Below are 144,179 nucleotides of genomic sequence, written 5' to 3'. Positions count from 1 at the left end.
CGCATTGTGTGACGCCTGGTTACAGAATTCGCGTTGTCCGACGCTTGGTGCTTATTTTACTCTGCTACCACGCTATATTGCATATGCTAATGTGGTTCCCTCCCGACATGAAGCCTGTATAGGACCTTTTTGCAAAGCAGTTTCAAGCACCGGCATGGCTCAGAGGTTGAATACTGGGCTCCCACGCAGAGGGCCCAGGTTCGAACCTCGTTCCATCCTGGAATTTTTTTCTTATTTCGTTTTTTTTTTCTTATTTCGAGCGATACTGGTTACGGACACCGGCGGCGGCGGCGGCGGACAACTACGGCGCCAAAAACGGCCGGTGAAATGATCTCATAACAGCTTTCGCTGTAAAACAAACTTTGAAAAGAGAGATGCAAGGAGCTGCGACAGGATAATATGTTCCCGCAAGAACAAGTTAGATCACAGCAGGTGCTATTAAATTCGAAATTGCTGAGGTGTAAATACAATAATTATATATGTTTTTCCTTTATAGTTCATAAACTCGGACAGTTCATTATATGTTTATAACAATCTCTTCATTCCATAGCTAGTGAACATTTGTTAAACATTTTGACAGTTGAAGACCAGCAGCACCGCAGAGAGCCTGGCGTTGAAAGCTAGCTGTACAAGCTACAAAAGAGACGGCAAAGGCCACAAGCAACCTAGGTGCATATCGATTTTAGATGTGAAGCATCTTATAGCGGAGTTCAATCCGGTGGTGGTGGTGGTGGTGGTGTGCGGCGTGACCACCCTTACTGCGCATGCGCAAGCCATCTCCACGCACCTCATCTCCCTCTCTAATCCTCTCCCTCTCCCCGTTCTCTCCCCTCTTCCTCCTCCCCTTTCCCTCTCTCCCACTCTCCCCTGTCCCTCTCTCCCCTCCCCCTCTCCACTCCCCCTCTGAAACGCGGGCTCTACATGCCGAAACGCTGCTTCGCATCGCCTCATGGTCGCCTTTAGCGGGAGATGGTGTGATTTTTTTTGCTTTTAAATATATTTAGTGTTACTTGTTTCATACTATACAGAATTATCAACAATCACCTGAGGTATATATAGCGTAACAGTACTCCTTGAGCTAGAGTACTTTAAGTGGCATTGATTTCTCGCATGAGGAATCAAGATGTATAATCGGTTAGTTAATAATCACTCATCATTTTTTCAAGTTTAGTTTAAAACACTTTGCACTATACAAATTGCAGCCCAGTGAGTCAACAAAGCATTTCTGCGTGTAACAAATTCAAAGGATCGCGCATATTTCATGACTTGAGCCATGAGCCTTGCTATCAAATGCACTGTTGTTCCACTTACTTCCTCAGCAAATGGCATTTTACACAATGAAGCACAAAAGTAACTGGAATGTCTATGTATTGTGTATTGGCAACTTTTTGTAAATTGGTCTTTTGTTTATTTGAATTCTTATGCAAAAATATGCCCACTTTTTTTTACGAAGTCAGCTCAATGACTAAACTCTATCCCTCATCTTACAGTTGCAAATTTGTATGAAAGCTGTCTGTCTTGCAAACAGATCTTATTTATTTTTGCATGCATAGATGAAGTAAAATGTTGCATGTAAATAATTGAAAGAGGCTACATCATTTTTTCAATACAGCCCTTGGAACTGATTTGCCAATTGAAAAAGATGAAGAAATGGTCATGCGAGACACAACACCCATGGCACCAAATAAGTTAGGAGATGTGTGTTGCTATGCTCGTGAGATCTAAATTCTGGCATTTTCATACTTACAGCTGCTGGCAGTCTGCGCTCAAGAAGTGCCATTGATGGTAAGGCTTTATTTGTGTTGCATTTCTTACATGTAATAATTACAATATGAATTACTTGGTTGCAGACCTCTCAGAAGAACCTGCTACATTGATGACTGGTGAGTTGCTGGCTTGCTTATGTGTAGTATTTGTTGCTAAAACATGCAGGTTTGCTCTTTCTGTGTGCAGCATGCGCAGCAAGTGGACCTGATGACCTGTCTACTACAGGTAGGCTTAGACTTGCATGTTTCTATCACAAGAAAATTCTGACACTGAATGCTTCACAAGTTTGCTCCACCTTTTTTTCAGGGAAAGATTTTTCATGTTTACAAGATGGCTCTGTAAGTATATACTAGTCACTTAACCTGGGAAGTTCAAGCACCCTACGAAACGAGCACAATGTTATGTTCCTTGAACATAATGAATGCAAATTGTGAAACAGTAAAAGTTATAATATCCATTGTGTAGATGCCAACAGAATTAGTAGCATGTTATGTGTTCACACCAGCAATTCTGGAAGCCCGTATAGTTACAAAATGTTTGTAAAAAGATTACTGGTACTTAACGTGTCTCTTTAAGCATATGCTGTGCAGTGAAAGCACAGAATATTTCACAGACGTGTTCAGTTGTGAAGAAATGTGCTTACGTTCGGTAGATTGAGTAGTTGTGGCCCACTTGTCACTTCACTATACCATCCTTACATCCAGCTTAACAGCACAAATTTAGTTACAGTAGTCATTTATAATCTCAGTGACAAAGAGATATTATTTTTGTGCATACTCCCTGTTTTCTAATGTACTACACTTGTAAACGAAAGAACTCCAGATGGTCAAAATTTCCAAAGCCCTCCACTACAGGCACGTAGCCAGGATTTTTTTTCGGGGGGCCCAAGGCCTAATTCCTAATTGTTTGAAAGAAAGTCTTTCCATGGTAAAAATAAAACAAAAGTTGCCCGGGAATATAGAAGGCCGGACGAATTTCGGGGTGGGGCACGCCGCCCCCTCCCCTTGCCTACGTTCCTGCTCCACTATGATATCCCTCATACATCCCTCATAATCATATTGTGGTTTTGGAAGATATGATTAACCTTGTCAAAGTAAATGCCCGCAGAACAGCTCAGAGATGCTCCAATCAGTTGTCGGTGTGCAGCATCTTGGCACATTGCCAATGACAGTGGTGCAAAACACCAGCAATTAAGCTAAGCAAAGCTAACATATTAGTAAGTTTGTGAAATGTGCTGTACAATAAATACACTTCTATGTAGTACATCTAACATGCTGTCGTTCAGAGAGTACAGACGGCTTGTATTGTATACTTGCATCTATCATTTTCAGTAGCTAGATATATTGCCACTCGTGAAACTGCACCTGCAACAAGTTTACAGATACGTAAATTCTATATTACCAGTAGGGGTGTGTGAATATTCAAATGCGAGTCAAATAGTAGCCCCGCAAATAGTTCAGTTGATGAATTGAATATTTACTATTCAAGTTCTCAAGTACTGAAACTTGGTGATACCTACCTGATTGGAATGTCTCATAACTACGTGCTAAATTGTAGTACGCATTAACCATTAAGTATAAATTTGCATCTGACATGTGCCTCTGTTACCCAAAAATAAGTGCAGTACTACCGAAAATTTTGCCTAAAGTTCCTGTCGCAAGGCCTCTCCTTTTTTTTTTGCCAAAGCGCTGAAAAAATGGCTGCTTTCTTGCACGAACATCCGATAGCGCCCGGTGGCGCTACCAAGGAGCATTTCAAAAACTATTTCAGGGTCCGGCATCTACAACTGCTCACTAGCCGGTAGGCATACAACAAGCTGCAGCGATTTAAACTTTCAGCAAATACATTAGGCTGCCCCCCCCCCCCAACCCCATTGCGCAAGTCAAGCAAACAAAAAATAACCATGCTCACCACCCTACTCCACGAAAAAATTATATTGCTGGAGAACTTCTAAAAATAAAATTTTTGCTATTTGATATCTGACACTCCTGATTCGAAGTGCTAACTTGCACTTCTTAAAGGAGCACTGACATCAAATTTTAAAGTCGAGATGTGCCATTCATTCGATTGCTCGGTATGCATAGGTCTTCTTGGCCAAATTTGAATGGCGTCCGTCGCGCAGAAGCAATTTTATTTCGAGGGCAAACAGCGTACAAAAGCTCAACGGAAGATTGATCACGCTTCGACACCGACACTAGTGCTACGTGTAAGGTGTGATACATTCCGCAAATACCATCCTGAGTGACGATACGCTAGTAACAGTGACGTCGCCGATCTGAGTGTATTTATTGTGGCGCCGACGCCAGGCGACGCTCTCACTCCCAGCCAGTGGAGTTACTGTATATGAAAGGTAGCATATACAGTAACTCTACCAGCCAGTGGCTCTCCTTGCTCTCCCGATCCGTGCTTGCGATTCAACGTGTCGCATCGACTAATTTGACGTGTGCTCCACAGCGCGAGTGCGATCAATCGGAGCGACTACGTGCCAGCATGTCGGGGAACCGCTGCGCAGTGCGGACCTGCTCGTCGATGCGCGGAAAAAGCGGAAAGTGCGTGGCGTTTCATTACAGGTACGGTACACGCTAACACGACCACAAGCTATCAAAGTGGAGTAGCCTATAGATAAATAACATCGCTAACAAGTAACACGCATGTAGCGTTAATAGTGAGTGTTAGTTCGTCCGTGGACTTCCTTGCGCTGGCGTAATACCGGGTTACTGCAGCCGTAACCGTGAGAGGGCGGATAGATGGGGCCATCTGGCGGCGCAAGGAAGAACCTGGCAAGCACAGAGTGCAGAATTGTTATTGTAGAAACCTATCGTATTCTATTTCTCTGCTGGTATGCATTCGCTATGCCGATATTCCATAGACCCCTTTGCGTATACCGGAATGCCGTGCATGCTAAAATTCTCTGATATAGCTAATTGAGACACACCAGCGAGTATGGCCCAAGCGTGCGTCCCCGGGCACCTCCTCGTTGCTGCTTGGAGCGGCGTCCATTTCTGAATCGCTGTTTTGCAAAGGGTCGAAGCTTAAATGATTCGCGACGTCGCGTATCGCGGTGATTCTAAGTTCCAGAATGTCGTCTTCAACACAAGTCGATACTTTTGACGGCGTCGACGGCTACGCTGGTGACAAGGCATGACTGAACGTGTGCGCCTAGCAGACGAAATGTCAGCTGAGCAGCTGATCCTCACGTCACTCCTTTCTGTGGACAAGTGGTCGCGGTCTGGAGTTGACCGCGAGGGAGCGCTGCCAGCGCTAAAAAATGGCGGGCTTGTAGGCCGTTTTGAATCGTGCTAGATACCGGTGATATAAATCAATAAAACAGATAGCTATTCGTCCCTCAGGTGCATTTTCGGTCGCGAATCGTTACTAGGGGGCAGATAACTACTCGTGGACGCAAAAATCTTGACATGCGTAAATTTGATGTCAGTGCTCCTTTAAGCAGTGTCAGCCGATAAGAGTGTCATAGTATCAAGATGTTGCTTCACTCTCTCCCTTGATTTTTACAGTTTCATCTTCGAAAAGGCATCTGCCTCACACCTATTCAGGCAAAGAGAATTCTTTGCCACAAGAAATGTACAACTACAGTGCTGATTCAAGCCAGCTGAAGCAGCAAAGGCCTATGGGGCTCTGTAATATTTTTTTGTGTGTAAATAATAAATTGTGAATCATATTCTACATTTAACGTGAAATCCTTGGGGTGTTTAATGTACTTCGAATGATAATTATTTGCAAGTTCAAGGTTATTTGAGCTAGATGGAGTACATGTACAGTTGAGTGACAACGGGGATTGGGACCAGTTCCCAACTGGGAGTGCGTTCCCAACTGGTCCCAGTTGTCAACTGGGAGTGTATTCCCAACTGGTCTCAGTTCCCAACTGGGAATGCATTCCCAACTGGTCCCAGTTGCCAGCTGGGATACATTCCCAACTGGTCCCAGTTCCCAACTGGAAATGTTTTCCTTAAACCAGTTGAACTGGAACCAGTTGAAACCAGTTGGATTCCCAGTTACACATTTTCACCTGGGATATTACAGGGTTTTTGGCATGGCACATACTTTCTGTGCAAAATGATGACTTTTAGCAATGATCATGACAACGACTAATAAATGACTTAAGTCTCCATCGTATCATTTAAGAAGAAAAGAAGTTGAAAGTATGGCCACACTCCACGTCGTCCAGGCCGGAGCCGCTTTTGTTTCCTTTTTTGCTGAGAATGAGGAGTCGCCGAAACTTGTCCCGCAGGGATTTCCTCGTCTTTGAACAAGTTCGATGGCCTCTGCGCAATGGGAAATTACAAGATATAGCAGCGCTGATGAAAGTCGCACGAAAGACCACGTGCTAACTTACCATCAATGTTGACACCAGGCACAGCGACCTCCCGCCACATCGCAGCTTTCACCAATTTATCCTTGTATTTCCGGTGGCTGGCCATCCATAAAAGTGGCCTCTGCTCTACTGCAGCTATGAGCATTTCATTGTCGACAAAGGCCCCGTCCATTGCTCTGCACACCACGGCAACTGCAGCACTGCACGACTGAAAAAACACGGCGCTTGTGCCGCACATGTTCCGGAAGTGTGATTGTGAGCGCCATAAACATCCGGTGCGGTCGTAGATGATGTTCTGCATCGTATTTTCAAGGCCGAAAACTGTCATATATGCCTGCTTACTACATCTACTGCCAGTGGATGCAGTTCTGCAGCAAGTCGAACGGCTGAGCTAACGACAACAATCCGCTAGCGATTTTCCGCCTACACTCTAAGAAAAAAAAAGTGTCAAAAGAGGGTCATGGAACCGTGACTCTCTTCGGGCGTTCGTGTGACCACTTTTGGAAGGTACAGGCAGAGAAAAAGAGTAAGCATTTCGGAAGGAGTCGCTGGACGCTCCTGAAGCGCGTTTCGATTAGCTTCCGTCATGAAAGAGCCGCCGTATACGCCATACATATCGCGCGCTTGCCCTTTGGCGCCGTTGTGGCGCGTTGCTCGCCGACGGAGACGGGGTTGGTGCAGGAATGGTGCGCCGCTTCTGCCTTCTCTCTCAGTCGTCTCAGTCTCCTCGTCCATTGGAATGCGTTGCGTGGTTGCGTTGGTTGCGTGTCTTGAAGTTTCATCAGTTTCATGTTCATGCGCGTCTTCGGTGGTGTTGACGCCGGCTCCGTGCATGAAGTGACGCTTGGAGGGCGGAATATTCATGGAGCTGCGGATACGGGCAACGGGCGCCAGTTAACGGTGAGTGTACTGCTTTCGTAGGCACTAATTATACAGCTTTAGCTGGGCGTCTGCAGCAGCTCTGCTGAAGTTATCTGCCAGCCATTTCCAACAGCAGCCTGTGTCCGCGGGGCTGTTGCGGATGCCCAACTAAAGCTGTCAGTTAACGAGTTGCCAACGTTATGCGCGTTGCTGTACAAGCTCCCATAAAGTGAGCGATGCAAACAATTATGGTCATTTCTTGCTGATTTCACGTTGTGTCTGCACTACTGAAGGTGCAAGAGGTCGTTTTCAGATGCACTTTAGTCTACTTCATAATAACATTTCCATCGACCTTGAGTCTGCTGCGTGCTTCCGCGCGTGGGAACGTGAAAAAGAAAGCCTGTGTACAGAACGCTCACACGCACCATATATAATGGTTTTTGTTGGCTGAAAGACGGTAGTTTGAGGTGCAGATATAGTACGGTGGCTTCCAGAACGTACGCAATAGTAATTCCAGTTGGACACGCCTCGCCGGTAAGGCGAAAAAGCTAGAGACTGTAGACGGCGCCCGTTGTTGCGGCCGCCGCTGTGCACTTTTTTGCTTCGTTGCTGTTTGCTATTTACATGGTTTGCCGACATCTGCGATGACGCTATAGCAGAATCAAGCGAGTGCACGTGATTGTGGGAGTTATGTGTGCTAATTCTAGCATATGACATGTCTGATCTCGACGTAGACGGCGTCCGCATACGCTAGGTGTCGTTCGAGCCCTCGTACTCGCATGTGTTTATCTGAGTATGGGTTACGTTTGTAAAACATGCGGTCAGTAACCGCTCACGGCGTGCCCCTGACTGCCGGAGGATGTGCTTGGGTGTCGAGGTAAGCCGGCGCAAAACCGTGTTTACTCTGAAACCAAATTGTGCAGCGATTTCTCAGAAAAGAAGTGCTTTCATTCGTGTATAGTCAGTGCCTATTGCGAGACGAGGTTCCCGCTGCCTTTTACGTGAAAATTCGTTTTCGTTGCGAAATTTGAACAAAACACTCGTGGCAGATGTGTGTACAATAACGGTGTGTTGAGCAAAGGGTGTTTTTAAATACAAATAATGTGTGTGTTTTGGTTATTCCCAGAATCCCGGATCACTTCACCCGCCTCTTCACTTCAGTTGACAGCCACACTCGGGGAAACGAAGGTGCCGCTCTGCTCTGGCACCTCACCTCTCGATGGGAAAATCAACAGCGGCGTTCGCCCTGTCAACGAGGCAGTCGGTCGTACATTTCTTTTGGTTGGACAAGACGACGTATGAAAACAGGTGAGTGGCACCCACGCAAAGGAGCCTAAACCAATTTCGTTTGTTGTTTAAAAGAGGCTCACATCATCTTGTGCTGCAAGTTTGTCGCCAAGTGACGTCACGGTTACAAAAGGTACTATTTGCAAGTTGTGTTTTACACGATAACGGCAAAAAACTTGGTTCCTTACCATATGTGTTTGCATTTGTTGTTTTGTTGTGAGCCTTCATTGTGTCTATGTGAACCACTTATTTTTTAGGTTTCGCAAACCTTTACTGCAATTTCATTTTCTTATCATAATATCACGTTCTGCTTTTCAGATACCGTTTTTCATGGTGCTCACGCTGAACAGGAGCGACAACCTAGCAAGCCACAAGTCTCATGCCTCCAGCCGTCACCACTTTTTGATTTATTCTTAATCATAAGGAATAAAGATTGAAACATGATGCCTATTTCTGCAGTTTATTTTGCACTATATGGCACTATGCACACCAGTCACACATTTTAGTTGGCTATACTCATAGAAGCATGTAAATGAGAAATACCCAAACTTCTTAATTGGAAGTCAAAGACCATCTTTTTGCGCTTTCTATATAACTTTGCTGGAAAATATGTGTTGTTTTGACGAGTTTTATTAAAATAATGCTAAAACTGAACTATTCTTTTTGTGCAGTCGCTGGGCAGAACGGCAAGTACACTCTAAATCAAATCCTGGCTAGATTCCACGCGTGTAAGCAGGAAATCCAGACAAATTTTGGCCGCCTCTAGACCGTTCGTTAGGCGGCTCCATATGCGGCGCCAAGAGCAAGCGGCCCATTTCTACGGGGCCCCCTGAATAGGCGTGACGCAAGATAGGCAGGAATTTAAGTCATTTTTTCCTGGCTAGGTACGGCCTACACTTACGCGTGACGACAACGTTGCGGCGTCGGGAGTCGGTATTTCCTGTCTATGGGCGGCCTGTGGTTATGCGGCCCAAAAGCGGTCTCGGAAAAAAAATGAAATAACTCAAGCATATTAACGCTTTGTGATTTACAATTTCACCAGGTATTATTCTGACATATTAGAAGACAAATGATAACTCAGTAACACTCATACATGACACAAACACACTTTGAATACACACCAGCGGATTCGAACCCGGGACGCACGCATTGAAAGCAGACACGGTAACCGCTAGAGTTACTGTATATGCTACCTTTAGGTAGCAGAGTTGCGCATCTGTTTTCCAACGCCGCTAGCAACCATGCATTGCGGAGAAGCTGACGCTCGGGCCAATTTTCGTATTTCTCGACGCCGCCGCTGCAGCTCACTCAATTAACGCTAGTCATCGAGAGCCAATGTTTATCGCCAGCCTTCGACACGCCAAACATGTTTATCGGCGACGCGGTAGGCATGTCGCCTGCACAAACGGAGTGCGACTTCACCGCATAGCGGTGGTTGCTAGCCGGACCTATGCGCAACTCTGCTACCTAAAGGTAGCATATACAGTGACTCTAGTAACCGCTACACCACAGCGCCACCACGTTTGCGCTGAAATTTCACGGGGGTATATATCTACCAATCGCTCTGCGGTCCTTGCTTCGCCTTTTTCGCTGTTGTTGTGCTTTCGTGTTGTGTTGACATTTTCATTCGGTGAATATATGTTCCGGAGCCGGCAGAGAGTCATGAAAGCTGCTGCATTTCAGTTGTGACTGTGTTCTTCCGCTCGTAGTTGCCGCAGGAAAATAACATCAGCGCTGCTCCATGCATCACGTTTACTTCGCCGAAATTGCGCGGATACCAAGCATCGTGCATACATTAATGTGTATGTAGTGAATGCACGGGGTGAGAAATACTGTTTATTCCTACCGCGCGCTGCACGCTCTTATATACCGTGACTAGCGCGTTTTGTGCGCTTCAAAGACCACCCAATCTTGCATATGAAGCTTCCATTCGTCGATGCCAGCGTTACAGAGGCATTTTAGCGTGCCTACAATAAAGCGTATGTATTTTTTGCAGGGTCACTGACGTACAATTTGGTCCATTCCGCCGCGAGCTTTACGCGTCGTGAGCGTTTTAAAGCACATTCGAAGCAGCGCATGTCAATGCTCACGCCACATTGATGAACTGCATACATTAATCAACAATGTATGCATGTAATGCGCGGGCACAGCTCGCGTTATTCAGGTGAAAGCTGCGCACGTCATCTGACAGCGCTTATTCTCAAAGGTTTGAAAAGCGCATTTGAAGACAGCATTTATCTCTACACGTTGGGTTGAACGAGTACATAGCTGGGGCTAAGTACCAGTTTGCCGTTTTATAGAGGGAGCCGAAGGTCTGACGGCCTTCGTCCCACTTTCTCAGGTTCGGTTGGAGGCCGTTTCAACCACCGTTTTTCCCTTGCCTACGTGTGTCACTAGCACATACATTGCCTTGTTCGCGAATACGCATGATCAGCTGTATACAGCACGCTCGCAGACTAGGCACTTTTCATGCTAATAAACGTTCAATCATCAGATTACATATGAAGTTTCCAGTGAATATCAGAAGCAATGTGCACCCTAAGACCAAACACATTGTTTACAAACTTGTCTCTTAAAAAAAAAGAAACTGTAGTGAAAAGGTATTTGAGCTTCTCTGCATTTCTGATTACTCACCTTGTGCCTATATACACTCGTGAAAATAATTTGTTTATATGCAGGAGTGCTTGGGGGGGGGGGGGGGGCAACATTCATGGAGTTGAAAGTTTGGCTACACTAAAATGCTGAAGTGCACATGCGGAGTACTGAAAGGAATTAGCACATCTGCAAATGTCTGCCTCATGTTCCTGGACTTTACTTACACAGTGCATTTTTTTTCGGTTACACTCCAATAGACATTACTCACTGCAGCCTTCAGCGTATCTTCAACCTCGTCAAGCTGTCCATAAACAGCTTTTAGCCAGTGAACCTCTCCAGAACCTGTTTCTTTCTGGGAAATAAAATGATTTTGATTTGAAAAAAAAAAAGTGCACTGTCTCTACTTCCCTGTCAATTTTATCATTTTCCGAGCGTTGTAGCACAAGATTTCTTGAATTGATTTGATTGAATATAAGCAGTGTACCATTAAATGAAATATTTGTGCTGTACGCACAAATTCTGTTCAGTTTGCTTGCAAGACATATTGATGACCCTCAACGAACATGTACAACAAACAATTTTATCGCAGTTTATTAAAACTCAAACAGTAGGAATTGTCACATAAACACAATGATATGCACTTTTGTTCGCACGTACGGAGTCCCTTTCCTCTCAGTGTACAAACTGAACAAGATCACATATACTATTACTTGTGCACTATTATTCACAGGAGTAGAACTATCACAGCTGTTCCCTAGAAATGTCATGGCACTTAGTGACATTCATTTTGTAACATAGGCATAATACGAACACTTTAAGGCACAGAAAGCTTGCCATGCACCAACACCAGAGTACTATGACTTGAGCACTATTATTCACAAGAGTGGGACTATCACAGATTTTCCTTGAAAACATCACATCACTTCGTGACACACATTTTGTAATTGCCTCATATGGGCGTAATAAGAACACCTGAAGGCACAGAAAGCTTGCCGTGCGCCCATACTGAAAGACCAAGAGAATTAATAAACTCTCACCACTATCAAGACATGTGACTAAGGCAAAACTAGGCGCTGTGTCAACAAAGCACTTATTGTGTTTACTCAAGCTCACACCTCTTGAAACTAAGGAAGGGAATCTTCAAGAAAAGGCATGAGATCCAGCTGGCCTCTTTTTACTATAGGTATACATGCCTAGAGGGGCCTAAGGTGGAAATTAGTGTCAACCTTACTTTCGAACTTATCTTTTTGACCTGATAGCGCGACGAAGAATGATTAGAAAAGTTGTGCTCCCAACATACACCCTAAAGCAGAACTGATGAAGGGCTCTTTTTTAATCTTGTGCCTTCAACGAACACATCAAGACTTCAAAACCTTAGAAAAAATATATACTTCAGAGCATGATGACAAACTTCTTATTTATCAGGTGTTTTACACACAAGATTCAGTTATGTTTCTAGAGGCGAAATTGTATCAGGCGGCATAAAAAAAAGAAAAGGAAACAAAAGGCCACACAGGGCCACGACACAATGTTTTAGCACTCTTTTCATCAGCTCACTCAATTGCCCCATAAGCTAATACTCCTTGTTAGCAAGTTATAAAGTGGGCCAGAGCGAGCATCAGTGTATTAACACTGTGCTCCCTCATGAAAGTTTTTTGTGTCTTAACACGACTCGGTATAGCTTCTGTTAAACAAACAAAAAAAAAACTGGTCATCAAATCATGTTACATTAAAATATTTCGGGTACTCTGAACCATTCCAGTATCTTTATACGATTTTGGAATCAAAGACATTTATTCACAACTGCAAATAAACAACAGAAGATGTCAGTGACTATCTGATTCTTAACATAAATTGTATGTCGAGCTTGTCATACAAAAAGCCTTAGGCACAGCTCACACGACAGAGGGCAAAAGAGTGACGCATACACATTGTAGCATGCGTGTGGCCTGCATCGCCCTTTTGTCCTGCGTCATTTGCACAACATCTGAAAGCTAGTTGAATGCTAGTTATGCACTATCGTAAGATTGTTGTCCTCCAATAAAGAAATAATATTCTTAAAATCAAACACTGCCTTGTGTAACACAGCACTAGAATGTACTAGAATAGGGGAGTGGTCGGAACGGCCGCATTACCGAAAGTGAAGCCCAAACCGGGTCAATCCACTTGTGGCGCTGCAATCAGCGGTGTGCAGCTTTTAAACAAAGACGCATTGCAGACTACCGATCGCAATGCCACAAGCGGATGGACACTGTTTTGGCTTCACTTTTAGAAGCTCGTTCCAAGAACTACCCTGTTCTAGTACACTCTGACAGCACCTTGATAGCGAACACTGAAAATGGAACAAGTCGTGCATCCAGCTACACTTTAACTGACGCAAAATGTGCAGAAGCTTGCTGTTTGCCCAGCACTGGGGAAACTTGTCTGCCTTGACCACAACACTCTGAAGCAGTCCTGGAGTTTGTCGAAATGCCGAGGGGTAGCTTAATGCGTCATCTGTTGTGGCAACTGCGGTTGACCTCGTGGAAGCCTCAAGTGTCTCAGTACAAGTACTAGACTTTGCATCAGTTGTCAAGCTAGCTGCAGATTGTAGAGAGGTGAATTCCATATCAGGAGTTTCACATGGTCCTTGCAAGCTTTGTTCTGTGCCTGTCATTTGATGAACGGCGTCTCCTGCGTGATTAAAAGATCAGTAAGAACAGCTTGCACTGCTGAATGTACCAGTAAAAAATGTGATCAAAACCGATTCACAAACAGTGTACAGTACTCACGAATTCTAACACGAAATCAAATTTTTTTAATATAACGACTGGTATGCGCAATTTCTCAAGATAACCACGTCCTGTCGCGACGAATCTGGTCTCTAAGGATAACATGGGCTCTGATCAACCCATTCGAGTCAAAATTACGCCCAAACGACCTGAAATAAAGACAGTGGAAACAAAAATGTGTGCGCCACTTAGCCCTAATTGTCTTGTTTCAATCCGTGAGTACTCTACATGAGAGATCAGCTTGCATTTATATTATTCACTGCAAGCCCTTACACGTGCCTATTAGTGAACATTTTTAGAGCTATAGATGATCTGCATTAACTACACGCGAGAAAGAGTAGGTGAGGAAGCTAGTATAAAACATGACGCTTTGATTTTTCAAACAAATTCCTTAAGACGACATAAAGGAACAGGTTGATTGTTGTAATTTCTCCATGTTTGATCTGTTGTCATAAACAACCAGCACGTATAGTTGTCTCGTTCGTGCTGTCATAAATGCACTTTCTAGATACCCTGGTGGTGATCCTTAGCGCTATGACACTTCTCACGTTTTGAAAGAACTAACTGCGTTCATGAAATCTAGTATCAGCAGTGCGCTGGCAACAAATTGACACCCCAGAGATGCTGCAGTAATTTATGATATCACGCCATTTTTACAAATTTGTATTGGCACCCACCGTTATGCTATGCTGTGAAGCAGGCATTACGAAGCTGCTGGTGTTGGCACCTCCAGTGGCAGTACATTCGTATTGTTGAGCAACACCTGCAGAGTGATAAATGCATTTGCATCTCAGTGACTCAGTGCCTCCTGAAACAGTGGTAACTGTAAATCATACAATAGGTAAGTTTAGACAACCTGGTTAACACATGCATTTAAACATGCGTTTATGAGCTATTCAAACAGAAATTATTATTAATGGCCGAGACCTCTCTCAAGCTAACGAAATATACTCTGTGATAAGTAAGAGCTGAGCGAGAAGAATAGAATTTTGGAATTGGTTAGCTGGTTCATAATAAAGAAATTCACACTGCAGAACTTTTCAAGTGCAGTGCTCACAAACTAAGACAGCCAAAAACAACAAAAAAATCAGTTTTCGTTAAAGAAAACAGGCACAGCAGCAGTAAGCTGCAGGCCCGTAGCCAAGGGGGGGGGGGGGGCAGGGGCCCGCCCTCCCCCTCGAAATTTTGGTGAAGTATGTGTTTTTACCAAAAATAAATAATAAAAATCGGTGGTTTTTTAAAAAAGTCAAGGCTTTCAGCAAGTGCCCCCCCCCCCCTAAGGCTGCGGGCCTGGTCAGCTGTGCGTTCCTACTGTGCCAGCTCAATGGCTTGATGCATCACATCAAAAGAGAGGGGGGGGGGGTGGCGGTGCCTAGTTCCCTCTCCCTCAAAATTTTGAAGGAGGGGGCGTTTTACTAAAAATAAATAATAAAAATAGCTACTTTTCTCATACCGTCAAGGCCTTCAGGAAATGTCACCCCCCCCCCTGGCATGCCACAATTAGGTCACGAAACAAATGCGCGGGCCATGAACTGAGTACACTGAAAACAAACTTGTCACAATGTATGTACACATGATAAGATGACTGGCTGTTAAATATTGTATTCCGAGAAAAAGCGCATCTACGATGGGATGTAACGAAGATGACACACAAAGCATGTAAATTCGGGAGTAGTTACTGCTGCGCTTAATGTTCTGCAGCCAGTACAACACGGTTATATGTATATACATAGCTCCCCCCCCCCCTTTTTTTTTTTTTTCGTCCACTCTGAGAATTGCATCCTGCACATGCATTAGCAGACATCACGGCAGCATCAGAGAAACCAAAAAGCCCACTTACCAATTCGAACATGTTGTACCGGATTGTGGCCGCAGTACGCACACCAACCGGCCTGGTATGCTGCGGCAGGCTCATTGTTCACGGCGCGGCAAAATCCGTCGCACTCACATTGCGGTGTGTTACATTGCCCTCGACACACACCTTTCATATCCACTGACGAAAACATATTACACAGCGGCAGGCGCAAAGCGCGCAGTCGGCGCAGTTGAGCGCTTTCCAAGTAGCTACGTTGACGAACAAGTGAAAGTTACCGAACTCCGGCCTGCCCGTCTCGCGATGGCGCGGCCGCGCGGCACGAAACTTCTCAGCTTCCGCTGTTCTCGCCTCTTTTTCTTTTTTTTTTCCTTCATGCGCGCGCCCCGGGGATCATGTGATCACGTGCGCGGCGCGCGCGTCTCAATTTTTCTTCCTTTTTTTTTGTTCGCGCGCACGCGTGGTGCAGTAGTTTTCGACGCTCGCCGGCTTCGCCGCGCCCTGTCTGCCCTGTCGCTTCTCTCGCGCGCGCATCGGCCTGTGGGGCCGCATACGGAGTTCGGCCGCTTAACAGCGATTGCATATATAGGCGGCCCTTCTCCAGTTCGAGGCCGCGTAAAGAGAGTAACGTATATTTCTCTTCGCCGGGCCGTCCATAGCCGTGATGATAAACAGTACATAGAAGGATGCCGCCTATATGGAGGCTATTATCCAGGACCGTACTGAGAGTGTATTATTGGACTTGTTTAAAATGAATACTCCACTATTTTCAACAGCAGCGCAAAAGTAGAGCAAGGGTCAAATGAGTAGCTTAAGATAATTGTGGAGTCGCTTGACGCTTCGGTGTGGATCACTTGACCCGCGTAGGAGTGTTACCGGCAAGAGTCGTCTGACTCCCTATAAGTGGTAACGTGATCCTTCGGATGAGAGTCTTTCCACTCTTCCTAGAGGGTCAGGGGACTCTCCTAGAGCGAGCCGACCCTGACCCACCAAGAGAGTCACCGTGACTATTTAAGGAGAGTCCTATACGTGGCAAGTCAGAACTCTCCGGAAAGAGTCACGCATACTCTGTTTTTTTCTTAGCGTGTAGGACAATTTCACCGCTGCACGGTGACGGTCCTATCACAGCGCCCAAGCAACCGTCGTGATGCTCAGTGCCGTTCAGATCACAGTTTCACTCGTCGTATACTTCTTTTCACGTAAACACGCACATCGGAGCTACAGTTGCATTCGTTGTATACTTCTCTTCACGTAAACACGCACATCGGAGCTGGCGGTATGAACGCCCACACCAGTGACACATACAGCAACGAAGTTCCTAGGTCGATGTAAACGATGCCCACTTGTAACTATCTTCATATCACGCCACTGCAAAGGCACCAGACAAGCCTCGAGCACTCTTTCTTTTCTTTTAGCTCACTGAAACGTCAAGAACTCAGCTTTCGTTGTCCAAGTTTCGCACGTCAGCTTCGGCCGCGGTCGTGCTAGGCCTACGAGGAATGCAGACGAACCACATACTTTTTAGGCAGTAGGCGGGTGCTGATCATCCAGACTTCGAACATCGGAGGCATGCTTCCACCACAATAAATGCACTTGTTTCGAGCACAATGTATAGAAATGAAAGCACAGGCGCGAAGCACAGGCACGATGCGTTCACTCGGTCGACGATCGCACTCAAAACCGACGCAAGGGCAGCCGGCAGGCATTCGCTGGATTTGTCGGCGTCGCTCGAACTCGGTACGAAACCGCGTCCCACTGGTAGCACTCGCGGTCGTTCGCCGTGTCGTCGTCGTACTGGATGACGACGCGGTCGCTCAGGAGCGTTTGCGAACGTAGTTTCCGTGCTTGCCCTGCACTCGGAGGCGCCTTCGAAGCGACGGCCATTAGGCATAGCAGTCAGAGGTTTCGCGGCATCTGATTGGTTGGCGCCGGCGTACGCGTGGTGACGTAGGCGAAAATATCAAAGTCGTCTTGACCCCTTGCACCTCGAGGCGTATGGACGCGTATACCCCTCAGTGACCGACGCTGAGAGGCGCATTTGACGCCTAGGCGCGTGCATACGCGTGCATACGCGTGCATACGCGTGCCAGTGGTTGGGCCTTAATGCAAGGAGTTAAAGAGCAGCTCTTCGCTGGCCTCGTTCGAAGTCCCCCGAAGACTGTGGCGGAGTTTTTAACCGAAGCCCCGACCATGGAAAAAGTGCTGCAGCAGCGGTCGGCTGTACGACCGCCAGGTCAATGTTGCTTCACCGATGGGCCAGGTTGGAGCCGCCGGAAGTGACACCAATATCGCTCGTTTGGTCTATTCCAAGGGGGGATACAGCATATGCGAATCGAGGGTGGTGGTGGCTTGAGGAAGTTGAGTGGTTTGAGGAAAGGAAGAAGGTGCTATTTTCTGCAACCTTTGCAGGAGCACGGCTCAGCGCCTTGAGGAGTAGGGGATGGGGAAAAACAGAAAAGTAGAAAGAAATAGAAAAGGAAGTGATCGGAAGCCGACAGGGGCGACAGAAGGATTCAAAGGGACAAAACAGGCTCGGCAAATGGTAGGCCCGACGTCCGTGGCCGTTCAAAATATGACCGGCCCGACGTCGGCAAGTTCGGTACACTCTTAAAAAAAAAGGGTGTCTGTACTGACTACCTTTGGGTGGTAATCGCCTTGCTATACTCTGCTCCAGAAGTTCCGTGCAGCACTGTGGAAGCCACAAGCCTTCTCAACCAATCAGGAGGGCGAGCACATCAAAGTGTATCCTTCCTCGCCCTGTCGTCTGCTAGCGGCGAGCGCTGCAGCGAAAGCGGCAAGAGCGTCTCGGGACACTGTGCAACTGCGCAGTGAGATGAGCTGTAATTGTGAAAGCGGTTAAATATTCTCCTCGGCACCGTAAAAGCGCGCGTCTCCGAGATACTTGCACGCAGACATTTGAGGGATAGGGTTCAGTGGCTCATGTTTCGGTGGAAAGCGCCGCACTAGCCAAATTGAATATGAAAGCACCCCGCTTCATCAGATTTCGTAACGCATGCCTATGGGCATGCGAAGTGCCGCTCGCGTTCAATACGAAATGATGGCTCTATTCCCGGTGATTTACTTGTCTCTCTCTGCGCGGTGTAACAGTATGCAAGCCGTACTTGTGCACACATCGCGTCCTAATACGCTGCGGAGTTCTCGCTACGCGTGCAGGATTCGTTCCGAGGAACTCAAGCTAAACGGTTTTGCGTCGACCGCGATATCCTGCCCGTGAAGATCTCACCGATCGGCTCGTCGCCTGCGAACTTTTGGTGCCGTGAGTCGTCTCGATTGACTGTGCCTCGTAGCCCTCGCCGATCGGCGTGTCGTCCGTCATCTCCGGTGCTGTGTAGCGTGACTAACCAAGGGCGAACAACCACTGCAGTGTCCATTCGCACGAGATCAATTGCAACGGCCGAAGCCGCGGCCATAGCTTTGGCCATACGCGCAGCGGAGGCCAGGGGCGAATCGGCATTTGTTCTGACGGACTCACAGGACGCCTGCCGTCTTTTCCTCGGCGGGGTCTTACCGGACTGCGTATTACGCATACTGGGGACGGCTCTCACAATGGATCATGGTGTGACTTGGTGCCCGGCGCACTCAGGAGTTGAAGGGAACGAACGGGTGGACCGTTTGGCTCGAGGCATGACAGGCCGAGCCGCGGACCACATCACCCGGGAGGACACTTCGACACCTGGTGCGCCAAGAGAAATCCTCGAATTTCAAAGACTAGGTAGGCGAACTAAAGCTCCACCTCATCCTAACCTAAACAGGAGACAAGCACGGGACTGGCGTCGCCTCCAAACAAGCACGTACCCACATTTACACAGGTTACGCAGAATGTACCCTCACAGATACAGCAACCAATGTCCGTGGTGCGATGCAACACCGACATTGGAACACATAACATATCAATGTACACAACGTCCGGAGGCTGCCATCTCGCCCAACGTTACTAGAACAAACTCAGTTTAAAAGCTCCGCCGGAGAGGCGGTCCGCGTGGCGGTCGTGAGAACTAGTGGCGCTGCAGTCACGTCTAGCTCCCGCGGCTGGCGCCTGTTGTGATCTGCGCCGCCGATGTACGAGCGCACGTGGGTTACAGCGTCGTCTGCGCTTTGTTAGCTCGTCATTTTTGCGACTGTTCTTGACCAGGCTTAGCGTCTTGTACGAAGACACGTGCATGATGTACGAAGTGTAACGAGGGCGAACAGATTCACAGTGCGGTATGCCGACTTGCTTTGCGCCGGGCTGCAAGAGCGGCTATCGCAACGACGACTGCGCTTCACGACACTTCTTCGGACCTCCAAAAGATCCTATGCCATTCAAGCTTCGCATCGCAAAGATAGAAAGCTTACTGCGAAATGCAAGGTCTGTGACGTTCATTTTGAGAGTGACGACATTGTAAAGCACTATCGTCGTGTCGTTGCGGAACAAGAAGCTTTGATCCCACGTGGAAAGTGGGAACTCGCGCCCGGTGCCGTGTCGCGCTTGTTCCCAGCACTTCCACCCCACATTTCAAAGCCAAAATGTTCGGGGTTTAGGCGCAAATCCCCCCCAAAACGCACGGCGTCCCGCGAAAGCCCAGTGCCCAGTTTGGAGGAGCCGCCAGTTGTCAGCTGTCGCTATGCCTTCAAAGCTGTGGATTTTCGAGAGATTTTACGACGAGGTATCGAACAAGATGTGCGGAATATTTTACACTCACCGGCTTGGGAACGGGCTGCTCAGCGCAAAAATTTGACACGGTACACATAGAAAAGACGAGGACCAGCGCTGGTCCTCGTCTTTTCTATGTGTACCGTGTCAATTTTTTTGCGCTGAGCAGTTTAATAATGGAACACCAACTAGCCCAATCCCACACTTTGCTTCGGGAACGAAGACTTACTTGTGCAAAAGATAGTTGTAGTTGACGATCAGTTTAACTGCGTAGTGAACGGCTACAGCACGAAACGCAAACGGCTGTCGTAGAGTGTAAGAAGTGCTGCGGGCATGAAAAATCGGCTCGGTGAAGTTGAAAAACTGAAGTTGAATACTGACGACTCTTCTAGCGACAGAGTACGCGCGAATAACTGCTCGGTGCTCACATCACGGCCTATCTGTTCGAATTGTTTAAGGTACCGTAGAAGGATGCGACGTAGAAAGATGAGACACCGAAAATACAACTATCCGCTGAAAAAATATTGCTCAGAGACGACATCTATTCGATGTAATCGCACACTGAGATTTCATTTGCCGAGTTCTCGTAAAATTTTCCGATTTTGGGTCAGTATCCCTTTAACCGTCGCGAAAACGTGTCTTGTAAACATTGCAAAGCATTGGTGATGTTTTTCGAGAAAGATTTTTCAATAAATTGTAGAAACATGAGTACTGTTTTTCTGAAACGTTTTTTGTATCTCGAGTAAGTACGCTTCTTTGTACACTATAAAGGCTTTCACAAACGTGTTGGATTGTTCTTGGTCTAGATAAGACGGCAGCGGCTAAAATTGTGGTGGTAGTTATAAAAATTACGCTGAAAACCCTCATTCGCTTAGAAACTCCTATGCTTGGAAGTTAAGCGCAATGTAGACAGCTCAAATATTTGTCACAGGGTCGTGACGTCGACGAAGGCAGCAGTCAGCATGTCCGAGATGAAACTCTTTATTTGGCCGAACTTGTGGCCGGGAAACTGAAAGTCAAACTACAGCAATACACTGATAGCGGCGAACAGGGCGTCGACCGTCGATCAACTGACAAGCGGTCAAGCGCGTCGGCTTTTATACAGGCGCTATCGAACTTTCCAGCGATATCGCTGGTGGCGGCGTTATCTCTCGACAAAGCTAGAACATTCGCGTGCGGCGCGCAATCTTAACAAAACGATCTACTACAATCGCGAAGCTTCTCAAACACTGCTTCGCGGACAGCGTCGAGCGTTGATAACCGTCCTTGCTGGTCAAACCCGAATACATCAAAATAAAACAAGAAGTGGGCGTGGCAATATAGACCGAACATTGATTCTTAGCCAATCAATGAACAACGCACGCGGGCCAATGCATACAGACGACCTTATGCATATTCACCTAAGTATCCACCTAACTAGTACAATAAGAAAGTTGCCGCGCAGTTACCGCGAGCAACTGCGCGGCGGACCGCAGCGTTATGCCGTGGCAGCAGACGACGCGCCGAGAGTGGCGCAAGACGGAACTGCAGCGCCGCTAGTTCTCGCGACCGCCGTTCGGACCACCCTCCTCCGCTGGCGGAGATACGGAGCTTTGAAACTGAGTTTGTTCTAGTAACGTTGATCTCGCCTCTGTGTAACAACGATTCCCTGAATTGGTCGTGGGAGGCGCGGCTCGCGGAACTGGAAATGGGAAGCCAACTGGCAACCCTTGACCAGGCCCGGCGAGCCGCTGTAGCCAGTGGGGCCCTGGAAGAGGGGCACCACCCACCCTAACCACTCCAAGGCATGGCATAAATAAATGTTTCTTCTTCTTCGTCTTCTTCTTCTCGCCAGATCGGCGCACCCCGTCCTCGATCTCCTCTGACAGTTTCCATCTTTCCTATCTCTTCTCTACTTCCGTGTGCGGGTTCTCTTCTTACTATCATCCTCTATTTTCTTCCTATCTCTTTCACTCCCCTTCTCCCACCCCATCCCTCTGCCGACCTGCTGAGGTGCCCTCGTAAGGAGGGACAGTTACGGGTCGGCACTTTTCTCTTCATTTCCTTTTGATAACCACTTAGAGAGAGGAGTGCAGAATCGCGCAGTCTAATGCTGCATATGTAAGTAGACCTCATGCGTTCGCTACGCTACGAATAAAGGACGCGTAGCGTGTGTGGTGCCGCTACCTGTAACGTTAACACGGGGCGCGGTGCATTTGCGATTGTGATTGATCCTGAGTAATCAGGCTAGACGGCTATACAATGAAAGCGACCTGCTCGATACGCGGTGCAACACTGATTGTCTCGAGCTGTGTGCAGTTAGTACTGCACTTGTCACTTAAAATACTTGTTTGAAAATAGATGTTCTGAGTGTTATACGCGTAAAGTGTGTACTGTCTTACCAAATAGTGCACATTCATGTGATGCAACGAGACAGCTGGCTTCATTTAAATATTATGAGCAGTCACTTGCATGTAGGCAGTGCCATAAAGCTTAAGTGGCGAGGTTTGGTAGAGATGTGTTCGTTAAATAAATAAGGTTTGCGAGTTGCTCTGCACGACCTGTAGGAAATAAGTATTTTAACTGCAGCAATTCTTCAAGGAAATGATGTCCATCTGCCGCCTTAGGCCCACATTTTCACCCATGGTGGACTGCTTGCGATTCCTGTACTACAGAAGCTTCTCGGGTGGTGCTCTTTATTCTCGTAAGCTGCGTGAGTCCACTGTAATAGGAACTTTAGCTCTTGGAATTGGACGAGTTGTTTCATGCTTGTATACAGACAGCGCGACTGAGACGAAGACAGCAGACACATAGATGCAAATAAGCCCCGGTTGACAACTGTTTTTGTTTATAACTACCATTAACACATTACACAATGCATCACATAATGTGAAAGCTCATTTAAAAATGAAATTTATCGTGTTCTAGCGATGGAGGACTCACTTATGTCCTCGTGCATGTGTGCATGTGAAAAGTCTCAGCTATTTAGTTCACGCACGAATTGTCATGCAATGTCTATAATATATCTGTCAGACCTTCACACACTACCTGTAAAGCTCTCCATGTTGCACTGAAAGGGAGAGAATGTGGTTAGAAGTTGAAATGTACGTTTTTCAGTAATTCTTTTTAATTGCACTGTAATTTATTTATTTTATTTAACTATTTATTTATTTATTTATTTTTTTATTTACAATACTGCCAGTCTCATGTCGAGACCATAGCAGGTGGGCGTATCGTTGTACATAAATGCAAATTTGAAACGACAGACAAAAAGCAAACACAGCAATTTTTCAAAGTCAAAATACAAAAACTTGTAATACAGGAAACAAATGTGACAAACTAAAATAAACTGAAACTAGAACCTTCAACACTGAAATATGAATCAAATATTCAGTAGAATTTTTGCAACAAACTAAAATATGCAATTTAAATAATACAAAAAAACAACAAAGAAACGAACAAGTGGAAGTTTAAACAAACGTCTCTACAAAGAATTCGGTCAGGCAAATGGACGTTCAGAGAACATAATTACATAAAAGCTATCTTTCTAACTATATATGACATCTTCCAATAACTTAACAAAATCGGACTGTCATACAGTGTTAGTAATCGATGCATCTAGGTTATTCCACTCATGGACAACACGCGGGAAAAAAGAAAACCGAAAGGTATCATTACGGCGAAAGAACTGATTTAGTGTGTATTGATGATTATGGCGGGCAATACGGGATTGATGAAAGGTGATGTACTTGTAGCGTCTAATTTTACTCGTTTGTGTAATATTTGGTGAAGAAATTTCAGACGAGCTCACTTTGCTCGAATGGCTAGGGTTGAGATCCCCGACTTTGTTAGTAGAAAAGTAAGTGAGTCACTGCGCCGATATTTTTTATGAATAAATCTAGTGGCCTTTCTCTTAATGTTTTGCAATTTATATGTATGAGTTTTAGTGTGCGGAAACCATACGACGCTGGCATATTTCAGAACAGGTCTAATAAATGTGGTATAAGCTAAAAGTTAGACGTTAGTTGGTGCCAGTTGCAGACACCTTTTAAGAAAAAACTGTTTTTTTAGTGCGCTACTTTGTCATAGAAAGAATCACAAGTAAGATGAAGTATGTGTGCGATTTGTGACGGGTTGTATTCACTGTGAGCCAACGAAGATTGTATTTTTTGCGTCGCTTCCAGAATGTAACACGTGAAGTAACTCGCCAAATATGGTAATGCCTTCGAAAAACTTACTTTCTGCAGGTATACTCCGCACGGTAAAGCAAAATGACAGCACAGTGACAACAAATCGGTTAAATTAATCACATCTCAGTGTTTCTTCTTCTTTCGCGGCAACTTTTCGAGTGAACATGCACAAAGAAGTAGTTTTCACATATGTGGACAATGTGCCTGAATGGGCTACATCACTCGACTATTAGGTAAAAACAAGAATGTTCTTTCATTAACGAAATATAAACTTGTCAACAATCAAACATTCAGAGGAAGGCTTCATTCCCAGAACACTGACCGTCAGACCAAGCACAATTCAAGGTTTACTGATTGTAGTCGATGAGGGTGGCGATTTGGGCTTGTTGGTATGGTTGCATGATAATTGATGATAGCGCAGGCCAAAGACACTAGCGCTGTGGTGTCTCATGTGCCTTCTTTTGTCCGTGTCTTTGGCCTGCGCTACCATCAATTATCATGTTACTGATTGTACGCGAGCCATTTGCTGTACATCCTAGTGTGAAACATCATGAAAAAATAGGACAACAAAGTATAACACAGATGCAGCTCTAACTAACAAGCTAGTCTTCATTATCGTTTAACCAGCAATAAACAGCAAATAACTAACATGCAACATCACTGAAATGGCACTGCTTATTTAAAATGTGCCAGTGCTACGCCTGTGTGTCGTACATTATTGTCCCACTTTTGCTCGCTGTTTCACACTCGAGGTTCACTCATGCCCTGTGGTAGTGGCACTGCGCACGAAGTTCCACTTAGTTGTGGTGAAGTGTGCATAGCCCACATCAGGCGGTGTATCAATGTACGCCTCAAGGAAAGCCACACTTCATAAAAGGCTCCCCCCTCTCATTTACCTAGCCGCTGTCACACCTGTGTTTGCATACATGCAGTTTTTCAATGGTACCACTGTTATGATACACAGAGGGCACGGGATGCATTAAATAGCTGAGGCTTCTTTATACATCAGATGTAAAGCTCAACAAAAGCACATTCTGTCCTTCAATTGAATGAGATGTTGTGGGAAGATTGAATGCACATATTTAGTGCCCCCCAAGTGTACCAGTACATACATGTTTGCATTTTCAGGCTTTTTGTTTATTTTGTGGCGACATTGTAAGGTAACTAGTTAAGGTATTCTTCCAGCTCAGAAAGACAAGAGCACCCAGAGGCCATCCTACTTATTCTCAACTAAACATTACTCCAGTCACACCATCTGCATCGTCTACAAAGTTTTCATCTTTAAAAGTTACTATCAAACAACAAAGAAAATGAGCCCTTAAATTTACACTTCTTTCCTTATTCATAGCGAGGGTCTAGTTCTGGCAGACTTGGTGCCTTCAGGTAGTATGCAAGGGATAATTGGTCAGCTGCCAGCTTGTAATAGGATCACGTGCTGCGTGACACCAAACAGGCAGAAAAAAAAGTGTCCCACACTCCCCCTCATGGCAACAGGCGGCGCTGACCGACGCTCCCACGTTTAATGCACATATATACCCCCTAAAAAAGTGGACGGGGGGATGACCGCCACCGTAGCTTAGTGGTAGAGCATCGGACACATTATTCGAAGATCGCAGGTTCGGTCCCTGCCGGTGGCAAGTTATCTTTTCGTCCACTGTTCTTTCTTCACATTTAACATTGCAATTACTTTTATTAACATCCCCTATGCCTTCCTTGGCATCATTGCCTAATAGTTCTCATTAATATTGTGTCTAACGCAGCTTGTTCAACACATATGGCTTTGCCATTTCGTAAGTGTGAATCTAAGACACGCCAGGATACATTGTCTCAAGAGCTTTTATATCTTTTTATACGACCTCTGCTATCAACTTGGGTCACTTAGCATCAGCATGTGGACATGTCAATATGAATCGATGTGATGCCAGCATGTTGTTATCACCATTATTTATGCATCCTTTAAGGCCCCTGCTACAATAATGCATGAAGGTGGCCTACATTAGAAGAAATGAAGTTCAGACTGAATTAAGTAAAAGCAATAACATTTAGAGGGATACACATGGTGGAACACGGCAACTTTAAATTTGACAAGACATGTAGTCACACGCAATGAACACAATGCAAAGGAAGGTATGGATCACTAAAAACAGACCAAAATACATTGAAATATTGCCTCGGTTGAAAAATGATGTAAATACGCAGTCATGATCCAAAAGCAACTCGATTGAGCTTGCACACTTGTAGAGTAAGGTCGTTTCATAAGTATGGTAAAAATACAAGTAACGAAGCTGCAATCTTGTTTCCTTGTAGGTTGTGCAAAGAGGCACCCTCGATATGAAGGCACAACTTGTTCATTCTGGTAATGGTGCTTAGCAAGCGTGCAGCCATTGGAAAAAAGTTGCATGGATGACCACATACATGAAGGAAGGTCACCAATTAAAAAAATAAAAACAAGAGGGTGTTCGAGGACTGAACCTTGCAGCACTCCACAGTACAGTCCAGGGATAGTGCCCAGTGAACTGAGCAATTACGAAGCACAAGATGCAAGACGCAACGAGTGAATGGACACATGAGCTGTTAACTGATTATTGTTGAATCACGAGGCACGTGATGGAAGGGAACTTGAAGCTGCATGCAGTCAAGAAGGGCTCTGCTATACTACTTATGCAGTTTTCTTGGGTGGAAGAATAGGACAAGTAAACGTTCATGACATTAGATCGGTGCTCAGTAGTACACGTGACCCATCTTAACATCCCAAAGTTATATTGTGATAAGCGCTATTGTTCGTAGATAGACGTGCTGCAGAAATGCTTTGGGGGTAAGACACGCCAGGAGCACGAATACTTTCGAAACCCATTCCTATTCATTGATCAGGTGATGCAAGAGCTCTCTTACAAACCTGTGACAATGCACTCCTCCACATCTAAAACCTGGAGTTACTTGGTGTGAAGAGGTCGTCTTCTCATCCAAGCACTGCGACATCATTGTTAAGGAATTACCTCGGCATGTTGCAGTTCACTACCATCATACATGGATCCCATATGTCGAGATCATTACCAATAAGGACATCGCTGCTCATTGTTTGTCTCCTGACAGCCTAAGCAAGCTCCTTTCAGTCGAACTGGAAAGTCCTGAGAAGAGTGATTGTAAGGACAACAGCAGGCAAAACAGCAGCGGCCAGCTTGCTTCAAACCAGCCATCCCGCAGTTCTAATGATAAGCAGGCTGAATCATATTGTCTGTATTTCTCATAAACTGTGCTCTTGCTTTTCAACACTGGAGGATGCATGTGTTCCGCACATAAAGACAGCATTCGATCAAAGCATGATCTGCGGATGTGTCCCTTAAACCGAAGAAGAAAGTGCAACCCGATGATAAACTGCTTCTGACGTATGATACACGAAATGAACAGCAACCATATGACACATGAAAAACACAGGGGCGACAAGAGATGACTTTCAGGTAAAAAGCAAAACACTGTCTGCACTTCGACGCTTCAGCTTTAACGTTGCCGTTTCGGCATCGATGACATTAAAACACAGCACTGGGAGCTGTACCTGTAGCTGCCATGAGGCACAGCAACCGTATGACACACGAAAAACACAGGGGCGACAACAGATGACTTTCAAGTAAATAGCACAACACTGTCTGCAATTCGATGCTTCAGCTTTGAAGTTCCCACTACGGCATTGATGGCATTAAAACACACAGCACTGGGAGCTGTAGCCGCCATGGGGCACAGCAACCGTACGACACACGAACACAGGGGTGACACGAGATGGCTTTCAGGTAAATAGCCCAACACTGTCTGCACTTCGGCGCTTCAGCTTTGAAGTTTCCACTACGGCATTGATGGCATTAAAACACACAGCACTGGGAGCTGTAGCTGTAGCCGCCATGGGGCACAGCAACCGTACGACACACGAAGGACACAGGGGTGACACGAGATGGCGTTCAGGTAAATAGCACAACACTGCCTGCACTTCGACGCTTCAGCTCTGAAGTTGTCATTTCAGCATCGATGGCATTAAAACACACAGCACTGGGAGCTGTAGCTGTAGCCGGCGAAGGGCACGGCAGTCGTGAGTGGGAGCACATAAAGTCCTCAAAATATTGCCGCGAAGGCAACAGTGGCATGGTGTCGCTGGGAAAACGGTGCATATGAGCACAGATGAGTGATGTATTTGAAGTGCAATGTGACACACGAAAAATGCAGTGGTGACAAGAATGGGCGACTAAGTTTTCAAGAGTTGCTGTTTTGGCATTCAGTGGCAGTAAAACACCGTGACGGCTTTTAGACGGTTATGTGCAAGGCTCCACGGTGACAGTTGCCAAAGCTGTTGCAAGTGATATGTCTGATAAGCGGGTGACCGCGATATCACAATATTTGTGGAACTGTCCTCAGGAACCAGTCAACGGAGAGGCTGATCATCATCTTCATTCATGCTGCTTTCATCGCTGCTCGTGGTGTCATCATCCAAGGTCACTACGACTCGTTGGTTGTCATCAATGACATCATCAATGATGTGATCAATCTTCATCATGTCATCCTCCTACTTCTATTACGTGGCTCACGTAATTTTTCCATTTTTGTGCAGTGACTTGCTCTATGCTTTTCCAAAGAAGAGCATCGAGGCCTTCCATCTTGAAGTGTGTATTGGCTTTTGCAACATAACCTTTAATATCACTCCACACGAGCTCGATCGGGTTGAGCTCACAGTGGTTGGCGGCAAGCGTATGACAGTGTGACCAGCATCAGCAGCAATGCAGTCAATGCGATACCTATTACCCTCCGTACTTACAGTTTGAACAAGCTTTATCAGTTCTGCCTTCACCATGTCACTGCTCCAGGTCACACCCTTCAGAGAGAGCCAGGCCTGAATGTCTTTTTTCAATGTGCCCATACGGGGTACCTTTTCAAGCTTCACAGAATGATAAGGTGCATTATCAAGCACAATGACACTTTGTGGCGGCAAATTCGGCAGTAGTTTTTCTTTAAACCCCTTTTCGTAGTGGGCGCCGTCCATTTCATCATGATAGTCGCCTGTTCCCTTTCTGGCTCGAAATACTTCACCGGCAGCTGTGATGAAGCCGTCCTCGTTGCCACAGTGAGTAATAATGAGGCGACCTCCCTTACCACTGGGGTTTGGCGGGCCTGTCGTCAGGTTGGCTTTCTTGGCGTGCTCAGCGGACTTAATGGTCTCGTCGACCCACCCACGGCTCACAGTGTGCCCTGCGTTCACCCAGGTTTCATCAGTGTTGAAGATGGGTCGTCCCTGGCGTCGAACCTCCTTAATTTGGCGCAAGTACTTGCGTCGCCACTGGATGATGTGAGTGGCCTCGATCAGGAGCGAATTTCGGGAACGCTTCTTAAAGCGGAAGCCTACCTTGAGCAGCATCCTGTGAATAGTTGTAGCGGACACGGACGGCAGCGAGTCATCTTCTTTGAAGTATGCGGCGAGCTTGCGCACCGTCGGAATTTCCCGCCGTTTATAGAAACCGTGCATGACTCTGCGCAACACACCAAGGTCGAAGTCGCCCAGCAGCTGCTCTCGATCGCGGCCCCTGCCACCGCGAGACAGCGTCTTGGATGAAAGTACCTCGCCGTGCTTATCGTGCTCCGCTACCCACTTGTACAGCGCACGCTCGCTGACGTTGGTGTACGCAGCCGTTCTCTTAATGAGAGAGCTCATGCTTGCATTTCTGCCGCCCTCCTTACGCACTGTCCCGAACACATTTAGAGCCAACTGCTTCGCTCCCTTGTCGTAAAAGCTGATCCGGGAACGATATCGCATAGGTGAACCAGGCGCCGCCATTTTGACTAAGGAGTGACCAAATCTGCCACCGCGGACTAATCACAACCCAAGACCCTCCGCGGCGCTGTGGACGCTCGGGCTGTGCGGACTATACTGATAAAAGTTTAGACAGTGTCGTACCATTCCTTCGTACTTTATAAGTAAGAACATAACACATACGAGCCACAACAGCGTTATTTCTTTCGTCATTTGCATGTTATAACACGCACAAGCAAGAACTCTTTCTTCAGTATCATGGAGCCACAAAAATTGTTTTATACAGAAAATGCGACAAAATCGTCATACAAATCACAGCTACAACACGCAGAGAAGCCTTCAAGTAAAAATCCTCCGACGAGACCGCTTGCAAAAGTCATGAGGACAAACAACGGGCTACGTATATGGGGCACTACATCTCGCTTCGCAACAACCTGCGCTCGAGGGTCGTGTAGCCTTGGCTCTGCTGCACGGAACTTCTGGAACAGAGTTTACACATGTGATGACCTTTTGGGGTGTCAAACGACTCCCTTCGTTCTTCAGACCAACGACTCCCTTCTTCACAAGCAGAGAGAGTATGTATTACTCCCAACGCGGGAGTCTATGCGACTACCTTTTATTTCCCGCTAGTACCTCTAGGTAGTCAGGGTGACCCCTTTGCCATGGTAACGCTGACCCCCACTCGATCGTTCCTTTGACTCCATTGTCCTTAAGGACAGTGGTGTACATGACTCCCCTGGCAAGAGTCAGTGTGACGACTTCGTAGTACTCAATGAGACACTCTGCAACAAATAATGCGTTTATTTTTCTTCTTGGTCGATATTGATGAAACTTGCTGAGTTTAGGTTTACTTATGTGGCGATTTCAAATATGCAATTATCTGGAAGAAAACGCAGTTTCAACACATAAAAATTTCATGTGTCTTGATGAGCAAGCCTTTCCAAACTTGGAGAGTTACAAATTAAATCGACATATTGCTATAATTAGGGGATAAAAACTGTATGCAATAGTTTCAAAGGAGTTTACTTCGCTGTTCTGTCATAATGTTCATGAACCCACTAGCCCACATACGAACCCGCGTTTTAAACGCGTTTGAGTTAAAAGTTACGTAATATTGAACTCTCGTGAGCGAATCACCAGCTAGACATACACTTACTCGTCAATGTTCAGCATACTATAACTATTGTTAAGTGGGTTTAGAACATGCATTCTGGTTATGTTGCATACAGTTCCCATTTCATATTATTGTGATATGCTTACTTTGTAACTCGTTCAGGTTTGTAACTCGTGCAGGCCTAACATGGCACATGAAATGTTTGATATAATTAATTAACGCGACATATACTAGTAAAAAAATATTTGCATTTTCAAAATCAGCGTACAAATACACATAAACTAAACAAGTTTTATAGAGATTGATCAAGAATTTCAAAAGAACTTCAAATCAGAGTGAACACCATTAGGGTTTTTATCTGACAATCGACGAAAGTTGGTGCCGCTACCTCTTGTTACTCAACAAGGTGCTTCCACCGGGTTTACTCAAACAGGAACACTGTGATGGATGCATGACAGCCGCAACAAGTTTTTGAAGCAACTTTACAGTGGTGCACTCGATTCCTCTGGGGGAAATAAAATACTACTCGAAGTCTATATAGATGAGTCTCAGAACCATTGCCGCTCGCGTAAAACACCGAAAAATGTTTATTCTAGAAGATAGTAAGCCATGCAACACGGAAAGAGAAGAGATGCGGACAGCTCAAACGCTAGCGTTTGGCTTGTCTGTGTCTTTTCTCTTTCACGTCTGCATGCCTTCATCCTACAATGAATTCCTGTAAACAAACTGAAATTTCTGCCATTCGTAAAATTATTTTCTGAATCGGTTTTAAACGCTTCATGCCATTTTATACATGTTCACATTGTAAGGACAAGCTACTGTTTTATCAATAGGCACCTAAACTATAGGCAGAACATCCTGCAAATAATGCGTAGTCCTTACCCACGTCTCCACCATTGTTAAGCATTATATATATATATATATATATATATATATATATATATATATATATATATATATATATATATATATATATATTGTTACGAGTGATTGTGTTTATTTACAGATGAGGTGAAATGGCATTGGGAAAGAGCAGCGTACTTCTGGGACAGGCCTAGTCCGGTTCACCCAACCACACAATCCAAGCGCCGGCTCCACTACTCTTCTTCTTCTTCCGCGACCCGTACGCTCGCGCATCTTCGTTGCATTTCCCCCGGCGGCAGATGAAGCTCGCCGAGCGAGTTAAATATGCCTATGATGGTACTTTTTGAGGCGGGCTACGTGAACAATTTGCGTAACGCGCGAACGCCGGTTATTGGCTGTGACCCGGGCGACCACGTAATTCACGTCACTGAGACGAATGACTATCACGAATGGGCCGGAATAGTTTGCTAGAAACTTCCGGTACAATCCTTTTCTACGAACAGGAGTCCACAGCCAAACGTAGTCGCCAGGAGAAAACTCTACGGGGATATGCTTGGCATCGTAGCGACTCTTGCTGTGTTCTTGAGAAGTCAATGTTCGAAGGCGCGCTAGTTGACGTGCTTCTTCAGCACGACACAACGTCTGAGCGATGGACAGATCTTCCTCATGCGAGAAAGGTAAGAGGGTGTCCAGAAAGCTCCGTGGGTTTCGTGCGTAAAGCAGAAAAAAAGGCGAATGTCCAGTAACTTCATGCTTGGCGGTGTTATATGCGTAAGTAACAAACGGTAAGACGGCGTCCCAGTTCCTGTGGTCAGCATCAACGTACATCGATAGCATATTCGTAAGAGTTCGATTCGTTCTCTCAGTGAGACCGTTAGTTTGCGGATGGTAAGGGGTGGTGTGGCGATAAGAGGAGCCACAGAGGCGCAAAATGTTTTCAACCACATCGGCGATAAATTGCCGTCCACGGTCACTGATGACAACCCGTGGAGCACCGTGACGCAGTATGACCCGTTGTAACAGAAAAGAGGAAACAGCGGCTGCTGTGGCCGATGTCAGTGCGTCCGTTTCCGTATAACGAGTTAAATAATCTACGCACACTATAACATATCGGTGGCTGGATGGGGTCTTAGGAAGGGGTCCGAGCAAGTCGATGCCGACTTTTTCAAAAGGGGATGTCGGTGGTGAGATGGGCTGCAAATAACCTGCCGGAGCAGTGGTGGATTGCTTGTGGCGCTCACATATAGCGCAGCTGGCGACGTACTGTTTTGTTGTCTTCCACATTTTCGGCCAGTAGAACCTCTCACGTAGTCGATGTAGCGTACGTGTGAAACCGAGATGACCGGATGTTATGTCATCGTGCATAGAACGAAGGACGACCTGGCGCAGGCTTTCCGGCACCACTAGAAGCAACGGGAGGCCGTCGGCTGAATAGTTTCTCTTGTACAGCAAGCCATTTGAAATTGTAAAGTGCTTGTCGGCGGAGTTATGTGCAGCTTCGAGCAAAGGTTTCAGGGTAGGGTCGCGTTGTTGCTCACGTTTGAAGCTGCTGGTATCTGGGAAGTCGGACAAGACAGAAACTAAATAGTCATCAATGTCATCGTCGTCAGCATTGGTGTGTACCGAAGGAAGGCGGGATAAGCAGTCGGCATCCGTGTGACATCGTCCGCTCTTATAGGTCACAGAAAAGCTGTACTCTTGGAGGCGCAACGCCCAACGAGCCAGCCGGCCAGACGGGTCGCGAAGTCCCACAAGCCAGCATAGTGAGTGATGATCGGTCACTATTGTGAACTCGCGGCCATGTAGATACGGTCGGAACTTCTGAATGGCGAAGACGACTGCTAAGCACTCGAGCTCGGTGACGGTGTAGTTCTTCTCTGCTCTGGTCAGTGTCCGACTGGCATATGCTACGACGTGCTGACGGCTGTTGCAGAGTTGGACCAGCACAGCACCAACACCTAGGCCACTAGCATCAGTATGAAGTTCAGTGAAAGCGTCAGGATCAAAATGCTTCAGGATGGGTCCTGAAGTTAATAAAAACTTCAGCTGTTGAAATGCAGCCTCACATTTATCATCCCACAAGTACGGTGTGTCTTTATGAAGAAGGGACGTCAGTGGGGAGGCAAGTTGTGCGAAGTTCTTAATAAATCGGCGGAAATATGAGCACAGACCGAGAAAACTCCGCAGGTCCTTCACTGTTCGTGGTTGCTCAAAGTTGCGAACCACTGCGGTCTTCTGTGGGTCTGGTCGTACGCCGTCTTTATCCACGAGAAACCCTAATACGAGGGCTTGACGTTCTCCAAAATGGCACTTCTTTGAGTTTAAAACAAGGCCAGCTTCGCGTAAGCATTCAAGCACAAGTGACAAGCGGTGGTTATGCTCTTGAAAAGTCTTTCCGTAGATAATCACGTCATCTAAATAGCACATGCAAATTTCCCATTTTAGTCCACGGAGTACTGTATCCATAAATCTCTCGAATGTCGCTGGAGCGTTACACAAACCAAAGGGCATAACGTTAAACTCAAAAAGACCATCTGGTGTTACGAAGGCCGTCTTCTCTTTATCTGAGGGATGCATAGGAATTTGCCAATACCCAGAACGCAAGTCAACAGAAGAAAAATAGGAGGCAGAATGCAGGCAGTCCACGGCGTCATCTATACGTGGCAAAGGGTAGACGTCTTTTTTTGTAATGGCATTTAGGCGACGATAGTCTACGCAGAATCTCCATGAATTATCCTTCTTCCTGACTAGAATGACAGGAGCTGCCCACGGACTACACGATTCTTGTATGACGCCCTTCTTTAGCATGTCTTCAACTTGCTCAGCGATGACTTTCCTTTCGGAAGGCGATACGCGATAGGGCTTCTGGCGTATTGGTGGTGCTTGGCCTGTATAGATGCGGTGTTGCGTACGTGAAGACGGTGGCGCAATGGTAGACGTCTCGTCTTGGGCAAAGTCAAAAACTGAGGCGTAGCCTGCGATCACCTCCTGCAGTAGAGACCGTTCAGTTGAAGGAAGCGACTTGTTGATCATACGGTCAATGCTGGCAGAATAGTCGGGGTACGAATTGGCGTGGGGTTTCTTTACGGCCGCCGACAGTTCAAGTGACCGTATGGTAAGAGTACTTTGCTCTTGAAAGCTTGCCAATTTAAGTCCTGCAGGCAGAGATATGGGCTGCGCGGAAACGTTCACAGTCCACAAATCGGCACAACCATCGACGGCGAGCACGAGGCAACGAGGCACAATAACGTTTTTCTTAAGTGCGTTACTGAAGTTCGGCTCGGCTAAACCGCAGTAAGAACCCGCACAAGAACGTGAAGAGTTTACGCGCACAAACATTGCGGTATGCGGGGCCAAACAGACGTCTTGAGACACGGAAAACACGTCCGACCTGTCATCAACGGTATCTTCCGTCAACGGAGAGGGCAACACGGTACGAAAAATAATCCCACCACTACCACAATCCAGAGTGGCACCACATTCACGTAAAAAATCTATACCTAGAATGACGTCGTGGGTCGCACGTGCAAGCACCGTTAGTTCAGCTCTGAACGTTTGATTTCCTACAGAAAGTAAAACAGAACAAACACCAACCGGGCTCAACGTTTCTCCCCCTACGCCGCGGAACGTAGCACTCCGATTCCAAGCAAACATTACTTTCGTCCCAAGGCGATTTTTAAAAGACATGCTCATTATAGAAACTGCAGCACCGGTATCAACTAATGCAACAGTACTCACATTGTCTACAAAAACACTCACTTTGTTCTCCACCATTACAACACAAGGGGGTCTTGCGGAAGATGATTTTGCGGCCTCGCCCCCATCGGTCGCACCAGTTAGTTTCCCAGTGGTGGTGGCGTCCCCGAGCGGCGACGCGGGGACGGGGATCGCTGCTGGCGTGCGGGTGGTGGGGTAACGCTGCGGTCGGAGCAAGGCGAGTCAGCACGTGCTGCGTGTTGCCGTTGGAAAGAGCTCTGAAATGGTCGAGACTCGCCAGCAGGCACATAGGGCGTGTACACGTTGAATCGTGGAGCTCGCTGCTGGCGACGGTAGCAGTACCTAGCGATGTGTCCAGGTAGCCCGCAGTTGTAGCAAGTACGGGTGTCGCGTCTAGTCGTCTCCGGCGAGGTAGACCTCGTTGGTTGATAAAAGCCGAGAGATGGCGGCTGAGGAGTAAATCGCCGTGATGCAGCTTGCCTGCGTTCCTGGTTTTCCACTGGCCGTTCACTCCTTCGTTCGAACCGATCGGTGTACTTCGGGCGAGGCTCAAAGTAGCTCTGACGCATCCGAGGTACCGGTGGTTCATGGGGGCGTTGGTCGAATGCACACTGATGGCAGACACCAGCGGTGTCCACAGCTTGCAGTTGAGCAAGTTCTTCCTTAACCACTCGTCTTATAATCGAAGAGATGTCGTCCTGCGATGGAAGGTTGACACTTGCAATCGTGGGCACATTGTCAAGACGTCCAAATTTCGGTAGGATTCTCCTCCTCTTTAGCGCTTCAAACGCTCGGCAGTGGTTCCTTAGGTCGGAAGGTGTGTGTAGGTCTTCCTTAGTGATAAGAAAATTGTACACGTCTTCCGCAATTCCCTTGAGGAGATGACCTACCTTATCTTCGTCAGACATGGTCGCACTCACGATTCCGCAGAGCTTCAGGACGGCCTCGATGTAGGTGGTGCATGTTTCGCCAGGTAACTGAGCTCTGCGTGAAAGCGTTTGCTCCGCCTGCTTGACCTTAGCAGTCGAGTCACCAAAACACCTCTTCAGCTCGTCCACAAAAATGTCCCATGTGGTCAATGCACTCTCGTGGTTGTCGAACCAAAGAGACGCGGTGCCAACGAGAAAAAACACCACGTTCTCGAGCTGCTTAGTAGTGCTCCAGCGGTTGCTGCGACTCACTCTTTGGTAGTGCTTGAGCCAATCCTCAACATCGTCATCCGGCTGCCCCGAAAAGGTCCTTGGTTGACGTTCCGACGTGCTGCAGCCAGCTTGTCCTGGCGGGTGAGCGTGTTGCTCATCAGCGGCGAGGTTGTTATGGCCTGCTCCTGCATCCTCCATGTCTGGTAGCTGCGGTGGCAAGCCTGCCAAGCGTCTGCTCCGTCGCAAAATTGGTAGAGCTGGGTCGTCCAGATCGATGTACCCGGCACCTTCCACCAAACTGTTACGAGTGATTGTGTTTATTTACAGATGAGGTGAAATGGCATTGGGAAAGAGCAGCGTACTTCTGGGACAGGCCTAGTCCGGTTCACCCAACCACACAATCCAAGCGCCGGCTCCACTACTCTTCTTCTTCTTCCGCGACCCGTACGCTCGCGCATCTTCGTTGCATTTAATGCAACGAAGATGCGCGAGCGTACGGGTCGCGGAAGAAGAAGAAGAGTAGTGGAGCCGGCGCTTGGATTGTGTGGTTGGGTGAACCGGACTAGGCCTGTCCCAGAAGTACGCTCGCGCATCTTCGTTGCAATATATATATATATATATATATATATATATATATATATATATATATATATATATATATATATATATATATATATATATATATATATATATATATATATATATATATATATATATATATATATGTGTGTGTGTGTGTGTGTGTGTGTGTGTGTGTGTGTGTTGTGTGTGTGTCATTCCATGCCAAGTATCCCAGACGTGGCGCTCGCACATCGCAGATTTTGCTTATAAAATTGTGCATTTTTCCTGTACCACATGGAGTATTGTGGCAAAACATTTTTGGCTCGAAAAAAGTTTTCACAATCATGGCGCCCCCTCGAAATCCGCTTCTATTTATGATACTGTGCCTAACAGAAAAATGTGTATAAAATCTATTTTTGTGTGTTGAGCTTCGAAACCGCGCTTGCGCTATCGCAGAGGTTCTGTTTAGTTGTCCTATTCATTATTTCCGAATTTTTTGTTTCACTACCAGCTACGTAGCTTCAAAATCTACAAAAACCTTCAAAGTACGTGAATTTTTCTTGAGCTATCTGGAACTCGCCCTAACCAATCTTAATAATAGCCTGATTTCCAGGAAAGTGGATTTTAGTACAGAAATGTTTAGGGGTAAAATAGACTTCAAATCTTTACGAAAAAAATTGTGAAATTAGAGAAAATGTACGATTTGTCGCATGTTTGACCGTATTTTTCATACTGATGCGGTCCAAGTAAAAATCCTCGTCATGCAGCGTTTGATAGAAGACTTCATCGTTAAGTAATGAAGAAAGTCTAATCAAATCATTTTTTGTTTTAAGGAAGAAAATAATTTTTGGATTGGCCCTCCGAACGCGCAGTGCATTTCATTTTGTTGCCATTTCGCCGCAAAGCACTTGTTAGCTCTTGCAGCTGACACTCGTCACAGGCAGCGGCCAGATGCGAGATGTATGTCAGTGGCTCGTGAGTGGTCGAAAGTCTTGTCACGCTGATGTCAGGGCGACGAGTAATGAATTCGCGTTACAATGTGAGCTTGCTTCGCGGGCCCAATGGGAAGTATAGACGCCCGAGAGCAGCCTATCGCGTCGTTGGCACAATGTGCTAGAGGGCCGTCTGTTCAACACGAATACCCTGAGCAACAAGTGTATACAGTGTGCGTTATTCCTTTCAGTATGTGTATGCTAGTTGTGCAGACGTCCCTCTAGCACATTGTGCCAACGACGCCACAGGCTGCTCTCGGGCGTCCATACTTCCCATTGGGCCCGCCTAGCAAGTTCACATTGTAGCGCAAATTCATTACTCGTCGCCCTGACATCAGCGCGACAAGACTTTCGACCACTCACGAGCCACTGACATGCATCTCGCATCTGGCTGCTGCCTGTGACGATTGTCAGCTGTAAGGGCGACCACGTGCTTTGCGGCGAAGTGGCAACAAAATGAAATGCAATGCGCGTTCGGAGGACCAAATTCAAAAATTTTCTTCCTTAAAACAAAAAATGATTTGATTAGACTTTCTTCATTACTTAACGATGAAGTCTTCTATCAAACGCTGCATGACGAGGATTTTTACTTGGACCGCATCAGTATGAAAAATACGGTCAAACATGCGACAAATCGTACATTTTCTCTAATTTCACAATTTTTTTCGGAAAGATTTGAAGTCTATTTTACCCCTAAACATTTCTGTACTAAAATACACTTTCCTGGAAATCAGGCTATTATTAATATTGGTTAGGGTGAGTTCCAGATAGCTCAAGAAAAATCCACGAACTTTGAAGATTTTTGTAGTTTTTGAAGCTACGTAGCTGGTAGTGAAACAAAAAGAAAATCAAAAATAATGAATAGGACAACTAAACAGAACCTCTGCGATAGCGCATGCCCGGTTTCGAGGCTCAATACACAAAAGTAGATTTTATACACATTTTTCTATTAGGTACAGTTTAATAAATACAAGCGAATTTCGAGGGGGCGCCATGATTGTCAAAATATTTTTCGAGCAGAAATGTTTTGCCACAATACTCCAGGTGGCACAGGAAAAAGGCACAAATTTTATCAGCAAAATATGCGATGTGCGAGCGCCATGTCTGGGACACTTGGCAGGGAATGACCAACACCACCTAGATAAGCTCAAGGCCACCGCATGCGTCCATGACGTCACGCACAAGAGATGGGCCTGAAAGTCAGCTTCACCCCACGAGGTTTTCGTCGCCTGGCCATCAGAACAGCTGTTTTCAAAGACATCGCCTCTGTTGTGCCAGCTTACTTTTATTATTTAAGATGTCTATAATATCAGATGTACTCCTCGGAAGGACGACACATTGTTTTTAGGCTCATTCAGTCATGAGAAGCCTCTTGCCTTTGTCAATTACTGCACTGGACGGTGAACTTAGTATTCGTGCTTCTCTTTTTTCCCTGAAATTATATCTTGAACGCAGCTTTGGAAGCAAAAAACCCATTTGTTAGGAATCACAGCAACTAAGTAATCCCTAACAAATCCATTGGAAGATCATGACCTGAGATCCAACCTGCGGCATGGGTTTCTTTTTTATTATTTCTAGTCAGTTACCATGTAATCACAAAATCATTGCCATACTCACTTCCCATTGTTTGCAACTACTTGTTTACCCCTACACTTTCCTCAGTTGTGGTGAATGGTAGCTTCCCTCATATGCTAATCTATGGCTACATCAAGCTGCATGGCTGTGTCAAAACAAGGTTGAAAAACTTCGAAAAGATTGCAATGAATACAAGGATTGAAGACTTTATTTCAGCACTTCACACATACACGCCCAAGACAGGTGTTGCCAAGTTGTGTGACATGGTGAGATATGCATCTCAACCAGCGAAAAACCAAGTACAATTTGTTCACCACCACAGTGTGTGAAACAGCAACAATCACAGACATTTACATATACATGCCCATCACACAAATGGGCAAAAATTTGGAACACGAGCCTGCACCCACTACAGTGCTACATGCAGCAGTCGCTTAGCACAAAAAGATCATGCACAAATCATAAGATGGCTTAACACAGAGCTATCATAGTCATGTAATTAGATGTACAAGAAGCATCCACTACTGAAAAACAGTTGCCATTATACATGTCCATCAAACAAAGGGAAATATTTTGAAACAAGTTCTCACACTATACAGTGCTATATGCAGCAGTCGCTTAGCATAAAAAGATCATGTACAAAGCATAACATGGCCTAATACAGAGCTTTCATAGTCATGTAATTAGATGTACAAGAAGCATCCAATACTGAAAAACAGTTGCCATTATACATGTCCATCAAACAAAGGGAAATATTTTGAAACACAAGTTATCACACTATACAGTGCTATATGCAGCAGTCGCTTAGCATAAAAAGATCATGTACAAAGCATAACATGGCCTAATACAGAGCTATCATAGTCATGTAATTAGATGTACAAGAGGCATTCACTACTGAAAAACAGTTGTCTTAAACAATACTATTAATTCTTAGCCCTTTAGAGTCTGCAATTTACGCTTCTCTTTTGAAACTGTTGTTTTGTCGTTGTTTGTCTTACATAGATTATTCTGACAAAAATTTGGAGGCACAAAGGAACAAGGACAAGAAATGACAGGACTGGTGCCAAACTAACAACTGTTTTATTGGAAAGAACATTGCATTCCAGGTAGCTTCACACGCACGCGCGAGTCACATTGACAATCACAGTAACAGAAAGACAACCTACTTTGAGTTATCAAAACTTGTCTAAAAAGTGCAATTCGTTGCGATATAAATTCAGGGAAGGCACACTAACACACTGGGCACCCTTCTTATTTATGCAAAAAGCCTCCAACAATTCTTAGCCACCTGGTTTCGACTTCTCCCAAGCACCCTGGTTTCGAAAAACCGGGGCGCGCATGCACAGGACTTGCAGTGCGAAGGCAAATGTAAACCAGATACACTGTTAAGGGAGGCTTCATGTTCCTTTAATTGAATATTTAAACATCGACCAGTCTGGCCGATGTATGTCCTACCACAGCTGAGGGGTATTTCGTAAACCACCCATTCAAAAGAGTGTTGGCGGCTGCTGTCAAAATATGGTGCATCAAACATCAGAATCGTGCAGAACGTTTGACACAAGAGCAACAAGGGCCGCTTTCTGATTTGGAAAAAATTTGATGAAAACTCCTCACTCCTCAATTTATCAATGACTATTTCTGTATAACGCACGGCATTCACTACAACAGCACGCGGAAACTACAGTCCTCCTCTTGTCATACCTGCAGTGAGCAGTGTGTCTTCATGGTCCAAAAAGATGTTCGCCAGTATAAGGTTTTCTTTGCACGACACACACATGAGCTTTTTCAGTGTCACATGCGCACAGTACCCAGCAACATATGTTACAGCGGGAATCACTGACGATTTTTTAGCAACATCAGCATCGGTCACTGCTACGGTAAACTGCCCACGAAGTGAATCAACACTAATAGCAGGGATTGGCTGTGCAGTAACCTCCAGGTCAGGCAGATCCAGTACTTTTTGGAGCTTGAGCTTGTTCTCAGATTCATAGGTTTGCCTGATCGAGATGTGATATTGAGCACCAGATAGCTGGCGGTACTTCCCAAACCTGTCTTCAAGGCTATCTATGAGTGGCGATGCTATTCGTTTTCAAAGAAAGAAATTGAATTTCCTGAAAAACGAGAGCATTTGATCGGGATATAATACGTTCACTTGTTCCCGCCCATATTTGTGCCACGGATTACTTAAATTTCAGGCCAGGCAGAACGAAATAAAATCATGATAGATTGCTGTAATGTTATAGAGCCTCTACTGAGCGATAGCCTCTTCTGCAATGCTCGAGCGCAAGACGCACAAGCGTGGAATAGGCAGCCCGCACCGCAGGTAGCCTACAGTGCGTCACAGTCGTTACAGCAGTCGTCACAGCAGAATCGTAGAACAAATTTTATTACAAAATTACATCATTGCTGCGTTCAAGGAAAAACTTTGACTTGTTAGTTTCCCAGTCTGCAGCCGACAATAACCACTGCCAACAGTGGGGGGGGGGGGGGGGGGGCTAGCGCCCCCCTTGCCCCCCCAGTAGATATGCCTATGCCCACCCTGTATATGCAGAACCATGACTGACTCCCTTGGAGCAAGGGAGTCATCTATTTCATTCAGGAGCGCCGACCAGAGCATTGTGACTCCCCTTAGAAAAAAAGGTGGTCATCGGCTGCCACAAAGAGAGTCAAGCAGACGTGACTCCCTTTTGACTCTCTTTTTTTTTAAGAGTGAGTAGGGCTGATGTCGTTTTTTGCAAATGGCCGGGCTGTTTGCCGACCATCGGCAGCTGATCGGCCAACGGCGTCCGGCCGATGTCGTAGACATGGCAGTCCTCGGGCCGCACGCTTCTTGAGCACTGGCCAACGATGACAAAAGCGCCGCCAACGCTCATTTGCCGTTATTCGCCGGTATACATTCTGCATTTATTTCATGCAAGTATATATTATGTCGACCGCGGAGGGGGGTCAGTTTTTTTTTTTGGGGGGGGGGGGGGGTATAAGCAATATAAATTTCACTTTTGCATTTTTACGCAACACTTGAGGCAAACGAGACCAATTGAAAACGTTTGCGCTGAATGAATGCTTCTAATGATGAGAAGTAATAATAACGAAATAATTTTGCAGAAATACGTTTGTTTGCATTGTTAAAGACAACTAAGCCCAACTGTGCTTGAGTGTACACATCGTGGCCCTAAAATTGACAAATACAACTGCTGCTGACGCTGTATGAAATATTGGCACCCACTTACGCAAGCGCTTCGATCAATAAAAAATCAGACGGATACAAGTATAATTTTAGAGATCACAATTATTTTTTTTTAACATTAGTAAAAACAAATGTCCATCGGCCGAGGTGCCATGCGTGGTGTCAAGGTGACTCTACACAGATGTCGTCTTCCGTTTCTGTCACCTCCTGTTACGACCGCCGTCTCCGGCGCTCGCGCCACTGAGCCACCTTTTCACGACTTTTCCTATACAGGGGACAGGGATGCTCCCGGGAAGCTGCTCAGAACGCTCACTGCAACAATCCATGTAATGGAACAAATTGTGAACCCATAGTTACTATAAAAATATAAACAGTTTCCTGTCGAGAAAATGACTGCTGCACAAGCATACCAAGACGCAAGCATACTAAAGCGCTTTTAACACATAAATAACACTGCTATTTTGCAAGACCCTCGACACAGATATCTAGTTGTTAATAATCTAAGTACCACTCTGTCGTGACGAACACACACTGCATGCATATATGCGTAAGTTGTCCAGGTAATTAGGGCAGCTACGCCGCAAGTTACGTAATTTTATTAACGATATTCGTAAACTATCTTACCTAACGCTCGTTCGACCTCAGCTTAGCTTAGTTTACTTAAATTTTAATGTTCCCATGCACGAGACGTAAGCCTGCCGTGTCACATGTGAATTACATGTACATGGGAATTAGTTTTGCTGCCGATCAGAGATTATAAAGCTTTTCATTTTATTTCATTTCAATTGGTATTGACTACTCTTTTCAATATTCAAGCTGTCGAGTGGGGTGCCTAAGGGGCGGACGCCGCCGCCGAAAAACGACGGAGTCGACTATGTGACCAAAGAGTGCTATGCGAGCCGTTCGCATGTGTGGCAGGAGAGGAGCCTCTCGCCCGAAAGCGTCAGTGAAGAACAAGCGCGCCCATAGAGGAAGGGAAACTGCGTAGAATGGACACTGCCATTAAGCCACGCGGCCGAATAGAGAGCAAGGGAATCGAGAGAGAACTACCCCTCTCATGAAACGCATTGAGACGCCAAGTCGTTGCTTATGAGCTTACGATAGTTCGCAAGTTTCGGTTTTGGTTCCTTGCCTGCGTAGTTTTCCTACGTCCGTCATTATTTTTTGTCTTGTTTTTTTATCGCTACAGCCGGTCTCTGGGTTACATTTCTGAATGGCCAATGTGAGAATTTTTTTTTTATCACGAGAATACACGAGATTGCAAGAATTATTCACGAGCCGTCATTGTAGCTGCCCTCTAGGCAATGTTCAATTCCGGAAAATAGACGGAAGACGCCTTGTGATGTTTATTTGCCACGGGGAAAAAAAAGCGAGAAAGAAATGCCCCCACCTCCCCGAAGGGAATCGTCATGAAATGCGAATGCATTTCTTGCGCCGAGAGTACACGGCGTAGTAATTTTAATGGCGTAAAGCTGGACACCTCGACGCACTCAAGTGTCTCCTTTTTGGGCACCTCTTTCAACGAACGCTTCCTACGTGCGTTCGTAATCACCTCAGGGATGTTGCCACCGCCTTTAATGCACCACAAACGCGTTTAGAACGCGCTGTTTTCAGGCTGCGCCAAGGCAGCACAAACGCTACAAACGCGTTTCAAACGCACTGAATTGAGGCGGTGGCGCAGGGAGGAGAGAGAGCGAACGGCGAGAGAAGGAGCGGCGAAGCACTGTACCTACCCTCTCCACACACGCGGGAGCTCCGCCAAGCCAATACCACCTAGAAAAAAATTTGCGCTGGCCAAGCTCTCGCGATGCGAGCGCCCTCACACGCCAGAGCGCGCTCCTCCTCTGCACTCGCTCTCCGTTACTCCGCCCGCACCACCCAGTGGCACCACCTGCTCGGTTGCTAGGGGCGAGGATAAGCGCGCGCGCCCGCAGCTGTTGCTATGGGAGAGGGAGTGAGAGCGGAGAGGCGCGCGGACAACGCCGGATGCCTTACATAGCCCGACTAAGAAATGCATTCGCATTTAAAAAATTACACCATTTCCCGCTAAAGGAGACCATGAGGCGATGCGAAGCCGGAGCACTTGCACGATCGCGTTCCGTTGGCGTTCGTTAGACATGCTACTGACCTCGCGTCGTGCAACGCGAAGAGGAACACTACGCGCGTCTTGTCTTCTCTCTAGCCTGGCCGTTAATTCTCACAGGGCGAGCGGGGAACGCGGTCGACAGGCGTGCGAGAGGGCGGCAGCGTAGGAGAGGAGAGAGAGGGGGAGGGGACGCGCATGTCCTGGTGCTCATCGCGGCGTTCCGCAGGAGAGAATTTCGGCATGTCTAGCCTGCGTCTCCGAGTAAGATTGGAGAGGGGAAGGGGAGAGAGGAAGAGCAGAGGGGAAACGGGAGAGGGGAAGTGGAGAGGAGGTGGGGAGAGGGGGAATGGGGAGATGGGAAGTGGAGAGGATGTGTGGGGAGAGGAGGTGTGTGGAGAGGGTATGCGCATGCGCAGTAAGGGTGGTCACGCCGCACACCACCACCACCACTTGATTGAACTCCGCTATAGACGATTTTCCCTAGCGGCGCACGGGCGCTGCCATGTTTGATCACGTGATCGTAACTGGCCTTCTCCCAGCCTTCCCCCAGCCCCAGCCAACGCATTGGGCCAGCGAAGCGTCCGTGGCCGTACAACACAAGCTGGTTGTAGCAGGGTGTAAGCAAGTCACATGCTTGCGCAGCAAAACATAGTTCTACATGTAATCGCCTCAAAGTTCAAAACGTTGAGACATTTGCGTTTGCTTGGTACGTACCACGCCACAACGATAAGCGATATGTTTAATCTACTTCGTATTTATGGTGTATGCCTTTAATTGTTGTATTAGCAACCGCCAGTAGCTGGGGTTACAAGCCAACATGGCAGCACCCATGCAGACGCGATAGCCCGCTTCGATCCCAACTCGCGCTTGCTACTCGCCCACTGTCCACACAGCAATAAATGAATGGCAAAATCGGCCATCGCTTTGTGTCAGCTCACTCTGGAGAAAAAGCGTCAGGTACGCTTTGTCTTTATTATTGCGATCAGCTGTGTTTATTTAGCCGTGCTTGCTAAGCCTTGTCTCCGACAATATGAGAATGAATCTTGGAAACACTGCAAAATACCGACGAGTACATTGCTCTCGAAGCTTCAGGACGCGAATATAAAGCAAATAAATGCCTAGGTTTTGAACTCACGGGCCACACAGCGCAGGACGACGACGTGATAAATTCGAGGCGGAAGGAAACTGCGTCCACAGATGGACGCAGTTTACTTTTCCGGCGCTGCCGTCTGCTCGCTTTTACTCGCGTGCGCGCAGACGCTATGGGAACGCCGAGCAGACGACGCGATGCGGATGCAGACATATTGAGCAGCGCTGCCAAAGGCCACGGCAAGGGGATGGCCATGGAAACGGCCAGGGTAGGGGGACGGCCACGGTGCGGTGGCGCCATCTAGTTTTGATTGAACAAACCAGCTGTGGAAAATCGTCTGTAAGATGCATCGCATCTAAAGAAAGCGAACAAGCTATACATTCATGTCGCACACCTCTTTTTTTTTTTCTCTTGAGCTGCTTGCGCCACGTGAACTCCTCTTATGTTCTCGTAATAAAGGTGATAGACGCGAAAATCTCGGAGGCTATTGGGCGAGAAGGTGGCGGGGAGTGCTTGATCCGCTTATCGCTGAGTGACCCCTCTTGCCTTGTTTCCCTTTCTCTATGGCGCACCCGCCGAAATGTTTCAGTGTGGGAGCGTCGAAGCAGCTCGACGAAGAGACTCGCCCTCTCGCGTTCGCACAGCGGTGAATATTTGTGCGCCTGCGCTGCTATAACTTTTCCACGTTACAATGAACGCACGCCCTGAAGAGGGGATCACGTTACGGGCCGATACTAGGTGCTGTTACGGGCCGATACGGGCGATACTCGTTGCAATATTTCTTTGAGAACCGGCGCGCTGCTCCTTTTGCGCTTCTACCGCAATGTGCAGGGAAGCGGCTGCTGCTCCTTGTCTCGTTGGTAGCGAGTCCAACATGAGCGACACTGGGGGTGAAACTAATTGCTTGATGTTGTTTTAGATGTGAAGCATCTTATAGCGGAGTTCAATCCGGTGGTGGTGGTGTGCGGCGTGGCCACCCTTACTGCGCATGCGCAAGCCCTCTCCACACACCTCCTCTCCCTCTCCCCTCCCTCTATCCGCTTCCCATTTCTCCTCCCCTTCCCCTTTCCCCCTCCCCCTCTCCCCCTCCCCTTCTCCACTTCCTCTCTCACCTTTCTCCCCCTCCCCCTCTCCACTTCCCCTCTCCCCTTTGCCTCTCTCCCCTCTCCACTCCCCTCTGAAACGCGGGCTCTACATGCCCAAACGCTGCTTCGCATCGCCTCATGGTCCCCTTTAGCGGGAGATGGTGTGATTTTTCAGCCTCCGTCTGATATGGTTACTGTGCCTTGGATGTCCAGGGTCACCATACGTTTCTGACTGTGTGGGAAGTTTGTGAGAATATAATATAACGCAAATGTGTTTCCTGCTATGCTCTTGACGCACGAAAAACACGGCATAGTGCCATGGAATATACTTGTGCAATATACATTCGTTTGGTATGTGAAGTATGCACCTTCTGAGAAACGGAGGACGTGCTCTGTCCTCTATGCGCGGGAACTTCATTACCACGTTGCCAGTACTAGGTCATAGGCCAAGACGGAAGAATAGGCGGACCTTTCGGGCGGCGCTGGCCCCCCAAACTGAACGTTTCGTCCCGCTATTCTTTCTTTGAAATCGTGCTGAAAAATATTCGCGGCTAAAAAAACATGACTAAATTGTTGGGCTCACTATGCGTTTAGCATTTGTTTAAGGAAGCAATGATTCTCACACCTGACTCCATGTGATCCATGTTGCAAAGTTTAGACCAGAGAGACCTGTACTTTTGGAACAACGTTATCGCATGCCCGCGTCCTTGCGCGCTGCAGAGAAGGCGAAGAGGCGAAACTATGGCGGCCGCGAAGCGAAAAAAAAAACGAAAAACAGGAGGAAACGGTAGTCCGCAAGCGCGCTCGGCCACTGGCCCGACGTACACACGACCTCTCCGGCCGAACAATAACCACGCGCTCGATGCTACACCGACCTGCTACCTCATGCCAGCCTTGGCGGCCAAGCTAGTGCCGGTGCAGTGAGCCATATGGGCCATTGTGGTCAGCAGGTTAGGTCGGCCCGTGTACTGGCCATGCTTTCACGGCCAGTTAGGTCGGCACCACACCTGTAGCCAAGCGAGGGGCGACATTGGCCAAAAAGCGATGGTCGGCCAAGTTTGCTTGGGATAAGAAGAGATAGGAAGGATGTGGGAGTGGTTAGAGCAGTTCGCGGATGAGGCCCCGATCAGCGAGAGGCCCTCAGCGCTCGGACATCGCGGACGGGACGAAGTCCCAATCGGCGAGCGGTCTTCAGCGAGAGGACATCGCGGACGAAGCGACCGTCTGTCGTGAAATCCTCCGAGCGTCTCAGAAATGAGGCAGCTCGCGAACGTACACAAGCGAGAGAAAGAGGCGAGAGACGTCTTTCGTATGGACATAAGCCAGAGCCAGAGCAAGAAGCCAGAGTCGTAATAGCAGCCAGCGCCTTTATCGTGTTTTGTAGCAGTGTTTTTACAGCGAAAGCTGTTATGAGATCATTTCACCGGCCGTTTTTGGCGCCGTAGTTGTCCGCCGCCGCCGCCGGTGTCTGTAACCAGTATCGCTCGAAATAAGAAAAAAATTCCAGGATGGAACGAGGTTCGAACCTGGGCCCTCTGCGTGGGAGCCCAGTATTCAACCTCTGAGCCATGCCGGTGCTTGAAACTGCTTTGCAAAAAGGTCCTATACAGGCTTCATGTCGGGAAGGAACCACATTAGCATATGCAATCTAGCGTGGTAGAGGAGTAAAATAAGCACCAAACGTCGCACAACGCGAATTCTATAACCAGGCGTCACACAATGCGAATTGCGCAACGAGTAGGTTGTTGAATGCTTCCAACCCATTACAAAGGGCTCTGCCATAATTCTTCATCGTCATCAGGCACAGCATCAACAAAGTGCGCATAATGCCTTACATGCGTTTAGCAGGTACTAACGCTCTCCGTAGAATGACGAGAAATGGCACAGTTAAAGCCCCTTGATCTTTAGGCACAGTGCCTGCTGCCCTACTTCTCAAAAATTACAATGATTTATAGCGTAGTGGGTTCCTCGCAAGTGCACTTGTATTGGTTGCCAAGGAAGCCCATAAGCGCATGATCCATTTCCTCGGGGTCTCAGTAAAGTTCTTCACCCCCCCCCCCCCCCGCCGTCTCTCTCCCACGTCAACGTATGTTATACAGCATGACAGGAGAGGGAAATAGCGACCGGGCGTCACCCAATGCAAATTACATAACTGGTGGGCCGTTTAAAGCTTCCAACCCATTACAAAGGGCTGAGCCTTAATTCTTCATCGTCATCAGTCGTCGCGTCAACAAAGTGCACATAATGCCTTACAGACGTGTAGCTGGTGCCTCGCTTCTCCGCAGAATGACGAATAATGGCTTAGTAGGTGCTTCTTAACTTCACAAAAATTGTGATTTATGGCGTAGTAGGTACCTTGCTAGTGTACTTGTATTAGCAGCCCCAAGAGAGCTTACAATGAGCTCTAGAAACGCCGCTCTTCCAGCTTTTGCTGTGACTGTGCTGCGGTTTCAGCGCAGGCCTGGCGTTTTTTTTTTTTTTGATGTTGTTGCGACGGTGTCTATTTGGCATTCAATGGAAAAAGTCAGCAAAAGAAACTGATAATAGCGCCTTTGTTAACACGAAAGTGTTTTATGCCGGGGTCCACCAAGACTTCAGTGACGTATTTCCGTCACGGAAATGACGCCGAAAAAATATACACGATCAGATAGCAAAGAAAAAAAGTTCCGTCAATGGGCATCGAACCCACGACCGCTCGGTCCGCAACAACAGATGCCGGGCACGCTATCCACTGCGCCACTGCCACTTTTTTTTTTCTTTATTGAACTGCGCCACTGCCACAGACTCTACGGGCTTTACAAAAGCGCCTTTTATATCTACCACTATCCCGGTCGGCGGGGTGGTGTTGCCCGCTGGGAGCGATAAAGTAATTCGTCATTACTGCGGCCAACGCGATTAGCACCTGCAACGCGTTACACGTCCCTCCCATTCGGCGTGTTTTCAATAGAAGTTCAATTTTGTGAATGAATTAACACACCGCGAGGTGGTGAGCCAAGCGTCGTTAGAGTTAGCGTCGTAAAAGCGTCGCCTCGCCCATAGTCTGCGACGCGCGCCTGCCTCACCTGGCTGTAACACCGCGTTCCCCGCTCACGCGGTCGGCCCAAGAGAAATCGCGGCCGGGCTACCGGGGTGGCACGACGCGCTTTGCGTTTCCCTCTAGTCCGGCCGTGGTGTTCAATCACATTTTAACATGCCGCGCGATAACGACCAAGTTCTGCGTCCCATATGAGACGCTCTTCTGGCTATCGCAGCTAGTTCTCTGATTACGCTTTCATCGTTAACTACTACAGCTACCACAAGGGTTTCTTTAACCATTTAGCAGGGACGTTAGTCGTCGCGATGGAGATGTACCACCAATCATCAAAATGGGCACATCCACGTTAAATGGTACTATAGCTGCCAGACATCAATATACATTGCGCCAACTCTCTTAAAGCAATGTACAGCAAACATTCAGTTACTTCTGTAAGGGCACGCTTTACTTTCGTGTAATTCCGATTCCTATGACGTGGGGATCAACCATGTTTTTTATGCATTCTTTCGTTCGCTTCTAACGTTACATTTATTCAATCAATGGCCTGCGCTCTTCTCCGTCATTTCCGCCCATACTTGTGGCGAGCGCCACTATGCGTTCATGTCATCGGCAGTGATTTTATTGCATGAGTAAAATAATACATCTATTCATATCAGTGCTTTGATCTATGCTAAAATCATCCCTAACCATCAGTCTACGCAACCCACAAATAAAAAAATCACAGCATATCCACGGAGTGAATGATGATGAGTGGGCGAAGCTGCGGAGGTTCATCGGTAAACCGTGAATCTTCCGTGAATTCTGCTTAGTACATCATCGCCGACGTGAGATAGGGCGCGTTTATACTAAAGGTTCGATGAGTTATGACGACTTGCGGCTCATTTTAATTTTACATGTACGCTGTGAATTTTCATTGTTTAGAAAACCATTGCTTTAGAAAACATCTGGCGTCTTTCGTTAAGCAGCTGGCGTCTTTTCCTTTTGCTTTAGAAACATCTGGCGTTCTTCCGTTTTGCTTTTACAAAACATCTGGCGTCTTTCGTTGGTTTATTTCATCAATCAACGGCGTTTTGAACAAAATTTTTATTGTTTAATCACGCACAGGAGAAATCTCACCAGGCACTACCTTGGAGGTAAAGAATGGCTGCTTATGGGAATGAGAGACAGAAGAAGTCGGCTTTTAGCTACCGCTGCGAATTTTTTATTGTTCAACAACGCACAGGAAAAATCTCCCACCGGCACCACCTTGGAGGTCAAAGCTTAAGACTGGTTACGGACTACGACTACGACTACGAGGGACGAACGGGTGCCGCCTTAAGGAGCTTCGCCCCTAAAAAATAGGTGCTTCAGAAGTGTTGGAAGGCCCCTTTAAAATTGCGCAATCCACCTTAATCTCTGCGGTTTGCCGTTTGCGTAAGATCTAAAATGTATGCCGCTTTTCGCGTAGCGCAAGCAATCTGTTTATTCAAAAATTCAGCAATCCCACGCCTTGCGGGAATCGGTTTCATGCGAAGCAATCAGCGGGTAGTTGTCTATGCTGCATTATTTGGCTTTGAGCCAAGCGTTACGAGGTGGATCAGCGGGTTTTTGTAAGCGTAGTAGTTGTGCTAGTGATGCAGAACTATCGATAGTATCGACAGTTTTTTTTTTGAAACTATCGATAGTGTAAACAAACTATCGATAATGTTACTATCGACAAACTATCGATGATGCAATCGGTAGTACCATCGTTAATATTACTATAACGATATTACTGCTACGCGTGTTTCTTGCTTTGTTTTGACGTATTCGGGTTTCACCCACAAAGACTGTTAGCAACATTTGACGCAGACCACGCCGTAATGTTTGAGAAGCTTCACAATTGTTTGAGATCATTCTGTTAAGATTACGCGCCGGACGCGAATAGTCAAGTTTATTCGAGAGTGTACGCGAGCACCAGCGATAACGCTGGAAGGTTTGATGATTGATGTAAAAGGACGACGCGTTCTACCGATGATCAGATTACTCAACGGCTGACGACTGCTCCCGCCGCTGCCAGTGCGCAGCATGTATCGCTTGTATTTTGAGTTTTGATTTTCTGGCCACAAGCTCGGTCAAATAAAGAGCTCCGTGTTTCCCAGTCTTGCTGCAGCATTCTTCACCGTCACAACTACGTGACTATACTATCGATAGTGGTGTGAATAATGATGCGGTTGCTGGCCGGCCATATTGCCAAAATATTTGCGATAGCCTACTACCAGCTTCGTTTAATTTATGAGGAATTTCTGGCAGAGAAATTAGTTATTTACGCAGTGAAAATGGTAGAATATATCCATCAATAAATTCGTATCCAAAAGCAACCAGTTACACCTTACAATTATTTTTGTTGCTATTTTTTTTATTTTGAAATCATAAAATGCAATATCAATTTGAAGCCGCGCAGTCCCACCACATGTAAAGGCTTCCTTTCCGCTACAGCTGAACAGTTTGACTTTATGATCATGTGTCAGCAAAGCCCTCTGGTGAAGAACACAATCATGTCAACTTTCTTGCCCTTCAGCCTGCTCCTCCGGCTCCACTATGCACCACGCGCGCGGGGAACCAAGTTTATTCTGCAGTTAGTCGGCGCTGTTGATTTTATACTATCGATAGTACCATCGAATTTTTTACTATCGATAGCGCTATCGATAGTATTTTTCACCATCGATAGTTCGACAGTGACTCAGCTATCGATAGTATCGATAGTACCATCGATAGTTCTGCATCACTAAGTTGTGCACATCGTGGCCTTACCTGGCACATCTGACGTAACATGAGCACCCGCTTTAGAGCGCAGACGCCGCTATTGTCGAAACGAAGTGCAATTGCGATGATGTGAATAGCATACGTAACTTTCGTTTGCGCATTCCTCCGGGATCTAGCAACGCTTGAATATAGCTTCCTGAATCATAGGAATGTAAATGCTGTAGCGCGAAGCATTGGAACAGAATAATGGGTTGCGCTCTCCAGCGCCTTCTAGTGGGTCGTCCTCTTTGGCTTCTCCTGAAAGGACGCCGCTCGTGCTTTGCCTTGACTCTCGCCACTGCGTATTGCTGTGCAAATAAACACCTTAACAATGTAATATTTATTATACTTCCATCAAAACGGAGCCAACACTGACACCACCATTTACTTTAACCCGGCATGACGCCTGTATCAAAGGAGTACATATGTAATGATTATTGCTTTGTTATAAAATTAGATAGCTAGCACTTCCATGGCCCGTGGTATACGGGGATGTGCCCCACGCATTGGTCGGCAAAAAATGTGGAGACTCACTTAAGAAAAATATTTTGCCCTCAGGGCTCACTCGGACTCAGACTCACCAAAATTTTCCTCAACCGGACTCACTCGGACTTAGACTCACTAAGATTTTTCTCAACTGGACTCACTCGAACTTAAGCTCACCAAAATATTACTCACCCGGACTCACTCAGACTCAGACTCACGGCTCGATCTGAGCCTGAGTAGTTAGACTCATGAGTGAGTTTGCCGACCTATGGCCATAGATCTCTTGAGGAAACGGTTTGACGACGTACGCGGCAGGATATTCACGTTATTCATGCCATGACCAGTGATATTCATCAAACTCTCTTGCCCTCCCATGCCAATTTTGTTCTATGCCAAGCTAAGGAGACGATTACGAAAGTATCCAGACATAGGTTGCTAGACAGACAGACAGACAGACAGACAGACAGACAGACAGACAGATAGATAGATAGATAGATAGATAGATAGATAGATAGATAGATAGATAGATAGATAGATAGATAGATAGATAGATAGATAGATAAGACAAGACCAGACCAGACCAGACCAGACAGACAGACAGACAGACAGACAGACAGACAGATAGATAGACAGATAGATAGATAGATAGATAGATAGATAGATAGATAGATAGATAGATAGATAGATAGATAGATAGATAGATAGATAGATAGATAGATAGATAAGACCAGACCAGACCAGACCAGACAGACAGACAGACAGACAGACAGACAGATAGATAGATAGATAGATAGATAGATAGATAGATAGATAGATAGATAGATAGATAGATAGATAGATAGATAGATAAGACAAGACCAGACCAGACCAGACAGACAGACAGACAGACAGACAGACAGATAGACAGATAGATAGATAGATAGATAGATAGATAGATAGATAGATAGATAGATAGATAGATAGATAGATAGATAGATAGATAGATAGATAGATAGATATAGATAGATAAGACCAGACAAGACCAGACCAGACCAGACCAGACAGACAGACAGACAGACAGACAGACAGATAGATAGATAGATAGATTAGAGTAGATAATAGATAGATAGAATAGATAGGATAGATAGATAGATAGATAGATAGATAAGACAAGACAGACAGACCCAGACAGACAGAGACAGACAGACAGATAGATAGAATAGATAGATAGATAGACAGGCAGCAGACAGACAGATAGATAGATAGATAGATAGATAGATAGATAGATAGATAGAGTAGATAGATAGATAGATAGATAGATAGATAGATAGATAGATAGATAAGACAAGACCAGACCAGACAGACAGACAGACAGACAGACAGATAGATAGATAGATAGATAGATAGATAGATTAGATAGATAGATAGATAGATAGATAGATAGATAGATAGATAGATAGATAGATAGATAGATTAGATAGATAGATAGATAGACCAGACCAGACCAGACCAGACCAGACAGACAGACAGACAGACAGACAGATAGATAGATAGATAGATAGATAGATAGATAGATAGATAGATAGATAGATAGATAGATAGATAGATAGATAGATAGATAGATAGATAGAAACGCTCATAGTGCCTTGGGTTCGCTAAGAAATGCTTCGTATTTAATAACATGCGTCGTTAGGCTAGTTTCTGCATGCGTTCTTGGGCAGACGGATAAATTCTAGGAGAGCGGCGCACCAAAATACAAAGACGAGGCGACAAGGACCTCTTATGTCGTTCTTGTCTTTTGGCAGGCCCATCTACCAGATTTTAATTTGTTTATAATCGTTGACAACATTCGGTAATGTTCCGATACAATCAGCGCGCTTGCGCCGAAGCCTCGTCACGTTGAAAAAGAAAAAAAAAATTATGAAGTACGCGTGGCGACACCATCAAGTACACTCGCAAGAAATCATCTGCTGAGAGACTTAGCACACGCTGTCGGTTAGCGTTGCACTGTAACATTGGGAATACCGTCAAGTTGCTTTTTATTTTATTGTGGGCACCAGTGACTGGTATGAGCAAAATAAGACAATTCTCTTAACGCTGGCCACTCTGAAAACGATTGCACCGGTGGGACGAAATGGCGTCAAGACGACTGCCGTCGGTGATATCGCGCGCTCGTACTTTGATCTGAAACGAAAACAATTAAACGTGGACCGCGCGTGTTGTTCTAACAAGTGACAGAAACGCCTGTCGTGCCTTGCGAGGAGTTCAGCTTAGAAGGCGAGTTACTTGGCCTTTGCATGCAGGTGCAACCGGCGTCAGCCGCACATGCGGGTCCTAAGGAAACGTGCTGGGAAGTCGCGCGTAACGCTGAAGCAGCTGCGGGCTGTCACGTGGCTGCCTCCGCGGGCCTTTGTGTCGTCGTGGCCTGCAAGTTACTCGCTGCCGCTGCAAGTGCCGCTTTCTCACGGGTAAGACTGCTCTAACACAAGACACGGGTCAGCGTTCTCTGCGGATCGGATGAACGAAAGGAACGTCGCCAGGAGCAGCAGAATACAATCTAATGTCAACTGCACAGCCAGTCGTGTTGTTTACATGAGTGCCGTAGACCCCGGAAGCCCTCCAAATCCTGCTGTGCAACGCTGCTTTGATCTGAAGAGCGCTACTCCGGTGAGGAACGTTTTACGCACCACGTGTCCCGTGTTCACGCGACTTTAACTGTAAGGACGACGCTGCTGCTTTGAGCGCATTGAGGGAGTTCTCATGCTTTCTTTTATGCAGCGTCTGGCTTAGCCTCGAAGGGCTGGTACCATAAACACGCCAGTCTTGAATACATGAAGTCTTCCGGAAGCAGTATGTGGACTACCGAGAAAGTTTTCAATCGTTACCGAAAGCACAACTGAAGCGACACAAATGGGACCTTAATTAATACTCTTGCTTCGAAAATTTCGGGAGCTAACTACTGCATTTGTATGCTGCACTAGCTGCCGCTAAGAGCGCATAACCATGCTTCCCATTTACACCCTTCTTTTGCCGAGAGCTGCTTTTGTATCCTCAGCGCTGTGTAATTCTATTATGTTTTAACCGCACCCAAACAGATCGTTTGCTCCTTCAGCACACAAACTGCGTGGTCCTCAACTCTAGCGCAAAATCAAGGTTACGTTTTCTTATCGTAACCAGTGACTACGTAATTACAGAACGCCATCACAGTGAAAAGATTTCTGAATTTTCACTCAAGCAACTTATGAGCGATAAAAGTTGCTATGAAAAGCGCTCGTACAGGATGTCGTCTCACTTCTTGGACAGAGTTAATCGTTGTATATTTTTTGCTCGAGAATGCGTAACAATGGATTAATTCAACATATTTTATTGTTCGAAAGCGCATACTATCTCATCATTAGCATAGACTTCCTAGTGGTGTCATTAGAATTTGATAAAACAAATTAAGACGTCTTTCTCCATATAAATGAAAATGCCTGTTTCTCGCTCTTGTTGGGACGACCACTCAACTCGGCAGTGGAGGTGAGTGGTCGCGTTACTGAGAACCGAGCATATTCACAGTGTCAAACATTAGAACTTGAAGGACGCTTCGAGAGTATACAATGCGGTAGCGTGGTCGGGCGCATCGTCTTCAACAGTGCCTGTGCGCCTAACACTGGCCGTTTCAAATTATCCTAGAATGCCTACCGGATGTACACTTGCGAGGTGCCCATAATTCTTCCTTTTGCAAATTGGTCAAGTACACACCACGCGCACGTGCCCACTTTGTAATGGCGGGCAGCTGTAAAGCATTAGTGCGATGCTACCATTCTGCCCGCGATATCGCGTGCGTTAAGCTCCACTACGTGACATTCTTATAGCGGTTGTTTACGATGCAGTTTTAAGCACTGCTTCTATCGCGGAAGGCCTGGGTTCGATTCTCTATCGGACCGAATATTTTTATTACTCGCGTATATCTCGAATTTTCCCTCACGACCAACGCCGGTTTTTCGCCGACGGCGGAATTTCTGCGAAACGAGCTCTTCGACGCCGTGGCGTTATTATGAAAATTTCACTGGACTTGACCCATATCGTGGTTTCACTACGCGGACGTCATGGTAAGACACCAATATTATTTACATTTCTTTCGTACGTTATTGTCACTGTAAACTATGGTATACGAGCTTAGCTTCGCTGAACCCTTCTTGTGCAAAGTTTGTTTTTGCCAAAATACTTGGGCAGGGCTGGGAAATATGGGCTGCCGGCTGGTAAAATTACGTGCCATAAAAATATGGCCGATAAAAATACAAGCTGGTATGAGGACGGTGCGAACCAAAAAAGAAAAAAGTTCGGCAGATCCCACGCTTTGTGGGAATCGCTTTCATGCGAAGCGGTCAACGAGTAGGTCCCTGCTGCATTTTTTGGCTTTTAGCCAAGCCTTACGAGGTGGATTGACGTGCCTTTGTAAGTGTAGTGGCTGTGTGCACATCGTGGGCTTACCAGTCACGTCGACAACACTGGCGTTTAAAGGGTAGCTTCTTGTATCACGTAACTCACGTGAGAGCACAGACGTCTGTGTTATCGAAACCAAGTGCACGCTACGGAGCGATGATGTGAATATCATACATAACGTTCGTTAGCGTATTCCTCCGGGGTCGAGCAACGCTTGAATATAGCTTGCTGAATAATAGGAATACAAATGTAATGATTATTAAGCGCAGCCAACACTGGAACCACAGACGTTAATCTGACATGGCACCTGTATCGTAGGAGTATATAGGTAGTGTTTATTGCGTTTGTTATAAGATTAGATAGTCAGCACCACAAATACAACTGACGTTGCACCAACATTACGCCGGCATAGGCTGTTTTTCCAAACCAGTTTATAGACCTGGCGTGGCTTTGTGACCTGATTGCCACGCAGAATGCTTGCGTTCGATTCCTGCTGGGATCACAATTTTTATTCGTTCCATTCGTCGGGTCAACGCTGCCGGTGTACGGTTTTCTTAACGCTCTCGCATCTAAATTACCAATGTCTGTTATTGCCGTTCCTGGGTAGATGTAAACTGTCAATCACCTGTGGCGCATACCCGTACACCGCGGTCCGTGGTAAACGGGTATGTGCCACACGTGTCTGGAGGAAAGGGTTTGACGACGTACGCGACAGAATTTTGACGTTATTCATGTCATGACAAGACGGTTATATTCTTCAAACCCTCTTACCCTTCCATCAGTCCTGTAGCCGGGAGGTGAGGGGGGACCCGCGGCCCCTAGGCCCCGTCATAATCTGACGAAGGCCGGGCCCACGGCCGAAACGTCCAATGAAGGTTCTTTTCACTTGTGCGTCAAACACCTTGCTATTGGTATATATATATATATATATATATATATATATATATATATATATATAGAAGTGGAAATTTTAAGGGCTCGTTTCTCTTTGTTATTGGCCTGGTGTGCGACCGATGCCGACGCTGCGAACGGCGACTGTATGACGTCAGAGCGGGGATTCGCGCGCTTTCATCTGCTGCGTAGGCCCAGCGCCGTGTTCAAACCACCGTTGTAGTAAATATGAACAAAAAAGCAGTTCAATTGGTTATTTTGCGTATGGTGGCTACTGACGCTGTTCGAACAACTTTGGGACTGCTTTTAACATCATTTTAGAACTACAGCTCCTTCTTTCTTAGAATCGCGGCCGCTTGTCTCCGCGGCGAGTGCTGCGCAATGGTGAAGTACTGCTCTGTGCCTCAGTGTACTTCGTCCGCTCGTGAAAAAGGCGTTAGCTTTCACAACTACCCTAAGGACCCGAAGCTGAAGAAGGAGTGGATCTTCAAGCTAAGAATGGGAATGCGCCCCACGCCTTCGTCGACCGTGTGCAGCAAGCACTTCGCGGACAGTGACTTCTGCTACCCAGCGTACGCGCCACTCTTAGGTAAGCTTTAGACCGTGTTTAAGCACCTCGCCAATACTTAAGTCGTTTATTGCACGCAGGCTATAAGCATAGGCGACTTACACCAGGTGCGGTGCCGTCCCACAACCTGCCGCGAAGGCCACTAGAAAAGGAGCCGACGATGCGGCCTCCGAATCGCCTCGCACGTAAGCGCGCCTCGTGAGCTCCGCTGAGCGGCGCAGGATATCTGAGACTACGGCTGCATTTGGATGGTGTACATACGTATTTTACTTATGAAGGCAAGCGCGCGCCTAGCGGACTGCTTATCATAAAGTCATAAGCGAAACCTGTTGCCGCTGTTTAGGGCACATTCTCTAAAAGTTTTCACCTGAGGCAGACACTTTTTTAAAAGCGAAGCTCTTTAAGCTTTTCGTTAGGCTGCGTAGCGTGAAACTCGACCCAGCTTGCCTTTGCCACGTTAATCGCTGTAGCCCTGTGCGTGGTATTATCAGCGATTAACTATTTATTATATTCTAATACCCTTGCGACGGCCCTGTGCGGTGCTAATATGAACTACGACGTAATATCGTTGTCACTGAACCAACATTACGAGACAAACTGCGATCATGGGCATCGGCAGAGGGGTGTGCAACAAGGCGGCACTTGCGCACTTGTTTGCAGGACGAGAGCTGCGACGGTGATGCGATCTCCGTTGACGGCCTCGACCGCGCATTCAACAACGTGGCCTGCGTCGTACACCGCCTCGCCCTCGATGAGGCACCACGACCTTTCACAAGCTTTATCTGCATACTTATAGATGCCGGAGAACGGCACGCTTACTGAACTATCGAAAGAAAGACCCAAACTAATTAGTATCGTACGGCGGAAACACGATAACGAGCGAGAACACTTACACATGGTTTCACTTTCTAACCAGCAATGCGGTCGGTGGCATCGGCGCACTCGTCGGCCATCCCGGGGATTTCTTGGCCCTGTCGATTGGGCCGCAACTAAAACAAGTTCAAGATTACACTCGAAAACAATCGTTGTAGGCGTTAGTTGACCGTCGCGAGGCTGCTTGTTCGACAAAGTTCCCGCCTGAAGCAGACGATCCACATAACAGGAGCAGCGGCTGCTGCAGCGCGGTTGCGAGCGGAGTCCCCGCTCTGACGTCACACGCGAGAGGGTGCCACTCCAAGATCTCGAGGCCAATACACAATATTAATGAGCACTAACAGACAATATTGCCAAGGAAAGTATAGGGGCGTTATTACTAGTAAATGTAATGCAAATGTGAAGAAAGAAAAGTGGACGAAACGATCGCTGGCCGCGGGCAGGGACCGAACCTGCGACCTTCGAATAACGCGTCCGATGCTCTACCAACTGAGCTACCGAGAGGACATCCCCGCGTCCACTTTATGGGGTATATATGTACATTAAACGTGGGAGCGTCAGTCAGCGCCGCCAGTAGCCATGACGGCGAGTGTGGAACACTCTCTTTTCCACCTGTTGGCGTCACGTAACTCGTGAACATATTACGAGCTGGCAGCTGACCAATAATGCCTCGCATACCACCTGAAAGCATCAAGTCTGCCAGAACGAGACACTCGCTATGAATGAAGGAAAGAAGTGTAAATTTTAAGGGCTCGTTTTTCTTTGTTATACGCAATATTAATGAGCACTAACAGACAATATTGCCAAGGAAAGTATAGGGGACGTTATTACTAGTAAATGTAATGCAAATGTGAAGAAAGAAAAGTGGACGAAACGATAGCTGGCCGCGGGCAGGGACCGAACCTGCGACCTTCGAATAACGCGTCCGATGCTCTACCAACTGAGCTACCGAGAGGACATCCCCGCGTCCACTTTATGGGGTATATATGTACATTAAACGTGGGAGCGTCAGTCAGCGCCGCCAGTAGCCATGACGGCGAGTGTGGAACACTCTCTTTTCCGCCTGTTGGCGTCACGTAACTCGTGAACTTATTACGAGCTGGCAGCTGACCAATAATGCCTCGCATACCACCTGAAAGCATCAAGTCTGCCAGAACGAGACACTCGCTATGAATGAAGGAAAGAAGTGGAAATTTTAAGGGCTCGTTTTTCTTTGTTATACGCAATATTAATGAGCACTAACAGGCAATATTGCCAAGGAAAGTATAGGGGACGTTATTAGTAGTAAATGTAATGTAAATGTGAAGGAAGAAAAGTGGACGAAAAGTTATTCGAAGGTCGCAGGTTCGGTGCCTGCCCGCAGCAAGCTATGTTTTCGTCCACTTTTCTTTCTTCTCATTTACATTACAGTTACTACTAATAACGTCCCCTATACTTTCCATGGCATTATTGTCTGTTAGTGCTCATTATATATATATATATATATATATATATATATATATATATATATATATATATATATATATATATATATATATATGTATATATATGTATATATATATATATATATATATATATACATATATATATATATATATATATATATATATATATATATATATATATATATATATATATATATATATATATATATATATATATATATACATATATATATAAACAAACAAGAGCATTGCATTCTAGCCACCGTCATTCTTCTAAAATTTATGAACGGAGGAGTTCCAAGGAGAAGTTAAAATGAAAACACAAACATAAAGAAACAGTGCGCAACATTGCTAGAAAGAGTGCTGGGTTTGCATGTCTTTGTTGCCCGTTCAATAACAAGGAAATTTCAACGCAAGACAAGGACGGAGCGAAAGCGGACGAAGATCCCGTCCTTGTCTCGTGCTGTGCGATTAACGCTGAACAACGGAATGCCGCGATGCCCAGGCTTAAGTCAAGTCTCAAGAAGAGGGAAACTTTCAGTGTGTGCGCCTTCGTGGGGGAACAAGGTTCTCTTCAGTGGCTGGCCAGCGGAGTCTTCAATTTTTGCTGCGTATTCCGTTTTTCCTGTTTTGCTTTACTTTTCAGAGGAATGACAGATTAAGTATTTTTAGCCTTTAAACAATTTCATGCGCTCGAAAAAATTCAGCCTTCATCAACTTCGCCCTGTCATAATTCGTTTAAAATCAATGTAACGGGAGGTATCTTTAGCTGGTATAGACCGCCTCGCGTTCCTCCATACAGGTAAATTCTGTGAAGATGGTATGTTATGAATATGCCGTACTCTAATGGGCTAATTCGAAAGCATGCATGTTTATTTTTTTTATTCGATTGTTATCCCATCGAGGAGAGAACACAGAACCGAATCGACCACCGCTGTCTACGTGTCGCGCTCACAGATACACCGAACGAGTTCTTAATCCTGCTGCGATGGGGATATAAAGGAGCATATTTTGGATTATCACGCAAGCCTACAAGAAATCGAGACAAAAAAAAAAAAATGGGCAGAACTCATGTAACGATGTTTGTCTGAGCAAATGGGACAGCCGCCATTTCCTGCGTGACTGTGAGATTTTCAGGCAAGACAATGCTTTGGCCAATTTCCGTATGAAGTGGGCGTACACCTTTCAGTGAACGCGGCTTCTTGCACGCTGTCCAGTCTTCGCCTGACAAACAGACGATCCGCATTAAAGGCAGTTCCAGTGGATGTTGTCGCATCTTGTTGTCAGCGGAAACTAAAGAGCAGATAGACTGCGAAGCACTTCGAGGCAACCGACAGCCAGGCGTGCGCAGGGTGGGGGGGAATTCAGGGGGGCGGCCGCCGCCCCAAGTCACCTAAGAGAGGGGGAGCGCAAAGTCTGCCCTCCACATTGACTAAATAGGGAGGGGGGGCTCTGCGATGAACCCTCGCTCCCCTCCCCCCCCTGAAGGGGAACCCTGCGCACGCCTATGACGGACAGTAATAGCTCCTGTGAATCAGCAACTATGTTGCTGCAATCAGCAACCGTGTTGCCGGTGTCACCACCGAAAACACGGTTTCGTGAGTGGGGCGTGTTGTCGGTGGTGACATGTGACACTGTAAAGAAGGCACTTTCATCAAATAAATCTCAGTTGGTAGTCAGCACTCGTCTTGTGGTTTCTGTGTCTTTTGTCCCGTCCTTCGAGCTGTTATATTTTGCAGAGATAACAGACTGTAGTCGACAAGCACGAAATCCTTATAGGTTCCACGCTTATGGCGCGTTCACACTTGGCCTCGAACGGGCCGAAAGCGGCAAAACCCACCGGAAATTCACTCCCTTCGCCGCCTAAACGGCCGGAAAACCACGCTGCGAGCCGGACGCGAAAAAATCGGTCTGAGACCGATTTTTCCGCCACGCGAACGGGGATCGCCTTTCCGCTTCACGGGAAGCCGTGATTTGGCTGCGCTCATTTAAATCACGTGACGTAAACAACCGGCCGCAAATTCACCATGGTGGCCAAGGCGTCGACGGTGGCTCGCATCGGCGCATTTTCAAACTACCCGTGCAGCACACACAGCCCCAGCAAGGACGCCTTCCTCGAGAACCTGGTTTGGGTTACGATTGACGAGAACAACACTAGGAGTATAGAGGAAGCTGTAGCAGCAGCGAGTCGGCTTGCCGCAACGTGTCTCGCTTTTTTTTGCACAGCCGGGTGAATCCGCCGCCGCTGCTGGCGTGTCCACTTATGTGGTTTCTGCTGGTGCATCTCCCGAAACAGCGGTTCGAAAAGGTGAAAGCTATTTCTTTTCCATGTTTTGCACGCATTACTTGAATTCGGTACGAAATTAATGATCAGGAAACGGTAACAAGAGAATGAATTCTCCAAGGGGCGAAGGTGTCGACGGCATGCTGCAGAGGCAGAACAAATGTGAACATTTTCAACGCGCGCGAAAACGGTTTTCTGGCCGCTCAGGCGCTTTCGCTTCGCTTCTCAAGTGCGAATGCGCCATTAGTGCTGACATTGTACGCGTGCTTTATGAAGAAATAAGTGGCGAGGAGATATCCCCTTTAAGAAGAGTAGCGAAAGCGCGAAGGAAACCAATTGAAAAGGCGCCGGATTATTTTATTCTTCCAACGGACGAGCTCTTTGCAGCGGATACGATGCAGCTTTCCAGAAAAATGGCCAGGCCGCTTCCACGGTTTTCTGTATTTTTTTATTGCGAAAGCAATTATGTGGGCACTCCGCAGAGGTTTTCACCGCCGCCATCATGTTCTATAAGGTCCCAATCGATAACACTGCTCCGCGCATCATATGTTCTACCTGCGAGTAAGCTCACGAGCGCTGACGAAGAACACGGCTAAGGTAGAGACAAAACAAGCTGGCCATCTCCGTCGCACGGAGGGCGCATGCATGCACTAACATCAACCCGCGTGCGAGGCCTGCCGTCAATTACTCTTCAAGCGGAAGGAAACTCCCCGCCTGTCTTTCGCTAGGAGAAGGAGCATGAAGTGACGCCGGGGCAGGGGCACTGCGTGGCTCGACCAGCAACTGTGAACTTTTACTATATTGGCTTGGTCGCGAGCGCTAACTCGGCCGACATCAGCGCGCTGTGATCTCACCGCTTCTTCTGTGATCTTTAAGCGCTGTGACCACTGATAGGACAAACTGCACGAAAACCGCTTCTCCCCCTGGAGCCGCCGTTTTGCCATACACCAGCATTTTGTAGAGTTACGCGAGATGGAGTAAAAAAGAGTTATCTGCTAGCGTTCATTCATATAACATTACGACCTGTTGCTGTCGCATTTACTGCTTGACTCTTTCAGTGAAAGAGATTTTTTTCAGAATTCGAGGGACAAATTTCTCTCCCCAACAACTCTCGGATCCGATGAACTCCGCGCCGTGCACGCGTCGCCGCCGGAGTGGAAGCACCAGCGCGCCACCGCCGCCGGCGATTTTGGAACCGGCGCACAGGTCTACTTTCAACTAGCTTATTTTCCGCACATCGGCCAAATATATATATTTTCGGAAATGCGCACAAAGAGAGAACGCATCACATGCAAACTATCACAGGGCGCTAAAAAAACTGTCGCACAGCGCTATCTAAAAATAAGCAATCGCTCTTGTACAGAGGGACCGAACGAGCACTGACGCATCCATTCTTTTTGTGATACGCTTCAGGCACTTCACGTGCTAACGTGTCCCTGCTTCACCCTTGCCTAGACACAGACGGAGTTCTTCGGGTTGGAGGCCGCTTATCGCTTATGCATTCCACGCAAGACGTTAAGCACCCAATCATACTGCCGTCAAGCCACCACTTTTCGGCACTTTCGGCGAACAGAGCCCATCTTCAAGTCCTACATGGAGGCGTTAGAGACACTCTTACCCAGCTTCGAGAACGCTACTGGATTTGCCGAGCTCGCACTTTGGTGAAGAGGGTGCTGCACGACTGCAACTTATGCAAGCGCTTCAGTGTGGGCCCTGGACGAGCTGAGACTGCTCCAATGGCAAGCCATCGACTGTCACCGACGGACCCTTTCAAAGTTGTAGGAGTCGACTTCTCCGGGCCCCTTTATGGCCGTACGGAAACAGGCGACACGAAGTGTTACGTTGCACTTTTTACGTGCGCCGTATCTAGAGCCGTACACCTCGAGCTCGTTTCGAAAATGACATCCGAGGCTTTCCTACTGCGCGTACGGCGATTCACAGCTAGAAGAGGAATACCTAGCGGGATCTACTCGGACAACGCACGAACCTTTTGCATTCGCAGACATGAGACGACTACACCGAATGGTCTCTGAAGAGGAAGTCGCTGGTCACCTCAGCACCAACGGCATTTCGTGGAATTTTATAGCGCCAAATTCCCCTTGGTGGGGTGGATGGTGGGAGCGACTCATATGATCAGTGAAGCTCCCTCTGCGAAAAATTATCGGAAAGGCTCGTCTAAACTTTGAGGAAATATCGACAGTGCTGGCTGAGGTCGAAGGAGTCATAAACTCTAGGTCTTTGACTTTCATCGAGACAGATGCTGGAGAACCTTGTACATTGACACCAGCCGAACTTCTGCTTGGACGAAGGTTGACTCCTATTCCGTATGCGACCGTCGATGAAGTCACCGGTAGTTCCAAACGAGCAGATGCCATACGCAGACACACCTATGAAAAGCTACTGGTTGAAACATTTTGGAAGCGGTGGCAAAAGGAATACCTGTTGCAACTACGATCTGCGCACTTTACTGACACCAGATCAACCAGAGCAGTGAAACAAGGCGACGTCGTGCTCGTGCATGCTGACAACGCGCCACGCCAGCTATGGAAGCTTGCAAGAGTCATGGAAGCGTACCATAGTGCCGACGACCTCATTCGTTCCTGCAAGATCAAGTTGCAAGGAGGTCTTCTTGTGATCAGGCTGATACAAAGACTCTACCCGCTTGAATTGCGTATCTAATTTTCGCGTGGCCGGGAATGTTGATTATTGGCACGTTCCGGGCTGGGTCACGAAACCGAGGAGGAAGAAGAGCGCGAGAGCACGAGCGGCGGGGACGCTCAGAACGGAAGGCAGAGCGCTTCCAAACGCAGCTCAAATAAAAGTATATTTTATCTTGTGCCTTTATGACGGAGTTGAGTCTGATCGCAGTGTCTGGAACGCCATCGTTTAAACACGGACATGGAGTTAGCGCTTTCAGTACGTGCATCGGAATCCGTGGGAATATACTTGTCAAAATTAAGGGACATTCATAAAAAAAGTGCGCTTGTATGACGGTAGGTCCCCGGCGGCAGCAATTCTCTGCCTTCCACAGCAGCGGCGGTTGCTCGACTACATTTCACAAAGGTTGTGGTGGGTTAAGGTGTGCCCAGAGGCCTTTACTGAACCGCATCGGACCTTTCGAGATAAGTGCCCAAGAACAGCCGAGTGTCAGGTCGATGTGCTCCTCTAACCTGTAGGAAAAACCGGTGGGTTTCCTGGGTTTCGGGTCGGCACTGGGAATCGAACCCAGTACCTGCCGCATTCGAAGCGGACGCTCTACCATTTAGCCACCACTGCAGTTTAAGATTTGAATCAATCAAAGCAAAAGCTTTGATTTGTGGAATTCGTCAGTGTTTCGGCTCATGGATGCCTGGCCGTCACGCTGCGATTATGTCACGACACAAAGAAACGTTGCTTTGAGTATTTAGAAAAGTCCACGATTTAACGGTGCTGGAGCAGCTTGAAATTATTCACATTTTCCATTTCTGTAGTGATGAGGCGCATGAACTGTGGGCGTTGTCTTATTTTTCTTGCAGAAGCGGGCAATTTTGCCATGAAAAATTTAGTGAATTCACAATCCACAATCAAGGCATTAATGCGATGTCCCCAGCACATATGTCCCTTGCACCAAACAGGCAGTGCAGAAAATGTTAATAGCCACAAAGATTATGTCCCGCTGATGTCCTAATCATAATAATTATTGGGGTTTAACGTCTCAAAACTACGATATGATTATGAGAGACGGCGTAGTTGAGGGCTCCAGAAATTTACACTACCTGGGGTACTTTAACGTGCATCTAAATCTAAGTATTTTCAAGCATTTTCGCCGCCATCGAAAATGCGACCGCCGCGGCCGGGATTCGATCCCGCGAGCTGGTCCTAATCATGGTGTCCACATGAAATTCACTGTAGATATCCTTAGGATGTTCGAGATTGAAAACAAGACGGACGTTAAGAACCGAAATGCAATGGCCTTAGGTCATCCTGGGGATAACTGGCTCTGAACGTGGTCGTCCGGCTTTAGTTTGGATGTCCAGCGGATTTTCGTAGCCCATTGGGTTATGGCGTTATATTGCGACAACCTCAACAGTGGTTGCAGTGTTCACTATCGGCTTTTATAACAATGTAATAAACATTACACATTAACTACTATGTCTCTCCAAGATATGGTCAACCATTGCTCAGCACGGAGGAATACCGCTTCTTATGACATGCACATCATCGCACCGCAGCGTGCAGTTCATTTCAGTAAAACTGACACCTGTGCTCTAATGTGAGTAACGCGTTCTTACGTCGTACCATAGGATACCCCGTGAGCGTCAGTGAAGTCGAAGTGCCTGGTAAGCCCACGATCCATCCTGTAGCCACGGATGGGGTGAAGCCTGTGAGCCCCCCCCCCCCCCCCATATTGTTGCTTCAAGCTTGAGCAAGTGATCACCCCCCCCCCCTTTTCCCATCATCCAGAAAAAAAGTTCCTTGCTACGGGCCTGCCCATGATATACCCATATCTACTCAAAATGCACAAAGCAGTTGGTCGAACTCGCAACGCTTGACTGAAAGCAATAAAGAAAATTGCGGCAAAGGCCACTACTCGCCTATTGCTTCGCATGATATCGACTACGAGAATGAGTGGGATCTGCCGGATTTTTCGTGAGGCATGTGTGGCAATACGTTCTCTAATACACAACGGATATTTTGCTAATATTTGTACTACGCGTAATTTCTAGGTCCTCGCTCAATTTACCGCACAGTTTCATTCACACCAAGGCTTCCTAGATTGTATATTTCTTTGTTCAGCGCTCGCGCCAGGACCAACTCTGACAGAGCAGCTTCCTCGGGGCGGAAGCTTCACCCAGAATGTTTAAAACGGGTTCATTGACATTACATTGACATTGCGCTGACACGTTAGGTTTCGGCTCACACCGACGCCTGTAACTCTCCCGGCTTGCAAGTCAACAAAACTTCCTGGAATGCCCACTAAAACACGTGCATTATCATGTCGATATATACATTCCAGAGGTGCTTCACAGGGTGAAGCCCCTGTTTTGCCGACACGGCGATGTCTAGACAAAACAGAGGGTGCCTTAACCTTGCAACTTTTCCGCATACCTCGATGCTCGAATCACTTGATCGGTATGACAAACAATACGGCACGGCGGAAGAACCTTGTAAAAATATTTGTGGCTGTATAGAATTTGTCGAGGCACTTGAGTTTCACTTGTTTTATCCCCGTATTCAATTGAAAGCATCTCCTTTCCTCCCTTCACCTATAGTTAACCTGTGTAGGAATTAGTCAACGGGTTTTTGCAATTCCCTACACAGCAGGATTGTCATTGGGTAGATTTGAAATGGAGCCAGTGCTCAAGCTAAGAGTAGCCAATAGTAGCCATGCCATTTAATTTTACCGCTAAAGATGACGTCAAATAGAAGAGAAGCCTTATCACGAATGAAGTTTTCATTCTTGAACAACTAATTATGTCATTTTGATTTAGCACAAACATAGAGATAAGAGCACATTCTATTTCCCCTAGTCTAGGGTTCGACGAAATATCGTCTAGCGAGGAGCGAACATTGCGGAAGAACCGTGCACTCACCAAAATCAGGAGCGAAAGAAAACTGGTTAATTCGACGTTTCGAAAGCCGCGTGGTTCTCATGTTCACAATGAAGCGAAAGAGCAGAAATCCGTTCTTTTAGGCATCTGGCGTACTCTTCTGGCTGTTGCCGGGCGTCTGGTTTAGTGTACCGTTAGTAGATTGAATGTACAGTGATTCAAGTAGTAGGCGAGAAGATAACGTTTCCGTGACGACAATTCGTGATCAGTGGTGTGGCAAGCGGCCCCCACTTAACTGCCCCCAGGACGTCCTTTGATAAAGCGGAGGCAGCTCTACCACTTCCTTCTACTCTAACACCCCCCCTCTCCACCGCAGGGCCTTCGGCGCATTTGAATGTGGAATAAACGTGGTTTCACTCACTCATTCAATGGTGTGGTCCGCAGTAGTGTAGCCAGCAATATTTTTCGGAGGGGTGGGGGGGGGGGTGTTCGACCATACTTTATGCATGTCCGTGCGTGCGTTTGTATGTTGCGTGCACATGAAAAATTGATACATTTGTATGGGGGGGGAATTGAACACCCCCCCTCCACCTCCTACCCTCGCTACGCCACTGGAGGCCCGTGTCGACGGCGTGCTTGACCAATGCATTCGCGAATACATGTCCCTCGGCTACGTCATGCCGGTGCTCCCTAAGACGTTGATTAAAATTGCCGTATTCACCAATGAATAAAGCTTCAGCGCCTCCGCATGCTATCTTCTGAGTAGCCTCCGGGAAAAACTTGCGATCCAAAACATCGTTTGCGCGGATAAGACAGCTCTTCAACTTGTTCAATGGTACCACATGCGCAATTCGAATGTTGCAAATTTTGAAAATTCTGGGCACCTGGACACGCCTGTTTCCATGGCAATGAACGAGCTAATGCGGCAACTCGAGAACTCACAAACCGGGCGCCATCGGAAGAGCTGTCCAAGCGAGAGGATGCACTAACAGAACCATTAAACTGCACTGAAAGGCTACAACATTGCAGATAAAACTGTGCGTACTTCCCACCACAACACAAATCACTCAACCGAGAGGAAGCTCTTGCGTGGCGGCAGCTTCAGGACTAATCCACTCCCCTGCCTTGTCATACTTCATCTCTCCCATCCTACACAATATCCCTCGTACTGTCCCTACTGTGGAGCGAAGCCTACAGTGTATCACTGCACCTGGGAATGTCCACACCCACCGGGCTACACACCGGGCTATTCCTTCACTTTCGCTTTCCTCCTCGCAGACTGCGCTGACCACCTCAGAGCCGCAGGAGCAGCGTCGGCTGATCCAGCGGGCACGTGGAGTGGCGCGAGCCAATGGGGCCCTGAGCTAAGGTCTCCGCCCTACGAGGAAGACCTCTTATTCTTGCAGAAACAAGTTTCTTTTTCTGTCTCTCTCGCCGATCCATTGAACTCATCGAACATGGCATAACGGAAATAATTGAAAAGCTAAAGCTATCATCAGCATCTAGGGGAGACGGTAGATATTCTAAACTGTCAAAAAATACAAAACATGTGTGCGTATTTTACTTCAAACGAATCTTCGCTGAGTCTTTATTATCCTCCAGTATTCCCCTCTACTGGAAGAGTGGGCAGGTCGTTCCAATCTTCAAATCAGGCAATAAAAATTTACCTCTTAACTACCGGCCAATCTCTCTTACAAGCGTACCCTGCAAGATAATAGAGCACGTAATCATGCACACCCAAATCATGCGCTTCCTAGACACGGCTAACTTCTTCCACCCAGCCCAACATGGTTTTCGCAAGGGCTTATCATGCGAGACGCAGCTTGCCATCTTCACTCATGACTTGCGCACTAACCTCGATAGTAACACCCAGGCCGACGTCATTTGCCTCGATTATGCAAAAGCATTTGACAAGTTACCTCGTCAACGGCTCTTACTCAGACAATTCCGTTTAAACTAGCCCACAATATTCTAAGCTGGATTGCTGGATTTCTCTCCAACCGTTTTCAGTCAGTGCATGTCAATGGTCGTATATCCGCTCCATTCCCCGTAACGTCTGGCGTCGCACAAGGAAGTGTCCTGGGTCCCCTACTTTTTGTGATTTATATTAGTGACCTTCGTCTTAATGTCTCTTCTCTTATCCGTCTGATTGCCGACGACTGTGGCATCTACTGCGCAATTACTAACGACTCTGACCACAGTGTCTTACAAGACGACCTCAACGAAGTACAAGACTGGTGTAATAACTGGCTCATGACACTTAACCCCAATAAACGTAAAGTTATATGTTTCCCTCTCCGCCATCAGCCCTTTCATATGCCCTATATTATCAGTAAGACTCCCTTCGAAAAAGTGGACTCCTTTAAATACCTTGGCGTCACCCTTTTATGTGATTTAGACTGGTCTGTTCATGTGTCGCGCATTACTTCCTCAGCTAACCGAACCTTGGGATTCCTAAAAGGCCACTGACGTCATGGACCTCCTCACGTTAAACTACTAGCATTTAAAACACTTGTACGTCCAAAACTTAAGTACGCGTCCCCTATATCCTCCCCACCTCCTTTCCTTACTCTTCACGTCACTCCTTCTCGCCCTCGCTTCCCTTTCCACAGTGTCTGAAGAGGACACTTGGCAGCAGGGCTGGGCAAAGATACTTTGAAATTGTATCGCGATACGATACAAGATACTCAGGCAAGAAGTATTGGAGATACAGATACAAGATACTGCCGCAAAAATTGTATCCTATACGATACTTGGCAATTGTATCTTAAGATACTTCGATACATTCTCAAATTTGTTATTATAGATCCATATAATAGCAGCAAACGCCTATGCACGAAAATGTCTGCTTCAAAATTTCTTAACTGTGACCTATTGTGTTCCACTTTAATGAAATGTCTCTTAGTATCTCAAAATTTTTGCCCTTCTTGCTCAAAGTACATTAGTTTCCTTCCAAAATAACTTATTGGGGTTTGTTTTAGCTTCTTCACAGGACAACTATTTGTCCACTTCGCTGACAGCGGTACTTGCTTTGCACAGCTTGCCGACCATCTAGCAGGTTGCCATATAATCACAATAACTTCAATAAGAAGCCGTCACACGACGGCGCAAATACCGGTGTGGACTTTTACCTTGTCCGTAAAAGACAGCTTGCACAATACCGTATATCTGGGCAGGTGTACAGCAGGAACAACGCTGGTAGCGACATTTTTTTTTCTTTTTTTTTTGGGGGGGGGCGCATGGTGTATACTAGGGGTTTGAGCCATTTCGCTAGCGGCCCGGCCCGCACACATCACCGTCTTCGTCTCATTTGTTTTGATTTTCTAAATAAGTGTGTTCGTGAGCTGCACGGACATGACTGGTCTCAAGCATTCCTTTCGTGAGGAACATGTGGTCACCATGTGCTAAAACATAACCATGGAACAAAAACTATATTTCAGAATCCGCGTCCAGATATCAGTCATTCTCTACATCGCTATAGATGTTTCTTGAATCCTGACTGCAAATCCCCTTCAGAAATGACCTATATATGAGATATGGGAAAGGCTTCCTTTCAAACGTCATTTTGTTCAAACTCTCTCCCACAATTTTCACTGTCCCGGCCCTTTCAACTAAATTTTGCGAACACGGCCCGCTGGCTGTAAGCTCAGTTTGAGACCCCTGGTGTATACGTAGATGACGTAAAACTGCAATGAATTGTCATTTATTCTACTTATCTGCTGGCGTAAAGGATTCTTTGTTGAGATACTCACTAACGTGCAATCTTTTTAGCAATTATTCTTCAACGAGGGAACATGTGCAACACAGAAACGTCTCAGACGTATCTTATAGTTCCATAAAGCGTCGCAGGACACCGCCGCTATTCGCGCTATTGCCACTTATAGCTCCCATTACGTGTCGATTAGTAATGCGAAAACTATTTAAGAAAGCCTGAAACAGGAAAAGAAATATAAGTAAAATAGAGAGGTGGTTGTGTACCAAACATTCACATTGAATGAGTACAGAAACACAATACAGACGGTGCCCTTAATAGCTATGAGCATGAAGTATTGTCAACTTACCTGTTGAGACAATAGAAAATTCAGTGCCTATGAAAAATTGCCTGAAACGGCTCGTTGGGACACTCATGAGTAAAATGGAGCATTCAGTAAAGCAATGTTTCTCGAATACCCTTCCTAACATCTTTAAGATGGCTCCTAATTATTTTCATTTATATAATGCAAACTCAATTTCGTTATTTTCCTAAGCGGTAAGCAGAATGTTTTGTACTGTTTACTCAAGGTACGCCCACATAATTATGTATTTGTTTGCAAAATCGCCTTGGCAACGTGTAAATGTATAAACAATAGAGGAAATAAAGTAGACAGAAGAATAAAGCAGAGATCTCATTTTGGGAGCGCGTTGCAAAAGACTACTGCAGTGACCAGACCGGAAAAACAGTGCAGAGACTTAGGTAATGTAAGGGATGTAAAATGACAGCTAAGAAAGCACTTGTGCTAATAATCAAATTTTGATTTCATAAATTCTTTGAATAAATGTAGCAAGAAGTGAAAAATACGGTACGCCAAGATAGTTTCTGTTAGGTAAACGCTTGCTCTTTTAGATCTAGCATCAGTACCAGTGGTGCCAACGTGGTTAGATTCTTATTTGCATATAAGTAATTTCATGGCATGCAAGTCAAACTTACATCCACGAGATCATTCAAATCGCTGATATGTAAAATCCACGCGACGCAAAGGAACCCCATTCTTGCACGCATCACATTTCGTTACGGAGCAAGACGCAAGACGCAAGAGAATCTTCAGTATATATAACGACACTGTAGCAATATCAGAATTTGCGCGATAGACGCGGCGCAGGACTGTGGCTAAGAGCAGGTGTCGCGGCATTGGCGCAACTAAAAAGAAAAGAAATCGAGCAAACAAAAGATACGTGGGCTAGGTGTAGACATCCGCGCGCTTGCCTTCCTCATCTTCTGCCCTCACTGGGGTACTCTGGCGGAAAAATAAAATTGCGCCACTGCCCTAAGGCTTAATCAGATGGCTTAGTGGCACCGGTACCAGTTTGAGAAGCGGAGCTTGGCCAGCGATTATTGTTTCGCACGGTTGTGTTGCGATAGAAGTATCTTGTGTCTTAAGATACACGATACATTATCGAATGTATCGGAGATACAGATACAGATACTCGTCTTTCGAGAAGTGTCGCGATACAGATACAAGATACCAATAGAGTATCTAAGATAGTATCTAAGATACATGTATCTTCGATACTGCCCAGCACTGCTTGGCAGAAATGTTTGGGAGCCTACCTGCAGAAGGGCTTGACCATGCTTGAAGTGAATGCCCCGTTCATCGCCCGCAAACCGTCAGATGTACACCAGTACCTGCATGAGACATGCCCACCAGGAGTGTAAGCCTTTTTAGCTGACATGAAGGACCTTCATTATTCTCTACTCCAGGCAGTTTCTTGCTGACACAGTCCAAGAGGGCATTGAAAAGAACGGTGAAACATGCTTCCAGAACGCCGTAGGCATAGTCGTCACCAGGTTCATGGACCTGCTCTACATTTCTTCTACCGTCATCTGACAAGAAGAAGTGTGTATGTGCAGCGAGATGGCGTGTGTATCGGGTCTCGCATAGCCCCGATTCTAAGTGGCCTGCTTCTAGCTCGTTACGACAGGAAAGTGCAAAAAGACATCGGGAGGTTTGGTGTGGTTATGTCCTTCCGGGCGTGTGGACGATTTTCTGGTTTTGTACCGTGTGACTTCTGGAGAGACCAGGGAAAAGATCGGCCAGATATTTGCCCACTTCTGGACGTGGTTTCCTGGGTTATCCTTTCCCAAGGAGTCGCCTGCGACTACGTTTTTTTGACCTCAGGTTATTCTTCAGGGTAGAGCACACGCGCTGGCAGTTTCTCATAGACAATGTTCCTGCGTCTTGCGGTAGTCTTTACATAGGACAGACAAGCCGCTGTATAAACGATCGCCTGCATTCTGACAATATTAGAACTAAGTCAGGAAGCAATTTTACAACACATTGTGCTGAGCGTGCTTCCACCTCGAGTTTCCACCAGAAGCGCATTGTGCGCCGCTACCGCGATAACCGCGCACGCGAGATTCATGAAAGCGTTGCTGTACATTATGCGGAAAGCAAGGAAGTTGACTTTTAATTCTTTCCTGCACAGAACTGCATTTTTGGCAGGAAACAGAGTTTCATGCAAAAAACGGTGAATTCTATTTGAGAAAATGATTTTCTCACACGCAAAAAAAAAAGTTGACACCTTTAGTTCAAAAGATATGAGGTGGTCACCTGAGGTGACCACCATGCAGTAAGGGTCTACCAGTCAGTTTCGGTGGAAGGCTGCAAAACAGTGCTTTTTTTTTCCTGCAGGAGCACGGGGACATTGTATATACCACACATCCATCTCAATATTGGAGGCTCATTAAAGTATTTCGCAAAACTTCTCCTCCAAGCGCCAATAAATATTTCAGACCCTTCATGCACGGTGGTCACTCTAGGTGACGACCAACTTCAGCCACATAGTGCTCTGTGATTACTGAGTACAGCTCTTAATTTCTGGATTCCTTGGTATTAGCTACTTATACAACGTGTTGTCCTAAGCTATCAACCTAATCACAACCGGACATACTTCCATTTCTGTAAAAATATCTCAGGCCCATCGTTTAGCGCGCCTTGAAGACGACGGCAGGTGGATGAAAACCGACGTAACCCGTAACAACGAAGCCCAAACGAAATGGCATCATCTCTGTCACTATGTTGAAAGCTTTAGAAAGGCGCCGTATAAAATCTGATGCGACGGGCTCGTATGCTCCAAGAGAAAAAAAATAATATCGCTAGGAAAGGAGATGGCTTTTAAGGGCTCGTTTTTCATCTTTAGACACAATATTAATGAGAACCAACAGACAATAATGCCAAGGAAGGTATAGGGGGTGTTATTTGTAGTAATTGTAATATAAATGTGAAGAAAGTAAAGTGGACGAAAAGATATCTTGCCGCCGCCACGGACTGAACCTGCGATGTTCGAATAAAGCGTCCGATGCTCTACCACTGAGCTACGGCGGCGGTCATCCTCTCGTCCACTTTATGAAGTATATATGTGCATTTAAACCTAGGAGTGTTAGTCAGTGCCGATCGCAGCCATGACGGCGAGTGTGCAACACTCGAGAAAGCTCGCAACTCGTGTCCAGATATCCACAGAGCCGTACATCGCGTACAGTACGATCCACTCTTAGTGGGAACACGCGAGTGCGTGGCTGACAGCCCGCGCGGCGCTCACTAGCGGTAAGATTTGTAAATGCGGCGCATGCGCGTAGACTTGTAACGGCGGCGCGCGTCCGGCATCGTCTGCTACTTCTGCGCCCATGCGCCAGGCAATTCCTGGAAAGCGCTAGAAAGCGGTTCCGTTTGTTCGGGGTGCGATTAATCTAGCCGTCACACTGCATTCAACAGGCAGAAAAACAAATATCCGCATTTGTTTATTGCTGCACTCTTTCGCAAGGTTCAAGTGGACTGGTTTCTAGGCTCGCTGAAGGATCATGCGCAGAAGCTCCTAAGATTGACTATTTCCTTACAACAAGAATATTCTGTTACGACAACACACGCGCGCAATGAAATCAGGCGTGCACAGAACGATACCTGAAGGTAAACTTGAAGGAGACATCTTGTTGATCATACTTTTGCGACAGAGGATAAATGGGACAAGAACTAGCCACAAGACCTTTGAAGGATGCAAAGCTGGTGTGTTGGTGCGCGTCCATACTCCTTTAAATGAAAACAAAATTCAACTTGTGCAAGAAAAACAGCACCAAGAGCTTGCGCAAGCCAGTTATACATTTTTCACACACTGCTACAGCAACTGTCCACTATTGAATACAGACAAGGCAATTGAAGCATGATGCAGCGAACATGTATACTAAGCTTGCCCTTCCGACAATAAAAGAACTGCCTATTCAACAAGCGGAAGGCAGTGTTGGTATCACTAGCTTCTAACTTCGAAAACAAAAGCGGTAAAGACCAGCGCACGCCGAGCGCTGGCGCATAGAAGTAGCAGATGATGCGGGGCACACACCACCGTAATGAATCTGTACGCATGCGCTGCATTTACAAATCTCGCCAGCAGTTAGCGCTCTGAGGACAGCCGCCCACCCGCTCGCGTGTTCCCTCTAAGAGTGGACCGTACTGTACATCCAGGACGTGTTGGGTTTGTGCCGCAAGATAGACAAGGACATGCTTGAAGAGGACAAGGTCGGACACATACTAAAGTTAACTGCCGATGACGCCTTTAATTTCCTGCTGTGCAAGGATTCCTCGACTGCGGAGTCAGTCATAGCAGAATGTCGTCGCTTCGAAGAGGCAAAAACTAGGCGCATCATTCACCGGTTTGACCGTCTTCCAAACACGGCGGCTACGTCCTCCTGGGACGATTTACCTACGCTACATCAACCACCAGCTCCGGAAAACGTCACCAGGATTGTCCGTCGGGAACTCGAGACTGTGGCTCCCGTTATGTCCAACGACAGCACTCCCGGAAACAGCCTCGCTACTCTTTCATTAATACAGGCCATGGTCCGCCGAGAGATCGTGAATATAGGCATTTCACCAACCTTTCAAAATGCTAATGCTATTCCCCACTTGGCTCCACCAGTCGTGGCTGCTGCTACTCCGAACCGCGCCGCGAGGAAGCCCAGCCGAATGGCGTACACCTGATGATCGGCCCATATGTTTTACGGGCCGTAGGATAGGACACATAGCCCGCCATTGCCGCAGCCGTTGGATCTCATCACCTCGACCAAGCTTCTACACTTGGGGATTCCGTTCTGAACGTGCGCCATATGCTCCGTTCTTCCGCGCTGAGACAAGTGCGGAGCGTTTTTCAGAACATCGGACCAGCCGCTCGCCATCGCCCCTGCGTCGTCAGTCCCGCTCGCCCCAACCCTCGCCGCTCTCGGTCTCCCTTTGACCGCCACTCGGAAAACTAGCCGGTGCAGCCTCCGGAGGTCACGCTCCATACACGACTCGGACTGCAGATCCTCTCATTACTTCTGACAAGCGACGCAAGCATTTATTGCGATAGCAATTATATATATATATATATATATATATATATATATATATATATATATATATATATATATATATATATATATATATATCCCGAGGAAGGAACGCCCCCTCCCGAAACTGTTGGGAGAGAGAATTAAACTTTATTGAGGGACCAGGCGCGCGTGCTCTTCGCCCAGAGGTGGTTGACTTCCTCATTCCAGGTAGCCATGGCTTGCAGCTGACGCTCGAGCCCTGTCCACCAACCGGAGCTGGTCCTCAGGGTTCGCGGACGTCAGCAGCGCCTCCCACTGGTCTTCCGGATTTTCGTCCACGTTCAGTTCGTCTATGGGCGGGATACTTGGGTTGTTGCGACATCCCCATACCATGTGGTACAGGGTGTTGGCAGTGGCCGGGCAGTATGTACAGTGCCTGTTAAAGTTGCCGGGGTACATTGCGTGGAGTAGTGTACCGTGCGGGTAGGTACCCGCCTGTAGCCTTCTCCAAGTCACTGCTTCCTCTCTAGTAAGCCTTTTATGAGCCGCTGGATAGTGGCGTCGTTGCTTCCTGTAGTGCGCGAGTATGTCAGAGTACTTTCTTGGTATTGGCTCCTCTTCGTTTTCGGAGTCCGAATATCGCTGCGGAGTAGCCCGGTGTGTATGCTCTCGGGCTGCGGCATGTGCCGCTCGGTTCCCCGCTAGGGATTCGTGCCCCGGTGTCCAGAGGATACTTGCATCTTCGAAGTCGCACTTTAGGAGGATTCGAAGGGTTGATTTACTTATTGATCCTTTTTGAAATCTTCGACATGCTTCTTGCGAATCCGTCACTATGGTTACTGAAGAAGAACTTGTACTTATTGCTAACGCAATGCCAAGTTCCTCTGCGGTAGTTGCGTCATTTGCATGTGTCGAAGCGGCAGTGAGTTCCCTACCTGTTTCATCCACCACGCTAGCAACATATTTGTTTACCCCTCGACACTTAGCAGCATCCGTGTAACGCACGCTCTCTTTGTTGCTATAGGTCGCTAGCCTCTGCTGTAACAATCGTGCTCGTGCTTGTCGTCTTCCCTTGTCGTGTTCCGGGTGCATGTTCCTGGGTAGTGGACACACAAATATTTTATCTTTGATTTCTTGGGGAATACACTGAGGCAGGTGTGCTGCTTTTTCCACTGTATAGCCAAGATTCTTTAAAAGTGCCTGCCCCGTTTTTGTAAGTTTTAGTCTTTCCAACTGGTTAACCCTTTGCGCTTCAATTAACTCTTCCCAGGTATTGTGTACCCCCATCTGGAGGAGTTTCATCGTGGATGTGGTTGGTGAGAGTCCCATGGCAATTTTATAAGCTTTGCGGATGAGGATGTTCACCTTCTGTCGCTGGCCGTTCTTCATGTCCACGTATGGAGTCCCGTAGGTTATGGTGCTTGTGAGCAACGCTTGAATCATGGCGATGCAGTCCTCCTCTTTGAGTCCATGGCGTTTGCTTGCAACTCGCTTGATAAGATGCGTTATTTGCTGAACTGTTCGTTGCAGCTTTTCCAGTTCGGCTCCCCCAGTACCATCTTTCTGAATAAGAAGGCCGAGGATACGTAGAGTAGAGACTTTTGTAATACTGATTCCCCCAAGCGTCACTTCAGGATCTGGGATTTCTTGCGGCCGGCGGCCTCGGGTGCGTCTCCGTAATATCAAGAGTTCTGATTTTTCTGGTGCGCACGAAAGACCACATGTTGTAAGGTATTGTTCAGTGGTTCGCACCGCTTCTTGCAGCTGATCTTGTTGGGTACCGGTAGATCCACCTGTGGTCCAAATTGTGAGATCATCCGCATATAGCGCGTGCTTGATCCCCTTTATCTGATTTAGTTGGTTAGGTAGCGAGCTCATGGCTAAGTTGAAAAGAATTGGCGATATAACAGAGCCTTGTGGTGTCCCTTTAGAAGGCAGCGTGAATTTTTCTGAGCGAAGATTTCCTAATCCTACCGTTGCTGTCCTATCGGTGAGGAAATTTCGAACATACTGGTACATTTTCTCACCGCAGTTGTAAAGATTTAGATGGTGAAGGATGCTTTCATGGGAGACATTATCGAAGGCCCCTTTTACATCGAGGGCGAGGATGGCCCGCTTGCTGTACGAGTCTAATTGGTCAATTACTTCTTCTTTGATTTGTAGGAGGACGTCTTGTGCCGAAAGATTGGACCTGAAGCCAAACATGGTGTTAGCGATGTATCCATTTCCTTCAAGGTACGGGGTGAGGCGATTTAGAACCATATGCTCATAAAGCTTTCCTACACACGAAGTGAGAGATATGGGGCGAAGATTCTGAATAACCAAGGGCTTATTGGGTTTGGGTATCATAGTTACTTCGGCGTGTTTCCACTCCGGCGGAACTCGCCCTTCGTCCCAACATGTATTGATATAGTCAAGAAGCGAATCAAGTGTTTGGCCGTCAATGTTACGAAGGATCTTGTTGTTGATTTGATCCTTTCCCGGGGCAGTGTTGCGAGTAAGCAAGCTTACTCGCAACACTGCCCCGGGAAACTGTTGGGAAATAAATATTTATATCACTGTTGACAACGCCTCCGTTGTATTATACCCATTACTCGAGAAGAACTGGCCCATTGAACTATATCTACACTTATATATATATATATATATATATATATGTCCCATAGAAAAATAATTCCGGACAAAGCTTCCGAAGCGCGGAATCGAACCAGCGCCTTCTCGATCCGCAGCGCGTGGCTCTAACCAGTATGCCACAAAGCGCAGATCGCGCTCGTCCTGTGTGTACCTGTTCGTTCGCTTCGTGCGTCCTGCTTTATGTGTGAGCAGTGCGCTTCAAGTGTCGAGCTGTGCCGCATGGTAGTTCGCGCTCGTCCTGTGTGTGTTCCTTTCGTGCGTCCTTTGCGCTTGAGCGACGCGCTGGAAATTTCGAGCTGGTTTACGTTGTTCGCGTTACATTCCAATTTGTTGCTATCGCATTCATTGCTTCGCCGTTGCGGTGAAACTGTGACTTTTTTGAAATTCTCGTCAATGGTTTACCTGTGACTTCTCGTATTGATACCCGGTGCACAAATATCTTTCATGAGCTCAGACCTCCGCCGCCGCCCCCAAAAAGTTCTGACGCCCGCGATTGCTCCTACCGTCCGTTTAACCGATGGGAGTACCCTTGCTGTGCTAGGAATGTGCACTGCGCGAATCACAATTTTTGATCATCTCGCGTCAGTTCTGTTTGCTGTAGTAGAAAAGTGCCCTGATGATCTCATCCTTGGCATTGACTTTCTGATCACGCACGCTGCACTTACCGACTGCTCTGCAAGACTTCGGCTAGAACTCCCTTCGGTCTCATATGCCGCTACTGCCGGCCCACCTCGCCTACACTCCCTCGAGTTTCTTCGACCAGCACCGCAAGCCGCAGTTCAAGTCCAGCTCTCGGCATTCCCACCAGTACCCGATGGCGATTATGTTGCTGCTCCGATTCCTGGCGTCGCCATGACTCGCATTGTCACGCTCCCCAACACGATGGTGACAGTCACAGCCACTCGAACTTCGTTTTCCGTCCTCAATTTTGGTTTCTCGCCGCAAGTTCTTCCTCGCGGCATGTCACTTGCACATCTGACACCTCTGGCCGACCATGCAGTTTCCGCTTTGACCACAGATGCGCCATCCGATTTTTCATTGCCGCCATTCTCTTCACGTTGCTTTTGCGACCACTTCACGCCAATGATATCAGAAGAGCTCACTTCAGAGCAAGTATCTGCTCTCCGCCGCCTCCTCGTTTTCTACCAGAACGTCTTTGACTTCGGCGACCGTAATTTGGGCCAGTCATCCGTGGTCACCCATCGCATTGATACCGGTGGTGCTCGACCCATTCACAGACGGCCCTACCGTGTGTCAGCCCCGGAGCGTGTTATCATACAACGGGAGGTGGATCAATTGCTTCATGAGGGCATAATCGAACCCTCTTCCAGTCCCTGGTCCTCCCCCGTTGTCCTTGTTAAAAAGGACAATAGCTGGACATTCTGTGTTGACTACCGCCATCTCAATCATATTACCAAGAAAGATGTGTATCTTCTTCCGCGTATAGACGACGCACTCGATTGCTTGCACGGCGCCAGAAATTTCTCTTCAATCGACCTGCGCTCAGGTTACTGGCAGATCGCTGCCTTCGTGACGTCTGGACTTTATCAATTAAAAGTGGTGCCTTTTGGCTTATGTAATGCTCCCGCGGCTTTCGAGCGCATGATGGACTATCCTTTGAGGCATGAAGTGGTCCATCTTTCTTTGCTATTGCCGCGCGTCTTATTTTTCATGAGTTGAAGCTTCACCCACAAAGACTGGGCAACGCGCTGCGCCGCGATGTGTAAGAATCTTCGCGATTGTTTTAGAACGTTCCGTTAAGATTGCGCGCCGCACGCGAATGTTCCAGCTTTATCGATAGATAACGTCGCCACCAGCGATATCGCTGGAAAGTTCGATAGCGCCTCTATAAAAGCCGACGCGCTTGACCGCTTGTCATTTGATCGACGCTCGACGCTCTGTTCGCCGCTATCAGTGCATACCGTGTGTATTGCTGTAAATTAACTTTCCGTTTCCTGGCCACAAGCTCGGCCAAATAAACAGTTTCATCTTGAAAACGCCGACTGCTGTCTTCGTCGACGTCACGACCACGTGACATCTGGTGGAGGTACTGCTTGTTCATGTACCGGACGCCCCCGTCAAGTCGTGAACCCAGCCCACGCCATGAAGAACACACCGACACCGTCAGCGACAGTCGAGCCAGCCGCAGACTGAAAGGACTACCCCGCCAATACGGACCCCTACCGGACAAGCCTAGAGCCATGGCGACGAAGACAACAAGCACAATGACGGCCCTAGTGTCCCCTGCAGCGATAGTGATGCAGCCGCCCAGGGAGCCGCCGACATTCCGTGGTTCACCATCTGAAGACCCCGAGACCTGGCTGGAGACGTTTGAAAGGGTCTCGACATTTAACAACTGGAACTCCAATGACAACCTGCGCCACGTGTACTTTTACTTGAAAGACGCAGCAAGGACCTGGTACGAGAATCGAGAGTCCGCACTCCGTACCTGGGACTTCTTTCGCGGCAAAGTTTTGGCTACGTTCACGAGCGTCGTCCCAAAAGAAAGGGCCGCGGCCTTCTTGGACACAGGGGTGCAACACCCGAACAAATACGTGGCCATCTTCACGGAAGAAATGAGCCGACTGTTTCGCCCCGCTGACCCCGACATGCTCGGGGAGAAGAAAGTCCGCTTCCTCATGCGAGGGGTCAAGCAAGAACGCTTCGCTGGGCTGATGCGTAACCCACCCAAGACCGTCCAGCAATTCCTGACCGAAGCAACAGCCATCGAGAAGACGCCGGAAATGCGTACGAGGCAGTACAACCGCCGCATTTCTGCGACGACCCACGGGGAGGTTCACGCGCTGCAATCTGATGACCTGCGTGACACCATCAGAGCTATCGTGCGGGAGGAGCTGCGTAAATTGTTGCCCTCCTCCCAGTCTCAAGTGGACCCGATCGCCGACGTCGTACGCCAGGAGATCCAGCAATTTCTGGGAGCACCTGAATCAGCGCAGGCTGAGCCACAAGCAATGAGCTACGCTGCTGCAGCCCGACACAATGCCCCCGCTCCTCGTCCACGTGAAGACGCCGCGCCGCCGCAGCAGTTCCACCGCCAGACGCCGCCGCCGCCATCACCACCGACGCCCTACCGTCCTCCTGTCGCCCAGCGCTGTACCACGCGCTACGCGCCAAGAAAGACCGACGTTTGGCGCGCCCCTGAGAACCGCCCGCTCTCTTACCACTGCGGGGAGGCCGGCCACACGTACCGCCGCTGCCAGTACCGTCAGATGGGACTACGCGGATTCGCCGTCAACGCGCCGCGCCCGCAGCCAGGTGAACGGCCTCGCAACATCGACGACTACCTCACCGGAACACAGTGGCAAGAAAGACGACCTACCCGCTCGCCGTCGCCCGGCCCCTACATGTCACCATACCGCCGGCAGCACACTGGCCCAAACCGGGGACGGTCTCCTAACCCGTATCCGGGAAAACTAAGGGCAGCAACCGATGGAGGTGCGGTTGCTGTACGGCGAAATGCCGAAGATCCTCCGCGGCCGCCGACGACGACAACGCGATGAGACCTGCAGAACACGACGCGAAGCAGACGAAGCCCTGCCGACGAAACCTCGCGGACCGAAGAAGACCTGACGGCGCAACGCGGAAGCAGCGGTGCAAACCGACGTAGCCGTGACCCGACGCCGCGACGTAACCGCAACGCAAGACGGCGGACCAGCGACCTCGCCGTACTATTCGACGGACTCAGCGTTACCGCTCTCGTCGACACTGGGGCCGACTATTCCGTCGTCAGTGGGTCATTCGCCGCGAAGTTGAAGAAAGTCAAGACTGCTTGCGAATGACCTGAAATCCGCACCTCTGGAGGTCATTTGATAACGCCGGTTAGAGTCTGCACTGCAAGAGTCACGATCAGTGACCGAACTTATCCTGCGATGAAACGGGAAACAGCGCGGTAAACGACGACAAAGAAGGAACACACACACCACACCACACGAAGCGCTGGTGTGGTGTGTGTGTTCCTTCTTTGTCGTCGTTTACCGCGCTGTTTCCCGTTTCATCATGCTTTACCAACTAGCCAACAAGTTGACCTTACTAGACTTTATCCTGCGAGCTTCCTTATCCTGCAGCACTGTTCCAGGGTCGTAATACTTGCGATGGATCTCCTAAGTGAACACGGTGCCGTAATAGACCTGAGATCTGAGTCCATAACGCTATGCTCAGAAGAAGTTCTGCCAACCCCCACGTCGCCAAGCAACCACGCCTTAAGTGCGCTCGACGAGCAGGTCACCATACCACCTCTCTCCAGCGTCATTACTTCCGTCTGCACCGAAAGAGCCACCGACTTGGAAGGCGTCATCGAGGGTAACCAGCACCTGTTGGTCAATCAAGATGTTTGCGTCGCAAGAGGAATAGCAGAGCTTCGTGGAGGAACAACAAAGGTGATGCTCACGAATTTCGGCTGCGAATACAAGCACGTGAACAAGGGTATGACAGTCGCGTTCATTGAAGAAATTGTGGAAGCCAGCAATGCCTTCACCCTCACAGATTTAACCGATGCTTCCGCGAAAACGCCAGGGCCGGAACCTGCTTTTGACGTAAACACAAGTCTTTCCCAGCGCAAGCAAGAACAGATCAAATCCCTGCTCTAACGATACAAGGACTGCTTCTCGTCGTCATCATGAATTAGACAAAGTCCGGTGGCGAAACACCGAATTATAACGGAGGAAAATACCAGGCCACTCCGGCAGAGCCCGTACAGAGTTTCGACGCGAGAACGCGAATCCATAAAGAAACAAGTCGACGAAATGCTACGCGACGACGCGAGTCCATGGGCGTCACCCATGGTGTTAGTGAAGAAGAAGGACGGAACCCTACGCTTCTGGGTCGATTATCGGCGCCTGAACAAAATCACGAAGAAGGACGTGCACCCCCCCGCTTTCCCCCCCCACGGTTAGACGACACCCTGGATCGACTTCACAACGCGACGTACTTTTCGTCGATGGACGTCAATACCGGCTATTGGCAGATCGAAGTAGACGAAAGAGATCGAGAAAAGACCGCTTTTATAACACCCGATGACCTCTTTGAGTTCAAGGTCATGCCTTTCGGCCTTTGCTCGGCACCTGCGACGTTCCAGCGCGTCATGGACACCGTGCTGGCTGGATTGAAGTGGCAGACGTGCCTTGTGTATTTGGACGACGTCGTCGTGTTTTCCTCGACCTTCTACAAACATCTCCGGCGGCTTGATGCAGTAGTTCAAGCAATCAAGACCTCTGGGCTGACACTGAAGCCAGAAAAGTGCCGATTCGCGTACGACAAGCTCTTGTATCTGGGTCATGTGATCAGCAAGTCTGGGGTGCGCCCAGGCTCGCGGAAAACAGCTGCCATCGCCGACTTCGCGCCACCCACCGACGAGAAGGCCGTGCGCCGATTTCTCGGCTTATTCGCCTATTACAGACGCTTCGTCCAAAACTTTTCACGGATCACCGAACCACTGACGCTTCTCACGAAGACTAACGCGTAATGCAGGTGGGAAATGGTGCAAGTGCAAGCATTTCAAGAACTTAAACGACGCCTGCAGACACCACTCATACTTGCGCATTGCGACGATTGCGCCGATACGGAAATACACACCGATGCAAGCAGCGTAGGACTCGGTGCTGTCCTTGTGCAAAAGACTGACGGGCTTGAAAGGGTTATCAGTTATGCTAGCCGGTCACTATCCAAGGCAGAAGCCAACTATTCCACAACAGAAAACGAATGCCTTGCCATCATCTGGGCTGCGTCAAAGTTTCGCCCCTACCTCTACGGCAGGCCCTTCAAAGTTGTGAACGACCATCACGCCTTGTGTTGGCTAGCTGACTTGAAGGACCCTTCAGGTCGCCTCGCACGGTGGAGCCTAAGACTTCAAGAATTTGAAATTACCGTCGTGTACAAGTCCGGAAGGAAACACTCCGACGCCGACTGCCTGTCTTGTGTCCCCGTCGACCCACCACCGCCCGACGACCAGGATGATGACAGCTTCTTGGGAGCCATAAGTGCCGACGACTTCGCCGAACGACAGCGAGCCGACCCGGAACTGAAGGATCTAGTGGAATACCTGGAGGGCAGGACCATCGTTGTCCCAAAAGTATTCAGGCGAGGGTTGGCATCATTTTTCTTGAAAAACAACGTCCTCGTAAAGAAGAACTTCTCTCCGGCCCGAGCCAGCTATCTTATCGTTGTACCTTCGGGACTGCGACCAGAAATTCTGCATGCCCTACACGACAACCCGACGGCTGGACACCTCGGACTTTCCCGCACGCTCGCTCGAGTGCAGCAAAAGTACTACTGGCCGCGCCTTGGCGCCTACGTTACTTGCTACGTAAGAACGTGCCGAGACTGTCAGCGACGGAAGACACCGCCCACAAGACCAGCACGCTTCCCTTAGCCAATCGAGCCTCCTCGGCGATCATTCCAGCAGATCGGGATGGACCTCCTGGGGCCGTTCCCAACGTCAACTTGCGGAAATAAATGGATCGTCGTGGCTACCGACTACCTCACCCGCTACGCCGAAACAAAAGCCCTGCCCACATGCAGTGCCGCTGAGGTAGCCAAGTTCTTTGTTGAGAGTATCGTCCTTCGACACGGCGCCCCAGAGGTTCTCATCACCGGCAGAGGTACGGCGTTTACGGCTGACCTAATTCAGGCGATCTTGGAATACAGCTACACAAGCCACCGCCGGACCACCGCGTACCACCCACAGACCAACGGCCTCACCGAGCGTCTAAATAAGACCATCGCCGACATGCTGGCCATGTACGTCGACGTCGAACACAAGACATGGGACGCCATACTTCCGTACGTGACCTTCGCGTACAATACGGCCGTACAAGAAACGACGCAGATGACGCCATACAAGTTGGTGTATGGACGGAGCCCGGCGACGACGCTCGACGCCATGTTACCAAACATGACAAACGAGGAAAACATCGACGTGACCACCTACCTACAGCGCGCCGAAGAATCACGACAGCTCGCCCGCCTACGGATCAAGAACCAGCAGACGACTGACAGCCGCCGCTACAACCTTCGACGACGCCACATGGAATACCAACCCGGTGACCGTGTATGGGTATGGACGCCAAAACGTCGACGGGGAACTTAGTGAGAAGCTCCTTCGACGATACTTCGGACCATACAGGGTACTTCGACGCCTCGGCGCACTCGACTACGAGGTTGTCCCTGACGACATTACGAACTCTCAGCGACGCCGTGCGCGACCTGAAGTCGTCCATGTCGTGCGCCTCAAGCCATATTACGCGCGTTAGTAAATCTGAGGACGGTACTTTTATTTTATTATTGTAGTTTCTTGCTTTATTGTTATTGTTGCATGCATTGGCCACCTCGCCCCCCCCCTCCCCCGTGTTCTGTTTTAAGCATCGGGACGATGCTTTTTCAGAGGGGGCATTGCCATGTGCCTTTCTTATTATCACTCTTTCTGCATTCGGTTTTGCCCACAAAGACTGTCAGCAACGCTCAGCGCAAACCGCGCCTTATTGCTCGAAAAGCTTCGCGATTATTGTAGATCGTTTTGTTAAGATTTCGCAAAAGACGCGAACACTCGAGCTTATTCCAGAGTTTGCGCGACAACCAGCGACAACGCTGGAATATTCTACGGCACATGCATAAATGCCAACGTGCTTCACCGCTTGTCAGTTGATCGACAGCCGACGCTCTGTTCGCTGCTACCAGTGTATTGCTGTAGTTTGACTTCCAGTTTCCCGGCCACAAGTTCGGCCAAATGAAGAGTCTCATCTTGGACTGCATCCCACTTTTTGAAGAAACGAAAGTGCTGGGGCGTGCCAGAGAAAAAAAAGCGCGTGAAATTTTGGAAGCGTCAGTGATCTCGAGGCTTGGTCCTGATAAATGCATTAGTGAACCCTCCGTTTATCTGCATAAGAAAGAGTTGGCACTTTTAGCGTAGATAAAGGGCTTTTACTATGGTGTGGGATATTGTCGAGAGAGCTTGTGCGCATGTACGTTTTCTGAAGTGGAAGATTTATGCTTCAATAAATTTCAGTTGTTAGTCTGCGCTTGTCCTGTGTACTACTTCTTCTTGTGTTCCGTCAGTCGCGCAGTTCCTTACCGTTCTAATGTCATACCAACTAGCCCCACAACGCACTTTACTTCTATGCTGTATTTTATGGCTTTGAGCCAAGCGTTGCGAGGTCGATGGACGTGTTTTTGTAAGTGTAGTAGCTGTGTGCATATCGTGGGCTTACCAGGCACGTCGACAACACTGGCGTTTAAAGGGTAACTGTGCGACGTAATGTCAGCCCTCACGTTAGAGTACATACGTCAGTATCATCGAAACCAAGTGCACCTTATAGTGCGATCATGTAAATATCATACGTAACTTTCGTTAATGTATTCCTCCGGGGTCCAGCAATGCCACAATATAGCTTGCTGAATCATAGCAATACAAATGTAATGTTTATTAGACTGCTATAAAAGCAGAGCGAACACTGGCACCACAGACGTTAATCTGATATGACGCCTGCATGGTAGGAATATACATGTAGTGTTCATCGCTTTCTTGTAAAATTAGATAGCCAGCACCACAACCACAATTGACGTTGCACCGACACTACGACTGCACAGGCTGTTTTTCCAAATCAGTTTATAGACCTTAGTGGCTCTGCGGTAGAATACCTGACTGCCACGCAGAATGCTTGAGTTGGATTACTGCTGGGATCCTAATCTTTATTCTTTGCATTCGTCGGGTCAACGCTGCCGATATCAATTTTTCTTAACGCTCTTGCATTTAAATTACCAATATCTGTTCTCGCCGTTCCTGGGTAGATATAAACTGTCACTCACCTGTGGCTCACGTCCACTTTTACCGTGGCCCGTGCTATGCGGGTATCGTGGCGGGTATCGTACCGTGGCCCGTGCTATGCATTCACGCATGTCAGGAGGAAAGGCTTTGACGTCGTACGCGGCAGGAGTTTCGCATAATTCATGTCATGACCAGACATTCATGTTTGTCAAAACCTCTAACCCTCCCATGCAAATTTTGGTCTACACCAAGTTAACGAGGCGATCATGAGAGTACCCAGACGCAAGCGGCTAGATAGATAGATAGATAGATAGATAGATAGATAGATAGATAGATAGATAGATAGATAGATAGATAGATAGATAGATAGATAGATAGATAGATAGATAGATAGATAGATAGATAGATAGATGGATGGATGGATGGATGGATGGATGGATGGATGGATGGATGGATGGATGGATGGATGGATAGATAGATAGATAGATAGATAGATAGATAGATAGATAGATAGATAGATAGATAGATAGATAGATAGATAGATAGATAGATAGATAGATAGATAGATAGATAGATAGATAGATAGATAGATAGATAGATAGATAGATAGATAGATAGATAGATAGATAGATAGATAGATAGATAGATAGATAGATAGATAGATAGATAGATAGATAGATAGATAGATAGATAGATAGATAGATAGATAGATAGAAACGCTCAAAATGCCAAAGGTTCGCTAAGAAATGCTTCGCATTTAAAAAAATTGTACCAGTCAAAAAGGTTAGACTAAAAACGACAACAACCCGTGGGGGAGGTATGTAATTTTATTCATTAGAGGTTAACTGTAACGGATAATAACGAAACAGAATATGTGCGAAAGTTTTTTGCAAATGAGAACAATTTGACAACTTCACATAAGCATGCTAATAATCATTATTTTAATTTGTCACTTCTGGATTTTCTTAAACAAATGCATCAAATCTTTGGCGTTATATCACAAAGACAAATGATTATTTATGAAAAAAAAAATTGAATAAAGAATCATCTTATCAAAACGGTATCTGAAAGAGGTCATTCATTTAATTGTATACGTTCCTACTGTTCTTCCCGTAACGACGGTTTTGGCACATCCACAAATTATTTCGGCATGAGCGTACTCCAACAAGTACGTAAACTGAACGACTTCAATTCATCCGCGATGACGACCACTATCAAGCGCTCGTGGAATAACTAACAGCGCAACAAAGTTAGAATACGGACAGTAGAAGGAAAGGACAGAGCGCTGAACTCGTAAATAGATTTATTTTCGAAAAAGAAAGAACATATATAAATAACAATGAGTCAACAAACTCTGCACATGTGTTGCAAAACATGAATCATGTCTTGCCTTATAGATAATTATGCTCTTCATCTAGTAGAGTGATTGATGGATGATTTATACAATTTCAACTTAATCTTACGAAAGAAAGGGTTTCGGCTATTTCACGCGTGCGCTGATTCTACTGTCCTTATTCTAACTCTTTTGCGCTGCTGGTTATTAAACGTCCACCTAGTCTAACTCGTGGTTCGGCTCGCTAGCTCTTGCGGAACGTCTCTGTCGAGCGGCATCGTCACGGCGCCATGGATTCGTCTTCCTTGCGTTTGCAAACGCCTCCCCGCTTTGTGCAGCCGCATCAAGTTTTCATACTATCAATCAGGTGATAGAGAAATGCGCGGAATACAACCAACCCCTATACATAGCCTTCATAGATTACGAGAAGGCATTTGATTCCGTGGAGACATCAGCAGTCATGCAGGCACTGCGGAATCAAGGCATCGACGAAGCCTATATAAACATAATGGAAGAAATCTACAGCGGATCCACAGCCACTATAGTCCTCCATAAAGAAAACGACAGAATCCCAATAAAGAAGGGCGTACGGCAGGGAGACACGATCTCTCAAATGTTATTCACCGCGTGTTTACAGGAGGTTTTCAGGGCCCTAGATTGGGAAGAGTTAGGGATAAGAGTTAATGGAGAGTATCTCAGTAACCTATGATTCGCTGATGACATTGCATTGATGAGTAACGCGGGAGACGAATTGCAGCTCATGATTACTGAACTGGATACGGAAAGTAGAAGAGTAGGTCTGAAAATTAATATGCATAAAACTAAAGTAATGTGGAACAATCTTGGCAGGGAACAGCGCTTTGCGATAGGTGGCGAGACACTGGAAGTTGTAAAGGAGTACGTCTACTTAGGACAGGTAGTAACCGCGGAGCCGAACCATGAGAGTGAAATAACTAGAAGAATAAGGATGGGTTGGGGCTCATTCGGCAAGCATTATCAAATCATGAATGGTAATCTACCACTATCCCTCAAGAGGAAGGTATATAACAGCTGCATCTTACCGGTACTTACCTACGGAGCAGAAACCTGGAGACTTACAAAGAGGGTTCAACTTAAATTGAGGACGACGCAGCGAGCGATGGAAAGGAAAATGATAGGTCTAACCTTAAGAGACAGGAAGAGAGCACAGTGGGTCAGGGAACAAACGGGGTTTAAGGACATCATAGTTGAAATCAAGAAGAAGAAATGGATATGGGCCGGGCACGTAGCACGTCGGCAGGATAACCGGTGGTCATTAAGGGTAACTGACTGGATTCCAAAGATGGCAAATGCGTGAGGGGGAGACAGAAAATTAGGTGGGTAGATGAGATTAAGAAGTTTGCAGGTATTACGTGGCAGCAGAAAGCACAGGACCGGGTTGATTGGCGGAACGTGGGAGAGGCCTTTGCCCTGCAGTGGGCGTAGACAGGCTGATGATGATGATGATGATCAAGTTTTCTGACGTAATAAAGTGGCATATCATCGGTATAACCGAAATACTCCGACACAGCCTTGGCGACACAGCCGACTCTTGGCCTATCTCCCTGAGTGGGTAGGTGCCAATCATCCGAGGAGCATCATCATCATCTATTGTCGACACCTGCAGCACGCTCAAGCACAAAGACGTAACAAGTGTGACCGTTGTTTGTTCACGCTTGTCCTGTGTATACCTGTGCGTTCTTTTCGGGCGTCCTTCTTTGTGCTTCAGCGGCGCACTGCAAGTATCGAGCTGCTTGTCGTTCTTCTTGTGCCATTCCAATTTCTTGCTATCGCATTCATTGCCTCGCCCTTGCGGCGATACAGTGACTTGTTTATTTTACCATCGGCTTTTTAACAGTGGAGCTCTTCAAGCGGGCTGTCCAAGGCGAAGAAAAATCTTCAGGCGGGTATGCACCACAGGAATTGAGCCAGCCCCACTTCCGAGAACAGCAGGTGCGACGAAAACTCTCCTCAAAAACGAAAGTGGAGCATATGAAACACGCGATAGAGGGAGGCAGAAAGAAATAGAATACGAAAAATAGAGAGAAATAAAGGGAATTAAGACGTAAAAAGACAGAGAGCGATAGAAACAAACACAAAAGATATGTAGAAAAACAGAGAGCAAGACAGAGAATGAAAGAAATAGAAAGGAACAGAGAGAAAGAGAATAAGAAAGGAAGAAAAATAAGATGAAGCAAGGAAGGCTTCCTTCCCAGCTCCGTTCAGGCTTGTCACCATTAGTGCGACGCTGCCATAATTTTTTTTTCATTACAGAAGCGATGGACATATTACACATCAAAAATGAGAAAAAAAGGAAGCACTTGGTAACATAATTAAACGAAAATTGAACACCCGACACATTTATCGGCTATCGGTCCAGATATCTGTATAAGCATGATGTAAGAAAAAATGAAAGTAAAAAGCACTTGACTTGACTGATTTATACAAAAATGTTTGTGTATATATATATATATATATATATGACAACAGCAATGAAGCTAACGATGGCGACAATAAATGTAACATATTGTCGCGGTGCAACGCGAACAAAGGACAAGAACAACTTGCAACAGCGAGACAGCGTGTTCAAAAGCAGCTGTACAGCCGAACGTCTTCTTTGTCTTTCTTCTTGAAACCTCCTGCCCCACTAGCTAGAGTCTCTAAAACCTCCCCATCGTCATTGTCTTTTATCTATACAGCCGTGTCACTTGCCTCTTCTTAAAAGAGCATCGCCCCGATGCTAAACGAGGACCACCGTTTATGGGAACGCACAGTCAGTCGCTCACATACGGCTTCATGCGTACTACATGCACAAGTTCAGGCCGGTGCTGGCGACGTCTCGTGCAATAGGGACTGTCAGGGACGACCTCGTAGGTGACGTCACTCAGCTGTCGCGATACTCGATATGCTCCGAAGTATCGCCTTAACAGTTTCTCGGAGAGTCCACGTTTTCGTATGGGCGTCCAAACCCACACTCTGTCGCCGGTTTCGTAGGTTACTGTCCTGCGGTGGGCATTATAGCGGCCTGCGTCGTAGTCTTGTTGCTGGCGGATCCTCAAGCGTGCGAGCTGCCTAGCTTCTTCTGCGCGTTGAGTAAACATATCGGCGTCCGTGTCAGTGTCGTCCCATTCGTGTAGTAACATCGCATCCAACGTCGTCCGTACCTCCCGTCCGTGAACGAGGCTGAATGGAGTCATGCGAGTCGTTTCTTGTTTAGCTGTATTGTATGCGAACGTAATATTGTCGCGGGTTATAAAACACAGGGGCTTTATTCAGAAAGGCGTACGGCGTGTCGTACTCCAAGAGAGCGCTGAAGGCGTGCAGCCGCCAAGAACGTCTTCTTTTTCAGTCCTTTTCGCTGCGCCTCTCGAGCGCACCGGTTGTCTTCCTTGTCGTCGCCAGCGTATAGTCAGACACAGATATGGACGCGCCATTACCCTCCCTCCAGAGCGAGCATCGTCTCGATGCTCACGAAGTAGCAGTCGATGCGCAGTTAGCGAGTGGGCGGTCACATCACTCAGAAAAGTACGGCTTCATGCGTACCACGTGCACTGTCTCAGGCAGATGCTGGCGGCGCTTTGAACAAGAAGAGCCGTCAGCGACGACTTCGTACGTGACGTCGCTAAGGCGGCGCAGAACCTTGTAGGGTCCGAAGTAACGGCGCAGAAGTTTCTCCGAGAGGCCTCGCCGTCGTACAGGGAACCAAACCCAGACTCTTTCCCCGGGCTTAAAGGTGACGAATCGATGGCGGAGATTGTACCGTTGAGCGTCAAGTGCTTGCTGGCTAGTTATTCTGACGCGGGCAAGCTGTCTTGCTTCCTCGGCGCGCTCAGTGAAACCTGCGGCGTCCGTCTCTGAATCACAGTCATGAGGCAGCATAGCATCAAGCATCGTAGTTACGTCTCTGCCGTGAATTAGTGCAAACGGTGTCATTTTCGTTGTTTCCTGGCGTGCCGTATTATACGCGAATGTGACGTACGGCAAAATCCTGTCCCAATTCTTGTGTTCCACGTCGACGTACATGCAAAGCATGTCGGCGATAGTCTTGTTCAATCGTTCCGTAAGTCCATTTGTTTGGGGGTGATAAGCTGTCGTCTTCCTATGCGCTGTACCACTGAGCGTAAGCACAGTGCGCAACAGCTCGGCTGTAAACGCGGTACCTTTGTCTGTTATCACGACCGCGGGAGCACCATGTCTCAGCACGATGTTCTCAATGAAGAACCGGGCCGCTTCAGCTGCAGTGCCGCTCGGAATCGCCTTGGTCTCGGCGTATCGGGTGAGGTAGTCCGTCGCCACTATAACCCATTTGTTGCCGCTGTCCGATGTTGGAAATGGGCCCAAAAGGTCCATGCCAATTTGAGCGAACGGAGTTTCCGGTACTGGAACGGGATGTAATAGCCCAGCGGGTTTGACCGGTGGTACCTTGCGCCGCTGACAGTCAATGCATGTTCGGACGTAATGTTTCACCTCCACTGCTATTCTTGGCCAGTAGTATTTTTCTTTGATACGTGTCAATGTTCTTGTGAAACCGAGGTGGCCCGACGTGGCTTCGTCATGACAGGCTTGCAAAATTTCTTTGCGGAGGGTTTCCGGAACTACCAGCAGATAGCTTTTGCCTGTTGATGAGAAATTCTTCTTATAGAGAATTCCGTTACGCAAGCAGAATGCTGATAAATTTCTCGAAAACGCTCTCGGCGCATTCGTGGCTCGTCCATTCAAGAAGTCGATTAGTGAGTTGAGCTCCGGATCGTCTTGCTGTTGCCGGGAGATGACAGCCGCATCGACAACTCCTAAAAAGCCTGCGCATTCATCATCCTCTGGGCTCGGTGGTTTAATCGGTGATCTTGACAGGCAATCGGCATCTAAGTGCTGCCTTCCCGACTTGTAGACTACGGTCATGTCGTACTCTTGAAGCCGTAAGCTCCAGCGTGCCAAACGTCCAGACGGGTCTTTCATGTTGGTCAACCAACACAGGGAGTGGTGGTCGCTTACCACTTGGATCGCGCGGCCATATAAATACGGGCGAAACTTTGCAACTGCCCAAACGACAGCCAGACACTCCTTCTCAGTTGTTGAGTAGTTGGACTCAGCACGGGACAAGGTTCTACTAGCGTAGGCAACTACTCTCTCCGCACCATCTTGGCACTGAACAAGAACAGCGCCGAGACCCACATTGCTGGCGTCTGTATGGATGGCTGTTGGTGCATCCTCATCGAAGTGAGCGAGTACGGGCGGAGTTTGTAGACGATGCCGCAACTCGTTGAACGACGCTTCTTGCTCTTCGCCCCATACAAACGCAACATCTTCCCTTGTGAGGCGGGTGAGTGGAGAGGCGATGTGCGCAAAGTCCGCTATAAATCGCCGGTAATAGGCACAAAGACCCAGGAAACGTCGGACCGCCTTCTTATCTACAGGCCTTGCGAACTTTGCGACGGCTGCAGTTTTATCTGGGTCAGGCTTAACACCTTCCTGACTGACCACATGCCCCAGGAACTGAAGTTCTTCGAAGCCGAAGTGGCATTTTTCTGGTTTCAATGTGAGTCCTGCGGACCGTATGGCTTCAAGGACAGACAGCAGCCGTTTTAGATGTTCTTCAAACGTGGCCGAAAAAACAATCACGTCGTCAAGGTACACAAGACACGTTTTCCATTTCAGACCGGATAGAACGGTATCCATGAGCCTTTGAAATGTGGCCGGGGCCGAGCATAAACCGAAAGGGAGGACTTTGAATTCATAGAGCCCGTCAGGACGTCACGAATGCGGTCTTTTCTCGGTCACGCTCATCTACTTCTATTTGCCAGTATCCACTTTTAAGGTCCATTGACGAGAAGTAGCGCGCATGCCGTAGGCCTGTCCAAAGAGTCGTCGATCCGTGGCAGCGGATAAACATCTTTCTTCGTAACGTTGTTGAGCTTACGATAATCAATGCAGAAACGCAAGCTGCCATCTTTCTTTTTCACGAGTACCACCGGTGATGCCCAGGGGCTTTTTGATGATTGGATCACATCATCCTCTAGCATCTTCTTGACCTACTGCTGTATGACCTCACGTTCTTTCTGAGCGACGCGATATAGGTTCTGTCGGATGGGTCTTGCTGTCTCTTCCGTGATTATACGGTGTTTAGTCAGCGGCGTTTGACCCACTCGTGACGTCGAGGAAAAGCAGTCCTTGAACCGGCCAAGAAGTTCCATAAGACGACATCTTTCAGTGGGCGTTAACCTTGGGCCGATGTCGACATCTGGTGCCTGCGGTGCTGTACGAGCCGTTGCTTCCCCTTGCATAGCAAGGCAGTCGTAAGAGTAGTCGAGTTCCTCGAGGTATGCCACAGCAGTGCCTTTACCAATGTGCCGGCGCTCGTTCGTAAAATTGGTAAGTAGCACCTCCGTACGGCCATCAACTAAGCTGACGATGCCGCGAGCGATGGCAACACCTTGACGGAAGAGAAGGGCAGTTACACGTTCGGCTATGGCGTCTTCATTACACTGCACGCTGCAACTGACGGAAACAAGACTACATGACAGCGGCGGCACGCAGACGTCTTCGTCTACCACACGTAACGCCCTGGGATCTTGGTCTGCGTCCGAGGTCACGGGATTGTCAGAGGCAAATGTTATCACGCCTTCACGTATGTTGACAACGGCGCCGTACTCCCTTAAGAAGTCCATTCCTAGTATCAGAGGTTTGCAGCACTCCGGTAGGATCACGAATGAGGCTACAAAAGCTCTATTCCCGATCGTGAGTCTTGCTGTACATTTGCCTGAAGGCGTCATTACCTGGCCTCCAGCATTTCGAATATAAGGGCCCGTCCATTCCGTTCTGACTTTCTTGAGTTCGCCTGCCAGTCGCTCACTTATAATAGAAAAGTCTGCGCCAGTGTCGACTAAGGCCGTCACTTCAAGCCCATCAATTGTCACGGTGAGGTCGGCAGTCACAGTTTTCTCGGCGTAATCTTCTTGTTCGTCGTTCTCATGTTTCGGCAACAATGGGGGATTTTCGGCAATTCGAGGACCTACAACCTTACCCCCAGAGGTCGCTGCTTTCAGTTTCCCCGCCGTGGGCTGGGGGACCGACCTCTAACGGCGTCAGCAAAACTACGGCGGCTCGGTGAGGCAAAACGAGCCGGGGATGGTGAGCGCGTCCGGAAGGTAGCGGAGCTCTCCTGCCGGCCAGCCAGGTCGTCGTCGATGGGGGCGCGGCTTTCACAAAACTGTCGGCGCGTAGCGGCAGGTGCACTTCCGCGGTACCCAGCTGGACGATGGGGCAAAAACGGTAAATGTGCCCTGGCTCTCCACAATTGTAGCACAGTGGCCGACGATCCGGAGTGCGCCATATATCCGTCTTACGCAGTTGAGGTCGCCTTATGGGATCCTGCTGGGCCCAGGCTGCAACAGGTGGCGGTTGGCGGTACTGCGGCGCGGGCATGGGCAACGGTCGACGAACAGCGTCTGCATAGCTGTATGCGTCCGGCTGGTACGATAGTTCTGGAGCCAATGGACGACGTACAGCGTCACCGTAGGTATATGCGTTGGGCTGGTACGACGCATCAGGGTATTGCTCGGGAGAGGCAAACGCTTGCCGAAGTTCCTGGCGGACGAATTCAGCGACGGAGGCAACCGTGAACTCCTGCTGCTGCGGCGCTTGCGACGGCGATGTGCACCTCGCGTTCTCCTTTGCAATCTCCTCGCGCACGATCTGCCGAATGAGTAAGCGTAGAGAGCACTCATCGGTCGCAGTGAGTGCTGCGGCACCTGCAGGTGCGCCGGTGGCTCGGCGATCGCATTGATGGTACCGCTGCTGCAGCGCCCGCTCTATTGCGGTGGCTTCCCTGATAAACTCGTCGACTGTTGTCGGCGGATTGCGCACGAGACCAACAAACAGCTGTTCTCTGACGCCCCTCATGAGATGGCTTAGCTTCTTAGCCTCGGACATGTTGGGGTCAGCGCGGTGGAACAAACGCACCATATCCTCGGCAAACATGGCGACGCCTTCATGTAGCTGTTGGATGCGTGACTCAAGAAGGCGTTGTGCGTTTTCACGTCGGTCTGTGTTGCCGAAGGTATCGCGTAACCGACGGCAAAACTCGTCCCATGTTGTCAGAGTTGCCTCGCGGTTTATGAACCACGTCTTCGCACCGTCTTCAAGGGCAAAGTATACGTGAAAGAGCTTCTCGTCGGGGCTCCAGTGGTTCGACATCGCTACCCGTTCAAACTCCTCAAGCCAGTCTTCCGCATCTTCGTTCGGGCGGCCGTGAAATGGTTCGGGAATCCGAAGATTCTGGACCGTTACCTGCGTAGGGCTCCTTGAAAACGCCATTTCTTGAGCAGGGGTGGCTGTCGGCAGCGGGGGTCCTTGTAAAAGGCCAAATTCTGGTCTCAGACCTTGCAGGCGACGGCTTGAGCGGTGTACAGGCGTCTCCACGCGTGGCGGTCTCGTGGGGCTGGATGCAGGGCTGCTCACAGGAGTACCGATCATGAGGCGATGGTACCCAGCACCTCCACCAGTGTCGCGGGTTATAAAACACAGGGGCTTTATTCAGAAAGGCGTACGGCGTGTCGTACTCCAAGATAGCACTGAAGGCGTGCAGCCGCCAAGAACGTCTTCTTTTTCAGTCCTTTTCGCTGCGCCTCTCGAGCGCACCGGTTGTCTTCCTTGTCGTCGCCAGCGTATAGTCAGACACAGATATGGACGCGGCAATATTTCGTCCCAATTTTTGTGTTGGACATCCACGTACATCGAAAGCATGTCTTCGATCGTCTTGTTTAGGCGCTCTGTAGCCCGTTTGTTTGCGGGTGGTAGGCGGTGGTCTTACGGTGAGTCGTTCCACTTAGCATCAAGACGTCGTCTAAAAGGGCTGCCGTGAATGCGGTTCCACGGTCTGTTATCACGACGCTTGGTGCACCATGTCGCAGTACATTTTCGATGAAAAATCTCGCGACCTCCGCTGCTGTGCTTCTTTGGATAGCCTTTGTTTCGGCGTATAGGGTCACATAATCAGTTGCGACGATAACCCAGCGGTTCCCTGCAGTAGAAGTAGGAAGTGGACCCAAAATATCCATTCCGATCTGGTCAAACGGCATTCGTGGGACTTGAACAGGTTGCAGCAGACCGGCTGGTTTCGTCGGAGGCGACTTGCGCCGCTGGCAGTCGAGGCACGTACGAATGTGGTGCTTCACGGATGTCGGGAGTCTTGGCCAGTAGTATCTTTGCCGAACTCTTGCCAACGTGCGCGTGTAGCCTAAGTGGCCAGAAGTCACCTTGTTGTGGCATGCTTGAAGCACTTCAGTACGAAGGGTTGCAGGAATGACGAGCAAATAGGGAGATCCGATCGATGAAAAGTTTCTTTTATAAAGGATGCTGTTTCGTAGACAAAACGACGACAATATTCTTGCAAAAACTTTTGGTGCACTCTGAGACCGTCCGTCTAAGTAATTAATTAAACCAAGCAACTCGGGGTCATCACGTTGTTGTTGGACGATGGTGGAAGTGCCGAGGACACCAAGGAATGGAGCTTCATCCTCATCAGGTAGAGAAGCCGACTGTATTGGTGATCGGGACAGGCAGTCGGCGTCCATATGTCGCTTCCCTGACTTGTGTATGACCGTCATATCAAACTCTTGCAGCCTGAGACTCCAACGCGCTAATCGGCCGGTGGGATCTTTGAGATTAGTCAACCAACAAAGTGAATGATGGTCGTAATAACTTTGAAGGGGCGGCCATACAAATACGGGCGAAATTTCATGACTGCCCATACCACGGCGAGGCATTCTTTCTCTGTTGTCGAATAATTAGCCTCTGCGCGTGTTAGCGTTCTGCTTGCGTAGGCAATCACTCTTTCGGTGTCTTCCTGCCGCTGCACTAGCACAGCTCCCAGACCTACATTGCTAGCGTCAGTGTGAAGCATCGTGGGGGCTTCCTCGTCGAAGTGGGCTAGCACTGGGGGTGTTTGAAGACGTTGGCGCAGATCTATAAACGCAGCTTCCTGTTCGTCGTTCCACTCGAAGGCAACGTCGTCTCTCGTCAGGCGAGTCAAAGGTGACGCGATGCGTGCGAAGTCTGCGATAAACCGTCGATAATAGGCACAAAGGCCCAGAAAGCGTCTGACAGCCTTCTTATCGGACGGTACCGGGAACTGTGCAACGGCGGCAATTTTTTCAGGATCGGGCCGAACACCTGCATGGTTGACGACGTGACCAAGAAACTGCAGTTCCTCAAAACAAAAGTGACATTTCTCTGGCTTCAACGTGAGGCCCGCAGACCGTATGGCTCGTAAAACAACTTCCAGCCTTCTGAGGTGCTCGTCAAAAGTTGCCAAAAACACTATGACGTTGTCAAGGTAAACTAAACAGGTTTTCCACTTCAACCCTGAAAGTACGGTATCCATGAGCCTTTGAAAAGTAGCAGGCGCTGAGCACAAACCGAATGGCAGAACTTTAAATTCGTATAAGCCATCTGGCGGTCTCTCGGGTCTACCTCAATTTGCCAGTATCCGCTCCTCAAGTCCATTGAAGAAAAGTAGCGAGCGTGTCGAAGTCTGTCAAGGGAGTCATCGATACGTGGAAGTGGGTACACATCTTTCTTGGTCACCTGATTCAGCTTCCTGTAGTCCACGCAAAAACGCAGGGTGCCGTCCTTTTTCTTGACTAGCACTACAGGTGATGCCCAGGGACTCTGTGATGGCTGAATCACGTCGTCTTCAAGCATTTTCGCTACTTGTTGCTGTATCACTTCACGTTCTTTCAGAGCCACGCGATAAGGATTCTGGTGAATAGGTCTCGCTGTGTCTTCAGTAATTATTCGATGCTTGGTTAGCGGCGTGCGACCAACTCGTGATGTCGATGAAAAGCAGTCTTGGAATTCGGCTAGCAACTCAACAAGTCGCTTTCGCTCGTCCTTTGGCAAAGTAGTGCCAACGTCAAGAACGGGTACTGATTCTTGTTTAGGCGATTCGTCCAGTACCGATAAACAGCCTTCTACTTCTACAATATTGTCGAAGTAGGCGACGGCTGTGCCCTTCGGAAGATGCCGGCGCTCAGCACTAAAGTTGGTGAGGAGTAAGTTCGCGCGTCCAGCAGTGATATTGACAATACCTCGTGCAACTGAAATGCCATGGCTAAATAGCAGCGAGTTCATTTGGTCGGCAATGCCTTCGCCGTCAAACAGTGCGTCCCCTGCCACCGAAACAAGAGTGCATGACCGTGGCGGGACGACCACGTCATCGTCAGTTAGACGCAAAGGGGTATTTCTCGCCTCTGAACACTCGACTATATCAGGGCTGTTCTGGAACGTAATTAAACTGTCCGGGATGTTGATGACGGCGCCATATTCTCTCAAGAAATCCATCCCAATAATTAGCTCTTTGCAACATGAGGTGAGAACAACGAACGCCGCCACGAAAGAAGAACCACCGATGTCGATCCTCGCTGTGCACATTCCTATAGGCATAAGTAACTGGCCGCCTGCAGTCCTTAGGTGAGGTCCCTTCCACGGCGTCTTTACTTTCTTGAGGCGTACGGCGAGGTCTTCACTTATAATAGAAAAGTTGGCACCAGTGTCGACTAAGGCTGTCACTTGCTGTCCGTCCACAAAAACGGTAAGGTCTGCGGTGACAGTTTCGTCGGCGTTACGTCTTGTCGGCTTTACGGCGTCCTGTGGCGACAGTAATTGGGGGCTTTTTTTCGGCGTCTTGACGGCCTGCAACCTTACCCCCAGAGGTCGCCGCCTTCAGTTTCCCCGGCGTGGGCTGGGTGACCTCCTTCCTCTGAGGTCAGAAAAAGTGCGGCGGTGCGATGAAGGCGAGTTGGCAGGAGACGGAGACCGTGGTCGCTGTCCCAAGCCCGACTGGTAATCAGGCATGCTCTCGTCATTGTCGGTACGGCGGTCGGCGAAATGGGGCCGTGACAATGGAGGTCCTTGAGAAGAAGCGTCGTCGCGGCGCCATACGTAGTCGTCGTTGGCGCGTCGACTGTCAGACCATGGCCTGAGAGGGCGAAACGAATCGACTCGGTGCCAGCAATGACGGGAAATGTGGCCTACACCTCTGCAGTTAAAGCAAAGTGGACGCCTATCTACAGTGCGCCAGGCGTCTGTCTTGCGAAGCTGTGGACGTCGCAACGACTCCTCTTGGAACGAAGGCCGTGTCATGCCAGCAGACGGCTGGTCGTATGGCGGCTGGACGGCAGGGCACCTCGGTGTGTCCTCTTGCGGCGGTGAACAAGGAATGGCTGCAGACGCCTGGCGGTACGACGGCGGGACGGGTGGGGAGCGCCGAAGGGCGGCTGCGTAACTCATGGGACGCTGCTCGTGAGCAGTGTCAGCCGCCGAGAATGCTTGGCGGATTTCGTCGCGGACGACTTCAACTACAGACGCCATGGGTGTTTCCACTACCGGCGTCCGTAACTTCTGCAGTTCCTCCCGAACAATCTCTTATCAAGTCACGCAAGGATCCATGATTGTCAAATGTCATGGCGGCGGCATGAATTTGGGCGCTGCTGGACAAGCGATCGTACTGCCGGCATCGTTGGTGAAGTGCCCGCTCGATAGCCGTAGCTTCCTTGATAAAGTCCGCTACGGTGCTTGGCGGGTTGCGCAGAAGTCCAGCGAACAACTGCTCTTTTACGCCGCGCATGAGGTAGCGCAACTTCTTATCATCAGTCATCTGCGGGTCAGCTCTACGAAAGAGACGGGCCATGTCCTCGGCAAACATCGCGACTGATTCATTGGGTTTTTGGACCAGTAACTCTAGTAGTTGCTGGGCACGGTCCCGTCGGTCCACATTGGCAAAGGTGTCAATCATCTGCTGTTGAAAGTTGCTCCATGTTGACAGACTGCCTTCTCTGTTTTCATACCACGTGCGAGCGCTGTCGTCAAGGTAGAAATAGGCACGGGAGAGCTTCTGCTCAGCAGACCACTGGTTAATCTTGGCAACACGTTCATAGTGCTCAAGCCAGTCTTCAACGTCTTCATGTGCGCCACCTCCGAACCGATCAGGCACCAGTGGTTGAAAAAGTGTTACCTGAGATGGGTTGTGAGAACCGCTGCCTTGGAGTACTTGTTGAGGGCTGGGGTTGGCCATTGGTAGGGGTAAGCGGCGGCTTGGGGCGTGTTCCTGCGAGGGGGTGAGCTCTGGAGCGAGGCCTCGCAGCCGACGACTGAAGCGATGCACGGGAGTTGCGACAGGTACGTCCGGGCTGGATGAACGGCTCCCAGTGGGAGTGTGGAGCATCAGGCAGGGTTGCGGTCCAACACCTCCACCAGTGTCGCGGTGCAACGCGAACAAAGGACAAGAACAACTTGCAACAGCGAGACAGCGTGTTCAAAAGCAGCTGATGATGATGATGATGATGATGTGCCTCTACACATGGCTCATACCCACACTGGGGGATTGGCCAAGAATTGTAGATATGAAGATATAAAACTACTAAGTTAACACAACAGACAAGCAAGCATAAAAAGAACTAGTGCAATAATTATTTGTACATCCAGCCCAGACTTAAAAACGCATTCGTTTTGTTTCCTGAAGGAAAGCAATTACAGCATCAAAAACATTCCTGTGGCTGACGCCCAAATCCGAAGCACTATACAGCCGAACATCTTCTTTGTCTTTCTTCTTGAAACCTCCTGCCCCACTAGCTAGAGTCTCTAAAACCTCCCTGTTATGTTTGCCGCTCATAAGTCGATCCTGCAGACGGGACGGCGCGGCACGGTACGTCGTACAAAGCTTCTTTCTCGGTTCTCCCCCTGCCTGGTCTTTCGCTGGGCAATTATCAAAAGAAAGCAAACGGCTTCCTTTGAGCAAGCTTGTCTACCCCGATGGCCAGCATGGGTTGCGGTCAAACGACCGTTCTCAGAGGTCGGCGGCCCGAACGTGTGGGAAAATGAGGAGGACATCCCCCGCTCTATGCAGTCGCTCGAGGCGACAGTATGCGTGACCCCAGCAACGACCGACATGTGCTTTCACAACAATGCAAGGTCGAATGCGTGGGAGGCAGGGTCACGCAAACGCCTTTTCTTTCCCAGAACCATTTAACGACTGGGCCCGCGGGTTCAACTCAATGAGTACGGGAAAATGGCGTGAATGCACCTGGGCTAAGATACCGATGTATTTCGACCGTGAGAATCCCTGAGAGCGTGGGAAGGAGAGAGAGAGCCATGATGGGAAAGAGTGCCAAAACGCCTGTCTGCGCTGTAAAGACACTGCTGTCGAGATTAGGGACAGCCCAGTAGGGAGTGGCTTAACATGAGGATGAACGGATTGGATAAGGGAATGTCGAGGCGGACCACCAGTGGCCACCTCCCCTTTTCTTTGTTACCGCAAGGTACTTAAGACTGGACGGAATTCGTTTCCCTTCAGTCTAGGCTGTAATCACTTAACTGATCGATCAGTAAGGCTCCGTACGATGAAACTTTCGTCTGGGCCGTAACCACTCGGTGGTCGAACAGTGAGACTCGGTTCTTCGTATGTAGTAACAGTGTTCTAGGCTCTAACTTAAGAAAAGTTAAGTAGAAGAGTAAGACGCTGTTGATGTCTATGTTATCATCAGTGTGCTTCGGCAAGATGTACATATGACTGTAAATATTTCGCTACAATATACCTTCAAGTTTTTATTACCTCCAACCTGCCTCCTGCTTCATCGACGCCGATCATCTCCTTGACGGGACTTCAATCCACATCGGGGAGAAAACGAACAAAGAAAAAAAAACATAACTGGCGCAGTCGACAGGATCGGCGAACTCTACAGCACCATATACTGGACCAGCGCTGAGAAGACCCGAGGGGCAAGGCATCCAACAGCCACCAGCGGCAACGTCGAGACGATCCCACAGCAGTCAACTCCGGCGCCGTGGAGGAGATCCAGGAACGACAGAGCATTCATCATAGGGAACGCATCCACTTTGGTGACAGCATTTAACGCCCTATAGTCCACACACATGCGGATAGTCCCATCTTTCTTTCCGACGCATACTACCGGGTGTGCGAACTCACTCTCCGTGGGGTAGATCAACTTCCAAGTCAAAAGTTCAACTTGCCGGCTGACTTCCTTCTTTAATAGTTCCGGCACCCGATAAGGAAACACCTTTTTTGGCTGGTGGCCCGGTTCTATTTCTATCTTATGTTCGTCTACCTTCGCTATACTCGGGGTGCCGTCAAAGAGTGTGCAATGTCTTTGGAACACCGCCTGTATTTCCGCCTGCGCGTCAGCATCAAGGTGAGCAACCTTCTCGCTCGTTAGCACTAGCTCTTCCCGCTTTATAGTGACTGGTTGTGGAGCATACTCCACAATTTGCTCATCTTCCCCGGAAACGTCTTTTTCCTACAAGGTAAGATTGCAGGCCACTACTTTTGGTTTCTCTACTACTTTTTCTGCCTCATGAGCAGGCTCGGCCGGTGCTCGACAGGGTGCCAGAGGGCTGCTGGCCTTCAACAAAAGTTTCCAATCTTCCTCGGTCAACAAACAATCTGTGCCCTCGACGAGCTCATCAGTTAACGCGCAGAGTAGGTCGACGCTCTGAGGCTCCGTAACCTCTCGCGGGCTATTTAATTTGACCGGCAACGTAGCTAGCCTTGCCTCGATCGTTTTACCAAAAGCAGACGCCAATCTCACCGTGCCAGAGAGCTCTACTAAACTTCGCGGAAGCAGACTCTCCCGAATGACAGTTATCTCACTCCCTGTGTCCAAAATCGCATCTGCGGATACGTCTGCACATGATACAGGAATTAACTGCAGTTTATTTGTGCCTTCACCCTCGTGTTTCAGAGACTCCACCTTTGCGCTAAGGACTCCATTGGGTATTTCAATTTCCGAATCGTCGGCTAATGCTACCTTTTGTACCTTCCGCTTTGGCTCGGTAGCCTTCTTGGTGTTGCTCTCCTTATCACTAGACTTCGGGCATTCTCTAGCGAAATGGCCTGAACCGTGACATAAGTGGCATTTCAGAGCCCCCTTCTCAACTCGTGTCGCCGGCTTCTGCCCCATTTCTACAGTTGGTTGCTTTGAAGCACGCCCTTTCCCTTTCGCTTGCTCGAAAGTTTGGAGCACTTTAGCGATCTCGGTTGGCCTAAGCCATCCCTCGCCTTCCCTTAATCTCACATACTCCAGACCCTCCGTACTTAGTCCCGATTTTATACGGTCAGCAACCATGAGTTCGGCCATCACTTCTACCGTGTCGGCCTCTCTCACTTGGAGGTAGTATGAGAAATAAGTTTTCACGCGGGACGCGAACTGCGCCCACGTCTCTTCCTTCCGCTTTACCGCTCGTTCAAACCTCAGCAGATACTCTGCCGGAGAAAGCTTCAGTTCCGTCAGCACTGCTGCTTTAACTGCCTCGTAATCTGCACTCTCTTCAGGGTTGAGGTTACGCAGTAGGTAACGAACTCGTTCACTTAGTGCTGGTATAACCAAATGCACGCGATTCTCATACGGTACTTGGTAAGTAGCAAACAGTTTTTCTACTTCCTCAAACCATAATGGCACATCCGCGTCACTCGGCAGGCGGAACCCTTTCAGCACTTTTGCACATTGCTGGACAGAATCGAAACACCGTCGCCTCTGATCACCCGTCTCCGACCCAGAGTTGGACAACGTGCCATTGAGACGGTCAGCGTTCACTCTATTCTGCACTAGCCTTTCGTACTCAATCTGAAGATTGAGCCTTTGAATTTCAAGTTCGAGCATTCTCGTATCCCTTGAAAAAACCTGAGAAGCCTGCTGCATCGATTCTTGACTCTGAGTAGGCACTCTCGCCTCAGCTGATTTATCAGAATTTAGACTACCATCATTTGATGGCTCTCGATTCCGATCCATATCCGCCACACTCGTACCCTCATCTCCATTAAACTCCATTGTTTCAGCACCCCCGCGTGTTCTCACCATGTGCTCTACACATAAACTGCCATGCCAACTTGAGAAAGACGTAAGAAATCCTGCTCACCCTTTGCTGAATGCTCTGTCGTTCCTGGATCTCCTCCACGGCGCCGGAGTTGACTGCTGTGGGATCGTCTCGACGTTGCCGCTGGTGGCTGTTGGATGCCTTGCCCCTCGGGTCTTCTCAGCGCTGGTCCAGTATATGGTGCTGTAGAGTTCGCCGATCCCTGTCAGACTGCGCCAGTTATGTTTTTCCTTGTTCGTTTTCTCCTTGATGTGGATTGAAGTCCCGTCAAGGAGATGATCGACGTCGATGAAGCAGGAGGCAGGTTGGAGGTAATGAAAACTTGAAGGTATATTGCAGCGAAATATTTACAGTCATATGTACATCTTGCCGAAGCACACTGATGATAACATAGACATCAACAGCATCTTACTCTTCTACTTAACTTTTCTTAAGTTAGAGCCTAGAACACTGTTACTACATACGAAGAACCGAGTCTCACTGTTCGACCACCGAGTGGTTACGGCCCAGACGAAAGTTGCATCGTACGGAGTCTAGGCTGTAATCACTTAACTGATCGATCAGTAAGACTCCGTACGATGCAACTCACTTCCGGCAGCAGAAACTCTTGATGTACGACGCCGCAGTCGGCGCGGAAAACCGCTTCGCAAACAAATGAAAATGTCGAACGCTTTGCTGCCGCCACGTTCACTGGTGCTATATGCAGCATTCTGATATCAAGACCCATAGCAAGCTAACGGCGACATTGGTAATTTTGATTGGTTGGAAATTTAGAATATGTTACGCATGCTGATGATCTACTCATTTCGAGGAATTTACAAATTGGGATATGTTTATTACTTGTAATAACTGCGAAAAAGCTACCAATTTGTGCACCAGTTGCAACTTTTGTGCAACTATGACAGCTGTAGTGCTGTCAAATGGTCTACGCAAAGCGCAGCCTTCATCGATGCGCCGTACTTTGCGTTTCTGCATCAGGCCAAAAGGATTCATTGCTCTAAGGCAAAGCGCAGAATTTGCCTGCACTGTCAGCTGCTGATGTAGTTTTCACCTGCCAGCCTAATTCTGTTGTCAGCGTTGGTTCAGTCAGCTTAAGTGTGCGCGCGTTTAACATTCCAACGCGTTGCATGCCGCGTTTCTTCATGGCCTCCGTCGGTATTTGTGGCGTCCCTGGAAGCTCAAGTGGCTTTTCACGTGGTCGTGACGTCGACGAAGACAACAGTCAACACGTCCGAGATGAAACTGTTTATTTGGCCGAACTTGTGGCCAAGAAACTGAAACTCAAACTACAGCAATACACTGATATCGGCGAACAGATCGTCGACCGTCGATCAACTGACAAGCGGTCAAGCGCGTCGGCTTTTACACAGGCGCTATCGAACTTTCCAGCAATATCGCTGGTGGCGGCGTTATCTCTAGACAAAGCTGGAGGAGGTAAAACTTTCTTTGACCAAGGGATTTGGGCACGTACGTCCCAGGGTCCCCGCACGACCCCACTGCGCTATGCGTTCATTAGTTCATGCAGTTCCATGACGTGGGCGGCCCGGTCAGTGGCGATCTTCTGCTTGGCCGGGTCCGTCGAGCGCAGCAGGGTCTCCCTACAAAGCTGGAACATTCGCGTGCGGGGCGCAATCTTACCAAAAAGGTCTACTACAATCGTGAAGCTTCTCGAACACTGCTTCGCGGACAGCGTCGAGCGTTGATAACCGTCCCCGCCGGTCAAACCCGAATACATCAAAACAAGACAAGAAGTGGGCGTGGCATTGCCCCCCTCTGAAAAAGCATCATCCCGATGCTTGTGAAAGAACATAGAAGAGAAAAAAAAACAAGTGCATACACAAATAAATTACAATAACAAAGGAAAAGATAGAGTCCCCAGGTTCGCTAACGCGCAAAAAACGGCTTAATGCGCACGACATGGACGACTTGAGGTCGTGCGCGGAGTCGCTGGGAGTTCGTAATGCCGTCCGGGATGACCTCATAGTCAAGAGCGCCGACGCGTTGAAGAACCTTGTATGGCCCGAAGTATCGCCGAAGGAGTTTTTCGCTAAGCCCACGTCGGCGTATCGGCGTCCAGACCTAAACACGGTCTCCGGGCTGGTATTCCACGAAGCGTCGTCAAATATTGTAGCGACGGCTGTCGGTGTGCTGCTGGGTCTTGAAGCGCAGGCGGGCGAGCTGTCGAGCTTCTTCGGCGCGTTGTAAGTAAGCGGCGGCATCGAGATTTTCTTCGTCGGTGACGTTGGGTAGCATGGTGTCGAGCGTCGTCGCCGGGCTCCTTCCGTAGACCAACTTGTACGGCGTCATCTGCTTCGTTTCTAGGACGGCCGTGTTCTATGCGAAGGTCACATACGGAAGGATGGCATCCAACGTCGACATACATGGCCAACATGTCGGCGATGGTTTTGTTTAGCCGCTCGGTGAGGCCATTTGTCTGTGGGTGGTACGCTGTGGTCCGGCGGTGGCTTGTTTGGCTGTATCTCAGTATTGCCTAAGTTAGGTCAGCAGTAAACGCCGTACCTCTGTCGGTGATGAGGACCTCTGGGGCGCCATGACGCAGGACGATGTTCTCAACGAAGAACTTCGCTACCTCGGCGGCACTGCCTCTGGGCAGCGCCCTTGTCTCGGCGTAGCGGGTGAGGTAGTCGGTAGCTACGACGATCCATTTGTTTCCGGTATTGGACGTCGGGAACGGCCCCAGTAAGTCCATCCCGATTTGCTGGAACGGCCGTCGAGGTGGCTCGATAGGCTGCACAAGTCCGGCTGGCCTAGTGGGCGGTGTCTAGCGTCGGTGACAGTCCCGGCAGGTCTTTACGTAACGAGTGACGTCGGCGGAAAGGCGCGGCCAGTAGTTCTTGCTAGCGTGCGAGAAACACCCAGGTGTCCAGACGTCGGGTCGTCGTGCAGAGCCTGAAGGACCTCTGACCCGCAATATCGAGGGTACCACGAGAAGGCAATCTGCTCGAAGCGGTGAGAAGTTCTTCTTTAGGAGAACACCGTTGCGCAAGAAAAACGACGTCAGTCCCCGCGTGAATACCTTCGGAACAACGGTGATCCTGCCCTCGAGGTATTCCACAAGGCCCCTGAGTACTGGATCCGCTCGCTGTCGTTCGGCGAAGTCGTCGGCACTTATGGTTCCCAAGAAGGAGTCGTCCTCCTTGTCGTCCTGCGGCGGTGGGTCGACGGGGGCGCGAGACAGGCAGTCAGCGTCGGAGTGTTTTCTTCCGGACTAGTAAACGACGGTAATGTCGAATTCTTGAAGTCGTAGGCTCCACCGTGCGAGGCGACCTGAAGAGTCCTTCAAGTTAGCTAGCCAACACAATGCGTGGTGGTCGCTCACAACTTTAAAGGGCCTGCCGTAGAGGTAGGGGCGAAACTTGGATGCAGCTCAGATGATCGCTAGGCACTTCTTTTCTGTTGTGGAATAGTTCGTTTCTGCCTTTGATAGCGACCGGCTAGCATAACTGGTGACCCTTTCCTGCCCGTCAGTCTTCTGCACCAGGACGGCCCCGAGTCCTACGCTGCTTGCGTCGGTGTGGATTTCCGTATCGGCGTATTCGTCGAAATGCGCTAGTATCGGAGGCATCTGAAGGCGTCGTTTCAGTTCTCAAATGCTTCGATTTGCGCCGTTTCCCACTTGAATGGCACGTCGGTCTTCGTGAGGTGAGTTAGCGGTTCGGCGATTCATGAAAATTCCTTGACGAAGCGCCTGTAGTAGGCGCACAAGCCGAGAAAACGGCGCACGGCTTTCGTGTCGGGGGGGGGGGGGCGGGAAGGCAGCGATGGCAGCTGTTTTCTCCGGGGGTGGGCGAACACCGCCCTTGCTGATCACGTGACCCAAAAACAGTAGCTCCTCGTATGCAAAGCGGCACTTTTCAGGCTTCAAGGTGAGACCAGAGGTCTTGATTGCTTGTAGTACAGCGTCAAGGCGCCGGAGGTGTTCGTCGAAGCTTGAGGCAAACATAATGACGTCGTCCAAGTACACAAGGCAAGTCTGCCACTTCAATCCAGCCAGCACGGTGTCCATAATGCGCTGGAACGTCGCAGGTGCCGAGCAAAGACCAAAGGGCATAACCTTGAACTCAAAGAGGTCGTCTGGTGTTATAAAGGCAGTCTTCTCTCGGTCTCTCTCGTCGACTTCGATTTGCCAATAGCCGGTCTTGAGGTCCATCGACGAAAAGTACCTCGCGTTGTAGAGTCGATCCAGGGTGTCGTCTATCCGTGGGAGAGGGTAGACGTCCTCTTTCGTGATTTTGTTCAGGCGGGGATAATCGACGGAGAAGCGTAGGGTTCCGTCCTTCTTCTTCACTAACACCATGGGTGACGCCCATGGACTCTTCGACGGCTGGAAGATGTCGTCGCGTAGCATTTCGTCGACTTGTTTCTTTATGGATTCGCGTTCTCGCGTCGAAACTCTGTACGGGCTCTGCCGAAGAGGTCTGGCATTTTCCTCTTTTATGATGCGATGTTTTGCGACTGGGGTCTGGCGGATTCTTGACGATGACGAAAAGCAGTTCCTGTATTTCAAGAGCAGGGTTTTGAGCTGTTCTTTTTTATGCTTCGGAAGGCTAGGATTGATGTCGAAAGCTGGTTGAGGAGCTTGGTTCGTCGGTGTGGGCTCGGAAGAATCGGCGATGGCGAAAGCATTGGTGGCTGCCACAATTTCTTCTATGTAGGCGACTGTCGTGCCTTTGTTTACGTGCTTATACTCGTTGCTAAAATTTGTGAGCATCACTGTTGCTTTGCCTCCCGCAACTCTGCTATTCCTCTTGCGACGCAAATCTCGCGGTTAATCAACTGGTGCTGGTCGCCTTGAACGACGCCTTTCAGGTCTGCTACTTTCTGAGTACCGACGGAAATGATGACGCTGGAGCGAGGGGGAATGGTGACCTGGTCTTCCAGCACATTCAAGGCATGCTTCCCTGGCGGCGTGTACCGCGGTAATGCTTTTTCTGTAGATAGTGTTATCGACTTAGATCTGAGTTCGATTACTGCACCATGAAGGCCTAAGAAGTCCATACCAAGGATGACATCTCGGGAGCAATGCTGAAGGACTACGAAGCTTGCGGGATAAATCCGGTTGTTGATGGAGACCCTCGCTGTGCAGATTCCTGCCGGCGTTACTAGGTGACCTCCAGCTGTCCAGATTTCTGGGCCTTCCCAGGTGGTCTTGACTTTCTTCAGCTTCGTCGCGAACGGTCCACTGATGACAGAATAGTCGGCTCCAGTATCGACGAGAGCGGTGACGTTGTGGCAGTCGATGAGAACGTCGAGGTCACTCGTTCGTCGCCTACCGTTTCGATTTGGTCGCGGCGTCGGATCACGGCTACGTCGGTTTGTCCCGCTGCTTCGACTTTGCGTCGTCAGGTCTTCTTCGGGCCGTGAAGTTTCGACGTCAGGGCTTCGTTCGGCTTGCGGCGTGTTCTTTAGATTTCGTTGCGGCGTTGTCGTCCGCGGCGAGGATCTTCGGTATTTCGTCGTACAGCAACCGCACCTCCATCGGTTGCTGCCCTTAGTTTTCCGGATACGGGCTGGGTGACCGGCCTCGCGTTGGTCCAGCGTATGGTCGGCGTTGGGGGGAGACGTAGCGGCCTGGCGACGGCGAACGGGAACGTTGTCGAGGCGTCCATTGTCGGCGATGTCGTGTGGTCTTCCCCTCGCTGTGGGATGGGACTGCGTGGGGCGAACCCACGCAGTCCCATCTGTCGGTACTGGCAGCGGCGGTAAGTGTGGCCAGCTTCCCCGCAATGATAGCAGAGTGGGAGGTGGTCGGGGGCGCGCCAAACGTCGGTCTTCCTCGGCGTGTATGCCGGCCGGCTGGCAGGCGGTATGACGTCGGTGGCGGCGGTGGTGGTGCCTGGCGGCGGAACTGCTGGGGCGGCGCGGCGTCTTGACGTGGGCGAGGAGGGGGGGCGTTGCGTCGGGCTGCAGCAGCATAGCTCACTGCTTGCAGCTGCGGCTGCGCTGACTCGGGGGTGCCCAGAGACTGCTGGATTTCCTCTCGGAAGATGTCAGCGATCGAGGCAACTTCAGGCTGTGGTAAGGGTAACTGCCTGCGCAGTTCTTCCCGCACGATCGCTCGGATCGTTCACGCAGGTTGTCGGAGCCGACGGCATGAACAAATGGGCTGTCTTGAATCGATCGGCGATTATACTGGCGGTTGCGCATTTCCAGCGTCTTCTCAATCGTCGTCGCCTCTGAGATGAATTCTTGGACTGTCGAGGGTGGTTTCCGCATCAGCCCAGCGAAGAGCTCTTGCTTTACCCCTCGCATGAGCAACCTGACTTTCTTGTCCTCAGGCATGGCTGGGTCAGCGTGGCGGAAAGATGGCAACGCTTTCATTTGGAAGTTGGACCCGCGTTTCTAGCAAGGCTGCGGCCCTTCCTTTTCTGACGACGCTTGCAAACGTGTGCAGTAAAGCGCTGCAAAAGGCGTCCCAAGTTCGAAGAGTGGACTCCCGATTCTCGAACCAGGTCCTTGCTGCGTCTTCAAGGTAAAAGTAAACGTGGCGCAGCTTGTCCTCGGAGTCCCAGTTGTTGAATGTTGAGACCCTTTCGAAAGTCTCGAGCCAGGTTTCCGGGTCTTCGAATGACGACCCGCGTAAGGTTGGCGGCTCCTTGGGCTGCCGGAATAGGATCGGCGCAGGCTGCACGGGGTCGTTCATCGTCGCTGCGGTCGGTGTTGGGACCTGGGGCTGCCTGGTTTGTTCGGGAAGAAGCCCGTGCTCTGGCTGCAGTCCCTTCTGCCTGCGGCTTTTTCGACGATCCGGGTTTTCTTTGCCGTCGTCCTCCTCGCGGCTTGGGCTTGGGTCAGCGCTTCGCGGGGGCGTCCGGATCATGGAAGAAGAAGCACCTCCACCAGATGTCACGTGGTCGTGACGTCGACGAAGACAACAGTCAGCACGTCCGAGATGAAACTGTTTATTTGGCAGAACTTGTGGCCGAGAAACTGAAAGTCAAACTACAGCAATACACTGATATCGGCGAACAGAGCGTCGACCGTCGATCAACTGACAAGCGGTCAAGCGTGTCGGCTTTGATACAGGCGCTATCGAACTTTCCAGCAATATCGCTGGTGGCGGCGTTATCTCTAGACAAAGCGGGAACATTCGCGTGTGGGGTGCAATCTTAACAAAACTATCTGCTACAATCGTGAAGCTTCTCGAACACTGCTTCGCGGACAGCGTCGAGCGTTGATAACCGTCCCTGCCGGTCAAACCCGAATACATCAAAACAAGACAAGAAGTGGGCGCGGCAATATGCATCAACACATAGCATGTCGCTTCCTCGTGGGAGCTCGCGTTCAAAGTCCGTCCACTCGGAGCAGTTCATCGTTTCTGACGCGTTATGACCTCTCATTTGTCCACATAATGTTGTCCGCTCAATTGTGCGACACCGAATCCTTCAAAAATTGCGGTGTCCGCTTGTTGCAGGAAGACCACCATGTGCTGCATCATTCTGGTACAGCAAAATGTCAGCCACACTTTGATCGGAACCAGACAAACGAGAGTGACACGTCACTTCATAAGTGAAATACGAAAGGGTATGCTAATTTCGGTCTTCTGCTTTTATTGCGATAGCAATTATATGAACATTCTCGGCGGGTTTTTGCCGTCGCAGTCGCCGTCATGTCCTTGATTTGTGTATGTATGTATATATAAATAAAAGCCAGAAAAAAATAAATAAGAAGAAATCATTCCCGAAGCGCGCCACGGGGATTTGAACATGCTACCCCTCGCGCCGCAGCGCAGCGCATTAGACAACTAGGCCACGCGCCATCCGTTCTTTGGAATACTCACGGCAAGCTATTTATATACACCATTTACCGCTGGCGGCACGCAGAGCTTGGAGGTGCTTCAGCGTGTGCAGTATCACCAGCGAGATTGCCCGAAAGGCATGCTTTAAAGCAACGCTCCTAGATTTTGCTGCAATGTGAAAATTCCCTTGAGCCACGCACTAAAAAGAGGCCTAATCTGTACCCACTCGCGGTGTGGAACACCGGGTAAACAATGCGTCGAACGCCACCGCGCGGCAGGAGAGGCGTAGGGATCACTCCACGCCCTGCACTTTTCAAGAAAAAAATTGGCGGCGTATCTGCGTGCTTTGCTGCAAATGTCGTCGAAAGACGACAGTGTTCTGCCGACCGTTTTTTTTTCTGCCAGCCGTTTCTGCGCCGTTTCAGCGCAGCCTAAGAAACAATAGCATTTCCAGCGCAGCCTAAGAAACACTAGGGTCTTTAGAATTACGTATCTATGTATTTTCTAGTAAAGGAACACACCACCTAATACTTACGTATTGATGGCTTCAGGAACATAAGAATTTGTGTAATAGGGTAGCAGTCGAGCGGAATCTCGCCCAGCACTGCTCTAGTTGTAAATGTAGCCCAAATTTCAGGGACACTTCCATTTTGGCGCACAGCAAGGACAAAAACAGAGCTATCATAGAAGCTTACATTATGATGTCGGAGAAGTTTGGCGTGTGCGTTAGCTCCCCATCTATAGACCAGAATTTTCAGCGCTCGTAGGCGACCGCCATGTTTGGCCGACCGAGGCACCGCGGTGCGAGCATTTGCTTGGGGGCTGCTGAAACGCGCTGGCGCACAACACGGTGCACCACATTTGTGGCTTTCAGTAGCGGACGACGACAGATTTGAAAGCGCTGCAGCCGTTCAATCTTCTCTGAATGCCGGAACATGCATCTTCTTTCATGCGACTACATTTTCGAACAGTGGAATTGTGCCAGGGAGCTTGTCAAACATCACGAAAACGTTCAGCAACATCGTCACGAAGGTTGAATAGTTGCAACACGGTGCAGTTGTCCATTCTTTTTTTTTCTTTTGGAACTGTATCATATCGAGAAACGTTTTAAAGTTAAGCACTTGCGTATGCTAATGGCCAGATGAAGCCTAGTAAGCTGTATCTTTCTTTTTTCTGAAAGGCAGAAGCGACAGATATTTTCGTGCCGCGCTACCGTCCGACTTTGTGCTGCACGATGGCTGTTTTGTGCTCTGTCGCAAAAGGCAACGGGATGAATTTAATTAGGCGATTATGTAAGTTTTTAACGCAGAACGCTGTAGCTGAGATTACGGGCGGTTTCTAAGCGAGATTACTGCGAACACAAGCCTACCAGTTTTTTGGGCGCCAAAAATACCACTTGCACACCATACCGGGAAGTCACCGGATTCTTATCTCTTCAAGAACACCCCGTCACACAGGTGCTTTGAATCATGATCAAAACCGACGAAGATTACGTTTGAGTCCGATATTGATTAAGTTCGATCCTGACAGAGCGGCGCACACACGTGCACTTTCTATCGCGACATGCCTTGGTCAGGATATACTTGACTGCAATTTAAGGATCGTCCCTGTAATGACAAGATCCCTGTCACACGGGCACTTTCGATCACGATTGAGCCGGATCAGGATTTATAACCTCGGCCTTTTTTTTTTGCTGTCACACTAAAACTTCGTTGCTATCAAACCACAGGTAGACATGCCTCGCGGCTGTGAGGTTCAAAATACATATGTTCTGTGGACATGAAGTTGTAAAAAGTTAAACACAGTGGCGTAAATCCAGCAAAACAACAGGTGGGGTCCCAGACTTTGCATGGCAGCCATCTTGATTATTAGAAATGTGCATTTTATTTTACACAAAAATGAGAACTTTACAATAAAACAAAAAGAAAACACACAAATATTCATATATCGCGTTATTGCAATGCTCTTGACGATCTGCACTGCGCGACGAATGAGTCATACAACGTTCTGAACTAGTTTCTACAACACAGTTCCAAACAGCCGATGAGTATTCGATGAATCTACACACTGGACATGAAACAAACGTTAAAGGAACACTGACACCAAAATTGAAACCTCGAGATGTTTGTATTGTTTGATTGTCTGTATGCGTGCAAGGGTACTTCTGGCCGTTTATAACTGGCGGACGTTAGCTTTCAGTTACCTTAATTTGATTTTGAAGCAAGCGTGAATGCTCATCTAAGTTGACAGCCCCTCGCGACATCTTCACTAGTATGGCGAAACATTGGTATTAATGAGAACTAACACACAGCAATGCCAAGGAAAGTATAGGGGGTGTTATTTGTAGTAATTATAATATAAATGTGAAGAAAGTAAAGTGGACGAAAAGATAACTTGCCGCCGGCAGGGACCGAACCTGCGACCTTCGAATAGCGCGTCCGATGCTCTACCACTTCGCTACGGCGGTGGTCATCTCCCCGTCCACTTTATAGGGTATATATGTGGATTGAAACTTCAGGAAACTTAGGAGTGTTAGGATTATTGGTCAGCTGCCTGCTCGTATATAGATCACGTGCTACGTGACGCCAAGAAGGCAGAAAAAAGAGTGTTCCACACTCGACCCCACACTATTCCCCCTCGCCTCGTTCTCTCCGAAAGAGCATATGACAAAGAAAGTTAGAGGTGACCGAAGTCACTTTCATGTCCCTTTCATCAGGTGCATACACAAAATATTTTTACAGATATCAAGAACTCGTTGCGCAGCTTATGTTTGCATAACAAAATTAGAGCCCGGTATACACATAAAGCCTTCTTGCTTTCTCACCGCGGGAGCGGTTGATTGAAGGAGCCATGGGGCGACGCCCTTGGACGGTTCGCTCTGTGTTGCATCACTTCCTGCTTGATGTCCGAATAAACACGAAGAGGGCATCATGCCATCATGGGATGTTTTGTGTCATTAATATACGGGAGATTGAAGTATGCGCTCTTTAATATTTTTTTTCTTCGCAAATACGCAACTCTGAGCCTTCACATTGCGAGGGTGCATGGTTTCTAAAGCCCTAACCCCCCGTACGCGTTACAACGCGTCAGCTCGTGGCGTGTGGATTCGGCGCCGCGCCCTTTCCCTATGGAGTGAGAGGACGCGCGGCTACACGTAGCTGCGCGACCTCTCTTTCCATAGCAGTCGAGAAGGTGTTGAGAGGAGAGACGAGCTGATGAACGAAGGAAAGAGAGAAACGAGCGAGGGCCTTTTTTGTATCATCAAACACGTGTAACTCAGCTATTACAGCAGCGTTTCGAAAAATTCTCACGGCTACGTGTTCGTTGATTGTAAACACTTTTGTTCATGAATAAACAGACTGTCCGAAAGTTAGCCACCAGCCTGGAGATCGTGCGTGGGGAAACTTTCGCCTGCTGGCATATTGCAGGAAAGCTGGGAGGTTGAACATTACAAAGTTTCGAGGTTCCTTCGCGTGATTCATGAACCGCGCTAGGAAAGCCATGTAGATGGTGCGTAGAAGAGTTTTCGGGTAGCTCGTCACTAGACTCAATGCCTTGATAACATGTCACTGCTGTGCGTGCGCTTCTATCAACTCCAAGGCGATGACGATTCATGCTAAAATGACTGGGCGTGCAAGCACGGAAACAAGAGAGAAGTCAAGACACCACAAACTCCGCTTGCGGCTCACTAGTTCGTCTCTCTGTTATTATTCTAAGGTAATGAAGAGTTGGCCGAAGCGTCTAAATCACTCTTCTAAATGGCATTAATTCCTTCGGTGCGTGATTCTGGAACCGGTGGATGAAACCACCAAACATTCCTTGCTTTTTAGCGAATTGTATGAATTAGGGTAGTTCTAATAATAGCGCCATTGAAGCTAGTTGCAACGTAGTTCACAAAACCATTGATTTAAAAGTTATCTAGCAGATTTCTGTTAGTTGTTTAACGTAACGTGGTAGTTATGCACCTGTCTAATGACTGCAAGCCATTTTGGGCTTTCAAGGCGGCATTCAAGTAACTGTCACTTCCCCCTTTTTTTAATCAGAATAAAAATCCTTGTATGTTGCACTAAGGGTACCCGACAAAACAAAATTATAATCAATGATCAATTACATAAAAGGCTCACCTCATCAGTGTTTTTGGTGACATTGTCTTCCGAAGAAGGTCGCTTGGAGTTCGGCAGAAAGAACGAGCTCAGCGAACTCTGCCGCTTGTGCGGCATCTTCCCAGTCCAGTTGAAAGTCACAAGCACATTACGCCAAGAAGGTTGCGCGGCCGGTTGCAGTGCTGGCAGCACTTCTGTGGACGCGTGCAAGCTGAAACTGCCGAACGACTGACAAGTGATGTCGTATTTGTCGAATATTGGGAAGCAGCCCCCACTTCGAAGCAGCTTTAATTGGAAAACCCCGCGGCGAAAAGGAGGAAGAGGGGCAACCCGGGGGACGCATTTTCGGGGTTGCAACCAAGGAGGTTGAAGGCGACGATGAGTACGGGAAGAGCGGAGAACGTCCTTGATATTCGTCGTTTTACGACCCACGCGCCCACCCCGTGAAAGAACACTGAAAGCCACAGGGAACGTCACCCAACACAGGGAAAGCGTTTTCTCCCTCTGTTCTTCAAGTTTGTTGCACGTGCGGGGTGCAGAGAAAATCTTTTGACTGTGCTTGTGTTTCTGTATTTCTATTTTCCTTTTCATTTTGCCTCTCTACGAGAGCACTGTAAATAGTGAACAAACAAAGCAGTCTTCGTGATGCGTTCAAACCAAGCGGACGTGTTCATTCTCTGTCGTCGTCCAACCTACTAAAGAAAGTTTTGCCTCCCTGCTTTTCCGCCACAAAGTGAAACCGGAGGACAGGCGTCTTCGTTTGAACTACAGTGTACTAGAATTGGGCAGTGGGCTCACTGCCGTTTCTCTGCGCCGCGTCTCCACGGCCCTCTCCGCGTCGATTGCTTGGGCACCCGCCAGGGGTCTTGCCGCCAGTTTCTCCTGAAAACTTCTCTTGCGGGGTGTGAAGCGCGTCCTCTTGGTCGGGGCACGGCCGGGCTAAACCGCACGAGCGCGCGCGTGCGGTCTAGCCCGGCCGTGCCCCGACCAAGAGGACGCGCTTCACACCCCGCAAGAGAAGCGCGCGCGTGCGGTCTAGCCCGGCCGTGGTCGGGGTTACGCTGGTTACGCTGTAATTCCGGGGGGGGGGGGGGGGGGGGTATCAACAAACGCGGGGTTGGAGGCGGGGAGAGGGCCACCACAATGACACAACAAGAGATCACAAAAAAAAAAACAACGGAGGGAGAAGGGGGTTGAGCATTTTATTCTTTTTTAAAGCTGACCCAAGTAGTAGAAGCTACTGTTTCCATTCGTGCATGCCCTGCAGCGCATGTTCCCGCCATTCATTCGCTTGAAGGACCTTTGTCGGCACCACGCGAGCAGCTTTGCTGCACTTATGTATGCTTGTTTTTCTGAAGGAGCGGCATCTGTGTCTATCCGTACACTGCAACTGTCTCAAAGACGGCCCGCCGCTGCATCTGGACGGGAGGGAGGCGCTTTTTACAGTCTCCGGCGGTTGTGCACATAGAGCATGCAGCGTACGTGCAGAGAAATTTCTGGTGCAGCGTTTGACAACAAAAAACAGCTGGACCCAACGAAGCTAAGAGTGACCGCGCAAAGTCAAGTGCGATAACAATAAAAGCAAGAAAATACGAGGGCGGTGACAGCAAAACCTTACTCGTGATTTGGTAAAGCGGTCAGGGTACTTCTAAAACATGATAAAGAATTCTGGCTGCTTGTTTCGCTCGAAGTCCTAAGCACAGAACTACTGCCAGATGAAACGGGCTGGATAGAGATCGATGTACAAAAAAAAAAAGAGATTTAGGGGGGATGATTGAAGTAGCGGGGGAGGCCCACGGGGATTGGGCTCCTTTGAGATGCTCCAGTTAGATCGACGGTTGTCATCGGCAGTTTATTGTTTTATCACGAGTGACCATGCATGCATTGCTAATCCATATTGTGACATGGCCAGCATTTGCGCATACATAGGCAGGGTTTCGTGTAAATAAAATTAGTTTGTCAGCACGTGACGCTGTCGAGTGTTATTTTGGTGGTGCAATTCTGCGGTGTAATAAAAATGTACGCACGTAATGTATGTTACTTGTTATGTAATCATAATACCTATGTAAAGGTTCTTTTTTTTTTCATTGGACCCGCACGTACCAATATATATCGCCTACGAGTCCAACCAGTTTTGGTAACCTTGTATGATCTATGTCTGCAAATAAAAAAATTTAAGATTACCGTGCGGATACATTTAATACAAAGCCAAGTGATTCCGCCGATTATTGATTCGCGAAAAAAAAACAGCATTAAGTAGGTTAGTCGCAGAGACCAGCTCATGCGAAAGCAAATAAATAAAAAATGAGGCATTGTTTATATCCTGCATAGTGGGGCTCGAAAGGCGGGAGTGAAGTCGCTAGGATCGCTAAAGTGGCGAAAGGGCATTGAAAATCGTATCGACCAGCAGTACAAAAAAAAAAAAAAACTTGAACGCCCCACACGCAGGAGCATTCATATTCATCATAGCCGCTTAAAATATCGCCCACCCTCTGTAAATCGGTCACAACGACAGCACTTTATTTCACAACTCACAGAAATTTGCATGAAAAGAAGTTCCGTGTGTTGCGCACCGTAATTCAGACTTTTCTTGCGCGCAAAACAGCAACGCGAGCTAGCCGCGCCCTGCAACCCGCCGGAAAGTTTCAGGTGACGTAGAGTTACTGCATATGCTACCTCTGACTCTAAGTGACTCTAAGGTGACGCTGCGAACACTTCTAGAACACTGTAGTTTGAACGATCGGGTGGATCGGGCCCAGAAGTTCGTCAAAAACGCGCGCGCAGCCAGGGGCTCCGGAAGTATACATATGGGGGCGACGGAATGAACAGGGGTGCTGAAAAATGCGTGCAGTTTCAGTTGGGTGTGAAAAGATGACTCATTTGTGGCGATATTTGCAAGCAAAGGCCGCATATCTCTTACTCAATTTCTCTCGCCCCAGACTCGGTGCTGAAGAAATGTCTTCACGAATCTCGTTGCTCTCAGCGAGTTAGAAGGCGCAATGATACGTCACCACGTGGATAAACGGCCGCTGCATGGCAGCGGCTTTCGTGATTGGCGCTATGGATGTGGTTGCAGACTTTGAACATCGCAGGGAAGATGTCGTAAAAATATTATCGTAAGTTGTTGAATTGTGCTTATTTCTTTCGTTGTATCTGAGAGCTGGAACCCTGAGGCGATTTTGAATGGCACGTGTGAACATAAACTTCAAGCAAGTCAAGATGGAAGATGTTCGAATGCAAAATCTCAGGACCCCAGTCTAAACACAGGGGGGTTCAGGACCCCCCTGACCCCATTTACGCCACTGGTTAAACAGTTCGTTACATCAAGCGCTTGCTCCGTCTCTTTCACTGTGTCGCGCTGTTTCTCGTATCGTTGAACATGTACCAACCGGCCCAAATACGCACCTTATTGTTACATCAAGGTTTACCTGTGCCTTTTTGAACAAATTTGTAGCCAGGGTGGCCACATTTTGGATTTAGCAAGCAAGCTAAAACACCCTCGTGTAGAAATTTCCGCGCATGTTAATAACTGAAGCTTGTTTCCATTCTGCAGCAGCGGTGGCGCCTGTAAGTTTTCAGGGAAAAGTGAGAAACATTTGGTAGTTGGCTTTGCAGTTTGAGAAAATATCTGGTGAGGTGCATGCATACTTTCTCATTTTAAGATTCGTCGTTGCAGTTCCAGTATTTCAGTTTACTTTTTTTCATCCAGCAGGTGGCCCTGTTTTAACCCATGAACTGGCAGTGCAGCCGTTTGAATGGGTAACAAATATGGCCTCCTAAGCAAGAGCACCAGCTCACTTATTACTAATTAAAATCAAGGGCCTTGAAAACGTCTACAATACACGCTGCACAAACACAAGCCGCTCGTGTTCCCGTGAGTGTCGCAGGTCTTTTTTATCAGCCGCTTCCTTTTTTGCTAGTTGTTCGGACACCCAACGACGGCGCAGTGCCACCCGGGCGAATTTTTATACATCGCACTGCCGTTCCGAGTATGCGGCAAGCAAGCAGCTGACCGCTGCTTTCTAACAGCTCTGAAAGCACTGACACAAGCGAACACGCGACGCAAGCACGGCTATCGCCTCCCGTCATCAGCAGCCCCCGCCGTCATCTTCACCACCAGGCGGCGCCTGGTGTCGAGAGTAGCGGCGCGGCTGACACTCGCGCTACGAGGCTAAGAAAAATCTGGTCTATAGCAATCACAGAAAGACAAGTGGCATGTTTAGCGACACAAATATAAATGTCATCGGAGCACAAGTGTCTTCTTGATACGAAGCAAGAAAAAACGTGGTTTGAATTAGATTAATGCACGTGTTTTACTCATAGATAGCACCGCAGCTTGGCTCATGTTTCCCTTTCCTTCGTATGTTACGTCTCTCCCTTCCCTTCCCTCCTTTCTGATCTTCTTGTTTCAATAAATTCAGTTGTTAGAAGCGCCTCGTCTGTGTAGTCCATGTCTTTTTCTTGTCCTCAATGTTGCAGCGCTACCTTTTTTCCTTGAATTACTTGACTGTCACTAACTCCGAAAATCCAACTCTAGCTAAAATTTGCTAGAAATTGGCTGCTCGGTGCTTCTAGGTTAGGCTCCCTGACCCAGCGCCTAGGCACATGCTCGTTTTCTTTTAAGTGCGGAGCACTTTAGGGGCCTGGGCTGTCGTATGCTGTCGTCGTCTCATGTAGCTTGGCGTAACGCTGGCAAAACCACGTATAGCATAGCCATCGGTAGCATATTGAATGCGCGCTCGCGCCAAGGAGAAGACTTGTTCCTCTTGCTCTTCGTGCGCCTTGATGACGATATCAAGTGCGGAGCGCTTTAGGGTCCAGGTCTGTCGCGTGCTGCCGTCGCTGACCAAAGCACGTATAAAAATACGAGGAAGCAAGCCAGAAAGAGGGGAAGTATTAAAAATAAACAGAAAAAAGAGAAAGAAAAGCAAAGAGTTAAACAAACAAGGCTGCCTGCTTCTTTCTGCCCTAGCGCGAAGCTGGCTTGTTATTTTAGTTCAGAGCATAATTTAAATTTTTCTATAATTAAAAATAAAACTTATACTTACGAAAAACAAAATGGCCGCCATGGCAAGATGTGTGTCCCCCTTATGATTGTTTTGGATTTACGCTACTGCCTATTATCAAGATGATAGCGTGGACATGCAGACGAGTTTTCTTCCACACGTTCGGCACGTTAGCCAACACCCAATTAGGCCGAGTTCGTCGTCATCCTATGCATAAAATCCAAATGGTGGTAAGCCTGACGACTAATGCTCAGCGCCGTGGCCTCGTGTCCTTTCTTGTCCCGTCTTTTTAGCGCTGTTTTTCACTCGTCATCATGAACCAACCAGCCCGAATGCGTATACCCTACGACTAATGCGAGCTTCGACTCGAGAAGCCTCTGACCAGTTTCTACTTGGATGGAACGGCTAGCTGTCTTTCAGCGGAAGGCAACCGCTTTTTGAATATATGCAATTTTTTCGATTTAATCCAAGTAATCCATGAACCCACGCGCATCACAGCATTTTCTTCCAATATACTTGACTTGGTTTTCACAACTAATCCTTCTGTCATTTCATCGATTCATTACCTACCTGGACTTAGTGACCATCGCATTGTACACTTCACCTGCGCAATACAACCACAGCATCCTATGCACGCAACCAAAATTATAAAAGATTATGCGAAAGCTTATCATGCATCTATATGTACTGAGTTAGAAGTTTTCGCTGAAAAATACATCACGTGTGCTGTTGATAACACTGTGGAGGAGAACTGGGTATCGTTCAAAAATAAGCTTAATTCACTTATAGATTGCTGTGTTCCTTTGCGAACTGTTCGAACGGCCTTCCGCTCTCCGTGGTTCACACTTCTTCGCTTACGTAATAAAAAAAAGGCGACTTTACCGCAGCGCTTCATCATCTGGTACCACGGAGAGATGGGCGGCTTATCCCAGCACAACATTAGAATACAAAAAAGCTTATTCAGTTGCTAAACATAGTTTTTTTGCGATACACTTCCTTCTCTTCTACAGTCTAACCCTCGTAAGTTTTGGTGCATTGTAAATGGTCCGAAAAATAAGAACATCGATCTTTGTGACGAACTACGTTTGGCGATTGCAAGTGACAGGTGCTGTGAAGCTTTGCAAGACGCATTTAAAACGCATTTTCTACTGACAACTCTAATCACTTACCAATTTAAGCCGATCCTGGATATTCCCGAATGGAACCAATCATCATTGATCAATTGGGGCTTTTTCACCTCATACTTAAAATGAAAGCGTCAGCACCTAGCATAGATGGAACTGCTCCCCAATTTCTCAAACAAACTGCCTTTATTGTTCAGTCATTTTTTCACAGCTCCTTTCACAGTCATTGCAAAATCCCTCATTGCCCAGTGAGTGGAAGGCATCGAAGGTGGTTCCTGTGCCTAAACCAGGTGACTTATCTAATCCTTCTAATTACAGGCCCATTACTTTGACTAGTATTCCATGTAAGCTTCTCGAACACATCATCTATTCTAACTTAATTATATTTCTCGAAGAAAATGACTTCTTTCGCAACAGTCAGCATGGTTTTAGGAAACACTACTCATTCGAAACCCAACTACTTCTCTTCACCAATGACTTATTTTCAGCATCTGACACTGGCTCCATTATCGATTTTATTTTCCTTGATTTTCAAAAACCTTTTGACATCGTTTCTCACCGATTACTCCTACTAAAACTAAGCATGCTAAATATTGACTCAAACATTACGATGGAATAAATGCTTCTTCTCTAACAGAACCCAACATGTAGCAGCTAACGATCATAACTCACGCGATTGTTCCATAACATCTGGTGTGCCGCAAGGTTCTGTCCTTGGACCCTTACTCTTTCTAATTTACATTAATGATCTTCCATCCAGCATTACATCAACAATCAGGCTATTTGCCGACGATTGTGTCATCTACCGCATAATAACTAACCCGCATGATTCATCACAACTTCAATCTGATCTTGCCAACGTTACCTCTTGGTGCTCACTCTGGTCAATTAAACTGACTATTAACAAGTGTAAAATAATGAGGATCTCGCGAGGAAGCACTGACCGCGCTAGCCCTGCTTATTCAATTACTAATTTTCAGTTGTCATCTGTCCATACTTACAAATATCTAGGTGTTCACATAGATAACAATTTAACATGGAATAGTCATATCAATTATGCGATTAACAATGCTAACCGCACTCTCGGCTTCTTGCGCCTTAACTTTTCATTGGCGCCTGTTTCACTAAAACTTATTCTTTACAAAACACTAGTCAGATCTAAACTCGAGTACGCCTCATCAATCTGGGATCCTCATTCTTGTTTACTTGTTAATGCACTAGAAGCCGTCCAAAATCGCTCAGCTCGTGAGGGAGGAAGCAGGCCCGCCTATGCCTATTCCACAAAAATTTTTTCATGAATACTGAAATAAAACTCACATTGTTCTCGCCACCTTCTTACGTTTCATCTCGCATCGAGCATAACTCCAAAGTTCATGTGCCATTCTGCCATACCAACATGTACTTCCACTCCTACGTGCCGAAGACCTCATCCGAATGGAACCACCTTCCTGCCTCCATCGCCAGCAACCCTGATCATGCATCATTCAAGACTGCCATCTCTAACTTGTAACACCACTCCTCTCTGTAACGCCGCAAATGGCATTGAGAGTATTTAAATAAATAATTAATTAATTAATTAATTAATTAATAAATATATAAATAAATAAATAAATAAATAAATAAATAAATAAACAAATAAATAAATAAATAAATAAATAAATAAAGGAGCCGCGCAGCGCGTCATCCTCTCAGACACGACAATGCTAACATGTACGTTAAGTTAATCCACCGAGAAGTCTCTGCGGACACAGATTACTCTGATCAAGGCAGGTCCACCAGCCAATATTACATACCGGGTGTGCCACCTAACTCGCTCCTAAGTTTTAAAAAAAAAACAAAGAAAAAAAACATGCGCCCTAGGAAAGCTGCACTTGCTGGTAGTCGTGTGCAACCGATATTTTCCATTACTAAGTGGTATATAATTAATTAACCTTGATCAGCCAACTCCCTACTACTGCTTCGATCGGTAAAATATTAACTATAAGTGCGGAGAGCTGGGCTTGTTGGTTGTACGTGATTAGAAAAAAGAGCGCAAAACCATAGGACACACAGGAAGGGAACGCACACAGCGCTGTGTGCGTTCCCTTCCTGTGTGTCCTGTGGTTTTCGCGCTGTTTTTTTTCTAATTATTAACTATAAGTTGTTGGCCACCTTAAGTAACCTCAGAATCATTCATTTATTTTGTGAGTAGCGGCGCGTGATCGCGCGCCGCTACTCCATTTTATTATTATTTGCGACATAGACTTGCCCTTAAGACATAATATTTGTTGTGTATATTTGTACTACTCAAGCACTTCCAAGCGTTGTTTGCTTGATACACGGCTGCGTTCGTTCATCGATGTTTTGTAAAGGGCTTCATGCTCTTTCATATAGACGCGGCATGAAAACCTGCCGCTGACGCGTCCATCACAGAACACGAAACCCTGTACAATGCGGCAATGGACGAAAGCAGTCGTGTGTCAACCAAAGAACACCTGGATAGCGCTTCAGTATAGCGGCGCGCGACCGACGGCGCGTGTATTTCATATTTGGCGTGTTCCGAGCGCTTCCGTTTTTCCTTGGAAAGAAAAAACAACCCGGAACATCTCAGCACTAAATAAATGAATGATCCTGAGGTTGCTTAAGGCGGCCTACAAATTAAACCTAATGTTTTAGCGATCGAAGCAAACATGAGAAAGTCGGCTAATGAAGAGTAATTAATTAACTGACGCTTAGTAATGCGAAAAATACACGTTGTCAGTATACATGACTAAAACTAATATACAGCAAGTACAACTTTTTTAGAGCGCATGGTTTTTTTTGTTTTTTTAATGCTATACCCCCGGTACATACACACACACACACACACACACACATATATATATATATATATATATATATATATATATATATATATATATATATATACATATATATATATATATATATATATATATATATATATATATATATATATATATATTATACGGGACATGATGACCACGGCGACGCCAACGGCAAAAACCAGCCGAGAGTGTCCAATAATTGCTGCTGAGTGTCCATATAATTATATAATTGCTATATATATATATATATATATATATATATATATATATATATATATATATATATATATATATATATATATATATATATATATATATATATATATATATATATATATATATATATATATATATATATATATATATATATAAGTGTAGATATGGTTCAATGGGCCAGTTCTTCTCGAGTAATGGGTATAATACAACGGAGGCGTTGTCAACAGTGATATAAATATTTATTTTTGATATAAATCACGCCCCCCATTGCCACATTAATGCACTAAACCGGCTTAACGTTCCTATTACGTGTGAGAGAAGCGTAATCTGCCAACCAATGGGGTACTGGCCTTTGGTCACATTCGTATTTTGCACTGTGTTCGATGTTTTTTCTTGCTTTATTTGCACGTGTTTAAATTGTGTTTTGTCTATACCACAATATAAATAGTATTGCGCGACTGAGCCAATGAAGTATTTACTTCTTGCTCTAGCGGCTACAAAAAAAAGAGAGAGAGCCGGTTTTTCTGCGTAATTAGACGAAGTAGAACTTTGTGCGCTCTGCTTTTCTGTTTGCATGAATACGCGTACGGCTGTAGAAATGCGTGGCTTCAGGTCTTTCTTTACCGCTAACCATCCTCTGCAGACGCTAGTTCATGCTTTGCGGTATCACAATTATTTTCAAACCGCCAACACTTCCCGAGATGGTGTCGCTAAAATTCTGCATTCACACCTCGACATTTAGTACATTTTTTCTCATTTAGGACGACGCCAAATGCACTATGTGATGTGCTTGAACGACAAAGTGGTACCCACATTGAAATGATTTTGGCGAATGGACGTTACGATGATTAGACCTAGCGCCATACCGACACGTGCATGCACTCACTTATTGGAGTGCATACAAATTTCGTAAGGCGAAATGCTTATGTATATCGTGTAGGCATACGTACAAACAATTGATACTGTGCTAACACGACGGAATAAGCTGTAATTGGAGGACATGCATGACGTACGCACACATGCGAACACGGTGTGGCTAGCAGACGACGCAAGGAGCTATCCACACAACGGGGTTTCGTCCGCTCACCGCTAGGGTGCCGACTCTGCTCGATCTCGCGGCCAATACGCCGAGACGGCAAAATGTTGCCGTATCTAAAGTTACATTAATAGAGTAATTAACAAAATATATTGAAATGAATTTTAATTCATTCAAATATATAGGACGTGGCAATTTTTATGACATGCCTTTTTTATATATCTTAAAAAACGCACGTAACTCGAGATATTATTCATCGAGCATCAAGGCGATATCGTAACTGAGCTCACCGGGCGCATGAAATGCGGCAGCTGGCAGGGGCGTAGCCAAGGGGGGGGTTGGGGGGGTTCAAACCCCCCCCGAAATTTTTTAGTTTTGCTTGCGTATATATACACGCATACATACAAACGCACGCACGAACATACATAAAGTATGCCTGAACCCCCCCCCCCCCCCCGAAAACAATTTCTGGCTACGCCCCTGGCAGCTAGGTTACGTCGCACCAGAAGTTCCCGTGACTATATATAACTTTAAAAAAAAGGTGCGTCGCAGCAGAATATGAAGAAGAAAGACAGCAAACCATCTGAAATACCCACTTGGTCCGCTTGTTTTCTGCGATTGGTGTGTTGTGCTTATCTGTTTCTGTGATAAACTGTAAGAGTGCTAAGAATTCGTTCGCTTGTCTGCGAGAAGCGCCGCAGTGGCTGCCACCTAGTTTTGAGCTGTACAATGAAAGTAAATGTGGAAATTGCGTTTTATTTTTGGTACAGCGCGAAATAAACATATAAGCGCCTACGCACCAACTGCAAATAATAAGCGGGTGTTTGAGACGACTTGCCGTTCTTCCTGGCCAGATTCTGCTACGACGCGCATTTTTTCAGTTTGTCACGTGGTCTGATGTAACACAGTTGCCGCATTTTCTGCGCCTCCGGCGTGCTCAGTTTCAATATTGTCGGGATCGGGGCCTTGAATTACGACGATGAATACCTTAAATTACGCGCGTTTTTTTTTCTGGGGGGGGGGGGTGTTAAAAACGGGCATGCCATAAACTATCATGACCTATAACTTTTCCATATAGACCACTGCCCTCAAGTTAACAATTGAAAAGTTAATTTACAATTTTTGAACTTGGCTTTAGGTGCGGGAACGTTTTTCCGCCTCGGCGTACAGACCATTTGCGGAGACGACAGGGGCCTGACTGTCAGAGTATCTTTACAAGAGGGAGGTGTATAACAGCTGCGTCTTACCGGTACTTACCTACGGAGCAGAAACCTTGAGGCTTAAAAAGAGGGTTCAGCTGAAACTGGGGATGACGCAGCGAGCAGTGGAAAGGAAAATGATAGGTGTACCTTTAAGGGACAAGAACAGAGCAGAGTGGGTCAGGGACCAAACGGATGTTAAGGACATCTTAGTCGAAATCAACAAAACAAAATGGACATGGGCAGGGCATGCAGGGCGTAGGCAAGATAATAATATCTGGGGTTTAACGTCCCAAAACCACGATATGATTATGAGAGACGCCGTAGTGGAGGGCTCCAGAAATATCGACCACCTGGGGTTCTTTAACGTGCACCTAAATCTACGTACACGGGCCTCAAACATTTTCGCCTCAATCGAAAATGTAGCCGCCGCGGCCGGGATTCGATCCCGCGACCTTCGGGTCAGCAGTCGAGCGCCATAACCACTAGACCATCGTGGCGGGGCGTAGGCAAGATAACCGATGGTCATTAGGAGTACATCCACGAGCAGGCAATTGTGCGAGAGGCAGACAGAAAGTTAGCTGGGGGATGAGATCAAGAAGTTAACGTGGCAGCAGAAAGCACAGGTGATTGGCGGAACATGGGAGAGGCGCCTTTGCCCTGCAGTGGGCACAGTCAGGCTGATGGTGATGATGAATTCACGGATAGCATAAACACGATCATTTCGAAGATTCAAACAAACACTGACACGTAATTAGGATATATAAACATTGATAATCCACGTGCCCTGCTTATAGATGTGCTTGAAGAAATACTGAAGCTTATTACCATTCTTTTCGCATGTCTAGAGACTGCTCATTTTCGGTTGCCTGCGTCGCACGTAAAGCTATTATGGATTCGGGATTACACAATCACCATTGCAAAGCGGGAGTAAAAATAAGTGTGTTTTGCAGTGTTTCCCGTGGGCACTACACGACTGGTAGCGTGTCTGGCATTTAATCAGACTCAAATGCAGGGCATCAGGCAGGTGTCTTTATGCTGCCGCACATGGTTGCAAATACATGTAATAATCGAGAGGTACCAGAGTGTGCAAAAAGTGGCGTGGTTGGATTTGAGGTGAAATGCATGGCATGCTTTCTCTATATGCACATTTCGACGAAGCGGCAGTCGCAGAGTGCTTAAAACATTCAGTTTGAAGGTGTCCTAGCGTTGAAAGACATCGACAAGACAGTCAAATAATACGCGCGCTAACATTCAGCTCAGTGCTTATTCCCCAAAACGACGATACTTGCAAACCTGCAAACAAACAATCACGTGAAAGTTGGCGCTGACATTGCTAGTCTGCCTTGTCCGCGCATTCAAGAGATGTGACCCCTTCAATTGTATCACGCCAACTAATCCAAAAAACCGTACTTTTAGAGCATCGACTTTTTTGCTCATGGGAGAAGCTGAATTCGAAGTCTACTGAGAGTGACCTTTCTTGGCCCAGAACTTTTCTGAAATGTCTATTGCCGTTAACTACGAAACATTAATTGCTGTCATCAACGTTGTGTTCATTGTCATTTGTAAAAGGAAATCAACGTACACAGCTTTGAAAATCTCCTTGAAAAACTTTTCTGGGCCACTAATAACGTGGCGTCAGGATGGCTACAAGAGATATTCAAAAAGCACTCATCTAAACAATAGCGAAAACGTCCTTTGTATGTACCTCTCGCTTATTCTTATTCTTTTTATGTACAATGGGACGGCATGGCGCTGCCCGAGCAATTGTGAGATTTTATTGAAATGTCGAGAATTCATGGTTGCAAATACAAAAGATGGTTGTTTTAATTTCGTGGCGTTATATTGATTGGCGCTCTTACGCAAGAGCCTCGAGATGGAATCCTTTTTTTTTCACAGCGAAACTTTTTTTACAATAATTCACATGACCATCTTTTCATCTGACGTCACGGTAGTGGTGACACAATGCCCAATAATATCTATTACGCACACACGAAGCCGAACAGAGCAAGTTAGAGTTATGGTAGATTTGGCTTACTTTGAGGGAGCCACGCATCCAATTCTGGTTTTCCAGCTTCACCGCGGCTGCTAATAATGATAATTAATGGGGTTTAACGTCCCAAAACCACGATATCATTATGAGAGACGCCGTAGTGGAGGGCTCCGGAAATTTCGACCACTTGGGGTTTAAATCAAAGCACACGGGCCTCGAGCATTTCCGCCTCCATCGAAAATGCGGGCGCCGCGGCCGGGATTCGATCCCGCGACCTGCGGGTCAGCAGCAGAGCACTATAACCGCTAGACTACCGTAAAGGGTCTTCACTGTGGCTGCTAACCGGGTGTGTTCGCACGCACGCACGCTTCGTTGAACAGCGCAGAAGTTGGTCACAGACTAAGCGTCACACTGCACAGGCGTTGTGTCCTTTGGTCGGGGTCACGTTTATGCGCTGCTTATTCAACCAATCAATCAGTGTTTATTCAATCAACATTGTTAAAAAAGTATTTGGACCATTAACCTGAGTGGCTAGTTAGTGGTCCAATCTATTACATGAGTATTTTATTAGATGTCAGGAGCAGAGGTGCAGTTAATGGGATTATGAATCTATACACAAATTCAATCACAGGGTAGCTTTTAAGCATGGTGTTTAAGCATGGTGTTTTAATTATTATCAAAATGACGTAGTGCATGCGCTGCAAATGGAAAATCTCTTCGCCCGCCATGAAGTCAAGTAAAAGGCATCATTTCACTCTTTGGGATTAGGCAGAATGCAGATTCAAGACCACTGCACCCAGTAACTACCTCTGATCGGCAGGTGAGAAACATTTCTAGGCTAAATCACCACTAGCATGGCTTGAAGCACTTGAGAATATCGGAGAACAGCCCTCGTATATAATAGACAAATATCATGAAGTTACTTTAGCAGACATTCTTAGTTATCAAAGTGTGTCTACAGATTGACAGTCACAACATGGTTGTCGTCTTCAAAAGGCACGTCTGTCGGCTGTGCGGGCTTTGTGCCAGGCCAAAAGTGGTGTATCAACGCCAGTATAGCGTAGCTAGAATTTTTTTCGGGGGGAGGGGTGTTAGTGCGTGCACTCCTACGAGTGCGTGTATACAAACACATACGAAATTAAAATATTTCGGGCTGATTGAACCCCCCTTGGCTACGCCAGTGATCAGAGCCTACAGTTCCAAACGTTATACATGGTGTTACTGCTACCTTACGTTCACTCTCAGGCAGCGCAGACATCCGTGGGTTTGTCGAGTTTAGGAGGAAGAGCGCTGTTTCAACAGGCTTCATCGCATACAAGCTTCTTTTTCTGTAGAACAGTTAAGTTATATGCTCACGTTTTAGCGACCTTCAAGTGCGAGCAACTCTGGCGTTTACCGTCACGCATACGTCAGGAAAAAGGCGTAAACGCGCGATTCGATCGTCAGCTTTATCGCGTATACCATCGGCGCTCCGCCGCAAGGCGGTTCGCGTCACTATACTTCAGTTCTCAATAGGAGAGCCCGAAGGTGGTGGATCAAGGGGCGTCAGTTTGTCGAGAGCAACGGGGCAACAGCATGAGGTATGAGCTGAGAACAATGGGAGACGAGGAATGCGAGCGGGGTGCTTGACGCGGATCTCCAGAAGCATCGACGCGACACGTGGCTCGGCTCCGCTGCTCGTAATTCCTGGGCTTCGTCCAATGTTGTCGGCGAGGGGGCGACACCGCCAGGCGCGTGTTTATTTTTGGCGGGCCAGCTCCGCCGCCGGCGAACACAACGAACCCGAGTCGGCGGCTACTGAGCATGTGAGATGCTTCCGCGACAGTTCCTTGACCGCCGCCCGTCTGTTTCAGGTGCGGAGACCAGAATAAAAAGCCTGCGGAAGTATGAGCCCAGCGTGGTGCGATGTCCCTGGTGAACCTGTTGGGTGGCCTGCGGCGTCTGCTACGCCGGAGGCACGTGCACATCGACAATTGCGTCTTCAGACTCCACTGGCTCGTCACGTCGTCACTGCTGGTCGCCTTCAGCCTGCTGGTCTCGGCGCGCCAGTATGTGGGCGACCCGATCGAGTGTGTGCCGCCCACGAGCGACTTCCCGATGGAGGTTCTCAACACCTACTGCTGGATTCACTCTACCTTCACCATGCCGACGGCGCTGGACAAGCGCGTCGGGCTGGACGTACCTCACCCGGGCGTCGACAACTCGAGTGGTGCCGAGCGGCGCTACACCGCCTACTACCAGTGGGTGGCATTCACGCTGTTCTTCCAGGCGGTGCTCTTCTACGTGCCCTACTACCTGTGGAAGAACTGGGAAGGCGGCCTCCTCGAGGTCATCACCATGGGAATGCACGTCGCCATCATGGAAGAGAAGGACCGCACTCACAAGAAGCGCGTGCTCACCGAGTACCTGCACAGGCACATGCGTCACCACAGGCTGTACGCGCTCAAGTACATATTCTGCGAATTCCTCAGTTTCGCCAACGTTGTCGGCCAAATGTTCTTCATGGACAAATTCCTGGGCGGCGAGTTCTGGAACTACGGCGTCCAAGTGGTTCAGTTCACGCTCACGGACCAGGAGGAGCGGCGCGATCCCATGATCTACGTCTTCCCGCGAATGACCAAGTGTGTGTTCCACTCCTTCGGTTCTTCGGGAGACGTGCAAAGGCACGACTCTTTGTGTATTCTGCCACTGAACGTGGTCAACGAGAAAGTGTATGTTTTTCTCTGGTTTTGGTTCGTGACGTTGCTCGTGCTCACCACGGTGGTGTTCGTGGGCCGACTCGTCATCCTAGCAGTGCCCAAGTTGCGCTTCCAGGTGCTCAAGTCCCGGAGCCCACTGCTCAACTCGGACGACCTACGGACGCTGACACGGTTCGCCGATGCTGGCGATGCCTTCCTCTTCTACATGCTCGCTCAAAACCTCGACCCTCTGGTCTACAAGGAAGTTGTCGCAGACCTGACAGTTGTTATGAACCAAAAGTCAAGTGAGGACAGGTCACCACTCAATGCAATTTGAGTTCTTGTTACATCACTGTCAAAGGAAGGCGTCTCTGCACAGCAGTCACCTACCCAAGTATTTCTGTGCTTCTAATTATTCGCGACTGTACGAGGCAGGAGACAGACGGTGCAGGCATCGTATGAACTACAGCCAGTACAGCATTACCTCCACAACCACATAGTAACATTGCTTTTGCTGTGGTGATTGTCACTAACTTATTTCAGCTCTACCAGGTAAACAATATTTAAAATGTATTACGCACAAAACGAACGTACAGCGCTTCTCTGAGTAACGCGGGATTTTCCATCTCGTCAAGTTGCGTTATATTGGTGTTGGAATGGTTCCAACCCGTAGAAACAACGCATAAAGCATGCGTCACTATGCTCTCTGAAATCGACACTGTAGGCGTTGCGCTCGAATCGTTGGTTTTATTGACAACCGGAAAGGCTAGGAACTTAATCGAAACAGCTGTTCTTGTAACACTACCCGACAGTGCCTACATTATGTACTTGCGTATTTTGAGCTGTGCCTTTCTGCGGAGAAGCCAGCTGCAACCAGCATTGACATCTGGCATGCTTTAGGAGTTAGTGAACCCTGACATTATGCTTCTAGATTGAGCTGCCTGCCTCGATTTACCGACTCCCGTTGTTGTTGCGGGAAAAGAATACATAGATGGTGGGCTTTACTGAAACAAGTAGCGAAAGCGAAATTAGTTTCTCCTACGCTTGAAGAGATCTTCAGAAAAAGTAGAGTGGCAGCAAGAAATCTACCTTTGCTAAAGCTATAGCCTACGTGTCACACTGACATCCGTGACCAAAGCACAGCGAGGCCGGCGCAGATTTGGGTGCCTCAAAGCCTCGCTCTAAAGCGCGTGAACATTCGTGTGTGAACATCCATTCTGCCGTGTAAGTTTTCTGTGTGTCCTTTTCGCAAGCGCGCAATTCAACATATCAAAAGAGTGGAGGAAGAGAGTGTGAAGAAATTTGACAGTCACGATGCCCATGACGAAAATAACAATATATCAAGCGGACAGATCCCTATATTTTCCTTTTCAAGAATACCCACAGTCGTTGCAGGAATGTTAGGATAGGGAAGAGCTTACAAGCGAAACTACGCGAACCTGCAACATGAGTCCAATATTTCTAGACGAAAGTCACGTGAGCAGTTTCTCTTTAAAGCAACTGAATACGAGGACTCTTGAAAACAAAAAATTGGGTCTCGTTTAATCAAGATAATCAGAAATATGCAATAGAAAACTGCAGTACCTTTCTACTGTTCACGAAATGCGCAAACAAGTTCTTCGTATTACTATACAGTAAGCTCTTGAAGAGGCAAACCCAACTCAGTAAAACGATGAAAAGGCGCACGAAAAATTGCTAATTGTTGAATGGAGCTCAGAGGCGCACAAAGTTTACGCATGCTCTTTTACACAATTCCGTCTGCGGTCGAGAGACAGCTACTACGCAAAGTATGACATGTGAAATGCATTGGGAGATATCAATATTTCCAGCTAATATTCCCAGAGAATCGTATACGCCTGTATTTTTTGTGCTGAATCATTTGAGCCGGCTGTTTTGCTTTGCTAGGACGAAAGAAAATCTCTGCGGAAGTAAGTTTAGTGATCGGTAACGGGCGTATGCTGGATCGTTACGGGCTTACTATGGATAAAGTGTGCGGTGAGCAAAGAGGACACTCTGCACAAAACGTACGTCTGTATAAAAAGCAAGACTTTTTCTTTGAATAGCATATTAATTCCGAGGAACTATTAGTGGTGTACCTTCTTACCTCAGTGCCCCTCTATCGCACGTCCGTTACACGAGCCTGTTCTGAAAGGCTGGGAAGTCCTGCAGAATCTTTACAGTTTCCGTTTTGCTAGCATAATTGCCAGTATTGTTAACAGATGTTGGTTACGTATGTTGCGCTGACACTTTCTGAAGCACCGTCTTCATATTTGAATACATTGTAATGTAACCAGGTGCAAAAGAATTCTGATACTATCTTCAGCTAGCTAGCAAAGCAGCAAATTTTCTTCTGACGTTTTAAGAACCACAATTTACTGAAGCATTTGCGCATCGCTCTGTTGATTCCTTCTCCGGATGTCGAAAATTTTATTTTCACTAGCTAGGAAAGAATTTTTTGTGCGACGAGTAGAACAAGTGGCCAATTAAAATGATTGTTCGGAACTGTTAAACACTAGGCATATAAGGTTGAATGAGTGGTCCGGTTGCATACAAGAGCTGATTTTACTCAAGCGAACGCGAGAAAAGCCCCTCTGTGTTTACGTGTACTTATACTTTTTTTCCCAAAAACGCATTAATATTTTTTACGTTAGCAGCATTGCCTTTTATAAGAGCGTGTATGACATAGCTAACACTCGTTCGTGATGTGTTTTCGAACAGACCAATGAATATGTGATTCAATAGGCGATACGTTTACAATAATGTGTTTGGAATGTGTTGTACATTTGCGGCTCATGAGGCAGCTAAATAACTATTTGTGATTTGATGTGTGAAATAGCAAGATGTCCACATGAGATATTAGCGTTGCAGCTGTAAACTTCTAGACAAACGAAAGCTGCAATGCAAATAAGACTGATCATGGTTACCTTGGTAACCTTACTAAGTGCAACTGCACATGAAACACGTTTCACAGCAGTTTCCTTACAGATTTGCTGCTTAGTCTGTCATTATAGGATGTTTGTAAGGCAACAGAGACTTACCTTGATGCAATGTAATATTGAATATGTGGTATGAATGCGGTAATATTGATAATGAAAATCAATAAATGCACATTTGACATCTTAGGCAAGATGTTCTCTTACATCGACCACTGCCTGTTTTGTATTATGTCCACTTCTGTAAGAAACTATGAAGGCTGCACAGCAATGACCAATCACATATACGTATCAATGACAGACTAGCCTCACAAAACGTGGTGGTTTACAGTGCTTTTGGTTGTGTAGTGGTGCTTGAAGGAGCTAGGTAGGAAAAACACGCTTGAACGTGGATAAAAGGCTCGCGGAGATTCCAAGCGCGCTATGAATTCTAACATTTCGGAAAGCTTGTAATTGCTGGCACGATTTTTAGCTATGTAACTTGAACAAAGGAGCACGCTTCAAGTCAGATAGCTTGAGTTGTTTGAGTTCAGTAAGTGAAAGCGTTTTATTATGAAGAACTGCCAAATGTGAAATAATGTTTGCACAATAGCGTAAAAGAAATAAGCAAAGTACAATGAAAAGAGAAAAAAGCGCGTCGGACAGTAAGCGACACCCCGGCTTTTAGAAGGCTCCTAGCATAGTCCCTCAATAGCTCTTCTGGTCACGAAACTGCCTCCTCAGTTTAATATAGAAGAAACGAAAAACCAGCTTGCGGACGCGTACACAAGAGGAGGAGACGACAGACACTCGCTGGAACTAGCAACAGGTTTAATGAAACCATCACACAAAACGTTCCCAGGAAAGCCAAGCGCGCATACGTCGTACATAAAACACGTGATTCACAACAAAAGAGATAACGACATCAGTAACCACATTTTTTCTAAATAATCAATCTCTTTCTTCGAAAGTGGCAGCGAAGGTACACTAACGCATTTTTTTGAGCCATGTTTCCAGATTTGATACGCTTCACGTTCGTATTGCGTGGTTCCCTTAACAATAATTTGCGTGTCTTTCAGATCAGGAGAACAGCCGCACACCCGGCAATGAGCAGGCAGATTTGCTCCTCCTCCTGACCTGATAGACGCTTCATCTTCTTTTAAGCGGACAAAAAAAAAAATGCGTTAGTGTACCTTCGCTGTCACTTTCAAAGAAAGAGATTGATTATTTAGAAAAATGTGGTTACTGATGTCGTTATCTCTTTTGTTGTGAATCACGTGTTTTATGCACGACGCATTCGCGCTTCGCTTTCCTGGGAACGTTTTGTGTGATGGTTTCATTAAACCTGTTCCTAGTTCCAGCGAGTGTCTGTCGTCTTCTCCTGTTGTGTACGCGTCCGTAAGCTGGTTTTTCGTTTCTTCAAGTATGTACCAACAGGCCCAGCAACAGATTCTCCATTAATATAGAGCTAGCGGCGGCCGCTAGGGGCGCCACAGTAAAAGAAAGGCCACCAAGCGGAGCGGCCACCGTAGGCAGAAGAATTGATGCCTGGGCTAGTTGGCGGTGCGCGTATTTTTTCTTCTCTGGTAAGTGGCGGCCGAAAGCGCCGCTCTTTTTAGACAATATTTACATTCTATTTTGTCGTAGTAATTGTACGAACTAAACTTGGAACTTCCGAGAATGTTTTCTTACCGAAGGCAAGGCGAATACAAAAAAATGCCCCACCTCCCCGAAGCGAATCGTGAGGAAATGCGAATGCATTTCTTGCGCCGAGAGTACACGGCGTAGTAATTTTAATGGCGTAAAGCTGGACACATCGACGAGCTCAAGTGTCTCCCTTTTGGGCGCCTCTTTGAACGAACGCTTCCTACGTGCGTTCGTAATCACCTCAGGGATGTTGCTACCGCCTTCAATGCAGCACAAACGCGTTTAGAACGCGCTGTTTTCAGGCTGTGCCAAGGCAGCACAAGCGCTACAAACGCGTTTCAAACGCACTGCATTGAGGCGGTGGCGGAGGGAGGAGAGAGAGCGAACGGCGAGAGAAGGAGTGGCGAAGCACTGCACCTACCCTCTCCACACACGCGGGAGCTCCGCCGAGCCAATGCCACCTAGAAAAAAAAATGCCCTCACCTCCCCGAAGGGAATCGTGAGGAAATGCGAATGCATTTCTTGCGCTAAAAGTACATGGCGTAGTCATTTTAATGGCGTAAAGCTGGACACATCGACGCGCTCAAGCGTCGCCTCTTTCAACGAATGCTTCCTACGTGCGTTCGTAATCACCTCAGGGATGTTGCCACCGCCTTCAATGCAGCACAAATGCGTTTAGAACGCGCTGTTTTCAGGCTGTGCCAAGGCAGCACAAACGCTACAAACGCGTTTCAAACACACTGCATTGAGGCGGTGGCGCAGGGAGGAGAGAGAGCGAACGGCGAGAGAAGGAGCGGCGAAGCACTGCACGTACCCTCTCCTACACTCTCTCGCACCACATGCTGCGGTTGCTAGGGGCGAGGATAAGCGCGCGCGCCCGCAGCTGCTGCTATGGAAGAGGGAGTGAGAGCGGAGAGATAACAGCTGTCGGCGCGCGGACAACGCCGGATGCCTCACATAGCCCGACAAAGAAATGCATTCGCATTTAAAATTTGCGCTGGCCGAGCTCTCGCGATGCGAGCGCCCTCACACGCCAGAGCGCGCTCCTCCTGTCCACTCACTCTCCGCTACTCCGCCGGCACCACCTGCTCCGGTTGCTAGGGGCGAGGATAAGCGCGCGCGCCCGCAGCTGTTGCTATGGGAGAGGGAGTGAGAGCGGAGAGGCGCGCGGACTAAGCCGGATGCCTTACATAGCCCGACTAAGAAATGCATTCGCATTTAAAAAATTTGCAGTGGCTTAGCTCGGCTATGACAGGATATACGTAGCGTTAGCAAAGGTTCAGCTGATCATTCTTAGCTTTCCAGATTGTATAGGATTATTAGCCTTCTTCCGTTCATTCTTCGTACGCTGAACCGCTAATTGCCAGGCAACTACTTCGGGATCCGATGAGATAAGCTTCTCGTCTCTTCTGCGCTGTCGAGCAGCATTTGCGCTCTCCTTCTCTATGGCGCTACCCACCTGCAAACGCCAGTCAGAGGCGCTATCAAGCGGCTCCAGCGCAGTGTCAGACGGCGACTGCGCAGCGAAGGCGAATAGCTGCGCGCGCGCCGGCGCCAGTGTGTCTGCCATGGCTACGACGTCACTCCTCTCGAATGCGCAGACCAGCAGTGGCGAGTCGCGCGCGGCGGTGGCGGAGTTTACGCGCGCGCCGGCGCCAGTGTGTCTACCGCGGCTACGACGCCACTCCTCCCCAACGCGCAGACCAACAACGGCGGTGGCGGAGAGCGCGTGAGATGCCGGCTCCGGTGAGCCAGCCAGCTGTGTGGCATCACTGATCCTTGCGCATGCGCTGCACGGCTCATGAGGACCCACGCGAAATCGGCTCCGGCTAGGCAAGTGTACCTAACGCTACAAAAGCAAATAATCTCAATTTCAGCTGCCGGCTCAGTGTGCCAACCTAGACTTTTTGTTACTGCGAAAGTTACTGTAGTTGGCGCAACAGGCCTCAAATAAAAGAAAAACTGATGTTGCTATGATGCGCTGTACAGAGAATGAGACATCAGCGGCGTTACCATTAAATGCATAAGAACCTGAGCTCACGGTCGTGCACTGTTATTCTCCGAACGTCTGATTGCACGCATGTCGTTCCAACGGTGGCAACGGACTAATTTTTCGTAACACGAAATGTTCCAAGACGTGAGCTTACATTTGCCGGTAATCTGTTTGGAACAGATACATCGGCAGATCGTAGCCGTCAGTGAAACGCTTACTTGATGGTAACTGCTCTCGTTTTGAGACGTCTAAAGCTTTGTTAGCTTTCGCTGAGTATCAGTGCAATTGTGCGACACAGTTCTTAACGCGATTTTTGTTGTCAATATCCCATATGAAAACCGCATAGATTAATATGTTCCCCTGACACCGCATTGCGATCCTTAATCTCTACCTGTCACGAGCAGGGTGACGAGGATTGACGCACGTTTGCATTCAATGCCATACTTCCTTGGCGAACCAGGAAGCTTAATAGGATTGTGATCGCGATCTTTCTATGAAGGAAATGAAGCCGTGCAAAGAGAAATGACAGATAATTTTCGCCTTCACTCCGCAGTGGGGTATAGTGCAGAGCTCAAAATCAATCAATCAATCAATCAATCAATTTATTTCCTTTCAATAGGAGGAGTACAGGACTAAAAGCTCGAGAGCTTGACGAGGTCCCGACCCCGTTACAAGTTGGCAATGCAGCAGGATGGCGGACAATCATGAATGCAAAATACAGAATAGACTTTACAAGTTTAACATGGCGTCAAGTAATACAAAAATTATTATACAAATCACTGAAAATAGAGAGAATAGTTTATATGTATAGTCATGAAGTGGCATGAACATGAAAAGCAACAATAATAAGAATGGCCAAAATTCCGAGATATATATTATTCCGAAAAATGAATACGATGGGCGAAGCGTTTAATGTGACAATTTTGATTAGACGAAGGATCAAAATCTTCGTGCTTTAAGAAGTTTAGTAGGGAAGGCAGCATGTAGGACAATGATTGTTCATCATAAACAGTTCTAGGGGTGGGTACAGTCCACATTTCTTTGTGCCTGGTCAGTCGAACACTCGGGTTTACGTTTAGCTTAGCAAGATTAATTATGGTATTGGTACCATGCTTAATAAACTCCTTATAACACAACATCAGCCTGTAATTATACAAAGAGAATACTGGAAGAATTTCATATTTTGGAAAAAGAAGTTTTGTAGATGACAGATAGTGTACAGCAGCAATATGTCGTATGGCTCTTTTCTGTA

General features: G+C 47.8%; 1 protein-coding gene across 1 annotated transcript; it reads left to right on the top strand.

Moving 5' to 3' along the window:
- The first annotated feature begins 56,176 nt into the window (after positions 1 to 56,176).
- On the top strand, positions 56,177 to 139,497 carry LOC119390986 (innexin shaking-B). Its single transcript, XM_037658691.2, has 2 exons — positions 56,177 to 56,380; positions 135,551 to 139,497. The coding sequence occupies exon 2, from the start codon at positions 135,603 to 135,605 to the stop codon at positions 136,710 to 136,712; it is 1,110 nt and encodes a 369-aa protein (XP_037514619.1). The 5' UTR covers positions 56,177 to 56,380; positions 135,551 to 135,602; the 3' UTR covers positions 136,713 to 139,497.
- The last annotated feature ends 4,682 nt before the right edge of the window (positions 139,498 to 144,179 follow it).

This window comes from Rhipicephalus sanguineus, chromosome 4 (assembly GCF_013339695.2).
Source record: "Rhipicephalus sanguineus isolate Rsan-2018 chromosome 4, BIME_Rsan_1.4, whole genome shotgun sequence".
NCBI classification, from domain to species: Eukaryota; Metazoa; Arthropoda; class Arachnida; order Ixodida; family Ixodidae; genus Rhipicephalus; species Rhipicephalus sanguineus.
Note: the sequence above shows the minus strand (reverse complement) of the source record. Positions and strands in the feature narration are given on the sequence as shown.

Bases quoted from the DNA above. Each gene is read 5' to 3' on its own strand.
- LOC119390986 (XM_037658691.2), top strand. From the start codon at position 135,603: ATGTCCCTGGTGAACCTGTTGGGTGGCCTGCGGCGTCTGCTACGCCGG.